The sequence below is a fragment of the Ammospiza caudacuta genome, chromosome 9 (genome assembly GCF_027887145.1).
Source record: "Ammospiza caudacuta isolate bAmmCau1 chromosome 9, bAmmCau1.pri, whole genome shotgun sequence".
Classification (NCBI taxonomy): Eukaryota; Metazoa; Chordata; class Aves; order Passeriformes; family Passerellidae; genus Ammospiza; species Ammospiza caudacuta.
This window is the reverse complement of record NC_080601.1, coordinates 6908223-7028904: the sequence shown is the minus strand read 5'-3', so window position 1 is coordinate 7028904 and position 120682 is coordinate 6908223. Positions and strand designations below refer to the sequence as shown.

General features: G+C 45.0%; 2 protein-coding genes across 2 annotated transcripts in view; one reads left to right on the top strand and one right to left on the bottom strand.

The window, feature by feature from the left end:
* Window positions 1-53383: 53383 nt before the first annotated feature.
* Window positions 53384-112058, bottom strand: RNLS (renalase, FAD dependent amine oxidase). The gene is made up of 7 exons (XM_058810809.1): window positions 111947-112058; window positions 111731-111827; window positions 110529-110671; window positions 109739-109897; window positions 61639-61812; window positions 56764-56939; window positions 53384-53575 (listed from the first exon to the last, which is right to left on the bottom strand). The coding sequence occupies exons 1-7, from the start codon at window positions 112056-112058 to the stop codon at window positions 53384-53386; spliced, it is 1053 nt and encodes a 350-aa protein (XP_058666792.1).
* Window positions 112059-120405: 8347 nt separating this feature from the next.
* LOC131561187 (lipase member K-like) overlaps window positions 120406-120682 on the top strand; it is a 7810-nt gene continuing 7533 nt past the window's right edge. The window contains exon 1 of the mRNA XM_058810385.1: window positions 120406-120510. Coding sequence (XP_058666368.1) covers window positions 120406-120510 — 105 coding nt within the window. The remainder of the gene's footprint in view (window positions 120511-120682) is intronic.

Sequence of the window (120682 nt, the reverse complement as noted above, 5' to 3'; positions counted from 1 at the left end):
TGGGGTCACGAGAAACAAAACAAACAAAAAAACAGCAAAAGGAAACACAGCAACAATGACTTAACCATACAAATGTGGAGGCTATCAACTAAAGTAAGAGCTTGAAACAAAATGGTTACAAAATTAGACAATGATTTATTGGGATTTTTTTCTGAATTGTAGTGGCTGCTCCATCTCCTGTGTAATCAAGGCCAGTGCTAAAAGTCAGATGCTCTTAGTGCAAAAACATCAGTCAACATCTTACATTTATATTAGTAGTTTTTCAATCATATTCCTGCTGTGAATACTTCATGTGCTGCCTTGCAAGCTTTATTTTTTTTTTTTCCCTCTCATGAATATAAAAAGATTTTGTAATGGTGCACAGGAAATGTCATTGGAGATTCTCCAGGTTAGTGTTTGTTTGGAAGATTTCTGATGCATTTATTCAATCAAACCTCTGTCAGCCGTTCCACCCCTTTGACCTTACACATTCTATTACAATGAGTTTTGCAGTTTTGCACACTTTTTTTTTTTTTTAAGAGAAAAAAAAAAGTCATTAACTGTTAGGGAATTTTACTTGAATACTCATTACCTGCAATGTTTAAAAAACGGACATTACACACCAGAGACAGGAAACCAGTGTTGCAGTAAATTCTCAACGCTGTAAATGAAGATTAAAAAGCAGAACTTGTCCCAAATACATTACTGTCAAAAACAACCCCTCTCAACCCACCCAACCTTGTTTTTCTAAGCCAAGTGGCAGTGTTGGATTATTTGTTCCTAGGGTAGGGCTCAAAGTTGGCTTCTGGTGGATGATTGGGTGGCTCAGGAGTCCAGCTGCTGGCACATCCAGATGGGAATGGGCCATGAACAGCTGACCCCAAATTGATGCTTTTTTTAGGGTGTACTACACACATTCCCTCGCTTAATTAACTTCTTGGTGCTGACATGGAAGTTCGTGAGCTGTGTTCTCAGCCAGAATTGTGAATGGGATCTGTCAGAGCCCTGCACAGCAGCATTAATGGTTGGAATTTGAACCACACAAGGCAGGGCTTCCACTAATTACAATTGGTAAACCAAGGTGTAAAGGGCTTTTAAAGAATTATTTTTTTTCTTACCTGGTTTCTGTTGGTCAATTCTGCTCCTCAGATTCACGATTCTAACTTGTAACAAAGCTGGTAATATGTTCTGACTTACAGGTTTAATTAGACTTTAATGGATCAAGGCTCAGTGCTCATTGTGACGAGCAGGAGGTGGTTTTCCCTTGGGAACAGGAATTTTAACTCTTACCCTTCCAATCGTGTTTTCACCCTGTCTGGTTTATAACAGTTGAAAGTTGTCTTGTGCTTAAATCAAGCCAAGTGCTCTGCTTGGGTAGAGTTGGGATCTTGGCAGTGCTGCGTGTCCCACTTTGGATAATCAGGATTGGATGGTGCAGCTCCAGTCGGTGACGCCGGATCGGGAATCAGGACGCAAGGATGGGCTTTTGCACTGTTCTTTTTCCTTTGGAATGTGAAGGTTGGAATGAGGGTTTTTGGTTTTGTTTTTTTTTTTTTTTTTAATTTTTTGTTAATGTTTCGACGTCTTTGAGAAGCCTTGCTTACATTTTATGGTGTAGTCATTGGAAATGGAAAAATGGCATTATATATATATATATTATATATATAAATATATATTATACATACTCTCCTATACTTTATTTCAGTTACCACCCCCATAGAAGTTGACAAGAATTGCTATGACTGAAAGGTTTTTGAGTCCTTACTAAAACTTTATTTATGACAGTATTCATAATTAGCTTGAGCTGCATTCTGTAGGTAATCTTTCCTTGAGTTTCCAGACTGTAGGCTTCAGCCTGTTGGGATGTGCAAGAGCTTACGTGTCTGAAACTACTTGAAGGCATCACTTTGGTAAGAGCTTAACTGTAAAGGCCCTGAAGCATCCCCTGGGCTTGGGCAGCCCCAGTGGAAATCTTTGCCACAGCTCCTCCAGGGCAGCTGTGCAAAATCAGCCTCCAGATTCCTCCCCGGGGCACACATTGTAAACTGAAGTGGAGTTTACATGCAGCATCGAAATTAACTTTTCAAATTCAAAACAAAACAAAAAAAACCACCTTGAAATAATCCAAAAAGAGGATGCTGGTGTGCAAGTTCCATGTTTAGTGCTAGCAAATGTGTGCAATATGTTAACGATGCCTGTGGTTGCCACGAAGTGCCTCGTTTACCTTCTCAATACTGTTGGAAAGTGTCGTGCATGCAGATGGATGGGGTGGGACTGTGCACTAAAAGGGGCTCCAACTGCAGCGTTCTGGCAGAGCTGCCTTTCTCTGCCACTTCAAATTTTCCAGTCTGTTTTCATATAGCATATATATATATAGATACTAAAAGAAAAAAAAATCAGTCTGTTAAGCAGCCTTACTCTGATTCAGCCTCTTCAAATACTATTGTGCTGTGCAACAGTGGCTCTGTGTGTAACTGAGAATACACAAAAACCAAGTATGACATGTACAGGATAATGCCTCATACAAATCAGATGTCCGTTTGTTATTGTGTTTAACAACCCTTTATCTCTTAGTGTTAAAACTCCACTTAAAACTGATTAAAGTCTCATTCTTGTCACTGTGTGGGTGTTTTATTGCAGTGCTCTGAGCTTGGCAAACAGCTGAGACGTTGTAAAGCTGTGGAATTTGGAGCTAGGGGTGCTCCTTGTGCAGGGATTGGAAGGAGCTGCAGCTCCAAAGGCTGCTGTGTTCCAGAGGTTTGACCAGGGCAGCAGTGGAACTCGAGATGTGTGCAGGGATCTCAAACCCTCACTGTGGTGTCCTGCTGAGGGGCAGGGGCACCTCCTGGGGCAGCAAACCACGCAGGCAGTGTGGTGGTGCCTGTCCCCCGTGCTTGAGAAGCTGCAGGAGAGGTGGACTAATGACAAGGAAAAGGGGAATGGATTCCCACTGCCAAAGGGATACTGGGAAGAAATCCTTCCCTGGCACAGGGTGTCCAGAGCAGCTGGATCCAGCAGGGATCCCTGGATCCCTGGCAGTGCCCAAGGCCAGGCTGGATTTTGGACCTTGGAGCAGCCTGGGACAGTGGAAGTGTCCCTGCCGTGGGACTGGATGAGCTTTGAGGTCCCCTCCCACCCAAACCATCCTGGGATTCTGTTTCATCTCCAAGAGAACTTAATTAAAAATTCACCTTGTAAATGAGGTAATGTTGCATCTGCTGCATAATGAGACCTGAGTAACACCTGAGAATTCTTTTCCTGAGGTAGCTTTACATTGACAAGGAGATGCATTTTCCTTATAGAATCAGGATTGTTGAGGCTGGAAAGGCCCTTTGAGATCATCAAGTCCACTCTCAGGACAGGTCAAGCAGGTGATTCTGGGGTTCTTCTGCTTGTTTGGCTGTTTCCAAGCCAGATTTTAAAGTGGCATTTCAATCCTAGGTGGAGTTCCCTGATCCCAGGGTTACCCTGGGCCTGCAGGAGCGTGAGAGGGATGGGGAGGTGACTTCAGTTGGCTCTTGTCACTCCTTCCTTCCCTCTGCTGCTAACACCAGCCCTGGCCCACATTTGGCTGAGAATCTCCAAAAATCTCCAGTTCTGGTGGGACAGGGGAGGTTTGGGGTCATTGTTGGCCAGGTGGGGCTGAGCCCACAGGTGAGGGTTTGCACCTCAGCACCTGATGCTGCCCAAGCTGTCAGTGCATGTTGACATTGACAACTGAGCTTGGTTTGCATCCAAAAAATGAAATTAGGGTGGGAAGATGCAGAGGAAGGGCAGGAAGCTCAAAGGAGAGTGGTCTGAACAGGGTTCAACATGATGAGGAGTTTCTGTAAATTCAGACATCTCTCTATGAAGGGATTCTGCTCAGGAGACAGAAGTGCTGTGGACAGAGGATTATATTTACTTGACTTTTACACTCTTGTCCCATTGACTGAAAGTCCCATGGCCCAGCCCCCATGAGCTAGATGTGATTTCTAAGCAAAAATGCTCATTTTTCCACTCTGGTGACCCTTGTGGTGACAGAGCTTCCCAGGGAGGTGCTGGGTGCCAGCCCAGAGGACAATCCCTGTGCTCCATCCCCGTCCTGTGCTTTCCATGCCCTCTGAGCCCCTGAGCTTTCCCAAGCCCATGGAGCAGCAGCTCAGCTCCTTCAGGTCCCTTTCCATGTGATTAATAATTAATTGTGTCTTCTTTTAAAGCTGCAGCAGAGCTATAAATTGCACTCTTTTAAGAAGGAAAGTCAATGTTAGGAGAATTTTGAAGTGTTTTTCCTGCAGCTGGATGGTTCTTCTTTGGCTTCTTGTCACCCTTATTCTTTGGTGTCTTCTCAAGCCTCATCTTTCCATATCTGCTAATTCTCTTTTTTAAAATTATTATTTTATTTTATTTTATTTTTGTTTTTCCTACACAGTGCTGTGCTAAGCAGATGAGAAAATCTCTTTATTTTGAACTGCTGGGCCCACTAAAATCAAAACCATCACTTGTTTCTTTGCCTTGTGCTCTCTGCTCTTTGTGACTTTTCCTAGTTGGGCTTTTTTATGGTATTTCATTTTTTTTTTTGCATTTTTCCATGTGTTTCTTCTCATTTCCCACCTATCTTCTGTACTTTCAAACTTCTCAGCCACTGCTCTGTGTTGCAATATAGGACAGGTATTTATTTTCTGCATGGGTTTTTTAGGGTTTTTTTATTTGTTTTGTTGTGGGTTTTTTTTTCCTTTTTGTCTACCAACATTTATTCTGAAGGCATGGCAAGGAGAAAAACTTTTAGGTTGCTTTTTTTTAAAGAAAACAAGAAAGAACTGCTCTGAGAAGCATCAGGGTTGTGCAGGTTCAGCAGATGTGTTTGCCTTGGTGAGCTCCTGGTGCTCTGCACAAACCTGGATGGGTTTATCTGCTCTAGTGGGAACAATGGGACTTGTGATGAGCAAAATGAATTTAAAAATTTGCTAATGAACTGCTGGGCTACACCTTCCAGCTGCAAATGTTGCTGTATGGGCTGTACTGGCTACAAAAATATTTTAAAAAGGGGTTTAGTGTGGTTTGTTTTTACTTTTTGAGGGCTCCTGTGCTTGGTAATTTACTTTGTCTCCCATGGCTAAGCCCTGATATAAATTCATGATTTTTCTTCATGATTTCCTGTTCAAGCTGATAAAAGTTGATATTTCAGAGGCTGAGCTTTGTGCTTTAAATTACCCTTTGTGTAATTCAGGCTGCTTCAGGCCCTGAATTTTTGGTGGTTTTTTGGCCTTTGACAGAGTAATTGTGGCATGAAGGTGATGTGGGCTCTGGGAGAGGCTGGGAAATGCCGGATGGAGGAATTCCAGCAGCCTGCACAGAGACATCAGGGCTGCCCCATGGCAGGCAGCAGGAAAAAAATGGGAAGGGTTCTGTCATGGAAATCTGGAATGGGCCTTTAAAAGGGAAATTAATGAGTCTGGAGGAGAAGGCAGCAAAGGCTTTAATGTAAAGCAGGGTTTGGTAATGGGAGAGTGAAACCTGGTGGGTGGAGGCATGGAACTTGTGAGGAAAGGGGTGATGGCACATGTTTATAGAGATTTGCTGGGCTCCTGCAGGGATGGGATGGCATGGAGCAGCTGATGAGGGGTGGCTGAGAGGCAGCTGGAGGGAGGGAGATGCCTTTGGGAGGTTGGCTTGGGGATCCTTTGCTTTTAAAAGTGTTGGAAACTATGGAAACAGGAGGGCTGACAGCTCCAGACTGGAGTTGGGACTGCAAGCAGCTCAGGAAAACGTTGGGATTTGCGTTGGAGGATGGGAAGGATCAGGCAGCAGTGAGAGGAGACTGATAACAACCACTCACACACAAAAAGGAATTCTGGATATTCCCATTCCCTCAACAGCAGCTCTTGGGAAGGATTTGGTTTTTCCCTGACATCTGAATGTGCAGAAAAGCAGCTGTGGCCATGGTTTCTGAGTGTCTGAAGGTTCAGGGGTTCTCAGGCCTCACTCACCCTTCAAACCAACCTGGGGAGGGCTTGGGGCTTCCTGGAGAAGCTGCAGCCCCTGGGAAAGGGAAGGGCTGGAAGCTCCACTGAGCTGAGGAGCCCAAAGCCGCAATAAAAAGCCAAATAGGAAGGTTGGAATGATTTTCACCCCAGCTAGCCCATCCTCTTGGCTTTTACTTTGTCTCTTTTGTGTCAATAGGAAAGAAAAGCTTTGCATGAGAGCTCTCAGCTCACATGTTTGTGCCTTGGAGCAGGAGAAGGGATGGCACCCAGTGTGTCTGTGTCCTTTTCTGGGGATGGGGCTGTGCTGCAGCACTCCAGGGAATGCTCTGCCTTCCCCTGAAGGTTGGGGCACAGAAAAAACTCTGCAAGGAGAATTTGCCACCTTCATATCTTTGTCAGATCCCCCTGACAGACTTCATTCCCTGAGAGTGAGATCTGGAGAGTTTATTGTAGAGGAGCATGAGCAGAGCTGCCAAACTCCGACATTCACACAGGACAAAGCTCTACCTGTGGGACAAAAGCTGAGCTCTGGCACAGCATCTCCTGGCCAGGATCTGGAGGTGGGAGTGTGAATGACCCCGAGCCAGCCCATTGTCCATGCTGTGTCCTTTGTGTCCCTGCTGAAGGTCCCAGCCTGTGATCAGGAGCTTGCTCAGCTTTGCAGAGGTTGCCTCCATCCATCATTCATTCATCCATCCATCCATCCATCCATCCATCCATCCATCCATCCATCCATCCCTCATCCATCCATCCATCCATCCATCCATCCATCCATCCATCCATCCATCATCCATCCATCCACCCATCATCCATCCATCCATCCATCCATCCATCCATCCATCCATCCATCATCCATCCATCCACCCATCATCCATCCATCCATCCATCCATCCATCCATCCGTCCGTCCGTCCGTCCGTCCGTCCGTCCAATCCTCTATGCTCTGTCCCTGCAGCTCTGGGTGGCTCTGGGGATTTCAGCTGGTCACAGTGACTTTGAGATGTCTTAGAAAGTCTCTTTTCCCAGCCTGGCTGTCAAAGAAGGAGTCAGAACTCTTCAGTTCTTGTTCTCAAGGTTGTTTATTGTTTCTTATCTATAAAATTCTTTCTCCTGGCCAGCTGAGGTCTGTTCAGCAGGACAGGCAGAGGCACACTGGTGTTATCTTTTTATACTAAAAACTACTTGTACATTATTTAGTTACTTTCCAATACTCCAATACCTATCATCCATGTTGGACAGTGAGCTTCAACCTTAAACCAATCCAACAGTGCCACCATCACCCAGAAGATGGAGGCCAGGAAGAAGAAGGAGAAGAAAGGCTGGGCATGCCCAGATCCCTCCATCTTGCCCCCTGAACCATTTGCCATTCTAAAAACCCCAAAAAATCTATTTTTCACCCCATGACAAACTAATAATTATTCTACTTGGACTTTTGTGGCTTGCAGATCCTCATATAAGGTTGGTAACTTTTTTCATGGGCCACAATCAGTCACAGGATGCAGCTCAGTGATGGAAGCAGTTGCACATCAGAGGGTTTGGTTGATGCCTTCTGCCTTCTCCAAGAGTCAAAGCAAGCTTGGCTGGACTGCAGGCAAGAGGAGAGGTGAGCAGTCTGGAGCAGGGGCTGTGAGGGAGGTAAAAGGAGCTGAATGTCCACATAGCAACATCTGAAGGGAAACTGAGAGGAATTGAATGGCCCAATGCTGAGTGCTTGCTTTGGGTGGTTGGTTTTGTGGTTTTATTTAGCTCAGTGTCTTGCTGTAAAGCCTTAAAGGGTAAAAGTGACAGTTTTGAATGTACAAGTGCGTAACTGCACAACTGTTTGGGGTTCTGGCTCACCAAAATGGGTGTCCTGCCCTGTGGCTGGGGGTGACTGCTCAGGGATGAGTAAGAGCAGGGGATGCACATCTGAGAGCAGCCCAGAACCAGCTGCTGGCCAGGGAACCAGAACCACCTCGTGAACCTGGGGTGGTTTTTGTGCTCAGCAACCTCCAACACATTCATCTGCAAGGCACTGCTCCCATTTTCCCTCAAACTGATGCAGAAACTCTGGGCATCCTCTTGGGACAAGGTGCTGAGGGAAGTGAGGGAACATCTCCTGAATTCTGTCACACACTCCCAGTCCTTGTGCTGCAAGAGGCAGTGGAAGGACAGCCCTTCATCATCATCATCATCATCATCATCATCATCATCATCATCATCATCATCATCATCATCATCATCATCATCATCCTCTTCTTCCTCCTCCTCCTCTTGGAGATCTCTGGCAAAGCCACCTCCAGGCTGAAGTCTCCAAGCCTGAATCCTTCAGACATCTCCAGGTTTCCTGCCATGGCAGAATCCCCCTTGCAGGAGCCAGGCCCCCTGGTCCCTGGCACAGCTGTGGCTGCTGCATCCCCAAGAGGTCACTCAGTTTGTCACCACGCTTGTGACACGAGTTTGGTGGTGACACAGACCAGGATGGCTCTCCCAGGGCTTTTGTCCCACGTGGCACAAACGCTGTGAGGAACCCCTGAGGGAGCTGGGGGTGCTCAGCCTGGAGAAAAGGAGACTCAGGGGTGCCCTCATCACTCTGTACAGGTCCTGAAAGGTGCCTGTGCTCAGGTGGGGTTGGGCTCTTTCTCTAGAACCAGAGGACACAGCCTTAAGCTGTGCCAAGGAAAATGTAGGTTGGATCATAGGAAGAAGTTTTTTACATAAAGAGTGACAAAGAACTGAAATGCCCTGCCCGGGGAGGTGGTGGAGTCACCATCCCTGGATGTGTTTAAAACCAGACTGGGTGTGGCACTGGGTGCCAGGGTTTAGTTGAGGTGTTGGGGCTGGGTTGGACTCGATGATCTTGGAGGTCTCTTCCAACCCGGTGATTCTGTGAATTCTGTGAATTCTGTGATTCTGATTATGGGATTCTGTGAATTTTGTGAATTCTGTTAATTTTGTGAATTCTGTGATTCTTTGATTCTGTGATTCTGTGAGTGCCCCTGCCCTCACTGCTGGAGCTCTTTCCCTCCCTGCCCTCTTTGTGTTGGATTTCAGATCACGAGATCAAAGTCAGCACTTTCTATCTCCAGCATCTCCAGCACGTGTTCCCTTTCTTTGAAGCCCATTAAGTGGTTTAATTGGGAGACAGGAGCTCTTGGTTGAGCATTTGGAATTAATGAGCTGCTTTATCCATGCTCATCCCTCACAGGGATTTTTTACCTCCCATGTCAGTCGCTCCTCACCTGTTTTCTCCCTCTTTGCTGCATTTGGGAGGTGACCAGGCTTCCATTCCTTTTGTGTGGCTGTGGCACCGTGCAGGTGGCTGGGGAAGGGTTAATCCCCCCTTCAGGGGTGTCCTGAACAGGGGTGATGTTTGTGCTCTGCTCCCAGCTGTCAGCTGTCACAGACATCTTCCATGAGAAATCCTTTCCTTAGGATTTTTCCTCGTGAGAAGCTGAGAAGCCTCAGGAACAAAATGTAAACATTGATTATCTGCTGCTGTGGAATGCAACGGGTGCATCTGGGATTGGTCTCATGTGGTTGTTTCTAATTAATGGCCAATCACAGTCAGCTGGCTTGGACTCTGTCCGAGACACAAGCTTTTGTTATCATTCTTTTTCTATTCTTAGCCAGCCTTCTGATGAAACCTTTTCTTCTATTCCTTTAGTATAGTTTTAATGTAATATATATCATAAAACAATAAATCAAGCCTTCTGAAACACAGAGTCAGATCCTCATCTCTTCCCCCATCCAAGAACCCCTGTGAACACCGTCACACTCGGCCAAGCCCCAGTGGGGATTTTCCTCTCTGTGTCCCCAGAGGAGCTCAGTGCTCTGGCAAGCAGGCTCTGCACAGCCTGGACACTTCGGTCTCACCGGGGCTGCAGCTTTTCTGTCTGTCTGTCCCAGCTGCTGCTGCCAGAAGCTGACTTTTATCTGATCTGTGGTCTTCCACCACGAGCTGATGTGGTCCCACTCTGATTTGTGCCTCGGCGCAGGTTGAGCTGTGGTCTCCCAGAGATGAAGTTTTCCTTCAGCCTTTGCAGCACAAAGAAATAAAAGCAGAGCCCCTCAGTGCCACCTGTGCTGCTCTCGCCCTGCTCACCTCCACATTTATCCCTCTGGGGCTGCAATCAGCTGCACCCCTGTGCTCTGACCTCTGCATCCTCAGCTTGAGCTCCAGAATCTTTTTAAAGGTTATTTTTCCTCCCTCTTTTCCCAAATATGCTGATATTGGAGCATTTCAGCCTGGAGGTGGCAAACACCTGGTTTCCATCAAAAGCCATGAAAGGCTTTGAGGTTGAATCCAGCAGCTGTGGGCATCAACCCTGTGCTGATCCACAGCAAATCCCAAATCCACAGGAAATGCCAGCAGCCTGGCTCTCTCCTCCATGGACATGCCTGTTGAGCACAGGGTTTGTCCTTCTTGATGTGGCAGCAAAGGCCCCAAAACGAAGCCACTTCCAATTCTTGCTGATCTCCCACCACAGGGTATTTATACTTCCCAAATTTTGGTGTCCTTCCCATCTTCCCCTTTGCTGTTTTTGATTGAGCTGGATTCCTGGTAGCACACCATCATTAATAATTTAATGAGTTAGACCCTAAAGAAGTGGCCTGAGCTGAATTTTTTTTCTCCTCTCCCTGTGACACGCTGTCAATGACCCCTCTGCTTGCACAGAAAATCCCTGTTCAAATGGATGTTTTCCCATGAGAAACTCTTGCCAAATCAGTGATTTTTTTTTTCCCCTCTCCATCAAAAGAAAAATAAATCCTGGTCTGGAAAGGTGGAAAGATTCCTCACCTGTTCTGCTCAACAGCAGTGAGTTCCAGGCTGTGCTGTAAGATCTGCCTACAAGTCTATTGAACAGAATAAGAGAATTTATTTTTTCTCCCCAGTAAATGGAGATATTTTCAGGAGGCATTTGGAGGCATTTCCTAGTCCACTTTTTATCCCAGATTCAGCTCAGATGAGGAGGGACCAGAGCGTGCAGAGCACTGCCTGCAGCCGAAGGGAGCTGATGCAGCAGGAGATTATTTGGGAATTAAATCCCCCAGAGTGGCCTGAGGGGACCTGGTGCTGCTGGAAACCACAGGGGTTTATCCAGGCACATCTGCCTGAGCCACTCTGAGCTCTCCTGGCCAGGTTTCCAAGGCTGCTCCTGCTCTGGGACGTGGCAATGCCCAAAGGTGGGAGTGGTGCCCAAAGGTGGGAGCTGTGCCCACACCTGGGTCACAGCTGGGATCCTTTCCCCCCTCCAGCTGCCAGGGGAGGATTTTGCTTTTCCAAAGGTGAGATATTTGTGCCGTGTGCTTGTGAGGCTCTGCCCAAGGTGTGCAAATCGTGCCCGAGGTTTTCCACGCTCCATTCAGTCTCCAGTTCTCCTGAGAACCCAACCTGCCTGCAGGGGTTTCAGAGTAGCTGGGGGTCAGTGAAATTTGGGATTTTCCCTTCCTCTCCCTCTCAGAAAAGAGCCCAAAGGATCCCCAAACACTGCAGATGTCCTTGAAAACAAAGCTCCCCGTTTGCCTTGATGCAACCCAAGCTCATGTTGCAAAACAAATTCAATTAAACTGAGAGCAGCTCCTAGTGAAATTCAAATTGGGTGATTTGTGACGGACTGGAACTGAGTATTTTCAGTTGTAAATTGGGTGATTTTTGATTGACTAGAACTGAGTATTTTCAGTTGGAAGGGACCTACCATGATCAAATTGAGTATTTGAAGTTCTCTAAAAAATTCCCTGAAAATTTTTTCCTCCAAAAAACCCCATTGAACACGGTTTCATAATTATATACAGTTTTATTCACTATTATATATAGAATCACTCTTATAGGTAACTTGTGTTGCATACAGCCAGGTGAGATACTGTATGAAATATTCTAACAGGAAATCAAAAATGCTGTTTTTTACCTTGGTAAAAATATCAGTGTTGCTGACTGTGCTTAGTGAAGGCTTGTGCTCTAAACAGCATCACATTCTAGCCGGGAGGCATTTTCTCTTTAAAATAAAAAATAAATAAACAAATTGAGAAGTCCCTGTGGAGAGCAGCCACCCTTTCTCATGGAAATCAGAAACAGGCTCCTCACTTCTGATTTCACCCCCAGAGTGGGAGGCAGAGGGATCCCAAACACTTTCCTGCTTCCCAGGGCACCAGAGCAGCTCTGGGATGTCACTGGTGTCTGTGAGACATCTCCTGACCAATGCTATTTGTCTGAATTCCCAGGAATGCTGCTGCTTGTTCTGCAGAGCGGAAAAATGTTCTATTTTTGGCCTTGACAACTTTTTTTTTTTTTTTAAATTCTGGGAATCAAATGATTCAAACAAAGCATGGCAAGGGTTTGTATAGGTCTGAGTGGTGTGGGATGGGGCAGAGCTTCAGGCAGGGACAGGAGGAATCCATTAGTGCTCTCCTCCCAGTTTAAGTGGATGGTGATGGAGATCCTGGCGTGTCAGAGCGAAGGCAGACGTGGATATGTGGGAAAATGTCTCTTGGAGCAGGAAAACAAAAAAAAGATCAAAACAAACGGGTAAACAAACACAGGAGCATATGTCTCAAGACTGGGGGAAGGAGGAAAAAAAAAGATTGGATTAAAATTCAGAGATTGAGGTCTGATGGGGGAGAAAAAATGAGATTGGATGAAAACTCAGCATCATTCCAGAGCTTGAGGTGGCCCTGGGTGAGCAAAGCACTGCCAGGAATTGTGGCTGCCCTGGATCCCTGGAGATGCCCAAGGCCAGGCTGGACAGGGATAGTGGAAGCTGCAGGGGTGGAATTTTGGGTCTTGAGGGTGCATGTCAGCCCACACCATCCTGGGATTCTGTGACTTTAATACGCCCAAAATTGCTTTAGGCTTTGCAGGTAGAACAGAGTTGGAATCCTGAGGTAACATTACTGGGAAGGACCAGCCTGGATTCCCCTTTAGGGAAGGATTTGGCTGATTTGGGGCTTTGCTGCTTCCCTCCCCTGTGGTGGGTGATGCCCTGTGTTACAGTGGTTTGTAGATGAACTTTTCCTGCCCACTTTTTAAACAAAACCAGCACCTGGAGAACATCGGGCGCGTTTGGCGTCGGTGGTGAATGAACCCCAAAAACCTCTCTCCTCCAGATCTGCCCCGTGCCAGCTCTGCTCTGGGAACCCTCAGGAACACTTTGAAGTGGGGCTGGAGCAGGAAGTTCACTGGAGCTGCTTTCATATGTCCCAGTGTGTTTGAACAGCTGCTCTGGAGGCAGCTCCAGCAGCAGGAGCGTGGTGGGGTTGGTGCTCCTCAAAGTCCTCAAAGTCCAGCCTGCCCCTGCTGGAATTCCTCTGTGTGTCCTGGCATGGCTGCTTTCCTTCTTTCCTGAGAGCTCAAACTCACTTTTGTGGGGATCTGGGAAAATGAAATGGCCAAACTTTACTGATTGTGGCTTGTAAAACTGGTAATAATAATAATAATATTTAAAAAAATAAGTCTCTTGGTGCTGGGGTGTTGCAGCCACAGTCTGAAATTTCCCCGTTTCCCACTTCTGTTTTCAGTTGTCTTTCTCCCAAGTCCTCCAGCAGGCTAACATTTTCCATGGCTTGTTCACATCTAAATGACTTCCCAGGGTATTTTAAAGTGAAGTCATTGCAGTGAAGAGGCTCAAGCTGTCTCTTTGTGGTGAGGAACCTCTGAAAAGCCCAAAAGCAGAGGTTTTGACCCATTGGTCCCCCCTCTTGGGGGAGAATCCTCAACTGAACTCTTGCTGTGGTGATTAATGCTTGATTGGCAATGTGCTGCTCTGTCATGGAAAATGAACAGCTCTTCCAAAGGTTTTCCTCACTGCAGCTGTAACCTTTATCCTCCTTTTGGTTGATCTTCATTTTGTGACTTGAGTTTTGTTATGTTTGTTAGGTTTTTGGGTTTTTTTTTTAAGCATAAAATGGTTTGGGTTTGAAGGAACCTTAAAGCTGATCCCATTCCACCCCTTGCCATGGGCAGGGACACCTTCCCCCATCCCAGATTGCTTCCCTCAGTCTCAGCCCACATTGGGTTTATCCTAAGCAAGGCCAAGTATGGATTTTAAAGGAAAAATGAAATTATTTTGGTGGCTGGAGAAAGCAAAACAAATCGAGCAAATTAAAACAAAGGCGTTTCCAGCTTCCCACCTCTTTTAGCTCAGTGGATTCTACCTAAAATTGGGGAATGCACATTTGGGGGTCACAGAGTGGGACCTAAAACTGGGGAATGAAATCTGATATATAATATAATATAATATAATATAATATAATATAATATAATATAATATAATATAATATATGATGTGATATAACATAACATAACATAACATAACATAACATAACATAACATAACATAACATAACATAACATTATAATCGGTGGGTCAGAAAGTAGGATCTAAAATTGGGGAATGCACATCTGTGGGTCACACATTGGAACCTGAAATTGGGGAATGCACATCTGTGGGTCACACAAGGAAAGCCATGACTTGCTCCACCATGGAAGAGTGGGAGATATCCGGGCTTTCCCATTGCTCCTTGCTCTTCCTCTCTGGGCTTTGTGGGAGCTTTTAGGAGAATGCCTGGCCCAGGCTGAGCTGTAAACACGGGGCAGGCCAGTGGAGGCCGTGGATTTTTGGGTCTGTGCTGGAGTTTTCCCAGTTAGCAGTGGCAGAGGCCCTGGGCTCACAGGGATCCACAGGACCAAGGTGTGTCCCCATCCCTGGGCAGCCTTGGAGTGTTTCTCCTGGAAATGCCTCCTGAGGTGGGGCTGGAGCACAAATCCCACCTCTGGAGCTTCTCTCTTTCCCTCTTGGATCCCTCCTGCAGGCACTGGAGCAGCATCTGCTCTGCCCATCAGTGCCTCTGCCCTGCTGGCCCCCAGCCCACGTGGATTAAGGACAATTTCCTTCCCCGAGCTGGAAGCGCAGCCTGGATGGGGCTGAGGAGCATGGAGGATGTGTGTGTGAATGCCAGCCCTGGCAGGAGCCCTTCTCCCTCTGAATTTGGGATCACCTTCTAGGACAATTTACTTAATGCCCCTGCACCCCCCAAATCCAGTTCTTTCCACACTTTCCTCCCATTTTGCTCCTGAAGTCATTCAGCAATGACTTAACTTGCCTGGAGCCACTTCAGTGAGGCACAAATCCCCCCTGGAAGAGGCAGGATCTCCTGTCTGGCTGCTATTCCTGCCCAGCTATTCCTGGAGCCACAAATCCTCACACCTCGTTTGTCACGGGCCGTGGCGCTGGTGTTAATTACTGTGGGGAAATTAAGGGATCCCCAGTAACCAAAGGCATGGTCAGGCAAGGGGTTTGGGGAGGAATGTGGAGTCTCTCTGTGCTGCCTCTTGGAGCAGATGCTTCTTTTGGGGGTGAAAATCAATGCTGCTCTTCCCAAGTGTCCCTGGAAGCTGCTGTGGATGCTCTGGATGGGCTCCAGCCAAGGCACTGCAGGGTGTGGGGGGGAAAAGGCAGGAAAATGAAACCCCTTGGAGCTGATCATCTCACAGAAGCCACCACTGCTGCTCCTGCAGCCTTCAAACTGCTCTTTGTTGCCATTAATTAGGAGCTCTCTTTGTTGTGCTATTTGTATTTTGCAGGAATCTTCACTGGAAAAGGAATGTCTGTCAGAATTTGTGAAACGTTTTTCTTCCTGGAAAGAGAAAGAATTTATTAAAGTCTAACTTGTTTTTTAAATAAACAATCTCTGGCACCTTCAAAAATATTTTTTCACCCAGTGCCACAGTACTGTGACCCCTTAAATCTCTAGGAAACCAGTTGTTTTCAGATGGTTCTTAAATTATCAGATGATTTTTAAATTATTGAGGAGTTTTGGCACATCCCCCATGAAGGGAGAGAACAAGAAGAATAATCTGGTGAATTGTCCAGTGCAGGAGAGGATGGGGCTCAGAATCAGAGAATAATTTAGGTCAGAAGAGCCTGCTGGGGGTCTCAAATCCAAATTTACCCAATGACATGCCAGCTGTGGGGCCTCATGGTGCCAGTGCTGCAAGGCTGTGCTGTGCTGTCCTGGGATTATTTGAATCAGGAGGAATGGTTTTCCTGGGATTATTGGGGTCAGGTGGGATGGTTTGCCTGGGATTGAGTCAGGTGGGATGGCTTTATTGGGATCAGGTGGAATGGTTTTCCTGGGATTATTGGGAACAGGAGGGATGGTTTTCCTGGGATTATTGGAGTCAGATGGGATGGCTTCCCTGGGATTACTGGGGTCAGGTGGGATGGCTTTGTTGGGATTATTTGGGTCAGGTGGGATGGTTTTCTTTGGGTCAGGGGGGATGGATTTCTTGGGATTATTGGGGTCAGAAGGGATGGCTTTCCTGGGATTATTGGGGTCAAGAGGGAGGGCTTTCTTTGTGTCGGGAGGGATGGTTTTCCTGGGATTATTTGGGTCAGGAGGGATGGCTTTCCTGGGATAATTTTGGGTCAGGAGGGATGGCTTTATTTGGATCAGATGGGATGGGTTTCCTGGGATTATTTGGATCAGGAGGGATGGTTTTCCTGGGATTATTGGGGTCAGGAGGCATGGTTTTCCTGGAATTATTGGGATCAGATGGGATGGCTTTCCTGGGATTATTGGGGTCAGGTGGGATGGCTTTCCAGTGGCATTATTGGGGTCAGGAGGGATGGTTTTCCTGGGATTATTGGGACCAGGATGGATGGTTTTCCTGGGATTATTTGGATCAGGAGGGATGGCTTTCCCCCTGCTGAATTCAAAGCCCTGCCTAGAAAGGCACTTGGCCTTCAGGATTCTGCTTCTTGCAAATAGAGTCTGTCACCAAACCACTGGAAATGTGGAGAAGGAAGGGAGAAAACCCTCTCCAATGCCTGCAGGTCAATGTCCTTCCAGGAAAATAAAAAAAGGGAATAATGGAATTTGGCTCAGGCTCGAGAACAAACACGAAACCTCCCCTAAATTGCCATCTGCAGGAGAGGGGCAGGGGAGGGCATGTTTACCATGGCAGGCTCCAGGGTGATGCAGGCTGTCAGCATTATAAAATATTCTTGGAATTGCTAACTGTTGTAGACAGTAATTCCACCTCGGGACGTCTCCCAGTGCAAATGAAACCCATTAAAGGAGGGCTCGGCACCAAGAGAGCCTGGGCACTGCTGCAGGAATTCGCTGCTCCTTGGGCCCAGCTCGTGGGGAAATGCTCAGGGAGGTTCCAGGGGAAGCTCCAAGGCCTGGGCAGCAAGGCTGGGCTGGAAGAAAAGCTGGGCTGGTGTGGAGGGGAACACAAGAGGGTTTGAGTTGCCTTCAGAGTGGAAATCACAGCCTGCAGGAGATGGAAATGGAAATAGGGAGTGCTGGATGGCAGTGGGGTCAGACATCAGGAGGGAGAAACTGCTTGGGGATATTGGGAATTAGGAATTGTTCCCTGCTGGGGCTGGGTGAGCCTGGGATCCAGGAGAGAGCCCAGAATGAGCAGAGGGATGGAGCAGCTCTGCTGGGAGGAAAGGCTGGCACAGCTGGGGGGGCTCACCTGGACAGGAGAAGCTCTGGGGTGACCAAACTGTGGCCTTGCAGGGCCTGGAGGAGCTACAGGAAAGATGGAGAGAGACTGGGGACAAGGGATGGAGAGCCAGGACACAGGGAATGGGTTCCCAGTGCCAGAGGGCAGGGCTGGATGGGATATTGGGAATTAGGAATTGTTCCCTGTGAGGGTGGGCAGGCCCTGGCACAGGGTGCCCAGAGCAGCTGTGGCTGCACCTGCATCCCTGGCAGTGCCCAAGGTTCTCGGGTTTCTGGGTTGGGATGAATTCTGGCGTATCAGAAAGTCTTTTTTTCTCAGCCCTGCGACCAAAGAAGAAGTTGAGATTCATCAGTTTTACTTTTTGTTTATTTTTTCTTATTTATTCCATTCTCTCTCTGACCTGCTGAGATCTGTCCAGCAGGTCAGGTTGTGGTACAGGCCATGCCTTTGGGGTGGTGTTAACTTTTTATACTACGAACTATGTGTACTTTATTTACAATAATTTTTCAATACCTATCACTTATGTTAGACAGTCTGTCTTTAAATCAATTAAAAAGTGTCACCATCCCAGTAGAAGATGGAGGACAAGAAGAAGGAGAAGGACAAGACACACCTAGAGTCCTCCATCTTGCCTCTTGGACTCCCATTCTAAAACCCCAAAACTCTACTTTTTCACCTTGAGACAAATTAACTATCATTCTACTCAAAATCTTGTGGCTCGTAAATCTTCACACAAAGTTAGTAATTTTGACTCTGAGCTTCTTGCCAGGATCTCAAATCACCCAGGGTGCCCAGAGGAATATCCTGGCTCCCACACAAGGCCAGGTTGGACTTTGGGGCTTGGAGCAGCCTGGGATGGTGGAAAGTGTCCCTGACATGGCAGGGGTGGCACTGGGTGGGCTTTAGGGTCCCTTCCAACCCAAACATTGTGGGATAAATTGATCAGGAAGATGTTGGAGGCCTTTGAAGTGAGAAAAGTCTCCTTTGGGAGGCTGTGGAGGAGCCTGTGGGCAAACACTGGAATGCCCTCCCATGTCACCACTGGAATGGAAACCAGCCCAAATAACACCTCTGGCTTTGGACAAGGAGATCCTGGCAGCTCTGAAGAAGGCTGAGGAGCTTTTGGAGAGGGATGGAGGGAGTATAAATATATAATATATAATATATAATATATAATATATAATATATAATATATAATATATAATATATAATATATAATATATATCATATATCATATATCATATATCATATATCATATATCATATATCATATATCATATATCATATGTAATATATATTATACAAAAATATAATATAATATAATATAATATAATATAATATAATATAATATAATATAATATATTTATATATAATTTATATATAAAACATATATTTATATACAAATATATCTATGATATGTATATATAAATATAAAAATTTTAATATATAATATATATTATCTATTTATATATAAATAGATAATATATATTTATATTATATATTTTTTATATAATCTAACCATCAGAATCCATCCACAAACTACTTCAAAAACAAAAAAATGTAACAAATCAAATTAAAGCAGACAACGAATCATGATTAAACAACTTATTTAAACAATAAAATTTCACACCTTAACTTAAAAAAAACTTCACAAAATAAATTTATATGCATTAATTATGATAATAATATTAATAATAATACCTTATAAACTTCACTATGCACAGCAAACAATAAACAAATCGATCAAAAATGGTTTTTTCACTCAAAAGAAAAAAAAATTGGGCAGGGAGGATCCCTTAATGCTGACCTGGCATCTCCAGCAGGTGAGTCCTGAGGGTGGAGATCCCCCTCTCCTGGAAACCCAGCCAAGGGACAAATCCCTCTTTTCCAGTCCCAGGTAATAACAAATCAAGTCAGCACTTCAATTTGTGGTTTATATCCCACAAAGAGGTTAAAATTCCTGCTTGAATCTGTCCTCCCTTTGTGAAATCAAACCCAGCTCATGGAGTGGCAGCGCACGACCTTGCTGAGCTGGGATTCCCCAGGAGCGCCCAAACCACTAATGATGGACGTGTGGTTGTTTTGGGATGGGGAGTTCCTGGGACTTGGTTTGTTTTCATTTTTCTTGAGTGGATTTGGCCATGGTGATAAGTTTTTTGCTGGATTTGATAACAGGGACCAAATTGAGGCACTCAGAGCTTCACTGTTGAACCAGCACACTGAAATATTTCCTCTCAGAGGGAATTTGGGGCAAAGTAAGGGTTTGCCTTTCCAACACAGTGGTGATAGGGGATGGAAAATCATGGAGAGCTACGGACACACAGAAAAATCACAAAATATTCAGGACATTTATAGTAAATCATAGGCTGGCAGCAGCAAAAATCTTTGCTAAAAATGTTTGCTAAAATCTAAAGGGGCTAAAATCTAAAATCGAAATCCCTCTGGCTTGGTTTTGGCACTGAGGGTTCAGACTGGACTTGCTCTCCAGGAAGCTTGCAAGTCTCAATTCCACTGAGATGCTCCCAACAGGAGTTTGTCTTTAGAGGGAAAGCTGACACCATTTCTTACAGACAGGCTGGGGTGATGTGCACCCAGGGAAAGGTGGCAAGGGCATGGGGCTCACATGGGAAATATTGACAGGAAAAAAAGGGATGGGGAGGTGGTGGGAGGAGGATGATGCTGGAAGGTATTTGGGATCCCAGGGGGGAATCACAGAGCCATGGAACCCCAGACTGGTTTAGACCTTAAAGAATATTCAAGGTCTAAATGGCAGGGATGCCATTAGACCTGGTCTAGGAGGTGGCATCCCTGGATGTTGTCCAGGGATGTCACCCCTAGGCCAGGTTGCTCAAATTATTCTCCCTGCTCATCATGGGGATCCACATCTGGATCCTGGGAACATTTTAGTGCCCCCAGTACCAGAGAGGCAAACTGGAGCCAGTCCAGTGTGGGGTCCTGTGGGAATGGGGAGGAAGGAGAGCAGCCCAGGGTTTTGTTTCAAGGGAAGAGTAAATGTTTGGGGGGTTAAATTTTCAGGTAACAGGTCACAAGGAAATCCTCCCTGCAACACCAATTTCTCCTCCACAGAATCCCAGGAACCTGTAAATGCCCTTTTCCCCCTTTGCCATGCCTGGCAGAGGTGCCTGCAAGGATTTGTGCACAGCTGTAGAGTGGAGATGCCTCGTGGGCTGGCTGCAAGCACGGGGCTTTGAATGACTGATTTTATTTAGAAAGTTTCAAATCCACTTACTTTCCAACTGTGCTGGTTGTGCTCATTTATTAACTTCCTTCTCTACCTCATTTACTGCCTGTCAGATGTTCACACCCAGGAAATGTGTGCTTGCATAACTGAAACTTTTGCAACCTCAAGGTTCAGCTTAAGCTTCTCGTTATAATTTTTTTTTTTCAAAAAAGGTGAGTTTTGCAGCCTCAGCCCTGTGTGCAAACCTGTAGTAAGTGTGCTGTTAGTTCCTAGGCTGAGTAAAACAGACCCAACAGGCTCTGAAAAACAGCAATGTGTGGCACAGGAACTTTCTGGTGGCTATTTCTTTTTTTTGGGGGGTGGGGAGGGAAATGCAAACAAAACTTTTTGATCAAAAATGTGAAGCAATGACAGGGTTTGTTTCTGATGCGGGTTTGTTTCTTGCACTCACTTGTTTCATTTGTCTAAACACCACGGGGAAGTACCTGTGGCAGGCAAGTGCTCCTTTCAGCATCATTTACTGAGAAAAAAACCCCAAAAACAAAACAAAAAAAATATTAGTTCAATGTTTTTCACAGTTCTCAGGGAATGACCTTGCCCATCATTCATGTGAGGGTTTGGAGGGTGCAAGTACAGGCTGTGCCTGGCATTCTGTGCAGTTTTGCCTGTGCAGACATCAGGATGTGGGGAGTTTCATCTCAGCAGGCTGAGACAAGCCTCCCTCATTGGGGATACCCTAATTGGGAGGCATTTTTTAACATGGGCCCTGCAGGGTTGGGGGGCTCCACTTCCACATCTTGGTGAGCACACAGGACAGACCTGGAGAGCTCTGTCCATGAAGGAAAGGTGGGCACAGAGCCCAGGTCATGCAGAGACCAAGGGGATCTTTGTGATCTTTGTCCCCTTTCTCTGCTTGGGTAGAGGAAAATGCCACAGCTGCTCTGATTCTGTGCCAGGAGCAGACTCTGATGGTGGGGAGGTTGCTCAAGCCCATCTTGGGGCTCCCAGGCTGAAATTTGCTGCTGCCTGGCCAGGTTGGATTAAGGAGCTGTAGGAAAATGTGTTGTAGGGGAAGGTGTTGTTTGCCTGTGGATTTAGGGAAAGAAGGCATGGCTGCTCTCCAGGCAGGATGAGCGTGCTGTGGGAGCTCCAGAGAGTCACCAGGGAGGACAACTTCAGCTCCAGGCGGAGCAAGGGGAAAATCTTCTAATGGAGACCTGGTGTTGCTTTGCCTTGGGCAGCACATGGAGAGAGAAAGAGGCTGTCACCAGCTGCTCCAAGGGTGACACTGTGGTCTTCTACTGATTCCTCCCTAACCCAGGGAGCAGAGCAGATGCTCCCCCATGGACCTAGCTCATTTTTGGGAAGGTTACAGTTCTTGCATGCCATAAGAGCAAAATTATTTCTAAATTAAACACGAGTTAGTCAGAGCACGCAATTCTTTCTTTTTGCTTGGTTGCAATCTCAAAAGAAGAGATGGCCACAAAGATACAGGGTAAGATTGTGATCTAGCAGGGTGTTGAAGGTGTGCACTGGTGAGAGAATTACATGGACTGCACTGCCTTCTGTGTTTAACAGTTGGACTAAATTTGCAGTAATTTATCACAGATGTGGAGCATGGGCAGGCCCTGGCACAGGGTGCCCAGAGCAGCTGTGGCTGCCCCTGCATCCCTGGCAGTGCCCAAGGCCAGGCTGGATGGGGCTTGGAGCAGCCTGGGACAGTGGAAGGTGTCCCTGCCATGGCAGGGGTGGCCCTGGATGAGTTCAAGTTCCCTCCCAACCCAAACCATCCTGGGATTTCCATGGTTCAGCACCAGTGCTTTGCTTGGAGAGCAGTGTGGGTGTTGCCTGCTCACGTCACACGCTGGAGAGCTCATCTGAAACCACAAACCAGAATTTGTGCCCTGGCCAGAAGAATGTGGAAACGAGAGCTCGTGAAACCTTTGCTGAGGTGCTCAGGGTGCAGCGCTGCGCGTGTGACGCACGATGGGCAAATGCCATGGCGAGAGAAAACCACAAAGGTGCAGGGCTGGGACCAGAAACACCACTGATAACCTGGGCTGGGTGCAAAGGAATTAATATTGGTACTAGTGATGTCTTGAGAAGGCTGCCCTAGAACAGAGGCCAGATAGAGTTAAATAATAAATTAGGAATTTATTAAAAGGATCTCTTCAATGGATCCACCTTGGGCAGCACAAGAGCCCAGCCAGGGCTGCACCCAAGGTGAGCCAAAATGGTCACAAAATGCACCCAAGATGAACTAAAATGGTCACAAAATGAACCCAAAATGAACCAAAATGGTCATAAAATGGAGGAGTGGTCATGAAATCTCCCACTTTAATAAGTTCTGCTCCATTTGCATTTTGGAGTTCATTGTCCAATTCCAGCTTTAGCCCATGCAGTCCCATCCTGCTTGTTTTTCTCTCTTCATCCTGCTGTTATTTGTGCTCTTGGGCCTGAGATTTGGATCCTTGGTCCCCAGCTAGAGCAGGAATTGTTTTGTCTCCCTGCTCTGTGCACAGAGCTCACCATCCCTTAGTGTGAAGCCCAGACCCACACACTAAAGCAACACAGAATTTGAGAAATATAAAAGCTAAACCTGAGGCATCAGCAAGTCAAGGAAAAGTGTCCTCCAAACCATCCAGGTGAGCAGGGACAAAACAATTCAGTGTAAGCAGTTTCCCAAGGAGAAGGTGCAGAGCCTGGTGGGATTGACAGCGCTCTGCAGATGACAGCAGAGCCTAAGGGATTGTGAAGTGGGGCCACAAGCTGGGAAGTGAAACTGGAAGTAGGATCGCCAGCCAAAAGGTTTTGGGAACTTTCCCTGTGGTGATCAGAGGCCTCACAATGTGAAAATCCTGCGAAGGGAAATGTCTCTACCACCGGGTCATTTCACCTTGCCAAGCCAAATAATTTAAATGCAACCACAGGCTTCAAGAGGGGGTATCTCAGTCTGGGAAGAAGAGAAGAGAACCCAGAGAGAAAATATCCCAGATCAGGTATTAAACTGAAGGTGGAAAATCTGGGTTCAGATCCAGGGGCTGAATAATAGGGGGAATTCAAGTGTCATCCCAGAAGGCTTCCAAGCATCAGGGTTGTTTCTATAGGCTTCTGTGAAAAGCTTCAGTTTTAATACACATAAATTTTTGGTGTAAAAAAAATCCTCCAAAATACCTGAAATCATAAACTTGTTAAGGAAAAGCATAGATTCTTTCTAGAAGGGAGGGACTTCTAGCTAGAATTCAGTGGGTTGTTTTGGTGTGAGAGTTTGTTAACCTGGGGCCGTTCTCAGTCCTCACAGGTCTCCTGGCCACTTGTTTTGTAGTTGGGTTGGTCTGCTGCCTTCTCTGGAGATTTGTGAACTGCTCTTATCCTCCTCAGGAGTGTTCCATAAATAACCTTTTTTGGTTCATGTTGTTGTGGTTGGGTTTTTTGGGGGTTTTTTGTTTGTTCATTTGTTTGGTTTGGTTTTATGGTGAGTAGAGAAAATGTCTGTTCTCTCCAGAGAAATCCCAACTCTGGCTGATGTTACCTTGCATTTCTCCCTTATTGAAGTTTCTCAAGCTCATTTTGTGGTCCTGTCAGGGCATCTGGGGGTTGGTAGAGCACACACATCCTCTGCTTCTGAGCTGAGCTAACATGGAACCATGGAATCCCAGGATGGTTTGGGCTGGAAAGGACCTTAAATCCCATCCAGTGCCACCCCTGCCATGGCCAGGGACATCTTCCACTGTCCCAGGCTGCTCCAAGCCCCAAAGTCCAGCCTGGCCTTGGGCACTGCCAGGGATGCAGGGGCAGCCACAGCTGCTCTGGGCACCCTGTGCCAGGGCCTGCCCACCCTGCCAGGGAACAATTCCTAATTCCCAATATCCCATCCATCCCTGCTGAAGCTGGAGGGATTGGAGCACATGTGTGATGAGGAGCAGCTGAGGGAGCTGGCAAGGGGCTGAGCCTGGAGCAAAGGAGGCTCAGGGGGCCCTTGTGGCTCTGCACAACTCCCTGCCAGGAGGGGACAGCCAGGGGGGGTCGGGCTGTGCTGCCAGGGAACAGGGACAGGACAAGGGGAAAGGGCCTCAGGCTGGGCCAGGGGAGGCTCAGCTGGGACAGCAGCAGCAATTTCTGCATGCAAAGGGTGCTCAGGCCTTGGCAGGGGCTGCCCAGGGAGCTTTGCAGTGCCCAGCCCTGCAGGTGTCCCAGGCAGGGCTGGAGGTGGCACTCAGTGCTCTGGGCTGGGCACAAGGTGGGCACTGGGCACAGCTGGGGCTCCAGGGGCTGGCAGGGATTTTCCAGCCTCAGTGGTTCTGTGATTTCTATTTATTTGGTACACTTGTTAATTTTTGCCTTCCCCCCTCCCTCCTTTTCCTTTTGCTGGTGGCACTTTGGGGCTGGTTCCTTTCTCAGAGCTCTCTGGGGTCCATGGCAGGAGGAGCAGCCTCTGCAGCAGCAGCTGCCAGGGCAGGGAGATGTCCCCAGCCCGGGGAACACGGTGTCCTCCCTGCAGCACAGAGCCTGCCCCTGCTGGAGCTCGCTTCAGATGTCTCCACGTGTGTAGGTGCCACCAGTGACTCACAGATGAGCACACAGCTGAAGGCTCCGTGCACGGGGTTGATCTGAGGTGAGGAGAGAGGGAGGAAGGAGAAATCTTGCATGACTCTCTCAGCTGGTTCTTCGAGGCTGCTGGGGAAGGCACTTGCCTGTGAAATTCTCTCTCTGGCAAAGCAGCTTTGCAGCAGATCATTCCCAGAGGTTCTTCAGTTCTCAGCAACCACAGACAGGACCCAGGGAATGGCTGGAGCTGTTCCAGGGGAGGTTTAGGGTGGAGATCAGGGAAAGGTTCTTCCCCCAGAGGGTGCTGGGCACTGCCCAGGCTTCCCAGGGAATGGGCACAGCCCCGAGGTTGCCAGAGCTCCAGGAGAGCTTGGACACTGCTCCCAGGGTGGGATTGTTGGGATCAGGAGTGTGATCAATGATCCCTATGAATCCCTTGCAGCTCAGGATAATCTCTAAAGCTGGGAAAGCCAAAATGACCGACACATCCAGCAAACAGAACCTTTCCTGATGTGTGTTTGATTTTATATTATTTAATGAGCCAAACTGCTGTTTGAACCACTCCAAAACAAGAATTAGGCCTGTGCATCCAGGCCATCTTGCAGAAACTTATTTATGTCTACGGGAGCTCTGTCTTCAAGCTTGTCCTACTGTCTCCTGCTCACATCTCTCTTGGAGGATCCAAAGGGTTTTGGAACAGGTGGATGTGGTTCCTGTGGTTTTTAGAATCAAAGAATCCCAGAATGGTTTGGGTTGGGAGGGCCCTCAAAGCCCATCCAGTGCCACCCCTGCCATGGCAGGGACACCTTCCACTGTCCCAGGCTGCTCCAGCCCCAAAGTCCAGCCTGGCCTTGGGCACTGCCAGGGATGCAGGGGCAGCCACAGCTGCTCTGGGCACCCTGTGCCAGGGCCTGCCCACCCTGCCAGGGAACAATTCCTAATTCCCAATATCCCATCCAGCCCTGCCCTCTGGCACTGGGAAGCCATTCCCTCTTGGCCTGGCACTCCATCCCTTCTGCAGAGTCTCTCTCCATGTTTTCTGTAGCTCATTCAGGCTCTGCAAGGCCACAATTTGGTCACTCCAAAGCTTCTCCTCTCCAGGCTGAACAATCCCAACTTTCTCAGCCTTTCCCTGAAAAATGTGATTGAATAAAACCACATAAAAGCTCAAGATTCCCCAGAGTCCTGTGGGATAATCTTAGAAAATTCTACCTGTTCTTGCAGCCCTGCATTTCCCAGGGTCTAAAATTCCCATTTTCCTGCAGTGGCCTGGATCTAACCTGGACACCAGCTCCCGCTTTGTCAGGCCAGGCTTTGGGGATGGTGTTGCAATGTCCTTTGGGCTGTGGGAGCAGAGAGCCCTGGAAATCTGCATGTTTGAGCAAGTCCAGTGCAGTTGCCTCTGCTGGAGCCTGACTTCCTTCCTTGGAGCAGGCCCGAGGTCTGTGGGCTCCAAGAAGGTGGCAAGTCACCAACTTGGCATCCATAGGGACGAGGAGGGTGCGGTCCTGCTCCCTTTGCACAAAAATATCAGGGACTGCAGAGAGGAGATGAAGGTGGAAGCAAAACCTGGTTTATTTTCTTTCCTCCCAAAGCCTGTTGGGTTTCTGGCTGCTGAGAACCATTCCATAAGTGCCAGCATACAGGGAAAATTTTGGGTTTCTGGTAAAGAGATGGGGTCTGAACCTGTGGTGTTGAGGGTGGGGAATTCCTCTTGTGACAAAACTTGTTGGCATTTTAACACCGGGAGCAGAGGGGAGAGAGGCTCGTTGTGGTGGTTGGCATTGATTTCTTGGTTGAAGGAGGTGTCTGTCTGTGGTCACCTCTGCCCATGAGGTCACAGGCCACAGAGCTGGCGTGAGATGGGTCCTCATCCCTGCCAGCCCCAGGGTGATGATCTCCAAGGACAAAATTCCTCCAGCATGGGCTGATCTTTGTTTTCCAGCTTCTTGGCACACTCAGAGCCATGTTTTTGAGCCATCCCCAGTGGCCACGTGGACCTTTCCTTCTGACAGCAAGAATGGAGACTGGTGCAACTCCTGGTTTTCTTAAAAGGAGCTTTAAAACAAACCATCAGGAGTGGCAGAACTTGTTGTAAAGCGGAGGCTCCATGTTCTACTCGTTACCGTGGCTCCAAACGTCAAAGCAGCGAGCACTTCCAGCATCATTGTCACAGTGCTCTTCCCTGGGAGGAGAAAATGCCCTGGCTCTGCTGGGAATGACAAACAATGCTGGCACAGGGAGAGGCAACAGGCCTGAAATCAAAATGCTTGTGTTTATAATAACTGCTTTTACAGTGGTCCCTGTAAGGCTCAGGGTCCTGTAGGGTGAGGGGCTGTTTGGGTCATTAAATAATATAAAATCAAACACACACCAGGAAGGGTTCTGTTTGCTGGATGTGTTGGTCATCTTGGCTTTCCCAGCTTTTAGAATCACAGAATAAAACAGGAATAGAACAGGGCATAATCCCAGTCCCCAAAGGGTTTGAGGGCTGTCAGGCTCCTGCACCAGCCAGACTGACACCACCACGCTTGGAGACCATGTCACAGACTGATTCTAATTGGGGAAAACAAAAAAGAAATTTATAGGCTTCTTTTTCAGCTGCAAATTAAATTTCTTCCGTCTTGTCAACGGCTTTTGGATGGCCGCTGCGGAAGGATCCTTCTGGTGAGACAAAAAGGCTGCAGAAATAATAGAAATGAGCGTCTGCAGCTGAAGAGCTTGACTGAGACTTGAAAAGTTTGCTTTGGGTGGGAGCCAGGTCCTGCTGAGGTCTGCAGGAGTTTTGCTCTTGGCCTCGGTGGGGCCGAGCTTTCACCCTCAGAGATCATGTCCTGAGGAAGAATTTAGTCTAAAATAATCCTCAAAACTTGTGTTGTTTGACTCCCATCCAGGGGTTTTTTTGGAGGCTGAGTGGCTTTGTGTTTCTGATTGACTCAGGTCACTCCCCTTGGCATCTCCCAAGGATGGGCTCTCAATAGAGAGCCAGGAGGCACAAGGGAGGGTCAGGCCTCAATCTGGGTTCCCAAACCAACAGATTCTTTAATTTATGGGGTGTAGGACTTGTTGAGTGTGCTGAAGCTGCACATCTTTGGAGGGAGAGAGCCACACCAAGGTGACAGCCAGGACCTGGTGGCACCATTGGGGATGGGGGATCCTTCCCTCCCCTCTGCTGATTTGCCGTCAAGCAGGCTTTGGAAAGAGGAAAGAGGGAAATGGTAAGAAGCAGTTGGATTCCTACTCTATGTGCCTGCTGTTCTTGATGATTTTCCCCTCCTTTTTTCAAGACATGGTGGCAGGAAAAGCAGCTTGTCCAATTCACAGCCCTGCTGGAGATGCAACCCTTTCCCCCAACCTGCTATAGTATCCCACTTAAATCATACATAATTATCAAGATTAAAGTTTTCCTCCTGAACTCGATTGATTCCACAGCAAACCCTCAGAAATTAATTTCTTTTTATTTTTTTTTAACTGAAAGAGGGTGTGAAATTATTTTAACAGATTCCTTTTGGAAAACCTTGAAAACTGTCTAATAAATAGATCTATAGTGTATAGGCTTTCTTTGGTTGCACTTGAAGTTGTCCAGTGTGAAGTGCATGACTTAGACTCAAAAAATAAATTAATCTGTGAATCACTGACTGCAATACAGGGACTATCAGCCACCAAAAGGCTCCTTGAAATCTCTGCTGAGCTGGCCTCTCTGAAAACCGTGGCCTTGCGTGGGGAAGAATAACAAGAATAAAAGGAAATCTGAGAATTATTTGTCTTGCGATTATTTTTAGAAAAAATAATTTCTCTTTTTTTGCTGGGAGAACTTTCATTTTTCCCTGCTCTCAAATAAAGCAGTGAGATGGTCCTGCTGTGCCTCAGGCTGTCCTCTTAAAATAAAGGAAGGGCTAAAAAGATGGACCATCTGGAAGCCTGTGCAGAAGGAGCGTGCCAGAGCAGGCTGACGTGCAAGAGCATCCTTTGGATGTATTTTTGAACACTGGTCAATCCACTGAGGGCTTTTTTTATAGTTGTTTTTTTTTTGTGATGAGTTGATGGCAACTTCTCAGAGGCTTTTGCTGCATGTTGCAGCGCTGGTGGTTATTCCATGAGAGGCTGAAAGGGAATTTTGGGATGCGTTGTTTCTCCCTGGAAGCAGCCTATGACTGGCACCAAAACCTCCCCCAGCTGAGTTTTGGGCTGAAATTCCAGCTGCGACTGGCTATTCCTCCAGGTCAGTGGTCTCCAAACTTCTTTTTATTATGCTCCTCTCTGTGCAAAAAACATTTTTAAGCATAGACCTCACTTGTGTGTGTGTTTATAAATTACATAATGTGCTACTGCCATCCAGGCATTTCCTCCTGCTGCACTTTGGATCATCTTGTGCATCCTACTTTGGAATCACTGCTTCAAGGGATGATGGCACAACCTTCACAATCTCCTCTTTACTGACACCTTCCTCCTCCTCCCATTTTGTTTTTTGTCTTGAGAGGCCTGGTTCCTGTGACTCCAAAGGGTGAAGTGGGAAGTTTTTCATTCTGCTGGACTTGCAGGACTGATGCATTAATCAGCAGGCTTTGCTTCATTTCTGCCCTCCAGAGATGGGCAGAAATTTGACCATATTCCTGGGAAAAGGGATGAATCTCTAGCACAGGCAGCACTCTTCTTCTTAGGTTGTGTTCTCAAGTCTCAGCCCTGGAGTTGATGCATCCCTAGGGAAACAAGGCAAATTTTAATATTTATTTTTTTAGGAAATGTTGGGGAAATCTGTTTTCTTATAATGCTGCTGGTTCTGGATTGATGGTTGACCTGGACAATCATAAAGCTCTTTTCCAACCTTAATGTTTCTATAATTTTTGGTGGAAATTTTCATGCCAAACTGAAATTTTGGTGGGAATTTTCATGCCCGACCAGCTCCACCTCCTCAAATACTCCCAGTGCTCCAAGCAGCCTCCACAAGGAGATGGTTCCTGCTCCTTTGGAGGGTGGTGGAGAGGGGCATTTGAAGGCTGGTGATTTTTTACAAGGACAAGTGATGGCACTTTCCCTCCTCTCATCGTGGCCCCTGTAGAAAGTGCTGAAAGACTAAAGGGCATCACAGTGTGGGGGCACTTGTGCTGTTTGTTTCTCCAGCCATATGTACAGCTCAGTCCTTTTTATAGTGCCACATATGGCACAACCAGAACTCAATTTTTCATCAGAATTGATCTGACCTGTATCATCCTGTTGGCTTTAGCAGAGCTAATTCCAACAGTCTGAGATTAGGACTGAAAATATGGCCCATTTAGTGGAGGTGCAGATTCTTTGCTTCTTTTTTCTGCCAAGGTCAGGATTAAATGTGTGAGATGGCATTTCTTGTTTGAACTCAGATGTTTATTAGCTCTTATCCATGTTACAGCCTCACAACCCTGAGTTCTACAGCGATTCACTCTAACAAACTAAAAATGGAGCTCCATCTCTCTCTCTAAAAGGCCTTTTAAGGATAAACTGTCCAATTAAGAAATGACACCTGAATTATTTTTACTTCTAACCCAATACCCAACCACCCATGGCCTGCAATGTGGACTTTTTATCCAATTACACAAAACCACCCAAACCCATGGAGAAGAAGGTGAAGAAGGAGGAGAAAGAAAAGAAGAAGAAGAAGAAGGACCAGCCTCTGCCTTAAAACCTCCATCTTGTTTATATATATTACTGCATTCTAAAACTTTAAACTACTAACTCTTCCACCATGTGATATCACACACTTCTATTCAAACTCCACACCCACAATCCCAGTTCTACCATTCCATTTTGGAAGCTTCTCCATGGCCTCAGGTCAATGCAGTGTTCTCTTGGGGGTCAGGGTTTGTCTAAAACCTTAAACTCTGAGTTTCCCACCATGTGATATTACACACTTCTATTCAAACTCCACACCCACAATCCCAGATCATGGCAAGAATTGAATTCTACCATTCATTCAGATAGAACTGAATTCTGTTATTCAGTTTTGGAAGCTTCTCCACAGCCTCAGGTCAAATGCAGCGTTCTCTTGGGGGTCAGAGCCTGTCAGCACAGAAAATCTGAAATCCTCAGCAGCCAGGGCTCCAAGAACTTTGCCCAGTTTGTGCTATTCACACATGGCACGTGGTGGAGGCTTGGATTGCTTTTGTCTTGCATGGGATGTGGTGCAGGGGGGCAGGTGGCTGCCTCTGCCCACAGCAGCCAGGAAAGCAGCTCTGCAATGCTGGGGCTGGTGGCTCTGGCTGTGTTTTATGGCAAACAGGAGGCTGAGGGTGCAGCAGTGGGATGCTGAAGGCTCCTGTGTCACACAGCAAACTGGGGCAACAGCCATGCCAAAATCACTGCAACCGGTGAGCTAAGCCTGCCCTTGTGCTCAGAGGGGGGAAAAAACCCTTTTGGTGGTCTCTAAATCTCCCCTCACTACGGCCAGAGCTTCTCCCTTCATCTTGGACTCTCAAAGGAAGAAACAGCTCTGATGGGCTGCTGACAATTTGAGAAGATTAGAAACTGTCCTACAAGATTAGGAAGCTGCAAAAAACGGGCTGTAGCTACTTTCTTTCCCAGTGTTCTCAGCTGCAGCTGAGAATCTAGACCAGACTTTATTTTTGGCAAGGGGGAAAAAATAAATCTCCTTTGATACTGTGCAAAAAAAAAAAAAAAAAAAAAAAAAAAAAAAAAAAAGAGGAGAAAAAAAAAGCAAGTAAATGTTAAGCCTTGTGCCTTGAGCAAGGATCTCTTCTGCTGTGCAGCAGCAGCATTTTTAGAGCTGAAATCCACTTGCTTTGATTGCTGATGGGAAAAAAAAAAAGACATAAAAGGGATTTATTGCAAAATAATGGATTTGATCCCTGGTAATCCTTTCTTTGGGATTAGACTTGGAATATTATTTTTGTGATCTCTGGAATTAGACTATGCTGGCGTAACAAACCAGAGCATGTGAGTTGCTCTGCAGGATGAGGGTGAGCTGTGAATAGAGAATTACTTGCACAGAACAAAGCAGATGATGAATTTACAGTTCTATTTTTGATTACTCAAGGCCTACAGGCAAGTCTAAAACCCAGCATAAAACCAGCCCCAACCCAAGGCAGAAAAGACCCAGACCTTCTCTTCTTTGCTTTAATTGTTGGTTAGAGCTCATTTTTTGAGGATTTTCCCATTCATTGGGATTTAGGAGCTTGTACCCACTCCTGTTGGTGTTGCTGTGGACATGAGATTAAAAATATCACTGGAAACCTCCTTGGTGCAGGTTCTAGTGCATGGCCACAGTGCTCTCCAGAGAAATTGGGCAAACTTGGCTTTCTCTGCCCAAAGGGTGAATCACAGGTAAAGTGCTGAGAAATCTCCCTGGGCATGTCGTTTATGGGGCTCTTAAAACAGAATAGGTGCAAAATGTGCTGTGATGCCTTGATGTGGAACTTTGAACTCCCAAATCTTTCAAAGGAAGCTGTTTCAAGGAATTTATCCCAGTTTTTCTGCCAAATTTCAGCTTTCTGCATTCAGGGGTAGCTTTTAAACTGGGGGGAAATTCTTAAGTGTTGGGGTTTGAAACAACTGATATTAAAAAAAAAAACACAACAAAACCACCAAAAAAAGCTGTGGTCAGAGAGGAAGCTGTGGAAAGGAGAAATATTCACTGCCTGCCCCATTCCTGGGTGTGCTGCTGGAATTGCAAAGGTCATTTTGTCTCTGAACTTTGCCCAGGCTCCCAACCTCACCCTCAGCTGTGATCCCAGGGTGGCACAAAGGCATGGCTGATAAAGGAAATGAGCTCTGGAGATCCCCTTGGCATCAGGGGCTGCTGCTGTGGTGCCCTGTGCCAGCTGCTTCTCCAGGGCCAGCTCCTCTTTTGGGAGCTGTGGAGAGCCCAGCACAAGTTATCAGCTTCCCCAGCACTGTGTTTCCTGGCAAAATGTCACCTCCTGGAAGTGCTGGGGGTGGGATCGCTGCGCTGGCTCTGTGCATTTGGGGAATTATTCATGGAGTGCTCGGATGGGGATCCCTCCCAAAAACCACTTCTGGGCAATGTGATCCCTTAGGAAGCAGTCAGTGATTACAACTCGTTTTCCAGAGGTAAAACAGTCTCCTGTTCCCTCTGGGGGATGAAAAATGTGCTAATCCTTTCCATTTTTGGCTCAGGGAGGGCGAGCTACCTTTCCCAGCGTTATGGATGAGGAGCTTGGAGCCCATCCTGCTTGGCTGAGGCTCAGGAGCTTTCCTGGAGCTCTCCGTGTCTGGAGGTGGTGCTGACAGCCCTGGGCACAGCCTGCAGCTGGCACCACTCCCCTGGATCTGGCTGTGCCACCTGGATTCCCCAGATCCAAGGGCTGGCAGCACAGCAGCTCCCCTTGGAATGCTCAGGGAAGGATGATTCAGGTGGGAATGGGATGGGGGGTGTGGTGGTGACTGTTTTGCCTGCTGGCACAGAGCTGGGGGCTTTGCTGGGGATGTTGCTGCTGACGGGGAGTGCCCAGCAGGACCCTCATCCTCACTACAAACCCTGGTGGTGATGCCTTTGGTTTTAACTTTTAAATTTTTATATTTAACTTCTATATTTTTCAGATTCTGTGCTGCTTTAGTGTGTGGGTCTGAGCTTCACATTAAGGGATGGATTTGTCTCTGTGAAGAGTAGGGAGACAAAACAATTCCTTCTCTAGCTGGGGACCAAGGATCCAAATTGTCATGGACGTATTTTATGAAAAATCCTTTTGCTAGGATTTCTTCTCCTGAGAAGCTGAGAAGCCTCAGAGGAAAAGAAAACAATAATTATCTGCTGCTGTGGAATGCAACAGATGCATCTGTGATTGGCCCATGTTGGTTGTTTCTAATTAATGGCAAATCACAGTCAGCTGGCTTGGACTCTCTGAGAGTCACGAGCTTCTGTTATCATTCCATTCTATTCCTTTCAAGCCTTCTGATGAAATCCTTTCTTCTATTCTTTTAGCATAGTTTTACTATGTAATTTTCTTTTAATATAATATATATAATAAAATAATAAATCATCCTTCTGAAACATGGAGTCAAGATTCTTGTCTCTTCCCTCATCCTGGGACCCCTGCAAACACCACCACACAAATCTCAGGCCCAAGAGCACAAACAACGTGGGCTGAAGAGAGAAAAACAAGCAGGATGGGACTGCATAACCTAAAGCTGGAATTGGACAATTAACTCCAAGATGCAAATGGAGCAGAACTGATCAAAGTGACAGACCCCGTGACCAGGTGTCCATTTTGTGCCCATTTTGGTTCACCTTGGGTGCAGCCCTGGCTGGGCTCTTGTGCTGCCCAAGGTGGATCCATGGAGGAGATCCTTTTAATAAATCCCTGCTTTATTCTTTAACTCTGTCCAACCTCAGTTCTAGGCCAGCCTTCCCAAGGCATCAGTGATGCTCCAGCTCTGCCTGTCCCCCTTCCTGTCTCTCACTCCTTCCTTCCCTTGCAGCCCCCTGCATGGAAAACCACAATTAAGGTGATATCAGCTCTAACTCAGCAAAGGATCTCAGCTCCAACCTTCATTTGCTTTCTAGATTTGGACTCCTTGATCCTAAATTCCCTGGCAGCAGAGTGGTGATGCTTGGGAATATTCTTGGAGGTGATGGCAGAGTAGCCTGCCTGCATCAGGGGTTTGTGCCAAGCCAAGTCACACCTGAAGGATCAGCAGCTCATGGTTTGGGCTGTCTGGAGTAGAGACCACACAACTATTTACAAGAATGTGTAGCAATAGGACAAGGGGGAGCAGCTTCACACTGAAAGAGGGGAGGTTTAGAGTTGAAATTAGAAAAATATCCTTCCCTGTGGGGGTGCTGAGGCCCTGGCACAGGGTGCCCAGAGAAGCTGTGGATGCCCCTGGATCCCTGGCAGTGCCCAAGGCCAGGCTGGACAGTTTATTGGAAAGGGTTCCTGTTCACAGCAGGGGTTTAGAATGAGATGATCTTTCACTGATCTTCTTTACTTTCAGGGAGGGGTGTGTGTTCGGGCTATTTGTGGGCACACCCTTGCAGAAAACCACCTGCCTCTTGTGCTCTGAGCTCTGAAAAATTTTTGAGAGCTGAAATCTAGAGAGATTTCTTTTTTTGAGAGCTGAAATCTAGAGAGATTTCTTTGGTTTCCAAAGAAACCTTCACCTCTGGCTTTTATTTCTACCTTCACTTGTTTGGCTCTCAGAGCTCCTCCCAACAGTGGCTTGAACCAAAACCACAGACTCCAGAAAAATCCTAGGAGAAATAGCACTTCAACATCACTATTAGATCTCTATTGTCTTCACTCTCTAAGTTCTCTTTCCCTTTCACTGGATCCAGGAGAAATAAAATGTTACAAGCAGTTGCTTTGTGTTCTTCCCATTCTTTTTTTCCCTTCCTCCCCTTCAGGGTGAGTCAGGGTGCTGAGGTTCTCAGAGAGGCTGGGAAGAGGAGAAGAGGAGAGTGCCTGATTTCCAGGGGCATACAGAGATGTGTGACAGATGCCAACATCTGGCCACAGCTACAACAAGCAAAAATTACAGGTGGTGTTTGTGGTTAGGAAGAATCTCCATTTATTGGCCATATGAGGCATTCATGGATCCTGTAAGAGAGAAAAAAGGCTCAGTTTTTGTTTTTGTTTTTTTGGTTTTTTTTATTAAAAGTGTTTGTTAGAAGAATAAACCCAGACCAACCCCCAGGGAAGGACACTTGTTTTCCAAAATCAGGCCCAGTTCCAGCTAGGGATGGAGATTTATGCCACAAACTGAGGTTGTCTTGATCCTGTGATCTGAGGGTTGCCAACCTTTGCCATCTCTCAAAATATCCATTAATTTCTTTTTTATAATATTTTATTTATCATTATATTTTTTATTTCATGATTTTTTAATTTAACGATATTTCATTTATTGTGGGTTTTTTTTATTTATCATTATATTTTATTTATCACACTGCTTATCTGGGTTGGTGAATTGTTGAGTATTATCCCATTATAAGTAAAGGTAGGTCTGGCTCCTACTCTGGAAACACCCAAAACAAATTGCTTTTAATTAAAAATGACCTGATAGAGAATGAGTGTAGACATTGTCCCACCTGTCCTCATCCTGTGAATGCCTCAGAGCACAGGATAAAGAGGATATAGGGGAGATAAAAAAATCCTGTCAGGAAGACTCCATGGCCATAAATCCATTGATTTAGAGTCAGAGTCCTCTTTAGCATCAGCTGAAGAAAACCCAGGTGAAGGAAACAGACTGCAGACCACCACGGCTGGTGGTCCAAGCTCTAAGCCCCATCTAGGAATTATAAAAAACCTCCCTTAGCTGATGGTGCCAGGCTGCAAAATGGTATCAGCTTCTGCAGGGGCAGAGGAACATCTGGGTGCAGATCTCCTCCAACCCCCCAGGCTCCTGGGCAAGCTGCTCCTGCCCTTGAGGGTGTGTTTCAATAACTGATACTGAAAACCCTCCATGACAAGGAGAAGCTGATGGGAAGCGTTTCTTCATTCTCACAAACCATCACCCCCCCCAAGATACATTTTATGAAGTGTGGGAACGCAAAAAGCTGAAGTTTAGTTTCCATTGCTCGTTGGTTGAGTTTTGCAGAGTCATTTTTCTCGCCTAAAAGTGGAGCAGTTCTCTGCTCAAAGCTGTGCTACAGACCTGATTCCTCTCTGTGGCCTGCTCACCTTGCAGGCAAGGGCAGAGCTTGCTGATCTAGCAAGCCCTGACTGCTGCCTTTCCCCACCCCATCACTTGAGAGGGTTTCTCAGACAAACCTGTGTCATGACCTTGATTTTATAATCATTCTCATGAGGGGGTTTTCACAGGGAGGAGGAGGAGGGGAGGTTCTGCTCCTCTCAGCCCCAACCACAGCCTGCAGAGCACCCAAGGCTGCTGAGGAACCCTCAGCTGGTGGAATGTCAGAATAATGGCACAATGGAAGTAAAATTACTGATTTCTGAGTGAGCCCTTTCCTTTGGAGTAACACTGCCCTGCCAGGGGAAACCTTGGGGTTAAAACAGGGGATGTTTCACAGGAGGGACCTGGAGCTGCTGCAGAGAGCCCAGGGCAGGCACCAGCATGGGCAGAGGGATGGAGCAGCTCTGCTGGGAGGAAAGGCTGGCACAGCTGGGGGTGCTCACCTGGACAGGAGAAGCTCTGGGGTGACCAAACTGTGGCCTGAAGGAGCTGCAAGAAGCATGGAGAGAGATCCTTTAGAAGTGATGGAGTGACAAGGGGGGATGGCTTCCCACTGCCAGAGGGCAGTTCTCTTCTGTTACCTGGGCAGTTTTCTTTATCTCTTCCACACCCAATCCCCTCCAGGAGATCTCTGCTGTTCATGGGCCATTAATTATTAGTTATCTTCTGTTCATAGGCCATTAATTATTAATTATCTCCTGTCCATGGCCAGTGAGTGTCCCTGCAGGGCTGATCCAATCCCACCATCCCATGGGGAGATGCTCCGCCCAGGGGAGGAGCCAAGCATTCCTACCTGGATCCAATCTGAGCTTTGGGACCCCACAGCAGCCTTTGCCCCCTGCATTCCCAGAGGAGCAGCTTTCTGCTGCCCTGCATGGCCAGAGGAGCCCAGGCCCATCTGCAGCAGCCCTGGAGCTGCAGAGGAAAACTCCCCCTTGTGCAGGATCCCTGCTGCAGCAGAGCCACAGCTGGCACTGCAGGAGGGCTGAGCCCCCATGGGATGGGGCTGGGACACCGCCCTGACACACAGGGGGCAGGGCATGCTCTGGCTCTGTTTATCTTTTTGTACTATTGCATCTGTATTTTAATTTTCCTAGTAAAGAACTGTTATTCCTATTTCCATATCTTGCATGGGAGCCCCTTAATTTCAAAATTATGATAATTGTGAGGGAGGGAGTTTACATTTTCCGTTTCAGGAGAGCCTCCTACCTTCCTTAGCAGACACCTGTCTTTCAAACCAAGACAGATGGTCTCTGGAAAGAACTAGTCCATTGCTCAGGACCATCCAAAAGAAGCCAAAATGCTGTGAGGAATCACCAGCAAAGGAAGGGAGAGCACCACGATGCTGCAGCACAAATCCACCACGCCCTGGGAGCAGTTTTAGTCTCCCCAGCTCAGAAGGGAGGAAACAGAGCTGGGAAAGCTTGGGGAAGGATGGAAGAACTGGAATGGCTTCTGTAGGAGGAGCTTTTTAAGCCAAGTTGCCTATGACTGTCCTGCTGTAAGAAATTGGAGTGTAGCAGGTGGCACCAACTTCAGCTGGAGACAGGCTCAGATTGGGCAGGAGAAGGGTGCTGCTCTCAGGACACACATTTCCCCGGCAGAGTCCCCTGGTTTTGGGGATGTGAGGAGTTTCTGTGAGTTTAAAAGGGTGATGAATGAGTTAATGAATGAGCAGAGTGCTGATGGCTTCCAAAATGACCCACTTCATAAAACCCCTGAGCAGCAAAAGAAGCCGCAAGAGTCTCCAGGTGAAATTTCCCTGTTTTCATGTTTCCCTTGTTCCTACACCTCTCCCCGGGTTTTTGGGCAGAGTTCAAGGCAGGGTATGGCCTCAGGGGATCTGCAACAATGCAGACATTGTCACGCTCTCCTGGCACAGGAAATCAAAGAGACCTTCCCTCTTGAGCACGGATGTGATGAGCAAGTGATTTCTGCTTTACATCCTCATTCAAGCTGAGCACCTGATGATGAAGCCCAGAGTTCAGAGACTGAGGGATGGAAAAACTCAACTCCCCCAAACCATTCTGTTTCAGGACACCTGTGCCACCAGGTTTCTGAGTAAAAGAACTACTCACAGGCTGCCTCAGGATCCAACCACGGAGCAATGTTGGCAGGATAAAAGCCAAGTAAACCAAAATGCTGAATAAGCAGAGAAACCTGTGCCACTTGCAACGTGTTCTCAGCTTCTTTTGCCAGCATAAGAGGGTCCTGGGCTTGTGGGTGATTCACTTTGTGTCACTTGGCTCCACCTCAGAGGTGAGGGTTTCAGAATTACTCACAGCCCCGTGCTAACGGAGCGGATCGGGTGATGCTGCTCAAGTTTTGCACCCTTTGAACCCAAAGAGGTTCTGAGCAGGTGACTTCAAAACGAGACCTCCACGTTCTTTTTTTTTTCCCCTCCCCCAGTTTGAGGCAGGTTTCATTCCAGTGAGTCCTTGTTTAGACTGGGTGGCTGGTATTGATTGAGCCTCAGCACAACAATCTCTGTTCTTCACTGGGAAGGGACAAGTGGGCTTCAATTATGGATGACAGAGCTCTTAACCATTACCCAGGCATCACAAATTCATTTCCAAAATCCTAGAGCCTGTCTTTTCTAATCCAACTCACACAAGGAAGGAAGGATTCTGCTTTGGTACAGACTGCTTGGAGGCCTGGGCATGATCTGGCAGAGATGGAACCAGCTGGAGTGCATCTAAAAAGTACAACCCTCTTTTGACTCCTGAGATTTTACCTCCCTTCCCTCAATTTCCTCCCCAAGGAAACTAGAATCTAACACACAGGAACAAAAGAGAAAAACCCCAAAGCCTTGCTTAAGCCATATATCCAAAACTCTTGTAAATGGAAAGTTTGGAAGCCAGAGAAAACCGTTTGTTGTGCCAGATAGGGCTATTTTCAAAGTCCCCAAGTGTATTCCTTTGCCCTTCTCTCATTAAAAAGCTACAATGGACCCTGCACAGATGTGTTTTTAAAGGTGTAAAGAGCTGCCCAAGTAGCTGGAGGGATCACAGATACTGTTGTGAGGACTGTGGTGCCTCAGCCTGGCTGGGATGCAGCTGTAGGGGAAAATACCCACCTTGATCAGAGTAGATGGACTTAGGAGGTGACTGCAATTGTGAATTCTCCCTCAGCTTGTGCTTTCTGCTGAGTGGAAGCTTGTTTTATTTTCCCCCACTTCTCAACTACATGGCCACCTTTGTTTCAGCCATGAAGCCTCCTTGGCCAAACAAATATTTTTATTAATACTCATCAGCAAAATTATAAACAGATACTGAGAACCACGGGCTCAGCTCTGATTGTTTGACCTTTAGTTTCTACTGACAACAGCAAAGTAAACAATTTCTGTGGGGACTCAATGCTGATTTCTGCCACAAATAAATTAGAAAATGAGATGAACATAGTGAACTTTAATTTATTAAACAGAGACATGAAGCCATTGAAACTGGGAGCTGTCCTGGAAGAATTGATACCTGTGGAGCAATGAGTGTCCCTGGCAAAATGCTGCTCTTTGCTCATCTGGCAGGTTGGATTAGGATGGATCTGCCCAGTGGTGTGGACTTGAGCTTAAGTGGACTTGAGAAGTGTCTGCCCTCCTGAGTAGTGCTCAGGGTGGGTTTTCAGAGCCAGCAGCTCCCTTGGGGAACGTGAATGGGCAGAGAAGTTCCTGCGCACAGTTCTGGTGTTCCAAGAAAAGGAGGATGTGAAACTGTGGGAGCAGGTCCAGAGAAGGCCATGGAGCTGCTGAGGGGGCTGGAGCACCTCCCCTGTGGAGCCAGGCTGGGAGAGCTGGGGCTGTGAGAAGGGTGTGTGGAGACCTCACAGCCCCTTCCAGGGCATGAAGGGACACAGGGAGGCTGGAGAAGGACTGGAGGGACAGGACACAGGGAATGGCTTCCCACCTCCAAAGGCAGGGTTAGATGGGATATTGGGAATTAGGAATTGTTCCCTAGCAGGGTGGGCAGACCCTGGCACAGGGTGCCCAGAGCAGCTGTGGCTGCCCCTGGATCCCTGGCAGTGCCCAAGGCCAGGCTGGATTTTGGGGCTTGGAGCAGCCTGGGACAGTGGAAGGTGTCCCTGACATGGCAGGGGGAGGAACTGGACGGTCTTTAAGTTCCCTTCCAACCTAAACCATTCTCTTCATCTGTACTTTTATGATCCAAGCAGAGCGTGGAAGTAAAACCCCAGATCCCACTGCTTTATCGCCAGATAGGAAAACGCTGAAACCTCAAACACAGACGAACCTGCAGAGAAAGTAAAAGGCAAAAAGCCCTGTTTTTAGCATAGCTCCTGCCCTCAGCAAAGAGCAGGAGGCAGGTGGAGTGCTGCTGAGGCTGTGTGGGGATGGCTGGCCCAGCAGGCAGCCCGGGCCTGCTGCAGTCACAGGGTTACAGCAGCCCCATGAGCCGTGCTGACCTTTTGGGAGCTCCCATCCCTCCCCCACAGCCTGGGACAGCTGTAAACATCCCCATCATAAAGACACAATTGTGAGATCCCATTTATTTGCCATTAGGAGCTGGCCTGGCACGGCCCTGGGTTGCCCGAGGGGCTGGGCAGGCCGGGCCTGTCCCTGCCCTCCTGCCATGGCCTGGGACCATGGCAGGCCACAAACGCCTCTGGGCTGTCCCTGAGCCCCTCCTGGCGCCAGCCTCGCTGGGACAGCTCCTGCCAGATGGAAACAACAGCCCAATTCCCTCCTGGCCTCTCACCAGCTCTTCCCATCCCTTCTGCTCCCCCGGGTGCAGGCGCTGAGGCTGGGGAGGAGGGCAGGAAGTTGCTGACGCGGGCAGTTGGATTTGGGTTTGAACACCATCCAGAAAGGAGCACCAAATATTAGTAAACAGATCAGGAAGCGTTTCCGTGTTGGGCAATAACTCTGCTTTTCCATGGCAGCCATCTTCTCCAGTGGTTTTTCCACCAGAGAAAAGGACCCCACTTGGTTGCTTTGCTCAAACATCAGCGGAGAGGATCGGGTGATGCTGCTCAAGTTTTGCACCCTTTGAGCCCAAAGAGGTTCTGAGCAGGTGACTTCAAAACAAGACCTCCACGCTCTTTTATTTTTTCCCCCCTCCCCCAGTTTGAGGCAGGTTTAATTCTAGTGAGTCCTTGTTTCAGACTGGGTGGCTGGGTTCACTGGGAAGGGACAAGTGGGCTTCAGTTATGGATGACATAGAACTCTTAACCATTACCCGGGCATCACAAATTCATTTCCAAAATTTCAGAGCCTGTTTTCTTTTCTCCTTGAGCCCCTTTAGGTCCTGCCCTTCAAAGCCAGGTCTCTGGGCAGGTGCTGCAGCAGAGGATTCTGATTTGGGCATGTGTTGTATTTGTGGAGTTCCCCACATGAGGAAGGAATGATGAATCTGACTCCATGTTCTCAGAAGGATAATTTATTATTTTATGATACTACATTATATTAAAGAAATCTATACTAAACGATACTAAAGAATACAGAAAGGATACTTACAGAAGGTTAAAAAGATAATAATGAAAACTTGTGACTCTTTCCAGAGTCTCAACAGTGCTTGGCCCCAACTGGCCAAAGAGTCAAAACAACTCGCACCAGAATCCAGTGACACAATCACCTGTGAGTAAACAATCTCCAAACACATTCCACATGTGAGCACAACATAGGAGAAGCAAATAAGATAAGAATTTGTTGTCCTTTTTCTCTGAGGCTTCTCAGCTTCCCAGGAGAAAAATCCTGGGCAAAAGTATTTTTCCAGAAAATGTGAATGCCACAGGCATGGGTCTGATTCTTGCAGAGCACAGGGTGCATGCTCCTGGACATCCCAGGGGATTACAGGATCCTGCAGCCATGTCCAGCATCTCCACTATGATCCAGGCTGAAAAGGAAAGGATCAGGATGCTTGGCCTATATTGCTTGGGAAAAGAAGATTATGAAGCAGTTTCCTGGCCGTGTGGTGAAGAGGGAATTACTGAGTTCCGTGGGCTCGTCGGGGCAGGGACAAAAGGCCTGTCAAGTCCTGCTGCTTCAAGCTGCAGTCAGTCCCATTAGGAAAAAGACACAGGAATGAATCAAGCACTGCATGAAATCCTGGTTTTACCCTTCCTCAGCATCCAGGGATGAACCCAAGCTGCTCCTCTTGGAACACGTGATGGAAATAAAACAGTCTCTGATTCAGGAGGACTGAACTGCCCCAAATCTGTGTTTCTGTGCTCTCCACCATGACCTCCACTCAACAAGTTCAAATTTAGGGGCTTGGATAAGAAACCTGTGGTCAAGGGCAGGTTTTGGAGAGAAGACCTCAATTTTGGGCACAGCACCTCCCACTGCTGGTGTAGAGGGATGCTGATGTGGGATGGAGGTGGCACCAGCATGAAGAAGAGGAGCTGAGAGGATAAGGGTAAAATCATTTCAAATGAGACAATCCTGACCCACAGCCATCAGCAACCCTAAAAGCTAAGGAGGAAGAAGCAACAGAATTTGTCTTTTTTCGTGTTGAACTCCATGAGATGGTGTGAGAAACCATCTGATCTAACACCTCGTGTGACCAAGGCACTGTGACTGCATGAATCATCCCACATAAACACCTGGTGATGCTAAAGGTGACACTGTGACACCCACAGCTTACCACTTGTTTTGCCACTGGTGGTTTTCACTGATACCATCAGTGCTGCCTGCAATAACTAACACATGGCATGTCCATTTGAGAACCAGGGTCTCCAGGGAGATGCCACCACATCCTTGTGCTCTCACCATTTCAGTCTCCTTCCTACACCTTTGTCCTGCTTTTTCTGGTTAACAAAGATAAGGGGCCTGTCTCACTCCAACCTCTGCCATGGACAGGGATACCTTCCACTATCCCAGGCTGCTCCAAGCCTTGGAAACTTCCAGAGATCCAGGGTGCCACAGCTTCTCTGGGCGCCCTGTGCCAGGGCCTGCCACCCTCACTGCCCATCCTGGGCATCCCTCAGCCCCAGCAGCAGGGAGAACAAAGGGAGCAGGAAAAGTGAGTCCTGCAGGACCAGCTTTGTTACAAAGTGAGGGAGCTGGCAAGGGGCTGAGCCTGGAGCAAAGGAGGCTCAGGGGGCCCTTGTGGCTCTGCACAACTCCCTGCCAGGAGGGGACAGCCAGGGGGGGTCGGGCTGTGCTGCCAGGGAACAGGGACAGGACAAGGGGAAAGGGCCTCAGGCTGGGCCAGGGGAGGCTCAGCTGGGACAGCAGCAGCAATTTCTGCATGCAAAAGGTGAATTAGTTCTTATCCATGTCACAGCCTCACAAACCCTGAGTTCTACAGCACTTCACTCTGACGAACTAAAAATGGAGCTCCATCTCTCTCTCCCCAAGCCCTTTTAAGGATAAACTTAGGAAATGACACCTGAATTATTTTTGCTTTTAACCCAATAACCAACCACCCATGGCCTGCAATGTGAACTTTTTTATCCAATTACACAAAACCACCCAAACCCATGGAGAAGAAGGTGAAAAAGAAGGCGAAGAAGAAGGCGAAGAAGAAGGATCAGCCTCTGCCCTGAAACCTCCATCTTGTTTATATATATTACTGTATTCTAAAACCTTAAACTCTAAGTTTCCCACCATGTGATATCACACACTTCTATTCAAACTCCACACCCACAATCCCAGTTCCATCATTCCATTTTGGAATTCAATTCCAGGCCTTGGCAGGGGCTGCCCAGGGAGCTTTGGAGTCCCCATCCCTGGAGGTGTCCAAGGAAGGGCTGGAGGTGTCCCAGGAAGAGCTGGAGGTGTCCAAGGAAGGGCTGGAGGTGGCTCTGGGCTGGAGATAAGGTGGGCATTGGGATTCCATGGGCAGTGAGGGCTTTTCCAAGCTCGGGGATTCTGGGGTTCTCTAAACACCACCCAAAAGCCCCTGGAGGGAATTGCTGGTTCAGCCTCCTTGCCCAGCTGGGAAGCTGATGCCAGGTTTAAGGAGTTTTTCTGGCTGTGGGCCGGAGCTCAGTCGTGTGCTCAGCTCCTGCAGGGCTCCTCTCCAGCTCTCCTCGCTCCGGGGAAAGCGCCGAACGTGCCGGGGCGTTCTAACGAGCTTTCCAAATGGTTCCTACCCCTCTGCTCCCAGGCCAGGCCTGCATGGAGCAAACAGAGCTGTGCCGAGGCGTGGATGGAGCTGGAATCCTTCCCCAGCCGTGGCCAAGTGGGAATAAGAGTTACTTCTTTATAGCAGATGTGTAGCTCAAAGTTCACCATAAGGGCACTCACATCGAGAGCACAGCGTGTATTGTTCTGCAAGAAGGCTCAGCTCAGCCCTTCAAAAGGCTCTGGAACAACTAATTTCATTATTCAAAGAATAAAGTGAGGCAGAGGGAGCCAAAATTAACCCTCTGGAAGCAGGAATTTCTTTAGCACCCTGTGCTTACAGATGCAGGCAGAAAATCTGCCTTACAGTGTCCCAGCTCTGTTTTTCTCACTAGTTTAGGAGTTGGATGTCTTATTCCTCTCAAAATGACTCCCTGGACCCAGGCCAGGCTGAGCACCCCCACATTAAGCCCTCTGTGTGTACACTGCAGCAGCAAATATGGTTCAGGATTTTCATCTCCATTTATGACCTCCAGGGAAAATCAGAAGCACATTTATTTTTTTTAAATTATCCATACAAAAATGGTCATTCTTTTACTGACCAAATTAAAAAATAATACTTGCAGACAAGAAGGAGAGAAGAAGACAAGTTCCACAAAAGGAAAATTCACCTATTTTTAGGCAGATTTGAGCAAAGAAAAATAGACTCCTTTAAATTATGTCTCCTCCTTGGCCAAGGATCGCTTGACCATGTGGCTGGGGCATGAACCGTTCCTGAAATTCTCCCTGCCTGACCAAATTCCTCTCTCTGGAGCTGAGCTGCTCGCTCAGCATCAATCCTACCTGTGAGTTAAGTTCTGAGGGAAAAGCCCAGGACACCTAAAGGAAATCCCCCCATAGCATGGGTGGATAAAGGCTCAGTCAAGGACCATGTGCAGATGGGTCCCTTTCATTTACTGCTCCACTTCCAGCACACGGAGCAGGGGTGGAATTGAGATGGGGCAGAAACCCCGGGCTTCTCCCCAACCCAGAGCTGCTCAAAAATCCTTTGGTGAGTCCCTTGGCAATGGCCAGGGACCGCCTGGGGCTGTGATGTGTAACAGGGATTATTTACACTTGCTCCCATCCTGCTGTGCCTGCAGCTTGCATTCCCAAGCTGGCCCCCAGGACTGCCTTTAAATCAAAGGAAAGTGGGATTTGCACTACCCAGGTGCGCTGAGGGAGGCAGCAAACCCCAAATGACCGGGATGAGGGGTGCTGATGATCTGATTTGGACCAGACTCGCTCCAGCTCTCCCTGGACAGAGCAACACCCGCGCACAGCCCGTGGCTATTGCAGCATCACATCTGGGAGCAGCTCGAGAACAAAAATCCCTTTGTCCCGGCGTGTTCCCGAGGCTCCATCCCTCCCATGCCGGGGAATGTGTGAATGCTTTGCTGCAAAAGGGAACTGGCTAAATTCGAGGTGCTGAGCCGGGATTTTCTGCTATGGAAAAGGTGGAGAAGTGTGGGGAATGGATTTATAGAAAATTTAAAAAACTTAACAGAAGGCTCATATGTCAACTTTGAGATAAGAAATGCTGGCTTAGAAATGTCATGGAATAGGATAGGTATTGTTAAGAGAGGAATAGTGCTAGAAATCCAGTTTTAAAAGGTAGTTTTCTAAATAAGACTAGATACTTTAGAGAAATAAAATTATGAAACATATTTTGTAAACTATTTACGAGGGGTAATTTTAGATTATTAGTTTTAAGGTATTTACAGCATAGTGCAGCTAAAGCTGATCGAGAGATAAGAAACACTTATAGTGTATTGTAAAAGATACAGAAACAGTTTCTGATTGTGATGGTGTGAACGATAACATCTGTATCATCTCACTCTTCTCATAGGACTAAAAATAGAATGAAAAGTTTAATAGAATAATAGAATAAATAATAAAAGAATAAGCTGCCCCATCTCTGGGTCAGAAAAGCACATAATCCGACAGCACAGGAGAGTGGCCCATCCCCTCCTCTCCCTCCAGCTCATCCCCTTTCCCTGCTCTCTGGCTCGGGAGCCAGCTGCCAGGACAGAGACTGACCTATATCCAGCTCTGACTGCCCACCACGTTTTATTTATTTATTTTTTTTTAAACCCATTTTCCCCCAGATCTGTTCTGAAAAAGCACGGTCAAACCCCTGCCCGTGGCGCTCGCATCCCCGCAGGGAGCCCTCGGCGCGCAGCCCGCGGCACGGGGGAGATGCGAGCGGCTGATAGCGCTGAGAAAGGAAGGATGTCGGGCCCGGCACAGGTGAGGGAGGAGGTGCCGCGGGGCTGGGCTGCAGCCCTGAGCACGGCAGATAATGTCACGCTGAGCTGCGGTTCACCGCAGCGGCCCCGTGACCGGCCCGGCGGTCGGGCGGCGGGGGAACAGCGGAACGGGCTCGTTTTCCCACAGCGCGGCTCGCACGGGGCTGGCTGAGAGCCCTCGGCACTGAAAACCCTTCCCCAGAGCTTCGGGGATGAGGGACAGACACACACACCCAGCTGGGTTTTTCCGTGGGATGAAAATTGGGAAAGGACAAGAAGCCTTTCCAAGCATCACCACAGCCTCCAAGATGACAGCAACCTGTCCTGCACCCCTTTACACGAAATTTCTCTACTGGGTTAAACACTGTCTCAACCATGCAAGTCCTCGGCACTGAAAACCCTACCCCAGGTGTTTGGGGATGAGGGACAGACACCCATCCATGGGGTGAAAACTGGGAAAGGATGAGAAGCCTTTCCAGGGGTCTCCAGGGGTTTTATCACCACAGCCTCCAAAATGACAGCAACCTGTCTTGCACATGAAATTTCTCCACTGGGGTTGAGCCAGTGCTCAACCCATGCAAGCCCTCAGCACTAAAAACCCTTCCCTAGATGTTCAGGGATGAGAGACAGCCACACACACCTGGTTGGGATGAAAATTGGGAATGGACAAGAAGCACGAGGTTTTCCAAGGGTCTCCAGGGGTTTCATCACCACAACCTCCAAGATGACAGCAACTTGCCCTGCACATGAAATTTCTTCACTGGGGTTGAGCCCTCATCATTAAAAACCTTTCCCCAAATGTTCAGGGATGAGGGACAGCCACAAACACCCAGGTGGGATGAAAATTGGTAAAGGACAAGAAGCACAAGGCTTTCCAAGGGTCTCCAGGGGTTTCATCACCACAACCCCCAAGAAGACAGCATCCTGTCCTGCACCCCGTTTACCCAACACAAAATTTCTCCTGAACACTGGTTCAACCCATGTGAGCCCCTGGCACTAAAAACCCTTCCCCAGATGTTCGGGGATGAGGGACAGCCACACACACCTGGCTGGGATGAAAATTGGGATGAAAACTGGGAAAGGACCAGAAGCCTTTCCAAGGGTCTCCAGGGGGTTCATCACCACAGCCTCCAAGATGACAGCATCCTGTCCTGCACCCCTTTACCCAACACAAAATTTCTCCACTGGGGTTGAGCCAGTGCTCAACCCATGCGAGCCCTCAGCACTAAAAACCCTTCCCCAGATGTTCAGGGGTGAGGGTGTGCCCTGGTTCAGGGAAAATGTTGGAGAGCATAAACAGAAGAAGACGATTGGAAATCAAAGCATCATATAGTCAACCTGAGACATTGTGACAGCTACACACACCCAGCTGGGTTTTTCCATGGGATGAAAACTGGGAAAGGACTAGGAGCCTTTCCAAGGGTCTCCAGGGGTTTCATCACCACAGCCTCCAAGATGACAGCAATTGTCCTGCATCCCTTTACCCAAAATGAAACTTCTCCACTGGGGTTGAGCCCTCAGCACTGAAAACCCTTCCCCAGATGTTCAAGGATGAGGGACAGCCATACTCACCTGGCTGGGTTTTTCTGTGGGATGAAAATTGGGAAAGGACAAGCTTTTCCAAGCATCACCACAGCCTCCAAGAAGACAGCAACCTGCCCTGCACCCCCTTTACCCAACATGAAATTTCTCCACCGGGGTTGAGACATTATGGGGATTTTTGAATGAGTTAGAGATGGGGCTTCTGAATTGGTTTTGATGATGTGGTTTACTTCTGTTACATAAATAGGAAGGGTGAGTTTGGCTCACATATTTATTGTATGGTTTAGAAGGTCATAAGACCCCTAGTTATAAGACTTCTTAAGGATTTATTGACTAATAAAACAAGGATATTTACATTTTTTACTTAATCTTTAAATATTTTGTCTTATGGACTCATGTTACAGTGTAAGCTTTCTTAGCCAATCATGTTAAGACACACAAACCTACAGTACTGCGTTCTAAACTTCTTGTTTACCTTTGTAACTACTTCTATTTTTATATCTTTAAGACTCTAAACTTTCTTCTTTTTAGTTAATGTGTCTCTGCTTTAAACTACAAATCCAAATTCTCCCTTCTAGCACCTAAGTTTGGAAGCCTTTTCTAAGGTCTCAGATAAAATCCTGTGTTTAATTCCAAGCTTGGCCTTACAAATTTCTGAGAGCTCCTTGCATTTTGGATTCCACAAGCCATAACTCTCCCCCTGTTTCAATTTATTTACCTCCAGGGGAGAAATTTTACTTGGAGCTTCTTGAAGATGAAGCCAGTCACTCTCCCTCCTCATCCTCCTCAGCAAAGGGGCTGCTCTGTGCCCATGGGGCTGATCCTGGAGGTGCCACCTGAGAGTGGGAATGAAGCACAAATCCCAAGGAGGATGATGCCAGGGAGGAGCTGCAGTGATCAGGGCACAGCAGCAGCAGAAGGCTCTGGGATTTCAGCTCTGCCTCACAAAGCGGCTTAGGGACAGCACAGCGGAGCCAGGGGATGGATTAGAGGCAAAACCGGCTCTGGCTCCGGGGAAATCTCTGCACGGGGGCTCAAGGTGCTCACAGAGTGCCATGGTCCTCCCCTGGGAGCAGCTGGGTCTGTCACAGCCTCCCTGTGCCCTGTCCCCATCCCTTGGAGCTGGTCACTCTGGCATTTGCAGCCCAGCACACGCTGCCCTGGCCCAGGCAGCCCCAGAGCCCTCAGTGCCACCTGGGGATGGTGACCCAGACACAGCCAGGGTGGCACACGGCCAGGTTCCTCTTCCTTGCACTGACCCAAGGAGGAAACTCCTCTGGCAGTGTCACACCCCACGCTGGTGGCACTGCAGCAGCAAACTCTGCTTTGAGTCTGGGGCTGCACCAGCACAAGGCTGCCCCTCCACCCAGAGGAAATGTGGTCACAGGGATGCTTTCAGCTGGGCAGCACCTCCCACCTGCAGCTGACTTTTAAAAATAATAAAAAAAAACAAACTCAACACAAAAACCCCCAAGTCTCCAAAACTAAATTAATCTCTTAAATTATTTTCATATGCTTGCACAAAACCACAGCCTGAGTCTCTGGAGACAGAAGAGACTTGTCTGGTTGATTTCCTGGGATTTTCCCTGCATGGATGTGAGTTTTGATGGCAGATCCATACATTGCAGCCCTGTTCCCATATTCCCTGATCCCAGAGTAAGAGCAGTGGCTGCACAGGGTGCCACAGGCCAGCCCTGCCATGGGATGTTCCCTGGTGGAAATTACCAGAGCTGGGAGCTGGAGGGCTTTGGGAACCCATGGCCCTGCCTTTCCTTGTGATGAGGAACACAAGAACATCGTGGTCTGGGAGCTGGGAGGCTCCAGCCCCACTTCAGGCAGTGCTCATGGCACAGATGAGAGCAGACACAGCCAAGCCCCTTGTCTGGGAACAAGCAGAGAGAGGCTGGAATGGATGGATCTGCCACTTTATCAAAAATCAGGAGAAATCCCAGGAAATCAACCAGACAAGTCTCTTCTGTTGCCACCCTTCTGGATACAGAGGGCTCTTTGAAACATCACCCTGTATGGGAATTCCACATCTCCCTGCTCCCAGCATTCACAGAATCACAGAATCACAGAATTTTCAAGACTGGAAGAGACCTATAAGATCATCTAGTCCAGCCAATGTTCTAACTGTTCAACTAGATCATGGCAGCAAGTGCCACATCCAGTCTTTTTTTAAATTCTTCAAGGGATGATGCCTCTACCACCTCACTGGGTAAATGATTCCAGTTTCTGACCACTCTTTCTGTGAAGTATTTTCTTCTTACTTCTAACTTACACCTAGCTTGACGCAACTTGAGACTGTGTCCTCTTGTTCTATCCGTTGTCGCCCGGAGAAAGAGGCCGACCCCCAGCTCACCACAGCCACCCTTCAGGAAGTTGTAGAGAGTGATGAGGTCACCCCTTAGTCTCCTTTTCTCCAGGCTGAACAACCCCAGCTCCCTCAGTTGCTCTTCATATGGCTTGTATTCCAAGCCCCTTATTAGTTTCGTTGCTCTCCTCTGGACACGCTCAAGTAACTCAACGTCCCTCCTAAAGTGAGGGGCCCAGAACTGGACGCAACACTCCAAGTGAGGCCTCACCAGTGCCGAGTACAGGGGGAGAATGACCTCTCTGTTCCTGCTGGCCATACCATTTCTGATACTGGCCAGGATGGCATTGGCCCTCCTGGCTACCTGGGCACACTGCTGGCTCATATTCAATCGACTGTCAACCAGCACCCCCAGGTCCCTTTCCACCTGGGCACTATCCAGCCACTCCATCCCCAGCTTGTATCGGTACAGGGGATTATTATGGCCGAAGTGCAATACTCGGCACTTGGACTTATTGAAGTTCATCCCGTTTGATTCTGTCCATATGTCCAGCCGTTCCAAGTCTCTCTGCAGAGCCCTACACCCCTCTAGTTGATCTACACTCATACCCAATTTGGTATCATCAGCGAAACTACTAATAAAAGACTCTAATCCCTCATCCATATCATCAATAAAAATATTGAACAAAACTGGTCCCAACACAGACCCCTGAGGGACACCACTGGTGACTGGTCGCCAGCTAGATGTGACACCATTCACCAGCACTCTTTGGGCCCGGCCATCCAGCCAGTTTTGAACCCAGCAAAGGGTATTCCTATCCAGACCACGGCCAGCTAGCTTGTGTAGGAGTATGCTATGGGAAACAGTGTCGAAGGCCTTTCTGAAATCCAGAAAAACAACATCTACAGCCTTCCCTGCATCCACTAGCCGGGTTACCTGATCATAAAAAGTGATCAGGTTAGTTAGACATGATCTACCCCTCCTATTCCTGCTGCCCAGAGGAACACATCCAACAACTCTTCCTCTCCACCTTAAAAAAAAAACAAACAAACAGGTAAAACCAAGCAGGTTTTACCTAAATCATCTTAACTGGAGGGATGCTGCAGAATTGGTAGCCTGGCATGATATTGTCAGGAAAATTTCTGCATGCAAAGGGTGCTCAGGCCTTGGCAGGGGCTGCCCAGGGAGCTTTGCAGTGCCCAGCCCTGCAGGTGTCCCAGGCAGGGCTGGAGGTGGCACTCAGTGCTCTGGGCTGGGCACAAGGTGGGCATCATGGGCTGGCAGGGATTTTTCCACCCCATTGATTCTGAGATATGAGGAAGGAGCAATTTGAGACTCACCAGGACTTGAAAAAGCTCCAAATTGAAAATCTCATGACTCAAAAACCATCTCTGAATCTGTGATTTGGGTACTTTGAGGCATCAGGGTGACCAAAGCTGAGAGACTGGTGAAAGGAAAAGTCAGAGACATCTGCACTGGTCTGTCACTGCTGCTGCTGATACAAAGCCCCTGAAAGAGCATCACAGCCCTTCAGAGAGCAACCATTGAGCCAAGCACGCCTCACATCCAGTTTTCTGCCTACTTTTAAAATTAACAAGTCTTAAATTCTTAGAGTCACTTAAAATACTCCACAAGAAATGGCCAAAGGCAGCAGTAAATCACAGTGGTCAGCTGGTGTGACACAGAACGTCAGATTTGGGTGAAATGAAGAGATAAAATAAGAAAAACAGAGGCTGAATTGTACTCCCCTAATGGTTTAAATCCTGTCTGCTGTATTTTGTTATTTTCAGTGCTGTGGTAGAGAGGTACTGGATTTGTGACATGTGACTGAAGAGGAAGAGCAAGTTAAAATGCAATTTAGAATAAATAAATTTTTTCTTGGTTAACTTCTGAGTAATTTCTGAGCCCATCCAGTGCCACCCCTGCCATGAGCAGGGACACCTTCCACTGTCCCAGGCTGCTCCAAGCCCCAGATTCCAGCCTGGCCTTGGACACTTCCAGGGATCCAGGGCCTGCCCACCCTGACCACCCTAATTCCCAATATCCCATTCAGCCCTGCCCTCTGAAGTAAGAAGGCATTCTCCTTGTCCTGTCACTAGAACAAGGAGAAAATAAGGAGTTTCCAGTGAATAAACTCTGCAGCTTCATGGATTTTTGTGCTGCTTCAAGTCAGGCTCCTCTCCTTGACATAATTTTCATGGGCTGTAAAAGTATCAGGAGACCTGGCAAGAGTGCTGGAGCTCTGTGCCTCTGCCTACAGCCAGGGAAAGTCTTATTTTAATCAAAGCAACCACTCTGAGCACAGATCCTGGAAAATTCAATTTAATTCCATCCCAATAATTATTCCAGGGCGCCGATACATTTTCCTTTATTTGTTTCTTGCAAGATGATGTTGATGTTAAACTCAAATTCAATCCATCACGGCAAAAATTCATAATTAATCTAGAGGAATTTTAGCAGCCTGAGTTTGAAATTGCTGTAAATAAGGCTTCACAGCCTCTGCAAGGCTCATGGCAGACTCTATGCAGCCATCAAAGTTGGAACGAGTGAATCCATCACCCCCACAGATCAGGAGAGGCTGAGTGTGAAGAATCATCTGTCCTGGACAATTGGGCACAGCTCTGGTGACCTGAGAATGACAAACATAAAGGGAGTGGGGAGAGAAGTGTTTCATTTACCTGAATTTCACACACACAGAAAGATCTGAGTTCCTGAGAAGCACATCACAGAACCACAGGATGGTTTGGGTTGGAAGGGACCTTAAAAATCATCTCTGCCATGGGCAGGGACCTTCCACTATCCCAGGGAGCTCCAAGCGCTGTCCAGCCTGGCCTCCCACTCCAAAAGATCCAAACATTAACCATCAAAGCACCACAGTAAAATATTTACTTCTGGGAGATGAATAATTAGAGTAAAACTTGATTGTGTGTGGAAATTTAGAAACTGTACAGTTTGTTGTGTTTTATTCTCAGTAGACATGACTTGTCTGAGATCTGAAAAGTTATGAGGGTGATCTCACATCAGCAAAGTGGGGCTTGCAAAATCCCAGACAGGTTCAACCTCCTGTCTCAGGATCACAGAACCCCAGGATCCCTGAGGCTGGAGAATCCTTGCCAGCCCCTGGAGTCCCAGCGGTGCCCAGTGCCCACCTTGTGCCCAGCCCAGAGCACTGAGTGCCACCTCCAGCCCTGCCTGGGACACCTGCAGGGCTGGGCACTGCAAAGCTCCCTGGGCAGCCCCTGCCAAGGCCTGAGCACCCTTTGCATGCAGAAATTCCTCCTGCTGTCCAACCTACTAAAAAGCATGATACTCTTACAAATTTCTTTTGATCATTCCATGGATTTCCACCCAGTAAGCCATTGCTGTGTCTCCTCATGGGACTGTCAGCTTCCAAGGAATTGTAACCCCTCACCCTTTATTCAGCTGAACAGAGGACTCTATCCAGGTATGGCAAATCCAGAGCTTCTCCCTCAGACCAGTTTTAAATCAGTACTTAATTTATTCCTGAATTTTTCTCACTGATCGAGCTGAGTACAGACAATGCAGAAAGACATGGCAGAAAAAGTCTTTTTTGAGTGTCCCCTCTCTCTTTGGCTAGCCAGTGTTTATTTGGTGCTGGCTGTGCCAAACAACTCCTACCCCTCCTGGTATTTGGTCAAAGATCTCGGAGGTGTTTTCCAGCCTCAGCAATTCCATATAAAGTGACTGTGCCAAAGGCACACGGTGGGTTGGGAAGCTGCTGGCTCTGAATGCTAATGGTGCCTTCCCCATAATTAGAGCAAAGGGGATCCAGAGCTGCAGCTGTGCTGCTAAGTAGTGTCAGTAGAATTTTGGAAGTCCTAATCCCTCATCTGCCATGGATAATTGTAATGTCTGCATTTTAATCCCAGGATTGTGTTTGGCCATGTGAAGGATGTTACAGCCGGATTTAATTAACGAGTAGGATAAATCCCACTAAAAGAGTCAGGGGAAACAGGCACCCATCTTATCAGTTCCCTTGGCCTCTGTGGCAACAGCTTATTATAATTGAAAGTAAAGAGAGCTTTAGGAGAAAGAGGGAGCTCTGCCCCAGATATTTCATTTAGGCAGTGATTATTTTATAGGGTGGCTTTAGAGATCTCTTTATCGAGATAACGGGTCTGACCTACACGGACTTATCTGCAACCTAAGACATATTGACATTCATCCACCAAATTACAGGCTGCTGATAATTCCTCTTGTGGCACCAGCAGCTGCTGGACTCAGAGCCCTGGCTGGCAGCAGGAATTGGATGGGGTTTGGGAGCCCTTTCCAGAGCTGGATATATTGTATTTGCAGGGACTACCCTGACAAAGGCAGGAATGATGCATTTGATTTTAGGGTTTTTAGAAGGTTAATTTATTACTTTATTATATTAAAGAATATTATATTAAAGATCATAAAATATATAAAAACTATATTATATTAAAGAATATGTAATTATATATATATTTACATATATATAATTTTATATTATATAATTATATATATTATATGTAAATATATTATATTAAAGAATATTATATAAACAATTATATATATTATAATTTCATAAATATAATTACATTGATATGATATGATATGATATGATATGATATTATATTATATTATATTATACGATCCTAAAGAATACAGAAAAAGGTATTTACTGAATGTTAAAAAGATAATAATGAAAACTTGGGACTCTTTTTAGAGTCCTGACACAGCTTGGCTGTAATTGGCTAATGAGTTAAAACAACTCACACCAGAATTTAATTAGGTAATTACTTTAGGGTAAACAATTTTTAAATACATTCTACACGAGCAAAGCACAGGAGAAGCAAATGAGATAAGAATTGTTTTCCTTTTCTTTGAGGCTTCTCAGCTTCCCAGGAGAAAAATCCTGGGCAAAGGAATTTTTTCAGAGAATGTGAGTGCCACATGGATCCAACTCTCCCCTGAACTGATAAAGAGGAACTTAGAGAACACACCACAACTTTTGTAGGTTTTATATAAGTATTAATACCAGTGCTGAGGTTGCTTTTGCAATCCACCAGTACTTTACTTGCAGAAAAATAAACTTTGTGCTAACCAGACCAGGTTCCCAAATTGGATGCAGATCAAGGGGTATGAGCAGACTCCACAACAGCCATCCACAGCAACTTCAAAAAAGGAAAAAAATTTAGGGGACTGCTTTAAAAGTAAATATTTTGCATCCACCTCCACGTTGAAATTCACCAATGTAAATTAACTTGAGAGGCTTTGGGTAAACATGGAGATACACTCCAGTACTTTAGGAAATCACCAACAATTTCCTTGGATTTTTAAAAGAAGACTGCAAAATATGCACATTTTGCTATTATTACCCTTAGGTAGGTTACTTTTAAATACATTTTGCAAAACATTCTGTTAAACTGAGCTGGGCCAAATCAAATAACAACAATTAGTTCGTCTGTACTTCTGCTTTTCTGTGGCAGGGTGGGAATTTTGCTAATAATACCACGTACTTTTGGATGCACAGAGATGTATTGAGTCATGATTTTTAAATACCAGCGAAAATCCCACCGAATTACGTGGGATTTACTTCCTTCCTGTACACTGCTCCTACCCCTGCTTACCAGGAGAGCTGCACAACTCACTGCTGAGCCAGGCCAAAGATGTTAAAAAATGGCTAAAAGTGACCTGGCTGTGCTGGCCAGCCCTGGACGCTGCTCATGGCTGCCTGGAGGAATTTGTTATGGATGCTGAGCAACCATCCCCTCTCCTCTTGCTCCCTGAGGATGGAAAACGCGGCCCCAGCAGGTCCTCCCAGCTGAGTACCTGGGAGTATCTCCATCTGTGGCACTTGATGCTGCTGGGTTTAGGCAGGGAGGGCACAACCCTCTGCAGGTGGCTGAGGATGATCTGCTGCACCTCGGCGGGGTCTGAGTCCAGGTGCTCGCTGCCAAAGGACACAGTGGTGTGCACCACCACCGAGGGCCCAATTTCAGCAGAGTCTGCAAGAAAGAAAGGAAGAGGAGAGGTGCTTTTGAAGCATTGATCTTTCACATCTGCCTTCCACACGTGCTGACAATTGTGCCTCTGGCCTGGGAGTCAGTAAGAGCAAAAATATCTGTGGTACCACTCTTTTCTTCCAGATGGGGAAAAAGCACATGGAATGAGAACACAAGTCAGGGAGGAGAATCTCTGCAACAGCCTGGCCTTGGATACTTCCAGGGATCCTGGGGCAGCCACAGCTTCTCTGGGCAATCTGTGCCAGGGCCTAACTGTAAAAAAATTGGCGGTTTTATCTCATCTAAATTGACCCTCCCTCAGTTTAAAACCATCAGCCTTTGTCCTATCAGAAAAATTTGTTCTCATCTATGAAATCATAGCTCAAGTGCTGACATTGATCCCAGCAGACTTGGAAAGGGCCAGGCTTTGTTCTCTGCAGCAGATGATTCCTGTCCCCTTGGCATGTTGGCTTGTCACCTTACAGACAGCCTAACAACCAGCAGCCAGAGAATTTGCCTAATTAGGGGATTTTTGGGTGCCCCAATGAGGAGGATGGAGCAGGACACGATGTGGGTTATGCTGCATTTCAGCTGAGCTGGTTGTTCAATCAAGTGATTCCCTCAAATCCCTCCTTGGGAAGCCTCTCCTGGTTAGACCTTTGTTTGGACTAGCACATTCTCAGAAGAAGATTTTATTTTCAGCAAACCAGTGTTTTCTGACCCAGGAATCCACAAAGAAAGAGGTGCTTGAACACTTGCTGATCATTCTGGCTGTTAGGCACCAAGCTTGATGAACTCCTTATCTCTGCCACTGAAGAAACCAGATCCTCAAGATCCCCTCTGAGAAGGTGACACATTCCAGCTTTCCAAAACGATTTGTTGGAGTGCCCAGGGTCATCCAAGGGTCACAACCTGGTCTCCAGCAGAAAACTGTCCATGGATGTGACAGGCACACATCTCCCACAGGAGTGTTCTCCTCATTTTAGGGGAACAGCATTGAGTATTTTTCTCACGTTCCCGCCCAAAACCTGGAGCCGTAACGGATCCCGATAAAAACCGCAGTGCTTTTGTTTCCTGACCCTCAGGGATTTCTAAGCTTCCTGGGGAGATGTGTTTTGCCATCTGAACCCCATTCTAGTCCAGGGTAGCAGGAGGGGAAGGGTTTTTCCACATCAAACAAACTCTGGAAGAAGGGAATGCTGCTGGGGCAGCATGGAGAGCGGCAGAGATGGACACCTCCAGACAGGCTGGAACTGCATCCCTGCTCCCTGGGAGGCTTTACACAGTGCCAAAAGAGAAGTCAATGTGCAGGCCTCATAAACCCTACCTAAAAGTTAAAAATGAGCAGTGATTAACTTTACTAACCTAGAAAGCAAGAGAGGGGGAGGGTCACTTTCACAATGCCACGCTGCTGTTTGGGAAGAGGGCCAGCAAGCTTCCCCATTATCCTCAGAAATTCCTGTGGTTCCTAAGGTCCTGTATTCTCCCTGGAATAAAATCTACTCCGTGAGAAGGCACATTTGGGAGGAGTCATGGAAAGAATGGCACTAACTTTTTCATATTCAGAAACTCAGCATTTCATTAGCCTTACCAACAGTTTCTGATTATTTTTCTAAAAGGCAGGCAGGGCTGGCAGAGGATTACAACACAACCGGCTGCATAACAAGGCAAGAACTTAAATAGTTCTTTAACTCCTTCATCTTCCTAAAAAATCTTATTTCAGGAAGGAAAGGAATCTCTATTTCAAAATTGAAGAGGATAGTCAGGAATTATACAATGCCAAAAAACCTGCAAGGCAGATCTTCCCTTTAAATTACATAACCCCACAATCCTGGAGCAAAAGAAAGGAACCACTTCCCCTTTGATGTGTCATCTATCTTTAGTCCTCCTGGAATGCAGAGAGATGCAAAGACTGCAGTATTCCAGAAATAATTGATGCTGGAGAATTCCCACTGTCCCCCCCGACCTGGTATAAATATGGATGGGGTGTTTGAGGCAGCCAATCCCACAAAGTGTTTAATATTCATGCACGCCACACGGGGAATTCAGCACACGCTTCTGGTGGGCTCTCCCTTACGTAACATCACCTCTGCAGGCAGGCATGGGATTCTGCCCACAGCAGCTGGGATCCTCAGCTGCTGGGAAAAGCCTTCCCTCCTGGAGGCTCATGGTTACACCAGGAATTGAGGCATCAGGGATAATTGCTTTATCAAACCCTGCGTGATGACAGCAACAAGGCCGGTTTGGGTTTCACTGGTGCAACGCCCACGAGTTGGATGTCTCTGCTTTACTGAGTCGAGGCAGGTACTGCCACATCTCACACAAGTGACAAGGACACTCTGGGCTTCCAACAGCCTTTGCTGCTGGCCTTTGAGGGCTGGACTAGCTGCTTTAGGGAGATGTTATATCAGTCCCTCAGCAGAAAGCTCAAGGGATCATAGAATCATAAAATGGACTGAGGATCATCCAGCTCCACACCTCCCGCAGGGAACAACTACCACCTAGTTATTTTCTCTGGATCTCTACTGTTCAAGGCTGTTTATTAAAAACCTACTATTTGAAGAGGCAGTGAGGGTGAGATAAGCCTCCATTTATTGTTGGATACATCAGGTGAAGAAACAACTGGAGAAAGTGATGGCTTTTAGGGAATGATGACTGCCCTGGAAGATCTCAGCTGCCTTACCCAGCAATTCTGCTTGCTCTGAACATTTACTTTTTGGTTGTCACCATCCTCTTCTTCAAATGAGTCCAAATAATCAAGGTTGAAGAATGAAAGAGTGGGAAGGTGATGAGTGGAGTGGAGTTAAAAGGGACAGAGAGGTGCTCCTGTGCCTCCCACTGAAATCTTCTGCAGGACACTTAAAAGCACAGGAAGAAAAATGCAGATGCAAAATACTTGCATATGTGCTAAAAGAAGCATAAAGGAACTTTTTATTCATGTGTTTTCATTGCAGGACTTCACATGTAAATAAATTTCACACTCAACCTCCCTTGCCTGTGCTGTCTAAAGCCTGTCTCCTAGGAAGAGACACACACACACACAATTTGTTCTTCTTGGAAAAATTTGCTCATATAAACAGAACTCTCCCACAATTCAAGGGAAATTTTCAGTGAGAAAGGTATGTGTCAACACTGATGTTCTGGTACTTTCTATGTATTTGTCAACAATATGCCCCAAATAATGTGCTTTGTTCTTGGTTCAATTGCATCTGGAGACAGCAAAGCTGTTTGATAATTCCATCACAGTTCCATATTTGCTGGTTTTGGTGCTGGGGCTTTGAGAGACCACATGTGCAGACAAGTGGGGAAAGTATGGGTGAATTCCTGCTTGACAATGGTAAGGATAATATCAGCAGGTCCTATTAACTATCAGGTATTTTTCATTGAACACAACAATGGAAACAGAATCTCAGATGCAAGAAAATCTCCAGCTGAACGCTGTCAGTAACAAGGAGACAATGCCAGAAGAAAAAAGATCACTCTCTATTATTTGGCTTTCCTTAGGCTCTTTTTTCACATATTCACCTAAGTCCCTGCTGGAGAAAGCACATCAGGGCGTCTGCATCTTTATTTTGGCCAGTCCAGCCATTCTTCTCTTTTGTCAGATCAACAGGCTAAATTCTTACGGTAAACAACAAATTTGTGCTTGCACAGAGGGAGGGAGAATCTCTCCTACAAGGAAAGGCTGAGTGAGCTGGGAGTGTTCTGCCTGGAGAAGGGAAAGCTCTGGAGAGATCTTAGAGCCTCTTCCAGGGCCTAAAGTGGCTCTGGGAGAGCTGGGGAGGGACTGGGGACAAGGGATGGAGGGACAGGACAAGCAGGAATGGGTTCCTAGTGCCAGAGGGCAGGGCTGGATGGGATATTGGGAATTAGGAATTGTTCCCTGGCAGGGTGGGCAGGCCCTGGCACACGGTGCCCAGAGCAGCTGTGGCTGCCCCTGGATCCCTGGCAGTGCCCAAGGCCAGGCTGGATGGTGGAAGTTGTCCCTGCCTATGGCAGGGGGTGGAACTTTGTGTCTTTAAGGTCCCTCACAAGCCAAACCATGCTGGATTCTGTTACTCTGATTGGTCTGCAAGTGTTTTTTCTTGAGCTATTCTATGCTACCCCACTCCTGGCAGGTGAAACACATTTAATAAATAAAACACACACTTCCCCAGCTGCCATCCTCCAGAAAGACAGGAGAAGGGTCTGTCTTGGGGGCATACTCTCCAAGCCCACAAAGCACGTGCAGCCATTTCAGGGGCTCTCCCTGGTCACAAAAGCAGCCTGGCCAACTCTGAACTGGGCTGAGCAGCTCCAATTACCCAAAGTCATTCTTGCTTCCAAGCCTTGAGGAGAGAGCAGGAGCTGGGTGACGGGAGACAAACGGGCGAGTGCACAGACCAGTGTTTAAACAAAGGAACCCCAGCTCTTTCCTGGAATAGCAACATTTTGATGTCTCCAATCCTCTGACACCGGTCTCATAAAGGCAGTAACATAAACCATGTGCTGGGGGCTGATTTTCTGAGGGCCAGCCCGCTCTCATTGTGTGCTTCATTACAGGCCAAAGGCGACATGAAACACCATCCGCCGCGGCCGGGAGTTGAACACTGGAGTTAAACACTGCCTCTGTTCAGAGCAGCAACACTCAATTAAACAGCATTTCTCATGCTCTGCACCCTCCATTGTGGCTGTGTTTAAGGGGAATAATGGGAGCACTGACCTATATTGCGCTTCTTGTTATCGATGGAGATGAAGCGCACACAGGGATTATCGGCGATGTAGCGAGCGGCCCAGGGGACACCAATCCCCGTGCCAGCCTCATAAAACAGTCCCAGGGCATAACGGGATGAGTAGCTCACAGATTCCAGTTGCTGCTTTTGACTTTCATTAATTACTGTGAAAAGAGAGGAAAAATTAAATAAATAAAAAAAGGGAAAAGGAAATCAGACAATCCCTCTCCGCTCAGAACATTAAATATGGGAATGCTGCGGTTAAGCTGATTATTCCTTCCTGAAAATGACCAGACTGCTAAAACTAAGAATTTAATATTAAGCCCAGTGCTTTGTAGTTTTTTTCTGGTTTGGGGGTTTTCCTGTTTTTTTGGTTTTTTTTTCTGGGACACCTCTTCATGAAGTTTTAATGGTGCATTATGTGGAGTGTGTCCCTCCCCCAGCTGCTGGGGGTTCATCACCCAGCTCTCCCTTCTAACTTGAAATTTTGATGATTTTGGTGACTTTTTGCTTCAAATCTTGTCTCAAAGGGTGAATAAACAGCAATAAAATGCTTGGGTTGCCTCAAGGACATCAAGTAAATGGTTCTATGGCTCGACAAGTACCAAAATGATTTCACATATCAACAAAATGAACTCAGAGCCTCTTGAACCTCTGGGGAGAAGAGCCCTGTGACTTCTGTGCTGCAATTCAAATGAATGAAGAAAACCACACTTCAGCCTGCAAAAGGTTTGTAGTGAAGTTCAGCTCCTTCAGCTGAAGGAATTTTAAAGCAGCTTGGAAAATTTCAGAGCAAGCATGAATCCTAATTCCTCCCTACAATTAACTCTTCTATCTTCTAATTACAGCAAGATCTGCTTTTTTGCTGCAATTTTGTAATCTTCATAAAAAGCTGCACAAAGTAGCATTAGCCCCACGGTGAGCATTCAAATACTATTTAATTTCATGCCACAGGGAAATCCACCAGCTTGGCTAATTGTGGAGTTCAGTCCCATGTCTCTCCTCCTGTGACTGGACGGATGTCCAAGGCTCCTGGAGCTGGAGCAGCACATGCAGAGACAACAGCTCAGCTGATGTTGCATGAAGAAAGGAACAGCTCACCCCACAATGGGGCAGGCTCACCAAACTCATGGCACAGGATTGTATCCTGCCAGCTCTCCCAGCTGAGGGGCTCCTGGTGGGCCTCCCCCACCAGCCTGATCTAATGCCCAGCACACCAGAGGATCACAAGTCAGATTCTGTCACAGGCATCTTTATGAAAAATCCTTTCCTTAGGATTTTTCCTCCTGAGAAGCTGTGAGGCCTCAGGAACAAAATGTAAACATTGATTATCTGCTGCTGTGGAATGCAACAGGTGCATCTGTGATTGGCCCATGTTGGTTGTTTCTAATTAATGGCCAATCACAGTCAGCTGGCTCAGACACAGAGCCCAAGCCACAACCCTTTGTTATCTTTCCTTCCTATTCTATTCTTAGCTAGCCTTCTGATGAAACCTTTTCTTCTATTCTTTTAGTATAGTTTTAATTAATATATATCATAAAATAATAAATCAGCCTTCTGAAACATGGAGTCAGATCCTCGTCTCTTCCCCAATCCAAGAGCCCCTGTGAACACCGTCACAAGATTCCACTTCAAATCCCACCAGAAACCCACCCTGAAATGTCCCCAAGGGGAAAAAAACCTGAAAAAACTTGGGGTGTTTTTTCACACATTTTCCCCATAAATTTGCTGGGGAACAGAGAAATTGAGAGAGCAGAAAGAAGCACTGACCAAGGCACAAAACCTGGGGAGAGGAAAGGAGGAGAAACAGGATCTGTAGGTGGTGGTGGAGGACGCAGGACTGGCTGAGCATGAAGGGCTTTGAAGAAGCTCCCTTTGCCTCTCCAGTTCTCCCTCTGAGAAGGAGCTGAGGGGTGCAGCTGCCTCTCACCCTGCACTCAGATCTTCCCAAGAAGGATTTACCCCAAGGTCACTCTGCTTTCTTCCTCCCCTGGGACCCACCCAGGGCTCCTGGGTGCCATGCCAAAGGCCCAGAGCAGCCTGGCACACCCATGGCACGGCTCTGGCTTCCATCCCAAATTTCTGTGCTGCTCAAAGGCTGACCCAGGCTCCTCAGGCCTGTCTCGCCTCCATCCTCTTCCACAGCTTCCCTGCAGCTCCTGCAGCCCTCAGGACAGGGGGATGGATTCACATTCATGGGGATGGATTTCTTGGCTTGGAGGGGAGGCAGGGATTAAGCAGGGCTGTGGGGCAGGAAAGGATGCCAGAAGGAGAGGATCTTGCCCATCCCTCCCTGCTGGAAGTGTTCCCTGGCCTAAATTCCTGAGCTTAATGTGGTGCCAGCACCCAGGAACATCCAGGGCTCTCCTCCAAGCAGCAGCAGAGATTTCCCTGGGGCTTGTCCCAGCTGAGCCAGGGCACAGAGCTGCTGCTGGACACATAAACCCAGCCCAGGGGACAGATCCCACACAGAACCCTTCCTCTGTCCCCTCTCAGGAAGGAGCTGGGCCCAGCTGGGCCCCCAAATGTCCATCACCACTTTCTTACAGCCACCACAAATAACCACACTGCATTGCACATCCTTGCTGTGCTCCAAAAGAATAGAAAAGTCCTATAAGCAAGCAAATGTGGCACTTGCTGCCATGATCTAGCTGAACAGTTAGAACATCGGCTGGACTAGATGATCTTATAGGTCTCTTCCAGTCTTGAAAATTCTGTGATTCTGTGATTCTGTGATTCTGTGAAATGTAAAGTAAAATCCCATCTAGAGCACCACACTTTGTCCAGGTTGCTCTGGCTACTCCTTTTCCCTTGGGGAAAGGAACATAAACAAGACCTCCTCCAAATTCCATGCAATGGAGCTGAGATTCTCTGCTCCTCAGGGTGGGAATCTGCTCCAGGTTTGTTACAGGGAACCCCTGAGCAGGTACAACCTTCACAACACTCAGTGCTGCCGGAGCTGGGGTGGCCAGCTGACTCTGCAGCACCTGGTTTGAGAGCCACCCTGTCCTTATGGAGCTGCCTTCAGGAGGTGTCAGAGGTCACCAGGATGTCTCTGGGGTTGAACAGCCCCACGTTGGGCACCAAAATATTGGAATTAAATCCCAATATTGCCGAATGGAACGTGCCTGGGCTCGTCTGACCCTTGCTGCTTGACCAAGGGTGGCAGCTGTGGTGGCTTCACCTCAGAGACACCTTTGGCTGGCTGGATGTGTGGTGTTTCACTCCAGAGACACCTTTGGCTGGCTGGATGCTGCAGCTGGGTGCTTGGGACAAGTCCAGGCAAGCAGGAGCTCAGGTTTACCTCTGGTGGAAAGGCTTTAGGGGATGGTGAAGGAAAAAGGAGTTGGGTTCTGCTGGAGGGTTTGGATCCAGAGCTTTATTGCTAGCACTCAGGCCTCAGAATGCAGCAACAGCTCCAACAGAACCAAGAACCGCGTGGTTGCAGGGTGTTTTAACCCCAGGGAGAGGGGGAGGGAAGGGGTAGGGATGCCACCAACCAGGTAAGGGGGGCGAAGTCTCAGGGAACAAATGACACCTGGATGGCCCAACGTCCCTCCAGGACTGAGAGGCATCTTTTGAACTTTGCTGATTACACAGCCCCTTTCTGGAATGCCAAGATTGAGGGACAGCACTCAGCAGGGGCAAGGGAGGGGATGGGAGAGGTTGTTGGCACACCTAGGGAAAGAACCAGGATAACTGAAACAGGAGATTACACCACACTGCAACAAGGATGGATGCTGGATAGCTGGATTGAGGATAAACTGAGATTTTTTCAGGTGTAAACAGGCCCCTGAAGGTGGTGCTTGGCCAGGGGATGATGGGGAAGTGCAGGATGGAAGGAGACCAGCCCAGCTGGGCAGGCCAGGACAGCAGAGAAGAGGGAAGGGAGGCAGCTCCAGAGCTGAGACCTCGCAGACCCAAGGGCTGTAACCAGCCAGGGCAGCTCATTCTCATGGCCAGGGAAGGAACAGCTTGGGGAAGAAGTGACTTTTCCAAGCCTTGGGGAGATGGATAACAGCCAGGCTGAGGACGGGCTGCAGTGCCCAGCACCTGCAGGTGTTTGGGGACAGTGACAGGCTGCTCACCTGGTGACATATGAACCCCAGAGGAGCTCACACAGGATCCTTGAGGCTGGAAAATCCCTGCCAGCCCATGGAGCCCATCCTGTGCCCAGTGCCCACCTTGTCCCCAGCCCAGAGCACTGAGTGCCACCTCCAGCCCTTCCTGGGACACCTGCAGGATGGGGACTCCAAAGCTCCTGCCAAGGTCTGAGCACCCTTTCTGTGAAAAAAGGCTCCTGCAGACCCAGCCCTGCCCTGTCCCAGGCTAAGCCAGAGCTGGGAGGGAACCTGCAGACTGGCAGCAGGAGGGCCCTGGAGCCCTGGCCAGGCTCAGGGCAGCTGTCCCAGGTCACTGGGGCCACATCAGGACATCCTTGGGCATGGGGATCCCCCAGCACCCCATCCCAGGGCTGCTCCCCTGGGGCTGCCTGGGGTTCTCTGTGCCCCAGCTGTGCCTCTGGTCTCTTTCTGACCACACCAAAAACCAGAACTGACTAAAACCCATCATCCCCAGCAGTCAGAGTTACACCCCAAAATTTGAAAGTTCATTAATTCAATTACTGACATGTGTTTGCCAACTAATTTCCTTCGCTACTGCTTAGGTTCTTAAAAAAAAGGTCTGTGGTTCACTGAGTTCTGAGCAGCTGTGCATTTACCAAATGGAGGAAGTTTTTATAGCTTGAGAAGACAGGCAAGAAAGTGACGTCAAATTTGAAATCCAGCAGCTACAAAAAAAGCTGAGCTATGTGCAAAAACAAAGCTAAGAGTTGTAGGATTGAGGTTTTTCCCCTGCTCCATCCATTATGCATTTCAGCAAGGCCAACAAGTTGATCTAAGGACATGGAGAGAACCTTCATTTTGAATTTCCATACTTTTATTGGTTCAAATGAAAACCAGACTGTTGTTTTAATGCTGGGTATGAAACCACAAAATAACTATTAACTTTTCCCCTTCCAACAAAAACGGTTACGATGATTTTAATAACATTTTGGAAATAAAAAACAACAAAACAACCCAAGCTTTCAGAACACAGTATTGCCCAGCATAGAGCCATAGTGATATTTTTAAAGCAATGCATGAAGACATGAAAATCTTGTATTTTCCACTGCAAGACTCAGCTCCAGCTGCACTGTGAGCCACTGAAGTGAGTGTCCTCTGGAGATTTCATCACATCAAAGCAAGGGCCATGTATACTTTATTTGCTGTTTCTGCAGACACTGACAGCAGAGTGGATTACTTATCTGTAACACTCAATAAATACAGCCAGGGCCTTTTATCTGCTGTTCCAGGGCTTTAATGTCACCTCGCTGCCTCGCTGGTGCTGTGGGAAGGAGAGGACACAGAGATGCCACCAGGGCCAAGGCTGGAGCTGGCAGGCTGGGAGCATGGCACCGTGCCATGCAGGAGGGAGCCCAGCCTCCCACACAGAGCCAGGGAGGCAAAAATAAACCCAGCTGTGCTAAAACAGCCTGGAACTGACTGGGCTCATCAAGGTTTCACCCTGGGCTCTTTGCTCTTTTCTGCCAGAAAGCGCAGGAGGAGGTTGCAACATCACGGAATCACAGACTGGTTTGTGTTGGAAGGGACCTTAAAAATCATCTCTGCCATGGCAGGGACACCTTCCACTATCCCAAGCTCCATCCAGCCTGGCCTTGGGCACTGCCAGGGATCCAGGGGCAGCCACAGCTGTGCCAGGGCCTGCCCACCCTGCTAGGAACAATTCCTAATTCCCAATATCCCATCCTTCCCTGCCCTCTGGCAGTGGGCAGACACCCTGCTCTGCAGAGAGGCACAGCTGCATCCCTCACCACCAGCTCCTGGCAATTCTCACAGAATCCAGCAAGGACTGGGCTCCCTGCTGCACCTTTGGGCAAGAACCACCAAGGCTCAGTGCAGGACTCAGGGGGCTGAAACCACGTCAGAACTGCAGGGAACACCAGATGCTGCCATGTGAGAGGTATTTAAAACACCACTTGTTTTGGAAAGTTTCACTATTGCTAATTCAGCACGGCTAAAAGCTTGTGGGGACCGTGTCCCCATGAAGTCACCCCATGACATCAGAGCTCAGCTGGCACGCCAGGAGCCAGCTCCTGCATGACCCCAAGGGTGTGTGGGCAAATTTGGGCAAAGAAACCAAGATCCTGCTTTAAAGGCTTCCAGGGATGAGAGGGAAAAGCCTCATTTTGTCTCACCAGCTGAGTGGCAGAGGGGATTTTGCATCCTGACAATCAGCAGCTCCAAAAAAGGGTGACAAACAGCCAGAACTATCTTCTGCTTTAGTGCACAGCAGCCACTGCCTAGAATGCTCAAAATCACTTATTAAGGTATTGCCAAGGTGACTAAATCTAGAGCTAATAGACATGACCAGCCACCAAAGCAGTAAGGATAAAAAAAACCCCTTTGGCAGTACTTGAAGGAATGAAAGTGCTGTAAAAACTGCAAAATATGAGGATGCTGGACTTTTTACTTCAGGAGAAGATGGCTCTTTTTCAACTTAACTTCTTTCACTTCTTAAAATTTCTTATTCTAATAATTCCATTTTGATGGGAATAGCATTAGGGCCTGGCTTGAACTTTGTGACTTTGTCACTGCCTAGCCACCCTGCAGCTTCCTCCACCTTCTTCATTTCTTCTCCCATTTTATTTCAGTGACCACCTGCCTCTCTCACAGCTATGCCCTCAACAACCCCACCACTGACCCTGTGCCCCAAGAGGTTTTGTGGCTTCCTTATCCTGCTTTGCTTAAGATTTTAGTTGCAGCAAATCCCCACACATCACCCAGACCCTGCTGGTGGCAGGGCATCTGTGAGTGCCCAGTGACCACCACCGCTCTGAAAGCTGAAAAGGAAACTGTGGTTAAACGGCTGCAAAGATATTTTCAGCTCAGGTATCAGGCTGAGATTCACCCAGCAGAATGGACAGCTCAGATGGTATCTGCAGGGACAGTTTAATGTCACAGCTCTGCTCAGGAGGTGACTTGGGCTGGCGCGTTATCACAGCATTCATGCACACACAAAGCCTGCTTGGATGGGCACCTCTCCTTGCCCAGCAGGGACCTCTCCTGCTGCTCTCCAGAGGCAGGAGCTGCTGCCCTGAGCTCTGCAGCTGTGTGGGGACAGAGGACAGGCCCTGCAGGCCAGGCCCTCAGCAGTGGCCATGCCACTGGCCCTGTGCCACCACCGCGCTGGCCGCAGCCCATTCCTGCTGCTGCTCTGCGTGGGAGGGAGCAGAGGTTATGAGAAAGGCTCCACTTCTAATCCAGCTTCCTTATCAAACAGCTCAGAAGTTTGTTGGGTTGTTTTTTTTTTATTTTTAAAAAGGCAGTGTAACAGTTAAAGCCGGCCATGGCTATGTCTGCACTGAAATGGTCACTAAATGCAGTTATTGCTGTGATATTCTTCCCACTGCTGGAATAATCCTGCTCACCTCTGTGCGTGTGTGTGCAACAAAAAGGATTAATTACTAAATAATTACTTCAAATCACAGCAGCCCTGGCTCACTTGGCACAAAGCTTTGTTATCTCAAGTCTGTGGCACATGAAGGAAAGGCACATTTAGAAATATAGATGATGTAAAGGAAGAGATGCTGGGGGAGAAAAAGGCAGCACAACTGAGTTTTTTTTATGAAGTTCTTATTTTGAGAACTAAGCTTGGGTAACTGTCCATCAGCTGCTCTGGATGAGATGATTAGGAATTCACAGAATCACAGGAGAGGTGGGGCTGAAGGGACCTCTGGAGATGATCCAGTGCAGACAGGGTCACCTGGAGCAGGTGACACAGCAGCACCTCCAGGTGAGACTGGGATGAATCCAGAGAGGGAGACCCCACACCTTCCCTGGGCAGCTCTTCCACCCTCATGGAAAAAAGTTCTGCCTCCTGTTGAGGTGGAACTCCCTCTGTTTATGGCCATTGTTCCTTGTCCTCAGCATCTCACTCGGTATTAAACTAAAACCTTGCATTTTCACAAGAAACATTTCCATTCATCTTCTGCTCAACCACACGAGTTCAAGTTCTGAACCACCAGAGAAATGGAACTGCTCCTTTCCTAGAACAGGGGGCAAAGCTGGCACAGGGGCTGCGAGCCACCCACTCCTGTCTCCTGGAGGATGGGAAAAAAAAAATAAAAAAGAAAAAAGGAGGGATGAGGAAGTAGGGGAGAAACTCAGTGGCATCTTCGCCAAACACTTCAATGCTCAACTCATACTTAAAAAAACATAACAACAAAACAGCTCCGATCTCCAAAGCAATCATATTTTTGTTACTTTTAATAGACAATTCAATTTTTAAATCTGGCAAAGCAATAATATTTTTTGTTGCTTTTAACAGACAATTCAATTTTCAAATTTGGCAAACCACTATCCCTCATCCCCAATTCCATATTTTTACCCTGCATTACACACAGCTCCACACTGCTCTCTCCACCCAGCATGCTCACTCTCAGGTGGGTTTAATGCACATGCTGACATCACATTCACATTTCCTTGTGTGTGTATTCATGAAAAAAATAACTTTTCAGCCTGGTTATTGGGAGGGCTGAGCTGTGAGGGCAGAGGCTGAATCTCAACCCAAAATCTGGTCGTGCAATGCCCACACACCACAGCATGGAAATGCAGCTCCCTGTGGGTTATTGCAGCCATGGTTTTGATCCAAAATTAATGACAAGTTGAAAATGTGAACCTCTGCTAAGCTTCCACCCTGGGAAGAACAGGATGTGACATTTATAAGCAAGCAGAACTAAAGGAGAAGACAATAACTGAGTGTTTCTCACCACCCAAACCCTTCCTGTGGTTACAGCACAACCTGCCTGGGGAAAGGAAGCCAGTCCTGTCATGGTTCTAAATGCCCACATTTCAGAAATTTCTTCCAGTTTGGTTTGGCTGTGCAGCCTCCAGTACAGAGTAACTCCTTCCAGCAAGGAATTAAGAACCCCAGAATTTTCCAGGAGATTTTGGGCATGCCTGGAAATTAGATTCACTCAGAAAGAACCCTGAGAAATTAGTCAATAAAGCTCAAATAAAAAATAAAGGCTCAAATAAAAAATAAAATGCATGTGTACACTCCAGTTCCTGCTTTGTAAGCATTCAGAGGGAGATGCTGATGATACACATGGCAGATTAGCAGGACTGCAAATCTATTTCCATACAAAACCACATTTTTAGTGTGTTATTCTCACAGAGCCCACTAATTCCTGTAGCTGGATGTTGACAGAAACCAAAGACATCTTAAGAAAATCTGATTTATTCAGGGATCTCTACATAGATGTAAGACCTTACCTTCGAGGTAAGAGACTTGGAAAAGCCTGGCTATAAAAAATAAAGCTCATTGTCACATTTCCCCCGGATTAATCTGCAAATTAATTTGCAGAAGTTACTCTGTAACTTGATGTAGGAAGGAAGCTCCTCTAAGTCCTCTGTAATGACAGGGCACAGCAGGAAGATGAAACTGGATTAATTTGCAAATTAAGCTTCCTTCCTACATCAAGTTCCAAAGTACTCCACGCAGTTCTGGTACTCTCTGGTGCCAAAACGTAAAAGCTCATTACTTACATAATCACCATCATAAAACATTTAGCAAATAACTTCTTCACCTACTGTACACACAGCATTGAGCTGAATAATAAAGCCAGGAGGATTTATTTTCTTTAAATATTCCACCAGTTGCTGAAATAGCATTAAAAGCTTTTCAAGGCAACCAAGCAAGAGGTTGGATTATTGCTCCGCGCTGTGACTCAGGCAGAAGAAACACATCAATAAATTGAATTAGATCTGCCTGATGTTTGTGGTTTCTGTAGGGCTGGGACACAGCAACTGGGATTCTCCCACAAGGTCCCAGGGAAGGCAGACTCCTGGAAACCCTTCCCTGTTTCCCCTGGAACACCTTCCCCCGTAAAGCAATACCAGGCAGTGCAGTGCAGCTCCACAATATCAGACTCCAAAGCTATTTCCATTTAAATAAGAACTGGAGGAAAATGCTTTCAGGCATTAATTATTGAGGAAGGATTCAGCTGGCCTCTGGAAATTTCCACTTAAGAGGAGATATTAACATATTTTCTTCACTTTTTAAAGTGCATCTGGTTCCTTACCAGGAGGATGCACAAGGAAGGAGTACAGGGTAGAGCTGTGCACATAAAAAGTCAAAGAAATTGCATTTAACTTTGAAAAGAACCCCCTTGGGGTGACTTGTAGGGGATTTTCCCCCCCATTCAGGCCAGACTAGTAACTTTCAGTACTACCTCTAGTTGGACCTCTGCTTTTGGAAAGGCAGAGCTGGAGAGGAAGGCACAGCCAAGAAGGGTTTTGCTGCCATCCCCTCCTCCCTGGCTGTCCAGCTGTGCTTCCCATGAGGATTTTACTGCTAAGGAAAGGCTGTGTTAAATACTGAAGGGTCTGTCTGCTGCCTCACTTAGTTAAGAAAAATGCTTGCTGGGGAGCTGAATGACCTTGCACATCTGTAGGGAATTTCTGGATGTCTGTCCTACTGCTCATTCTCAGCATTAAGCTTTGTTTTCTCAATTCATCATAAACAGCCTCCCCTTTTTTGATATTATTAATGACTGTGAGCTTCTATCTGTCACACAATTTAGCTGAAATGCTTCCAGGCTGCTTCTCCTCCTTCCAGGGGTTTGGCCTGGAGTTGTCTCTGTATTTTACCATCCTCAGATGGGTCCTCTACCAGCTCTGCTCATTTCCATCCCCTCCTGAGCAGAACCTCAGTGATGCTGATGGGGATTTTGCAATACCTTGAAGTACTGGGGCAAATCTTAGACCATCCTCTTCCTGTTCGGAATCCTATTGTTTATATATTTTTATATTTTTATATATTTTATACATAAAAATAAATAAAAATATTTGTAAATATATTTATATATGTAAATATATAAATATTATTTATTCCTATATTTATTTATTCCCCAGATCCTCCCTTTTGATCAGGCTTAGACAAAAAATTAACAAATTAAGAGTAAGACAAGTCTTGAATGGTTTTTTTTGTTGTTGTTTTGTAAGCATTGTATTTTACCATCTGTATTTTACAGATTCTCTAAAATACAGATGTCTCTGTATTTTACCATCCTCAGATGGGTCCTCTACCAGCTCTGCTCATTTCCATCCCCTCCTGAGCAGAACCTCAGTGATGCTGATGGGGATTTTGCAATACCTTGAAGTACTGGGGCAAATCTTAGACCATCCTCTTCCTGTTCAGATTCCTATTATTTATATATTAATATATTAATATATTAATTTATTAATTTATTTCTATATAAATATAAAATAATATTTATTTATATAAATATATAAACAAATATATAAATATTATGTATTATATATAAAATATTTATATGTGTATTATATATTTATATTATATATAAATAAATATATAAATATTATTTATTCCTATGTTTATATATGCCCCAGATCCTCCCTTTGGAACTAGTTTAGACAAAAAATTAACAAATTAGGAGTAGGACAAGTCTTGAATGCTTTTTTGGTTACTTAACAGTAAGACATTTATGGTCTCTTCAGATAGATGCATCAAAAAGGTGTTTGATGGTTTATAATGTTCTGTGCTTGAATTAAAACCTGATTAGTAAATTTGCAATACCTTGAAGTAAGTTGGACACCTCACTTCTCCAAGAGATGCAAGCCATGATGGTACAAAAAAACCCAGAATTTAGTATGGATTTCTTTCATTAAATCTGCAAAGAATGATCCCCTTTATGGAGGTGATTCCTGACAGGAAATACCTTATCAGCTGTCCAATCTATCCTGCTTCCACCACAGGAAACCACAGAGCAGTATGAAAGCAAAGAAAGGGGAAAAAAATGCTGCACAAAACAAATCCCAAAGAGAAAAGGGGTTTGAAAAGGGGTTTCTTAGTGTGAAAGGCTGGGAGAGCTGGGATTGTTCAGCTGGAGAGGAGAAGCTTTGGGGTGACCAAATTGTGACCTTCCAGTGCTTGGAGGAGCCAACAAAAAAGGAGGAGACTCATTACAAGCGCCTGGACAAGGGGGAATGGCTTCAAACTGGAATAAAGCAGGGCTGGATGGGATATTGGGAATTAGGAATTGTTCCCTGGCAGGGTGGGCAGGCCCTGGCACAGCTGTGGCTGCCCCTGGATCCCTGGCAGTGCCCAAGGCCAGGCTGGAGCAGCCTGGGACAGTGCGAGGTGTCCCTGCCATGGCAGGGGTGGCACTGGGTGGGCTTTGAGGTCCTTTCCAACCCATGATTCTATTCCTGAAGCCCCCAGGAGGGCAGAGCTGCAGCAAGAATATTTTTCCCCATCTGATGAAGTTCTGTGCCCTCTCTTGGATGGGTGAGCTGAAACCTCACTAAATACCAAATCCCACTGCTCATTCATTCCACCTGCTGTGGAATGTGTCTAAGACAAAAGGATCAGGATGACAAAGTCACCAGTGAGAAAGGGGGAAAGGCACTGACACAGGGACATGCCAGTGGTGCTAGAAAATTCATGACAAATCACACACAAATATTTGCAATATAAAAAAAAAACAAACCCTAAATTATATTTGGAGGAAGTCTGTGATTTTCTACTGTTGGGAGAAATCTCATCACGACCTGAAACACTGAATCCATTTAAATGTAATTTAAACTCCCAATGTGGCTTTCAAGCTTCCAGAGGCATACAAATGATGTCAGAGGGTAAATTCTCATCCTGCTAAGACAGAGCCAAGAGAACTCAGTCTGGTTGGTCAACACCTGTAAGACAAGCAGGAGGGAGGGGCAGCAAGTTTAAAGGGAAGAAAAAGGGGGAAAAGGCAGAGAGGTGACACAAGGCAAAGACACTCATTTCCCTCCTCATCACCAGAGAAAACAAAGATTTGCTTCATACAATCCACCACAACTCTGTCTGTGCAAACACAGGGCTCCACTACCTGGCACTAGCAGCTTTTTGTGATTATCTTTCTATATATTTATATATCTATATAAAAATCATATAGATATATATTTATATTTATATTTATATTTATATTTATATTTATATTTATATTTATATTTATATTTATATTTATATTTATATTTATATTTATAATATATACAAACACAGAACATTTATATATTATATACACAAATTAAAAATTATTTTTATATATATATATATATATACACAGAACTCCACTGCCTGGCACTAGAAGCTTTTTGTGATTATATTTATATATTTTATATTAATATATATTTATATATAATATATATAAAAACAGAACATTTATACACATAAATAAACACATTTTATATATATATATATATACAAACACAGAACTCCACTACCTGGCACTAGAAGCTTTTTGTGATTGTCGTTATATATAATCATACATATATATGATTATATATAAAGATTTATATATAATCACATATATTTTTTAAAATAAAAATATATAATATATACATCTATATATTTATATATAGTATATATACAAACACAGAACATTTATATATTATATATATAAATAAATATATATTTTAATATATTATATATATATATATACACATACAAACTCAGAACTCCACCACCTGGCACTAGAAGCTTTTTGTGATTGTCGTTATATATAGTCATACATATATATGATTATATATAAAGATTTATATATAATCACATATATAAATATATTATAATATATAATCTCATATATATATTATAATATATAATCACATATCTATATATAAATACATATATATCTATATAGATATATCTATATCTATCTATCTATCTATCTATCTATCTATCATCTTTATATATAATCATATCCAAAAGTTCCCTGTCCCATCCTTTACTTCACCCTAAACACTTTATTTTTGTGCCTTTCTGCCTTACCAGTATTTCAGGGAGTTAAGGGGAAGGAAATAAAGCCATAAAGTGTATTCTTCCAAGAGGAAAATACAACTTTACTGAAGAGAAAAGTTGTTACAAAACCTAGTAGCTAATGAGAAAGTTTATTTTTAGGAGGTTTCTGCACTGTAATAATTAGTCCAGGAGAATCTGGGACACACAATTTCAGGGATCCTCATCCTGAGACAAAGCTACATAACACTGGAGCATCTCAGGGCTGGGGATCTTTATAATCACCTCAGAAACATCTACAGATCCAAATTCGGATGGAATTTAAAGTCTAACATTCATAACATTGTGTACAGGATGATAATAATAATAAAAAAAAATCAAATCCATTTACTTTCATCTGAGAATTATCTCAGCAGTCTTACGAAGCAAATCCTCTTGCTGGGGAAGAAGAAGGTTTTGGACAATGGAAAATGCCAGCCTGGACAGACATTTCCTGCAGGAAGAAATTCTCACCCATCAGATCTTTCACCCTTTACATGACTCTCATCTCCTCTAAGAATGGCCCTGACAAACCTTTCCTTTTTTGAACCCACACCAAGTTCTGCTGGGTTTCATAGGAGCTACCAGAACTGTGAAAAACACAATAAACCTCCTCAGAGAAATCAAGAGACAGAAATCAGGGGTATAAAATGCCACTTGGGATCACACACGCCACACTGACACAGAGCACACATGAAATTTGGGGCTTTTGTTTTATTCTGGGTGGTTTTTAATCAAATAAGTTGTGGCCAGATTTCTTTCTAGGTTTTATTTTGCTGCTCTTTCTTTGCCTTTTTGGTTTTTTTTTTTTTTGTTCCCTGCAGCTGAATTAGTTCTAGACTTTCTGAGCCCTTCCTGCCAGAAGTTCTAATAAAGCAAAGACTGAAAAGCTGAAACAAACAGTTTTATCCTTCTGCTATTTTTAGAAGCCCATTTGAATTCTTATGTGCATATTTCAGTAACTAAAAGGGCAAGGGAGAGGGGAAAAACATAATTTCTGCTGTTTTCCAGCAGCAGAAGAATCTAAAGTGGATACAAAGTGAGAGAAAAGGGAAAAAACTGGGACTGGATAAAGGAGCAGGGAAAGAAGCAAAAGGGCAGATGAGAAAACCAAGGCAGTTTGTGCAGAGGAAAAATAACATTAAATGCAAGGCAACAGGACAGGAGGAAAAGACAACAGAAAACTGAGTAGGGGCAACAGATTTTCAAATAAAAAAAGTTCAAGGAAAATAAGGAAAAGTGTCAAACTTTTAGGGAACAGTTTTCAAAAAGCAAGTGAAAGATGAATCAAGGGAAACCCAACTAAAGGAGGAAAACACAGAACTGAGGTTTCCAGAGAGAGGCAGCCCAGAAGGAAGGCTCACATAATAACTGGGATTAACAGGCACTTCTGCCAGATGTTCTGTGTCCCTGAACTCAGCAGGAACAATGGGATGGCTCCCCTTACTGAACTGGCAAGGAGTTTTATTTTGGGTTACACACTTCAAGAATTCCAGTTGCCTTGGCCGGTGCAGAATGCCTGAAAGTCTCTTTAAAGATTTCCACTGCCACTGCTGAAAAGAAGCATCCAGAGAGATGCTGCTCTCCTCCCAGATATGCTCTGTGGGTTTTATTTACTCTTCTGAACAGCAGAACCGTAACACATCTCTCCATCAAAAGCAGAATAGCTGAAAGTCCCTATAATAACCTAAAAAGTTGCTGTATTCTGTAACTGAATGCTCAGCCCCAAGCAAGCTCAGAGCTCATTCCACCTTTTCAGAAAAGGCTGAGACAACACACAATCCAACCTGGAAAATTATTCAGGCCCACCAGGAGCTCAGAGATGCTAAAATACACTAAAAACACAATAAATGCAGAAATTTTCAAGGCCAGCTTGAACAGAGCAACCAGCTCTTGTGGAAAGTGTCCCTGCCCCATGGTAGGGGGATGATTTTTAAGGTCCCTTCCAACCCAACCATCCTGTGATTCTCTGATCCTGTGAAATGGGTGAGGAGCTGCCAGTGGGTATTTTTAGTGGGCTCCTGCAGAGATGGGTAAGAAATTTTAAAAATGCACAAACAATTAAGTAAATGTCAATGGGAAGTTGCTAATGGCACAAAGTGGGCAGCCCTGCAGGATCTGTACCTTCCATGCAGGAAGCTGGAGTAGCAAAAGAAGCTGGAGCTTAAATTTCATCCTGAAATGACAAATTCTGACCTTAAAAAGGAGCTGGAGGAAAAAAAGTTGTCTGGGAGATGGGATAATTAAGGAGGCTCAGCACTTCTCTGGACAGAGAATTCCCACCTCTAAGAGGATCAGAAAAACACTTCAAGAGGCAACAACTGGAAAGGAAAGTTTTCAGAAACAGGTGGTTCACTACCAGGTGTTCCATCTTTGAGGGTTTCTGCAAACCCTGAATGTGATTTATTGTCATCTGAGAGACCAGGCTCCACTCAGAATGGGAAGGGAGGGATGGCCTGTGGAGGGCAGGGAAAAGACACTGACTGAACAATCTTCCAAACTTTAAACCATCTGTGAGACCTGTGCAAAGTCTCTCCTGCCATCTCAGCAGCCCAGAGAGAGCTGGGAAAGGACTTTTCCTATGGGAATGGAGTGACAGGACAAGGGGGAATGGCCTCAAGTGAAGAAGGGAAGGTTGAAAGTAGATATTAGGTTTAGATTAGATATCAAGAAGTAGTTCTTTACCCTGCAGGCTTGGGGGGAGCACCATCTCTCCTTCCCCAGCCTGGATGGGAGCCAAGACCCAAACAGAACATCCCCAGCCTAAGGTAGCCCAGGGACTCCCTCAGCCCTGTCAGCAATTCTGATCCTTCCTGCAGCACAGCAGGAAACACAGAGATCCATCCCTGATGTATATATACAATATATAATGATGTATTTATATGATATATATAATATAATACAGAGACATCACAGCCTTGATGGGTTGGCCAGGGGCTGAGCCAGGCACAGAGAGCTTCAGGCAGGACAGACAGGGCAGGAGGCACTGGGAGCACTGGGAGCACTGGGAGCACTGGGAGAACTGGGAAAATTGGGAGCATTGGGAGCATTGGGAGCACTGGGAACACTGGGAGCATTGGGAGCACTGGGAACACGGGGAGCACTGGGAGCACTGGGAGCATTCAGAGCACTGGGAGCACTGGGAGCACTGGGAGCACTGGGAGCACTAAGGGCACTGGGAGCACTGGGAGCGCTGGGAGCACTGGGAGCACTGGGAGCATTGGGAGCACTGGGAGCACTGGGAGCATTGGAAGCACTGGGAGCACTGGGAGCACTGAGGGCACTGGGAACATTGGGAGCACTGGGAGCACTGGGAGCACTGGGAGCATTCAGAGCACTGGGAACACTGGGGGAACTGGGAGCACTGGGAGCATTGGGAGCACTGGGAGCATTCAGAGCATTGGGAGCACTGGGAGCACTGGGAGCACTGGGAGGATTGGGAGCACTGGGAGCATTGGGAGCACTGGGAGCACTGGGAGCACTGGGAACACTGGGAGCACTGGGAACACTGGGAGCATTCAGAGCACTGGGAGCATTCAGAGCACTGGGAGCACTGGGAGCACTGGGAGTACTGGGAGCACTGGGAGCACTGGAAGCATTGGGAGCACTGGGAGCACTGGAAGCACTGGGAGCACTGAGGGCACTGTGAGCACTGGGAGCACTGGGAGCACTGAGGGCACTGGGAGCACTGGGAGCATTCAGAGCATTGGGAGCACTGGGAGCACTGACCATCTTTCCCTTCTGACTTTTTCATTCCCCTCAACTCCTCTCACTAGCACAGAAAATACAATATTTAATTTCCCAGACATGGTCAAAGCAGCTCAGTGTTTAAGGTGGCTCTTTAACTCTGGATTAAAGAAACCCCAACAAAAATCAAACCAAAACCAAATCCCCCAGATGCTGCAGAATAAAACTGATACCACTGTAACCACATGAAAAATACTATCATGATAGCTGTAAAAACAGCATTTCCAGTTTTGAATAGTTGCATGATACAATCAAAGCTCTCTGATAAAAACTGCCAAAAATAAAAAAAAAAAACAACTCTTGAAGCCCCAGTCTCAATAACTAGTATTGAAAACTGCTTATTTTTGACAAATCCCTTCATTCTGTGGAACTCAGGATTGTCACAAAGGCCACAGAAACCCATTAAGTGAGTGGTCCAGGCTTCCAGGGTATTAGGTCTCTTCCTTGGATCAAGTTGTATATGCCTAAATATAATCCAGAATAAGCAGCTAAATGTTATCACATTCATGGTAAGTAACAGCAGAGCTTTTCAACTTAAATAGCCAACCCCAAAAGAGGAAACTTCTTCTGGAGGAATGAAAACACCAGGAAAACCTTGTTGTGTCTCAAAGCACAGGTTCTGGTCCTACAGAAATCTCTGAAGAGATTCAGAAGGGAAAATGAATTACAGCTCAGTCCTTTCTGCAGGACACTGAAGGGATTTTCTCACCTGATTGACCAGAAAAAAAACCAGATCAACCAAAAAACCCACATAACACAACAAAGAAATCCTGTCCAGTTATCTGGAAACAAATTCTTTCCAAAAACCATGTCCTGCTCTGCTCTGTTAGCTCATCCATAATGCACTTCCCTCATTAAAAGATGTTATTCTGACTCTGGCCTTTGGCTGAAAACAGAGCACAGCACGACAAGTGCATCCTAAACATGTGGAGAAGTTGCAGTTTTGCTTGGCATTAACACACTGTCCCTTCCTACACTTGTGGTGATTTACAGGAAGGTTCTGACCAGGCAGGAATTCAAAAAGCCCCAGCCCTAAGTGAGGCTTTTTACTTTTCATCACACACACACACACACACACACACACACACACAATCAGATACATCAGTATTCAAATTACAGAATGACCATCATGGATATTTCATGGTTAAAAATACCCCAAGCAATGCAGTCAACACCAGCCACTCCAATTGTTTACAGGACTGCAAACTCTTATTTTTATAAATAAAGATTTCATCTATATGATCAAAGAAAGATTTCTTTGCAGCTACACTATTAAAAAAAAAAAAATAGCTTTTCAAGTTCAGAAAACACTTAAAGAATGAAGCTTCCCTAGTCCAAGTCCCAGCCTGCAGCAGATTTTACAGTTGAGTAATAAACCCTTTTAAAACATGGTTTATTATGGAAATACTGTCAGAGCCCTAATGAAAGCAGGCGCCACAACAGCAGAGCTGCCTCTGCAACAAATGGGCTCTGCAGAGAACACCAGGCAGCCCCTGCCCTGCCCATGGGGGGCTTCCCTGCCATCCCACCCTTCCCTTTCCCTGGGATGGGATCCCTGGAACTGCAGCTCCAAGGTGCACACACCTTCTGCCATGCCACGGAATCACTGCAAAGTTAAAGAGGGATTTTAAACCAGACTTTAGGGTCTGAGGTTTAACTCAGATTTGGCTCAAAGAGATTGTGAAGAATTAAGATCCCGTCTCAGCAATATGTCATGATTTTCACTGAAATATCCTGGACTCACTAAAGGCAGTTTTGCCCACAGCTTCAGAGCCCAAGTTTTACTCAAAGTAAAGCAGAGAATCACCTGCTCACCAGGAAAAAAAATATTTTAAAAAAAGGGGAAAAAATGATGACAAGAATTTGGTATATGCTGGCAAAATGGATCAAGACTGAGAGTTTGATAAATGTAAAAAACACCTCAGCACCCCAGAAATTCAGAATCTGTGTAAAACACACTGAGGGCACCTATCCCAAGCAGGAATGTTCCCAGAGCCTCCCCTCCTTCTGCAGCCTTCCCTCCAGTTTTGACCATACCTTCAGAGCCCAAGTTTTACCCAAAGGAAATCAGAGAATCACCTGCTCATCAGGAAAAAAAAAATTAAAAAAACGGGAAAAAATGATGGATTATGACAAGAATTTGTTATATGCTGGCAAAATGGAGCAAGATAGAGAGTTTGATAAATGTAAAAAGCACCTCAGCACCCCAGAAATTCAAAATCTGGGTGTAAAACACACTGAGGGCACCTACTCCAAGCAGGAATGTTCCCAGAGCCTCCCCTCCTTCTGCAGCCTTCCCTCCAGTTTTGCCCACAGCTTGAGATTCCAAGTTTTACTCAAAGTAAATCAGAGAATCACCTGCTCATCAGGAAAAAAATATTTAAAAAAAAGGGGAAAAAATGATGACAAGAATTTGGTATATGCTGGCAAAATGGATCAAGACTGAGAGTTTGATAAATGTAAAAAACACCTCAGCACCCCAGAAATTCAGAATCTGTGTAAAACACACTGAGGGCACCTATCCCAAGCAGGAATGTTCCCAGAGCCTCCCCTCCTTCTGCAGCCTTCCCTCCAGTTTTGATCATACCTTCAGAGCCCAAGTTTTACCCAAAGTAAATCAGAGAATCACCTGCTCATCAGGGAAAAAAAAAATTTTAAAAAGGGGAAAAAATGATGGATTATGACAAGAATTTGTTATATGCTGGCAAAATGGAGCAAGATAGAGAGTTTGATAAATGTAAAAAGCACCTCAGCACCCCAGAAATTCAAAATCTGGGTGTAAAACACACTGAGGGCACCTATTCCAAGCAGGAATATTCCCAGAGCCTCCCCTCCTTCTGCAGCCTTCCCTCCAGTTTTGCCCACAGCTTGAGATTACAAGTTTTACCAAAAGTAAATCAGAGAATCACCTGCTCATCAGGAAAAAAATATTTTAAAAAAGGGGAAAAACGACGCTTTATGACAAGAATTTGATATATGCTGGCAAAATGGATCAAGATTGAGAGAGTCTGGTAAATGTAAAAAGCACCTCAGCACCCTTCTATCAGAGAAATTCAGAATCTGTGTGTAAAACACACCGAGCACTGGGATATAAATATAAATATATATTTATTGACACTGAGGGCACCTATCCCAAGCAGGAATGTTCCCAGAGCACAGAGCCTCCCCTCCCTGGGTCTAGGTTTAATCCCACAGTTCCTTACCCCGAGGCAAGCAGGATTTTTTCTTTCCCACTCAGTTCTGTTCATTGCAGAAGAACTTGCCTGTCCCTGGGGAAACTGTGGGAAGATCCTGCAGGGCCAGCCAGGGATCCTGGCCACATCCTCAGTGTCACTGAGTTTGCCTCCTGATTGCTCCATGTCCTTCAGCTCCTCTCACCAGCACAGAAAATATTCCATTTTTAATATTTTTAATTTAAAAAAAAAAAATTTAATTTTACATATATGGCCAAAGCAGCTCAGAATTTAAGGTGATTCTTTAACTCTGGATTTAAAAACAAAACAAAACAAATAAAACAAAACAAAGTGCAGGGGAGGAGGGAGGAAAGGGGGTTTCTGCCTCCAGGTTTAAGGAATGCTGGCTGTGCCACGAGCCTGCTGGGAGGAAGAGGATGAGGATGAAAATTCTTCAAAGAGAGTGTGTTTTCTTTGTGTTTTTATTTCCAGGGTACATAATAGGCACAGCCTCCTCTTAATTTCCTCAAATGGCCACATTACCAATTTCTTTTTGTAAGAATAAGACCAACTTCTTGGTTTCCCCCCAAAAAACCATCAGGACAGCGGGGATAATACCAGAGGAAAAGCAGACATAGAAATACACCATGTATGATTTAAATCCGGGTTTTTCCAGTAAATGAATCTTTAAATCCAGGGAGAGGGAGGCAGAGCAAGGAGCCCTGGTGGGGACACAGGAGGAAGCAGTGCTGCAGATGAAAAGCTCATGGGCTGAGCTCTGTCCAGCCCACGCAGAGGAGGCCAAGGAACAGCTCAGTCCCACAGGGATTGCAGAAATCTGGGAAGCAAACACTCACCAGAGCACTTTCCACTTGCAAGCCCAGCAAGGCCTGCTAAACCCAGGCCTCTCTCAAGGCAGGATTTAAAGGGGGAGATAAATTTATCAAAGGCAAGGAATGGAAGAGACCCCTTGCCCTTCCCAAAAAGCTGAAAAATCACAAACCAGAGCGATCCCCACTCGAATGTACCAAGCATCCTCTGGCTCATCCATCACTGGAAGTGTTCGTGCCAAGACTGGATGTTCCTTTCTAGATTGGCCCCAATTAAAACAGTCCTGTGGCCTCCAGGGCACTGTTTTATCTGGTCAGAGTGGTCCCTCTGGGCTTTCTAATCTGTAATCTGATTTCCATTCATGGAACAGCACTGCAGTGTGCTCTCCTTGGTTCCATCCTTGGAAGTGTCATGCGGTGCAGGATGTGGTAAATAAAAGCACATAGCTCTTATTTTTAAAGCTGGCTGGGCTGAGATAGGGAGGAAGGACTATTTGTGGGTGGTTTAAATGAATGTACTATATTTAATTCATGGCATTCATCAGATGACACAGCAAGAGGCACAGAACAAGGATCAAACAATTAAGATTTACTGAGAAAATGCAGTAATTCCACTGCTTTGGAATGGCTAAGGAGGGCCAGCTCTTCAGCCAGCCACGAGATTTTCCTTTTCCATTTATCAGTCTCCCCCCAAAGCCTGGCAGTGAAATACATATTTATTCCCATTAGGTTTGGTGACATCATATATTTAAGAACATACCAAATCTCCCCGTCCCACTGATGAATTCTGGTGTGTAAAATGGGAACAGAACTGAAAAATAACCTTGTCTGAGCATGAGCTCTCAGCACTGCACTGGTCCCAGCTTGCTTCCCATCACTTTGAATTTTTGTGGATTTGCTAGAGTGGAGGCGGCCAAGTGGCTCTTCTTATATATATATATATATATATACACATATATAAAATATTCTTTATATATATATAAAATAAATTATATATAATATTATTTTATATATATAAATAATATATAATATAATATAATATAATATAATATAATATAATATAATATAATATAATATATATTATATACAGTATATATAACATATATAACATATATTTTTTATATTATATATATAATTATATTATGTATATATATGTGTATATATACATATAAATATATATATATAATATATGTAATATATATAATATATATAAATATCAGGCCACTCAAAAAGCTTGGTTAGATTTTTATGATACATACAATTAATAAACCTACCTGGCCCAAGAATGTCTTTTTTTTTTCCCTGAGTGCCCTATTCTCTCTCCAATTTTCCACACAACCAACAGACAAAAGAAGGTCTCGTGTGTTTCCTTGAGAGGAATTCTGTAATTAGAAAGAAATTTGACTGATACAAAGTTAGCTCAGGGGAAAACTGCAGGAATTGTGAAATGATCAAAGTCACTTGTAAAAACAGACAGAACCAAACATTTGCTCATGTTTATCCAATGGGGCTCCAGAAAAGAAACATTAATGAACATTTTAATGGGACATTTCACAGCCTAGATAAAAGCTGTATTAAAAAAATAGTAATTCCAAATCTGAGGCAACTTAGGAGTATAAATGAAAACAATGAGCACTCTCCTACTTTTTATATGATAAGCAAATCCCTGTTTATTAAATATCAAGAGCCCAATTTCCATTCCACAGGAGCTGCATGTCTAATTCCTCCCAGCTTTTCTGGAAGACAGCACTGCAGGGACAGACAGCCATTCTCTAAAGCCCTGATGTCTGTGCCTCTGAGTGGGACCTCCTCAAAAAGGGGACATGAAAGAACTAAACACGCACAAAGGGCAAAATGCACAGCCAGACAAACAATAAATAGCACAAAAGAATAAATAGCACAGAAGAATAAATAGCACAACCAGGCTGTGATAGCACAGCAAAGCCTTGCCTGGCGTGTGTGTGCCTGTTCCTTCAAAGTTCACAAAGTCACATCCATCTTTGATAAAGCAAAACCACACACGATGGGTTCATTGCTGCTGAGCCCTCAGAGCTTGGTGCACTGGAATAACAACCCCAAGCTGGAGTTTGGGAGGCTCCAGGTCGTTTTCTGCACGGCAGATCCCAGCCTCACGCAGTAACCAAACCATTCCCGGCCTCTGCTCGCTCAGCCCGGCATTCCCAGGGATGCAAACTTCCCCCAACACAACCAACAGAAAATAAAACACCACAAATTTATGCAAATCTCCCCCCAAACACAAAGGGTTTTTAAATTTGGGGTTGTCCAGTGAGAGAAGGCAGTGCAAGGAGCACCTCAGAAAGAGAAAATGAAAATAAAAGCCATACTGCCGCTCAAATTCTGCATATTTATTCTTTCTCATTTCAGCCAGAAAAACAGAATTTTTTTTTGCTTTGCACAGATTGCTCCGTGGAGAAGTTGTGATTTAAAAAACTTGCATTAAAGTTAAATAAAAAACTTGCATTAAAAAGTTGCATTTAAAAAACTTCCATGGTCCCTGCAGCGGATTTAAGGCTGTGAGCTGTGTTCATGTTGAATAAGAAATTACAGAGTTTTCAAAAAAAACTCCTGAAAACAGAGCCAGGGTGGAGGTGGCCAAGTGGTTGTTGTGCCTGCCCCACACTGCCAGGCCAGTCCAAAAGTTTGGTTGTAGTATTAGTATTACTGTTGTTATTATTATTGTTGTTGCTATTGTTATTATTATTATTACTACTATTATTACCATCATTATAATTATTATCATTATTGTTGCTATATTTATTTTTAAATTTAATTTTTATTTATTTAATTTTAAAGTTTTAAATATCAATTAATTAATAATTAATATATAATAGTAATAATTGTAATAATAATAATTTGATTGTATTATTATTATTTTAAGGATAAATACTAATGTATTACCCTTATAAATACCTATAATCAATTATTATAAATTATAATCTAAAACCGTGATAATCATCAATTATACTATTAATTAATAATATTAATATTATCAATAACTACTAATTATAATTATTTTTACAAATATTCATCATTCATATATATATTATTATATATTCAGTATATAATGTATTATATTTTCAACCTATAATTATATACTATATATTATTATACATAATAATAATATAATATATATTATTATATATAATAACAATATAATATATATTATTATTATATTATGTATATTATATATCACTATATATTCAATATTCGTATATATTTTTATAGGATTTATTATTTGATTTTTATATTTATTTTTGTTTATATATTTAATATATTTAATAATAATAATAATAATAATAATAATAATAATAATAATAATAATAATAATAATAATAATAATAATAATTTTTAAATTATAAATAGAGATCCAACTGAAAATGAAGTTTAAGTCCTGCCCTCCCAGATAACATTGCTGCTACTTCCAAGCTAATATCAAGTTGTGCACACCTGATGGAGGGAACAGTGAGGCAGCTCAAAGTTCTCATTCTTTTCCCCAACAAGCTTTTATTTAAAAGCTGCATGAATAAATCTGATAGTGATCCTTCTGTATCACTTTTTTTGGGTTTTTTTTCAAACAAAAAAGTAATATTAGTTCCAAATCAAAACACAGAGTTTTAAAAAATACAATTTCTATCATGCTCCATATATTGGGATTGGCAGAATAAAATTTAGCAAAGAGCAGACAGGATTTGCCCTTTTTATTCATCCCAGATTATGAAAAATAACACAATGCTGATTAAAATCTGAGGAAATTTTGCAGAATATGTTTTGGGGTTCTTGGGCAGCGGGAGTCTTGAATAAACTGGGATGAATAAAACCCCCAAAAAAACAAAACAAAACAAAAAGAAAAAAGAGAAAACAAAACAAAAAAAAAAAGTCAAAAAAACCCCAAAACAAAACAAAAAAAATTTAAAACCACACACACAAAAAAAAAAAAAAAAAAAAGCCCACCAAAAGCAAGAAAAACCCCAGAAAATAGGTTTTGCAGAGCTCCCAGAATGCTGGTTGTGCACAGGGACACAGAAGATTCTCCCCATCCTCCTAAAACCACTTTGAGGAAGTCACAGATGCCAGGGAGAGCCTCTCCAAACCCCGTATAAGATTTCTAATCCTAAAACCATCGGTGACTCAGAGCTGCAGCCGAGTGAGTGAAAGTGCCGACACCAACCCCAGTGCCAGGGGTGAGCTGGCATGACAATGACAATTCTGCACACTCACTTTCAGCCAGCCAAAATGCCTCCCAAAAATAGCACCAGAGATATGAGCCCTCATTGGAAGTGTCTGAATTACCAGCATTCCTAATTTGAAAAAAAAAAAAAAAGAACTTTATTGATGACAACTCAGCAGGTTTCCATTCCACTGTAATTAATCTAATGAAATATTCAGAGTATTTAAAGGGAAATTAAGGATTGCCTCCACAAAAAGAAAATTCCTACCTGGCAGCTTTGTTTTTTGTTCATCATACAGATTTACAACCCATTAATTAGCTTTTGGGAGATGTTTTAGGTGCCCTGCAATGAATGCACATCTCACACTGTAAACTGCACTGGGATGTTTTGGAGCACAAAACCCAGAGTGGTAATGAACAATTAATTTGTAAAGGGATGCTAAAATTTAGGGCTGGCTATTTGACACATAAAACATATGACACTACACCTGTGCAGCACTGATTTTTACTTTACTCTGCTCTTTGCTAAATTTTATTCTGCCAATCCCAATATATGGAGCACGCTAAAAATGATATTTTTTAAAAACTTTGCATTTTAATTTGGGAACTAATATTACATTTTTGTTTGAACAGCACTTTACTTCCTAAACTGCTGGAAAACAACAGAGAAAATGCAGAATTGTGGGGGAAATCTGGAAGGTCAACACACATCCAAATTAACTCCTCCAGCAAGAACCTCATCCTGTCTCTGTGCTTTGCAGCCCTCTGCATTAAAAACACTGAATTTACACAAAGCTGAATTTATTCTCCCTAATTTTCTTCTATTCCCATAGCTCCTCTTTGCAGAGGTCCACATCTCCTCTTCTATTACCTAAATAAAAGGAATTAAATGCTTCCTTAGACATACCTGCTCTCCACTACCATATTTGAAAAAAATCCTCACAAAGTGCTGAAATTCAGTCAAAGCACAGCATTTACACTGCCCTGAAATGAACATTTTTACACAGTAAAATGAAGCATTTTTGGTACCAACTGTTCCCACAGAAAGGGAACACTCAATCCAGTTTCCCCAAACGGGAAAAAAAAAAATAAAATAAAAAGGCAAGGAAAGCCATTTTTAGCCTGTACAAAAATACAAAGAACTGATATAACCCACAAGGAAGTGTGGCTTGTGTGCACCACTATTAATCTATCTTGACTGAACAATATATATATATTTTATTTTTTTTTAATTTCACTCTTCCGCCTCCACTTTTTGTTTGCTGTTGAGGACAGATAAGTGCTCCTGGCAGTATCACTGAACAGGAGCTATTGTAAAAGCAAAGAAAAAAATAAATAAATAAAAATAAATCTCAGTCCCTCAGGTTCTGAGAATTTCACTTGGGGCTGAAAGGTCTCCAACTCCAGGTTCATGCTGGAAAAACAAGAAATCTTTCCTCTGTAGAGGGTGCTAACCCAGTCAATGAGGGGGTTTAAAATTCTGATTAAATCCTGAAAGGTTCTGCCACTGCTGGGCAGACAAACATCACCAAGACAAAGAATCCCACTCCTGGATGGTCTTTAAGATCCTTCCCACCCCAAACCAGCTCGTGGTTCTGTGATTTTGCCAAAATCAAAATAACCCTGGGGAGGAGGGTGCTGGAACACCCAGGGATGGAGAGCTGCCTGCACTGGGAACCTTGCAGTGATCAAGGCTGATTAAGAAATGCATGGGGAGTTCTTGCCTTACCAATGTGGAAAACAAAAAAAAAAATTTAAAAAAAAATCTGACACATTAGGAGTTTTCACACAGAAGGGACTGGCTCATCCTAGTAAATATTCCGAATTACTCTGTGCACATTTTGTTTTTAAAGGGATTTTTTAAATCAGTTCACAGCTGTGTCATCTTTTGTACCAGCTTTGTCAGGCCTACTAAATCAGCTTTTTTTTTTTTTTTTAATTTATTTACTCTGAAGTGTCTTTTTAGGGAAGGTTTAGAACTGTGCCAAGAAATAAAAGTGCTAAATCTTCTCAGACATGAAGGTATCTTAAATAACTGTGTGGCTGTGCCTTTGATCATTTCAGGGTATAAGCTTGGCAATGCCGCTGAGAGGAGTTATCCCCTCTGTTAGTTCAGCAGGTCCTGCACTGAGAAAACAGAAACACTTTGAGGATCACCAACATTTATCAGGAATGAAGCAGAAGATGTAACTGGCAAACCAAGGATTAATTGAGAGCAATTGCTCTCTCTGTAACTTGATTATATTAATCAAGTAACAGTTAGGGGGGGAAATAAAAGGGAAAAAGAGATTGTTAACAGTAATTATCCCTCTCTTCTGCAAAGCTGATACATGCATCATCTTCCTCTTTGCTAAAACTTTGTGCTACACAGGCATCCACCACTTTTTCTTTCTTCTTTTTCTTTCCAGCTAGCTAAAATCCTGTCTGTGGAGGCAGAGCTGTGACACAGGTGGCATTCAGGTTTTGGAGGCCACATTTTCTAGACTTTAATTTAGCTACTTGTTTTCCTAGGGGGGGAAAAAAAAATCAACACTTTTTTGGGATCATCCCCTCTGTTAGTTCAGCAGATCCTGCACTGAGAAAACAGAAACACTTTGAGGATCACCAACATTTATCAGGAATGAAGCAGAAGATGTAACTGGCAAACCAAGGATTAATTGAGAGCAATTGCTCTCTCTGTAACTTGATTATATTAATCAAGTAACAGTTAGGGGGGGAAATAAAAGGGAAAAAGAGATTGTTAACAGTAATTATCCCTCTCTTCTGCAAAGCTGATACATGCATCATCTTCCCCTTTGCTAAAACCTTTTTTCTACACAGGCATCCATCACTTTATTTTTCTTTCCAACTGGCTGAAATCCTGTCTGTGGAAGCAGAGCTGTGACACAGGTGGCATTCAGGTTTTGGAGGCCACAGCCTCTGGACTTTAATTTAGCTACTTGTTTTCCTAAGGGGAAAAACAAATCAACACTTTTTTGGGATCATCCCCTCTGTTAGTTCAGCAGGTCCTGCACTGAGAAAACAGAAACACTTCAAGGCTCACCAACCTTTATCAGGAATGAAGCAGAAGATGGAATTGGCAAACTAAGGATTAATTGAGAGCAATTGCTCTCTCTGTAACTTGATTATGTTAATCAAGTAACAGTTAGGGGGGGAAATAAAAGGGAAAAAGAGATGGTTAACAGTAATTATCCCTCTCTTCTGCAAAGCTGATACATGCATCATCTTCCCCTTTGCTAAAACTTTGTGCTACACAGGCATCCACCACTTTTTCTTTCTTTTTCTTTCCATCTGGCTGAAATCCTACAGAGCTGTGGCACAGGTGACAATTCAGGTTTTGGAGTCCACAGCCTCTGGACTTTAATTTAGCTACTTGGGGAAAGAAAAAAAAAATCAACATTTTTTTCTTGTCCCCACCTTCAGCTGGATTTTTTTATCCCCTTACTATTCCCAGCAGCTCTGCAGAACTCATTTCCCTCATTCTTTTGGCTTTCTAGGATAAAGAGGCAATTGCACCCTTCAAACCTCATTATGGGGGAAGAAACAACTGAAGCAAAATCTACTTATGATAAAAGGGTCAGTGGAAATTTGGCAATTAACTGTGAGCAGGATGAGCTGCACAAACTGCCAGATCCAGGGTTCCCTCTCTTTGCGGCACAGTTTTAAAAGTAAATTTAATTAATTTTTTTAATACACTTTTCCAGGATTCTTTTACCCCCACTTCATCAGGGTTCTGAGAAGGCATTGCTGCATATTCATGAAAATATCCAGCACACACTGGCAAATCCTTCTGGGTTTTTTTCAGCTGCTCAAATTTTCCATCAATTTTAATACCCAGCCTTTTTTTTTTCTGCTGACTGCTTCTCACTTCTTCCTTCTATTCCTGAATTCAGGGATTCAGGGATTCCATATTTTATTTCCTCTTCTTCTTTATGTGGAGACATTTAAAATTTTTTTAATTTGCAGGATAGTTCCTGAATTTTATTGGAGGGCTTTTATTTTCATTTACCACATTTCTCACAAGATAAATAAAGGAATTCATAGTTGTCTCCTACCAATTTAATCTCAGACAATTGAAGGCACTCAATTTAAAAATTAATTTTTGAGTCAAACAAACACCCAAATTGCAGCTAAACCTCGCAGTGCTCTCTTCTGGTGGAGGATGTGCTCTAAGTGACAGAGAGATAAAAGAGAGGCTCAAAATACCTTCCTACAGGAACAAAACTTTGCTTTTTTATTGCTGTCCAACCTAACCCTTGTCTTTTGATTCAGGGAGCTTCAATCAGCTTACTTCATCAGTATTTTGAGCAATAATTCTAATTAAACCCCACTAATAATGTTGATGGGGAAAAAGCTTCTCCAAGTATAGATTTTCCTAGAGCTAAACCCATAAGATTATAAAGCTGCAAGCAGCCACTGTGACAAAAGAAGGTGAGGTGCCAGAAGTTCCAAACAGAAATTGATAAATCCTTCTCAAGATCCCATTAAAATCTCCTCTGGGAACAATCTGCAATCTGCAAATCACACTCATTTCTTTAGTCATTCTGCAAAACCATGATCACAAATCATCAAGCAATCACCCACCAAATTTTATATTCTTGTAGCTTTTTATAAGCTAATACAATCAAATAATTATTATTACTATTGTTAATAGTATTATTAATAATACTAATTAATATTATTAGTAGTATTATTAATAATACCATTACTATTATTGTTTATTATTATCTATAGTATATATTTATTATTATATAATAATATAATAAATATATAAATAATATAAATACATTAAAATTATAAAGAATAATTTTATTATATTATATGACATTATATTACATATATTATATATATTATATATATTATATATTTTATATTATATTATATTATATTATATTATATTATATTATATTATATTATATTATATTATAGTATATTATAGTATATTATAGTATATTATAGTATATTATAGTATATTATAGTATAGTATATTATTTATACTATATTATTTATACTATATTATTTATACTATATTATATTATTTATAGTATATCTAATAATCATCATTATCATTATTGTTATTATTATATTTATATTTTATTTATTTATTTAATTTTAAACATCAATCAATAACGAATAGTATTATTAATAATAGTAATAACATTATTATAATATTTTAATGGTATTATTAATAGTAATAATAGTGTGTCCCCATGTCAGCTGCATTTCAGGGCAACCAAACAAGGGCAGGAGGCACCTCAAAAAGAACAATTTGGTTTTACTCATCCCCTTGGGAGATGCTGGGAAAGCTGAGCCTTGTCTCCCACTTCCCTCTTCCCCAAGGGGAAGGAGCAGAACCTGGGACAGCAAACGTGACCCCTGCAACCACAGAGCCACAAGAGCCCAGCTCAGAAAAGACCTGCCTGCTGCACCACAGCCCAAAAAACCCAGAACAAACCAAAAAAAAAAAAAAAACCCAGGGCAGCACCAAAAAAAGGCAGAAGCGGGCAGAGGGGAGAAGTACGGAGTGAAAAGTGGAAGTAGAAAGAGAGCGTGACAGCTCTGGTGTAGCTGTCTGTCCTTCTGGAGTGTGACTCAGCAGAACAAAGGGTTTTGTCCTCATGCAGAAACAAGAGTCCATTCTGCACAGGAAGAGGCAAAAATTCACTGTCTGGAATGTGACTGCAGCTCCAGTGGCTTCCCTGGGGAACGCCCTCAGCTGCAGACCAGCACCCTGCTCCACATCAGCTGTGCAGACTCTGCTTTCCCTGCACTCAGTGGAAATAAAACAGAAATTTGCAGAAAAACTAGATGAGTGTGAGACTGTCACAGCTGAGAAAATTCACTTTTGCGTGGAATAAATCTGGAAATAGATTTATTCTGTTTATAAATGGATTTATGAACTGGAATACTATGGAAGGACACAGGTACAGGACAAACCCTGTGCCTCCACCACCCTGACCCAACACTGAAATTGTCACCATACAGAAGTCACCAGGTTTAAGACCAACATCCATATTTGAAATACTTGTACTTCCCTTTTTGCACCAGTTCTGTCACATGCATGCATGTTAAAGGAGGCTGAAAGGGGAACATGAACAAACAGCTTTTAAACCATCAATTTTAAAAAAAGATGTTTTTAGCAGTACCGAGAGATGCAGCACTTGGTGATCAGACCCAGCTTATCAGCACTTGGAGTTGAACACCACGTGGCAGAAAAAACAAGACACCTATAACTTTATCCAAGGACAGATTTTTCTGCAATATCTGTGTTTGGAATAATTTCTGTCACTCTTCCTCTCCAAGCATTCCCATGCCATCACCAGTGGATTTTCTGATGAAAACACAGCACATTATTCTACACCCAGAAATCACCTGCTACCATGCAAAGCAGCATGCTCTGCGGGTGTCAAAACATCAAAGTTAATATAAATTAAAATTAAAAATAAAAAATAAAATTTAAAAAAGTTAAATAAAAAGAAAACAAAAGTTAATTTTCTTGGTTGAGTGAAGCCATGCTTAGCCTCACTTTGATGGAATAAATCTCCACCTCCATCCATGCACTCTTCCTGTTTTTATTAAAAATCCTGAGTGCAGTTTTCCTTGCAGAGTGGGTGAGTGGGAGTGTGGAGCACAAGTAAACCCTGTCTCTGCACGTCACAGTTGTGAAACACATTCTAAATAAAACCATATGCTCCCAGAAGGAAAATTTCATCTCTCTCCCCTTTTGCTGCCTGCTCAGGTCGGCCCCAGTGCAGGGCTGAAGGACTGCAAACGCATTTATAGAAAGGTTTGATGAGAAACTGATAAAATTCATTTCTTTTTTTCATTCATTTCTTTATTCATTCTGCAGGGTGAGTGCACAAGAGACTTAATTTTAAGAAGAATTCTGTGATTTGGCTTCTCCTCTTGAAAGAGTTGGGAATTGGTGCCAACTGGTACCTGTGATGTTTTAGAGTCTGAAACTTCAGTGATTTCCAGATCATCTCATGATGATGGGGAGGAAACAAACAAACAAAAAATCACAAATCCACTGTTCTAGCAAAAAAACCCTCTTAATAACAGATTTATTCTACAGCTGGTTAGAAAATTCTGTAGTTTGTCCTCACATTTAACACTTCAGTGATGCCCTGTGTGGCTCTCAGCTATGAAATTTAACAAGCCATTCTGTCAATTCTTTGTAACATTTTACAAAATGTGCCTGTCATGCCACAGAAATAACTGACCCCATGTTCTTCTCTTCCATTCCTTATTTTCTGTCCAAGCACCTGCCTTGGAGACACAGGGAGGTTGATCCAGGAACGTGGGGAGCAAAGATAAACCACTTAATTTCTCCCTCCTATCTTCTTTTGCTGATCAAAAACACAGCAAAGGGGAAGTGCCAGAACTTTTTCATTTCTCTGTATAATATTTAATTTCCCATTCTGGGTTATGCCATGAGCAGCTTTCCTCCCTGGGTCTGCACTAGGTATTTTGGACACATATAAAGTGTGTTACCTTTTTTCCTCCCATCCTTTGGCATCTCAGCTGTTGCTCAGGTTGCTCTGAAGGAAAAGGGCAAACCCAAAAGCAACACCTTCCAATGCTGCAGTTGTGGAATGATGGGGAAAAAAGGAATATTGGGAAAACAAGCCAGAAAGTGTAAATAGCCAGGGTATTCAGGAGTGCTCATCAAACCCTCATCTGTGTGATCAGCACTGAACCCCAGGCTCACTGATAAAAGGGAAGATAAACTTCCCCCCCAAGCTGAGGCTGCTCTGTTGTGCAAACCACAGCCCCACTCCACAGCTCTGACAGATAAAAGTTGTTTAATGACTAAATTTCCATTAGTAATAGGGATTTTTGCTTGTTTTCCAAGCACCTTCCTCGCCTGGTTTTCAGATCTATCTAAGGCATAATCACTACCAGAGATGGCTAAAATAATAAAAACTAAATTAAATTAAATCTGTGTACATTTGTAATGCTTCACCCACAATCGGTTTCATGTGGCTTGGAGTGGATCACATGTTCTGGGTGTCTTGTCTGGTTTATTTCTTTTGTTTTATCACACATTCTTTCATTCTGAGTCCTGTCTCTGCTGTCAGGACTCTCCAAAGGGTTTAGACACGCAGCCAAGCATGCAGAGCACGTGTTCTGGAGCACAGATAAATTAAACAAGCTGTACCTGATTGCAACTGGGCCCTCCTCTGCCAGCATTTTGCCAACTTTCATAAATCAGACACGCAATCAAGTGCACAACTTAAAAAACCTGGATCTCCACTCTCCTTTTTTTTTTAGCCTGTGAGAAGGGGAGCCACAGCTAACAAATCCTAATGCTCAAAATGTGACACACAGTGGAGAGGGGGGGAAATAAAAATATGATTCCTTGAAAGTTATTGACAGATCAGCTACAACCTACCAGAGGCTGAAAAAAGATACCAGATGGAATTAAAAAATCCTTGCTATTAGTGCATCAAACCAAACGCTGTATTCTAAAGCCAAACTCTGCCCTCCTCCTGCTGCAAGGAGCTGCTTCTTGGAAAATTGCTTATGCCTTTATTGGAGGTGACTATTGACTCTAATAGATAAATGGGACAAAGAAAAAAAAATAAAACAAAGCAGAAATACTGTCATAAAACACTGTCCAGACTTATCTGCCTTGCAAATCCCATTAAGATAAAAAATGATACTAAACCTCACTTAAAATTGAAGCTTAAACCTCCACAAATTGTTATTAATACTGAGTACCTTGATGTTTGACTTTACAATAAAATATAAGAGATAACACACATACAAGAAAAAAAAAAAAAACAACAAAAAAAAGGGATATAGGATTTATGGCTGAAGGAAACATGACAGAAAAGAAACAGAAAAGAACAAATTCTAATTTAAAGTACACCAAGTAAGAATGTCTTTCATTGCCTGTAAACACATAATATAATATGATATGACAGATATGATATGATATGATATATGATATGATATGATATGATATGATATATGATATGATATGATATGATATGATGATAATATGATATAAGCAGCACAGCTCCTCTGGCAGAAGATTGATGCAAGCTTAAAAAACACAAACCCAAACCCCTTAAAATCAGCATTGATGTAAACCCCAGTTCAGGCCAGCAAACCACCTGGAAATCCCACATAGGATCCAAAACTCTGACAATTTTTTGAGCACTTCCAAGACATGAAAGCCAAACTTTTTCCCAAACAAGCCTCAAACTGCTCCCAAGGAACTGTCAGACCCCTTCCCTGTGGGATTACTGAGGCATTCTACCTCCTCCTGAGGGTTTAAAAAATGAAGAACTGATGTGTTACATTTATTTTCCAAACACCTGCTGGTGTTTCAGGGCCTGAAGCAGCAAAGGCATCGTGACTGTCACCAACAGGCAGGACAGAGCTGGGAAAATCACATGGAATTCTGAACCAAGGGGCAAAAACTTGGAGAAGTGAAGCTTTAAAAGCCTGGCATAACCATGGGCACTACCAGGATTTTAAGCAGAATACAAATTGAGACTGGGATGCCTTATTGGAATAATTCTGATAGCGCCACAGATATGTCATTTATTGGTTATATATGTTATATATAAATAAATAATTATATTATATAAATATATATTAACATATTAACTATATAAAATAAAATTAAAATAATATATAATAGATACATCCTAGATAATATATTACATAATTATATAATAATATTACTAAATAATATATTATTATATGTATATTACATAACTATAATTATGAAATAATTATATATTGCATAAATTTATATATTTTTATTCATATTATCATATAAGTTTTAAAAGCCTGCCATAACTATGGCCTATTATATATAAATATATATCATAATATAATAATTATATTAAAACAATAATAAATTCTATAGATAATAGATACACCATAGGTAATATATTATACAGTATATAAAAATATCAATTATATATTACATAATATATAATTATGTAATAATTATATATTACATAAATTTATATATATTTTATTTATATTATTATATGAGCTTAAAAAGCCTGACATAACCATGGGCACTCCCAGGATTTTAAGCAGAATATAAATTGAGACTGGGATGCCTTCCTGGAAGAACTCTGATAGCACCACAGACGGGTCATTTATTGGTTATATATACTATATAAAATATATATTCCTATATTAATTATATTAAAAATAATGAAATAATATACATAGTAGATATATCCTATACATTATATAATATACAATTATATAATAATAATATTGTGTAATATATTATATGTGTATTATATAATATATAATTATGTAATAATTATATATTACATAAATTTATATATTTTTATTTATATTATTATATAAGTTTAGAAAGTCTGCCATAACCATGGCCTCTCCCAGGATTTTAGGCAGAATACAAATTGAGACTGAGATGCCTTCCGGGAAGATTCTGACAGCAGCACAGATATGTCATTTATTAGTTATAAACATTATATACAAATATATATTAATACATTAAATGCATTAAAATATAATATTAAAATAATAATAATAATAAAATTATATATATAATAGACACATCCTATATAACACATGATATAATATATAATTATATAATAATATCATATGTATACTATATAATGATATTATATAAATTTAGATATTTCTATTTATTTCTATTTATATTATTATATAAGTTTAGAAAGCCTGCCATAACAATGGCCTCTCCCAGGATTTTAAGCAGAATAAAAATTGAGACTGGGATGCCTTCCTGGAGAAATCCTGATAGCATCACAGATATGTAATTTATTAGCTATATATATATATATATATATATATATATATATATATATAATATAAAAATATATTTATATATCAATTATATAAATAAAATAATATATATTACATACATCATATATAATATATTGCAATAGATTTATAATTATATATTATATATAATATAATAATTATATATAGTTTATATATTATATTATGTAATTGTGTAATAATTATATCTATTATATATTTATATACATTTATATTCATTTACATGTTTCTATTTATTTATATTTTTATTTATATTATTATATTTATTATATTGATATATTATATAAAATATAAAATATATTTTATAATATATTATCTAAATTATATATGAAACAATTGTATAATACAAGATATAATTAATAATTTTATATAATTAATAAGTATAAGAAAAATATATATTATATTATATTGTATTATATTGTATTATATTGTATTATATTGTATTATATTATATTATATTATATTATATTATATTATATCTTATTATATCTTATTATATCTTATTATATATCATATTATATTTCACCTGTTTCCAAGTGTGCAGATGCTGACATGGCCAGGATCCTGCAGCACTAGCCCGAGGCAAACAGACTTACACTGACATCTAAAGGTGTCATTTACTATCTGATGCCTCATAAAATGTCTGAAAAGGGCCAGCATCTTGTAAAAAGGTAACAAGACAGAAAAATATCAGTATTTCATTCTTACAATGAGGGTCCCAGTATTTAATTCTCACAATGCGTGTCCAAGGCCAGGCTGGATGGGGCTTGGAGAAACCTGGATAGAGGAAGGAGTCCCTGCCCATGGGATGAGATGAACTTTAAGATTCCTCTCAAACCTACGTTCATCTGCACATAAAACCCAATTTTGAGGCAAATTTCCTTGTTTCAGTAAGAATTATGTGGTGTTTTCTTCCATCTAGAAAACTCAGTTTTTGCTAAATTCTGTCTTAGGGAAAAGGATGCATCTTTTCCTTGGACTTGGGCACAAATCCTAGCTGTGATTCAGCGACTTGAAAGCAGGTGGTTGTTTCAGAGTTAATATTTTTCCCTGCTTTTAAGTTGGTTTTGAGCATAATTCCCATTAGAAAATGTGAATGCTGGTTTTGCAAGCAGCATGGCTTAAATCAGAATATATGACAAGGTCTCTCATCAGTGATCCTAAACACACCTCCTACTGTGCCAGAGAGAAATGGACAGGGAAACAGACAGCAAATCTATTTCTTTTGTGCTTTTCAAACCTTGTTGTTCTGCAGTCACTCCAGAGCCTGTGAGACACTTAAACCTGCACACAGTTCACAGAATAAAATTTATTTTCCTGAATTTCCATAGGCATCCAGCCTGTTCTCCCTAAAGTACAAATGCACTGGGAAGGGAGCAGTAAATCCTTCTTCAAGCAGAGGTGCACACCCATCGTCTGTGCCTGTGCAGAGCCTCACATCCTGGCAGAGCTCTGCTTCTGAAGGATTAATTTGGGAATAGAACTGGAGGCTCCTGGTGCTGACTCTGGGAAGCCTGATCTGCATGTCCCTTGTTCTGTGGAATAAATCAAGTGAAGAGATAGCTTTAATCCGTTTTAGCAAGGTTCTTTAAACTTGAAATAATTTGTGGCAGCAGAGTCGCCTGCTGCAACAGGAGGTGCTTCATCAGCTGAGTCAATAAAGGTGGCCAATCACACCATTTCCTAAATTACACCAGCCCTTCAACAGAGTTTGTTTTTAAATAATTTTTTTAATAGTTACAGTGCTTTGAGCATCCCAGGCAAGGTGGGGAGAGGAGGGAATTAAAACCCTAAGGAGCAGCAAGGCCACCAGTAGTGAACTCAGGCTTTCAAGGCAGCACAGGTAAACCCAAAACCATCTGTAACATCTCACCTGATGGCTCAGGAAATCATTTCTGATTTCTACAAAAGGTGTCTGAGTTATTCCTAAGGCTTCTTTAATCCAAGAGCACACCAACATTCCTGGAAATTACAAAGCTGAGTGGGGAAAGCTGACAGCAGGCTCCACAAAGAATTCAGGTTTGACTCAATGCAGCCAAAACCTCATTAGGTTTAAAATTAGTATTTTTCCTCTGCTTTAATCCAGATGTGGACTGCAAAAATAACTGAAAAGGTCACAGACATGTCCGTGGGAGGTAAAGATAATCTTTGTAAAGAATGGTCTCAATTACAGTGATGGGAGTGGCCAGCAACCATTAAAAAATCCTCTAGAAATCCACAAAACCCCATCCAGTCCAGAGGCACTGCCTAAACTATGAGAATGCATTTAAAAAAACATTGTCCAGTGAAGGCTTTTGTCTGCCTACTTGATTGCAGCACTAAAAAATAAATAAATCCCAAAGCAAGCAATTAAATGTAAGGACTGCTTGCAAACCTGCACCAGACTTTTCAAGGGTTCGCAGCTCTATAAAAGCCACAGTTTGAGTGGCAGATTTCACATCAAAAAGAAGGCTGTAAAGTCCAAATCAGCCTGTGGTCACCTTTGCACATTTCTGTCTCTCAAGTGTGCCCAGAAGGTTTGGTAACAGGAAAGCAGAGAGAGCTTTCCCAAATATATTTTTCAAAAGAAAAATAAATAAACCCAAGTGAAAAACTTCAAACAAAAAAAGAGAAATATTTTACTGAAAGGTGACACATAACATTATCATATATCCCAAAACCAACCATCAAAACCATTTTAGATTCAGGATCTGAAAATTCAAGGCTGGTAAAATTGCCCTAACTGGACTTCCTGAGGAATGAGATCTTACAGCACATCCCAGCCTCCTACAGGACAGAAACCAGCAGCTCATTAGACACACGTCCCACAAGACACAAATAGAGAAGTTTCAGAATTGCTCAGTTTGGTCTCATTTTTTGGCAAGGAACTTTTTTTTCCCCCAGCCCCCTTCCTTTTAGGCTCATGGCAGAAAAAGCAGCTTTGGAAAGATTTCTCCATCTGAGCCTAACCCCTGGAGAGAACCAAAGACTGGGAAAAAACTGAGAGGTATCTGTGTTTATTGTTGGGATAAACAAACTTCAGAGCATTTATTTGTTCTGTTCCAAGTATGTCCTGTGCTCAAATACCATCACCTTTATTATCCAGAAAATAAAAACCCCACTTTGTGCACAAGGCTGATCCTTCTGCACGTTCAGCTGATCCCATGTGTCTGTGGTCCCGTTCTCTATTTTGGGTATTGGAATGACACAAAAGAGCTAAAAAAGCATCAGATAAATCTGTGACCAAGAGCCCTGGTGCTGCTGGACCCTGCCAAGCCAGCCCAGGCTGCAGTGGCAGGAGAAGCACATCCAGGTTTAAGGAATTACAAACAGCCACATCAGGCAGACTTGAAAGTGTCAGCACACAAAAAAAAAACCTTTTTTTCCCCAAACCAGCCCAGCTAAATCAGCACAATCTGCTGCCAGTTTAAGGTGCAGGTGCTCTGAAATCCCTCCTGGGACTGCACAGGAAAGCTGAGCTCAGGACCCAAACCACAGAATCACCAGCACTCGCTGAGAGGGCTCAGCCACTCTCCAGCCCCTGAGCTGCTCCCTGCCCTTGCTGGAGGAGCAGGATGTGCCAGCAAGTCTGTGGGCCACATGGTGAGCTGAGGATCACACCACTGAGGCTGCTAAAAATAACTCCCCCACCCTTTTTTGGGGGGAGAAAGGGTGGGGGGAGCGTGTCTGAGGTGCCACAGCCAGCTGTGCTGCTGCAGCTGGGGCAGGGACTGCTGGAGAAAATGCTTCTGCCACGTCCCCAGGCACTGCAAGGTGATGCTGTGACAGAACAGGACTCACTTTCTCTGCAAGGTGACTTTTTGAAGTGCTGGTACCCATGTCTGGTCAAAGGATGGGCAGCCATGGAGGGGGAACCAAGCTTGGAGAGAAGAAGCTGCATATTTTCCTCTTCCAGCACATTGCATCTGGTTTTCCTTCTGTTTTACCCTGACATCTGTCAAATAAAGACTTTCAGCTCTCCACCCAAGACAGGCAGCCTCAGCTGACAACACCAAAATGCAGAGCAGCCCTTTATCTAACACAGATTGGATTTCACTCTCCTTTCCAGGCCTCCTCTCTGCTCACACACGTGGGGTTTCTTCCCCACACTCCCCACATGGAGAGGGCCACTGGCATCAGTGTGTTTGACAGGTTTCCAATGTGCTCCATAACTGCAGAATAAACCATTACAAGCACTGTAGATATTTTAAAAAACACCTAAAAGAAGACCAGGTTTTCAATGTGCCAAATAAGCGCAGGATAAGATCATTATAATCACTGTAAATATTTCAAAAAACACCTAAAAGAAGACTAGGTTTCCAATGTGCTCAATACCTGCAGAATAAACCCATTATAATCAATGTAGATATTTTAAAAAACACCTAAAAGCAGACCAGGTTTCCAATGTGCCCCATAACTGCAGGATAAGCCCATTATAATCACTGTAAATATTTTACAAAACACCTAAAAGAAGACCAGGTTTCCAATGTGCTCAATAACTGCAGGACAAGCCCATTATAATCACTGTCGATATTAAAAAAAACCCAAAAAACTAAAAGAAGACCAGGTTTCCAATGTGCTCAATAACTGCAGGACAAGCCCATTATAATCACTGTAGATATTAAAAAAAAAAACCAAAAAACTAAAAGAAGACCAAGTTTCCAATGTGCTCCATAACTGCAGAATAAGCCCATTATAATCCCTGTAGATATTTTAAAAAACACCTAAAAGAAGACCAGGTTTCCAATGTGCTCAATACCTGCAGGATAACCCATTATAACCACTGTAGATATTTTTAAAAAAAACTAAAAGCAGATCAGGTTTCCAATGTGCTCCATAACTGCAGAATAAACCCATTACAATCACTGTAAATATTAAAAAAAACACCTAAAGGACGACCAGGTTTCCCATGTGCTCAACAACTGCAAATATGCTCATTATAATCACTGTAAATATTTTTAAAAACACCTGAAACAAGACCAGGTTTCCAATGTACTCAATAACTGCAGGATAAGCCCATTATAACATTATAATCACTGTAGATATTCAAAAAAAACACCTAAAAATACACACTGAAGAACACACACGGCCTACTTTGATATTTTTTTTTCCTTCTCCTGATGTGCAATTCCAGCTCTGGCAGCCTTTATTTTTAGCAGTACTCCCTCAGAGAGGCTCTACCCGAGCTGCAGTGAGCCCAGAGGAGCTGTGCCCTGCTTTGAGGGCTGGCACAGAGCTTCTGGTGGCACCTGCTCCTCCTCAGACACTCCCCACGTGTGCAGTGCCACCTTCTCCTTCCTGCCTCCCTCACGCCTGCCACACCATCCCAAGGGCAAAACCCTTGACAAAATCCCAAATCCTCGACATGGAATGGACAAAAACAACAAAAACGACCTCCCAAAACCACAGCAAAACAACCCCCCAAGAGGAGGGCCATGGAATGGACAATAACAACAAAAAAGACCTCCCAAAACCAAAACAAAACAACCTCCCAAAAGGAGGGCCATGGAGATGGTCTGAGGGATGAAGCAGCTCTGCTGGGAGAGCTGGGATTGTTCAGCCTGGAGAGGAGAAACCTTGGGGTGACCAAATTGAGGCCTTGCAGGGCCTGAAGGAGCCAACAAAAAAGATGGAGACATTACACGGGCCTGGACAAGGGGGAATGGCTTCAAACTGGAAGAAAGCAGGGTTAGATGGGATATTGGGAATTAGGAATTGTTCCCTGGCAGGGTGGGCAGGCCCTGGCACAGGGTGCCCAGAGCAGCTGTGGCTGCCCCTGCATCCCTGGCAGTGCCCAAGGCCAGGCTGGACTTTGGGGCTTGGAGCAGCCTGGGACAGTGGAAGGTGTCCCTGCCCATGGCACAATGGTTTTTAAGGTCCTCCCAACCCAAACCATTCAGGAATTTCATGCCAGAAATCTCCATCTCCCTGCTGGAATGGTGGGATCTCCTCTCAGGAGGGTCTAAAACGCTGCTGGGCAAGGTTTGGGGCAGAGCTGGCAGCAGCAGAGGGACACAGGGATGGGCAGCCTGGCACTGCACTCACCCTGAGTGCCCAGGGGTGAATCCTGCCCCAAATCCCAGCAGGACAGGAGCGTTTCCTGCTCAGGGATGGATACTCCACATCCTGCTGCAGCCCCAATATTGTCTTTGACACCCCCATGCCAGGGATCCCCCAAATTCACCACTGACCCTTCCCCTGCACAGCCTCAGGCAGCACTGGGGGCTCTCCAGGTTTTAAAAGGAGCCCAACCAAGAACTCCAAATATGTTTCCAAAAAAGCCCAAATATTTCCACATTGAGGCCTCAGCTGCCTGATAAGCAACTAACAAATCAGTGTACATGTTTACAGTGGACATTTCAGATCTGTTAGGTAATGAGAGCTCCAAGCTGGATAAGCCCTGCTCGGATTGCTTGGAACTGGAACCACAGAATTCCGAATTTATCGTGGTGCTATCCAAAAATAAACACATTCACTCAGCAAGGACTTGTGACTCGTGAAAAATTATCAGGGTTTTGTGCTTTCCTAACTCACATTATAAAGCCTTCCCACGCAAATGCAGCCCTGTTTCACTTGTATCTTCTCATCAGCTTGTATTATTTAAAACATGTGGGACATTCACACAGATGGAAAAGGGAAAAAAAAAATAGGTCAGGCTGGAAACAAAAGCCAAGCCATCCTGTTTTATTAGCAGCTTAAACATGCAGAACTGTAATTTGAAATTCCAAGGAAAGCAACATAATGAAAACATTCTGAACACACAAATAAAAAAATAAAACCTACTGCAAATCGCTGCTACGCTAAATTGCCATGTTGCCAAATGCCTTAAACCAAAAAACAGAACTGATAAGAAGGCTTCTCCGGCTGATATGAAAATGCACAGAAATAACTACACTGCTCAGTGATCATATGGAATCTGGGCTATAAATCCAGGATTTTTCTAACATCAGCAGCCTGTGTAACAGCCCAGCACCTTTGAAATACTGTTGGACAATGAACAATTTGCAAAATCTTGTCCTTTCATTTGCCAAGATCCTACTTTTAAGTAAATTTATTCCTTTCCATGAACTGACATCACAAACCTCAGAAACATTTATTCATTTCCCTTTTATCTGCTGCACAACCCCAGTATTTACTACCAGAACACGTAAAGCCCAAATCAGTGCAGTGAATTTAATTTAGTTCTTCAAGCTGAATGTCCCAAACATCATTTGATTGCTGCCACCTATTGTTGTTCCAAACATGTTGCAAGGAGTTAACCCTTTATCCAGCAGCTACTGGAAGTCATGCTGGAAATATTTCTGCCTCTGCTGCTGCTAAATATGCAAATAATTATGCAAATAAATATGCAACTGTATAATTAGCATCTATTTGGGTGTGATAATTGTAGAAAGAATGAATAAAGGTTGAAAATTAAGGTGAATTATATATATATTTATATATATATATATATATACATATGTAAAACCACACACTGTTTATTACATTATTTATTTTATATCTATTTTAAAATATATTAATATATATTTATATTATATTATATTATATTATATTATATTATATTATATTATATTATATATTATGTTATGTTATATTATATTATATTATATTATATTATACTATATTATATTATATTCACACACCATTTATTGCATTATTTATTTTATATCTATTTTTTTTTAATTACACACTACCTTCTCCATTAATCTAAGACTTGGCTTTTCCCTCACAAGAGAAGTAAATCTGGAGCATTCATTTCTCACACAGCCCATACAAAATGGTAATTTTAGGTTGCCAAAGGCCACTTAATTCTGTCTCCTCCTAAACACACACAGCTTCACAAGGACATCATGTTCAGGCTCATCTAAGAGGTTAAAGGACACAAAAAATATCCAGTCTAGTTTAGTCTGCTGAGTTTAAGTATTTAAACAGCAATGTGAAATTTGAGGGGTTGTTTCAAAATATTAATTTTCCAAATATGGTGTGAATAACTGAAAATTGTTAAAAAAATAAAAAAAAAAAAACACATTGGGGGGCAAAATACCTCCTCCCTCAAACAGGAAAATGGTGAATTCCAGAGTGGTAAATTATTTAGCTCCAGAATCCCTCTTCTATAAAATAAGGGCCTTCCAGAGCAGCAGGGAATAAGGGAATATTCCCAAATCCTGTCCCTTTTCCTTTGAGAGGAATGAGGGATTTGTCATTACAAACAAGCTGTGGGTCTGCTGGTAGGTAAAACCAGCATTGGGAGATAAAAGAAACAATGGGAAGGATCCCACTGATTGATGAATGGAAAAAGAGATTTGCTTTTACAAATAAACATTAGGTGGGCTGATAAATGAAATTAGGTATGAAAGATGAAAGAAACAATGGGGAAGAAAAACCCCTAAATTCTATAAGAATTAAAAGTTAAAGGGGAGGGTTATATATTAGAGGGAAATATTTGGTATCAGGCATATCAGGGAGTCTGAACCTCTCAAGTACCTCAGAAATGGGCCAAAAACCCCTAAATTCCATAAGAATTAAACATTAAAAGGGAGGGTTATACATTAGAGGGAAATCTTTGGGATCAGGAATTCTGGGAAGTCTGTACCTCTCAAATACCTCAGGTAATGGGGTTCTGAGTTTTAGGGATTGTTGGTATTGGGTTTGTAACCTTTGTTATTTTTGGTTTTTATAAGTAATACTGATAAATAATGATTGTTGTTAATGTTATATGAATACTTTGAAAAGCTCGTCTTAATCCCTTCAAACACTTCCTGTTGATAAGTTGATTATATAATGTGAGTTCTCGGATTTTTATGGTAAGAATTATTATTAAGGTATTGTTGTAGTATTTACAGCCAGCTTTCATGTGTTTTACTGTTTCTTTATATGATCATTTACAAGACACGTGTCTCTTCACGATCCTGTATTTTTGTTTCTTAAGTACTCATATGTTTGGTTTGTTTTTTTTTTAAATCCAGATTGCCAGTTTGGTGGTTTTCTTCAGTTATTATTACAGACATACTCCAGCAGAGAGTTCAGCTGTAACATTAACTTCTTGGTTTTTTGAGTTTCAATTTTGTACTAGGTAATCAATCTTTCATTCAGCTGCATTTCCTCCACCTTTACACTCTCAGTATCCAGATCCGGGCTCACAACCCTGACTGTGACCACTTTCAGAGGAAAATGTGGCTGGGAAATTGGGATAAATGTGGGAATCCACAAAATCAGAGGGTTTTGGGAAAGCTGCAAGAGGCAGGCCCCAGAGACAGCAGAACTGTGATTAGAGATAAGCAGCAGCCATGAGATTGGTCAGCAGAAAAATTATTTAGATTGTAGAAAAGTAAGGACAAATAGGATAATGGTCTCTGTGTTAACACTTGTCTAGAATAACTCCCTAAGCTGCAGAAAAGTTTATCTAGTGAGACATTAGGAAGGTTAAAGCTTAATAATGGAGCTCTGTGCGTTGTGTTTTAAGGCTTACAAGCAGGTATTGTATTTGAAATAAGCAAGCATTGTGTTAACCAAAGGTGCCTGTGCTTATAGTGGTTGGATGGAACTATTGTCAATGTGCTTTTGCTTTGTGTGATTGGTCAAGAAGCTTATAAAGTGAGTTGTAACATTAAGTTCTTGGTCTGCTGCCTGGGATGTGAGCTGCTGGCATCTTCCCATTGTCATAACCAAGTAATGAGAGTGATGCTGGAAAACAAAACAGCTCAAGGCACGTTCCTCAGCAGCCCTGTCCCCTGCGTGGTCTGTAAATAACCCCCCTGTCAGCAATAATGAAAAGGAAGCTGTGTCCTCCAGAAATCTGAGAGATCCCAGGGGAATGCTCCATGGTCTCTCCCTTTATTGGAATAAAGTAAAAGCACTCCTCTGTCTCCTTTTTGGACATAAACCTCTGGTGTTTGTGGATTAATTTTCCTGACACCTTTAAGCCATGAGTGGCCACACGTGACCCTTGGCTGGCCACACAGGGGGAAGCCCTCCCCTTCCTCCAGCTCTGCACATCTCCTGCTCCATCCCAGGGCAGCAAGAGAGCCCTGTCACCCGCAGTGACAGCCACAGGGAAGTTCCAACAGGCAGCAGGGACCTCCCCTTCCAGGAGCAGCTGGAATCGCTACCGGGAGGGAGCGCACAAACATGGCTCCTGCAAGAATCCGATTTCTGCCCCTGGATTTGGGAAAGCAGAGCATAAAAATGACTAAAAAGTGTCAGCGTGGAAGGGAGAGAACACCTATTCCTTCCAGCAGCTGACAGGAAATTGCACCTTAAATGCCAGGCGAGGTGAATCCATGGAAAGCTCCCTCCTCTGCCAGCAAAACTCGGCTCTCTGACAAACAACCAAAACATCCCTGAGATTTACACACAGAGATGCACCCGAGCCTCTGCAAGCCAAAACAGAGCTGAAAGTGCACCCTGCTCAGGCTCTGGAACACCCTCCTCATCTGCTCTTACCCTGACTCAGCTCTTAGCATAAAGAACCAGGGGTAAAGATGCCCGTGGCTCCAATGCCAAGGAGCTCTGGGGCAGGGGGAGTCAGAGATGTCCATCAGTCCTGCAGCCTGAGATGCAGAATTAACAGCTGGATGGACATCTGGAAGCTGGGCTCACCCAGGGAACAGGCAGACAGGGGAAGAGAAACAGGAAGAAGGGGAGGAGAAGACAAAACTTGCTGGATTCCCTCAGAGAGAAGTCAATCCTGCACTTACAGAGATTATGAAGAGAGGATGTTGTGGGAAGCACCTGGCAGCTCCAGCTCTCCCAAGAGCAAGTGAAATGAGCTGTTCACCTTAATTACACCTTCTGAAGGGGAGCTGCCTGCTTTCTGGACAAGAAACTATTTAATTACCGCAAGAAAAACTATTTGCAAAGACATCAGTGCCAGCTCAGCAAGGCCTTGAGGTGCAGACAGCAGAACCTTGGGAAGGCTCTGAAAAAAAACCACTCCCTCTACTCCTCTTCTATTTTTATTTCTAATTTTCTATGCTATTTCTTATTTTATTTAAATTTCTTTCACTATTAACCAGACCACCTCACCTGGGCCAAACTCACCATTATTTTCCAGGGTAAATGGGAGGCCTCATAAAACAGCAACCAGCAGAGAAATCCTGTTCTTACAGAATATTTACCCATTTAGGCACAAAGCTTAAAATCAGAGGCTGCAACGAAGACACTTCTCTTTTTAGAAATGCCCAAGAAAACCTGTGCAATTCAGTAACTATTTGCAAGCTGCACAAAGACAAGTCCTGTTTTAGAAGTCAGCAAAAAAAAAATCAAAGATCAGATTCAAAACTGACTCATCCATTTAGATATTTTATGCTGTCAAAGTGCCTCGAAGTTACCCACCTCTTATCATTCTCCAGCCTGTCCTGACGGAATAGTTAAGCAGCTCAGACTGCTGAGTGTTATTTTTTTGCTTCACAAGATGCTCAGATGCTATTTTAAATTTGACACCTACCATGCTGAGGGCTGAACTTACTGTTGACAATGTCACCCTGCAGCTGGAGAATCTGTGGGACAGGCATGGTGAGAATTACCACATCAAACTGCTCCGGGGGCCCAGCTTTCCTGGAGACTTCCCACCTGCCATCCCGCAGGGAAATGTGAGTTACGTGCTGCTCATAGGACACGTCTGCACCTGGATGGGGGAAAAAGCAGCAGATAAATACCTCAGAGCAGGGAATTCCACAGGGAAAATGCCCACAGAGAGAGTTATTGCAAGGGGGACAAGGGGGAATGGCTTCCCACTGCGATTATAGCTAATTATTTACAAGATCAGGGTTTTAAAACAATCAGCTGATTAAAAATAAAAATTAAAACAATTGCATAAAGGGATCACAGTTTGACTGCTCTCATAGCTCAAACTTTGCTAAACAGGGTTAAATTAGTCATTGTGGTTGTGGCACATGACATCTAAAGTTAGAAAGTTTTAACTTATTTTCCATCCAAGGTAGTAGTTAGAAAGTTTAAACTCATTTTCCTGCTCCACCCAGCAGGCTCACATCCTTCCCCCAAAACACAGGGTGTTGCTCACCCTTTTGCCCCCAGTTACACATCCGATATTCTATTTGCATAAAGACTTTTATACCTGCAGGACATAGAAATTCACCGAGCTCACAGACACGTTCATCCACCCGAGCGACTTCCAGACACACATAAACCAACCAGGAACACAAACATCCTCATCAGGGATGTAAATTCCAAAGGCACCGCCAAAAACACGGCCATTAAAACCTTTCCCTTCACACGAAGGCACCCAAAGGCATTACCTGACTGCTCCAAGTAGTACTTGACAACCGAGGAGATGCCCTGGGGTGCCACGAAATTGCGGGAGCCTTCTCTCTCCACCAGTCCCTCCACGGGAGCCGTCAGTGGCTTCAGGATGCCGTGGGTGACAAGCTCCTCGTAGAAGCTAGAAAGGGACAAATCCACAAGGAAATGGATTGAGAAATCCACGAGGAAATGGGTTGAGACACCCACGGATGAATGCACGGAAATACACATGAAAACTGGCTCCGTTTCTCACAATCGAAGTTAAGACCAGCCTGAATTTTAACAGGCTGCGTTTCAAGGCAGGTTATGCATAAAAGCAGCAATAAAAAAAACAAATTACCTTGCTAATTGCATTGGGCCTGGCCTTTTACCTGACAGCAAAGCTATCTGTGATGGAATTGTCAGCAGCTAGACCCGGAGGCAGAGGAATACACAGCGGTTCCCTAAATCTCTTAACATCACCACGAACTCCAAAGCCACTGAGGAGCGCAGGAGTATTCCAGGTGCCTGAAACGCTGCTTTCCTGCCTTTTCGCTGCTTTCCAGGCAAAATTCTGCATTTTCAGAGCGCTGCAACACCTCCGTCCCCTTCCCCACGGTACCCCTACACCTTTCATCCCAACCCACGCGAAGTTTCCCGGTTTTCACCCCTGCATTCCTGCCCTAAATCCCGCAGGGAGGGCAGAGAGTGAGCGGCTGCGGGGGTCTGGGTATGATGGGGGTTAAAGCAGCTGTGCACCAGCAGCGGGGTCCCTAAGTGTCCCCACGGGCCACCAACCCCGGCGACACCTCGGGACGGGCGGGATGGAGGCGGAACGAAGCGCTGGGGGCGGGATGAGGCGGGATAGGGGCGGGATGGAGGCGGGATAGGGCGGGATGGATGGGGCGAGATGGGGCGGGATGAGGATGGGATGGGGCGGGATGGAGGAGGGATGGGGGCGGGATGGATGGGGCGGGATGAGGATGGGATGGATGGAGTGGGATGGATGGAGTGGGATGGAGCGAGATGGGGGCGGGATAGATGGGGCGGAATGGGGGCGTGATGGAGCGGGATAGGGAGGAATGGATGGGGCGGGATGGATGGGGCGGGATGAAGCAGGATAGGGCAGGATGGATGGGGCGGGGTGGCGATGGGAGGGGGACGGAATGGAGCGGGATGAGGGCGAGATGGAGGAGGGATGGGATGGGGCGGGTCTCACCTGAGCCGCGGCCCCGCCAGCTCCGGCTCGCAGGTGACGAACTGCGCGCCCAGGTCGGCGCTGCCGTGATCGGAGCGGGTGGTGCTCATGCGGCCCCCTGCGCGACAGCGGGTCACAGACCGCCGCGACACACACGACACACACCACACCGCACATGACACCACACCAGACACGCCAGGCCCGGTTTCCCTCCCAACCCCGGCCCGCCGGACCCACCTGCGCCCCGCGCCTTGTCCCACACGGCCAGCTGTCCCCGCGGGGCCCCGCGCAGCAGCGCCGCGCCCGCCGCGCCCGTCAGCCCCGCGCCCACCACCAGCACCCGCGCCATGGCCGCCGCACCGGCACCGGACACCGACAGCGACAGCGGCACCGGCACGCCCCGGACACGGACAGTGACACGGGCACGCCCCGGGACACGCCCCGGACACGGACAGTGACACGGGCACGCCCCGGACACGGACAGTGACACGGGCACGCCCCGGGACACGCCCCGGACACGGACAAGGACACGCCCCGTGGTGGGCGGGGCCTCTGCGCCGCTGCGCGTCCCCGGTGCGAGCCACGCCCATGGGCGGAGCGGGGAAAGGCCACGCCCACAGGCGGCACGGGTGCGCGCGGGAAACCGCCGAGACATGGACCGGGCGCGCACCTCTGTACAGACACATCTGTGCTGGGCGCACATCTGGACTGACACCTCTGTATGGACACACCTGCGCTGGGTGTACACACCTGGGCACACATCTGGACTGACACTTCTGTATGGGCACAGCTGGGCTGGGCACACACCTGTATGTGCACACCTGTACACACGCACACACACCTGTACACACACACCAGACCCGTACGCGGGAGCCTGCCTGGTGCACACACCTATACACACGCAGACACCCCTGTGTCACACACCCCTGTGTCACACACACCTGTGTTACACACACACCCGTGTCACACACACACCTGTGTCACACACCCCTATGTCACACACACCCGTGTCACACACACACCTGTGTCACACACACACCTGTGTCACACACACCCCCTGTGTCACACACACCTGTGTCACACACCCCTGTGTTACACACACACCCCTGTGTCACACACACCCCTGTGTCACACACCCCTGTGTCACACACACCTGTGTCACACACAACCCCTGTGTCACACACACCCCTGTGTCACACACCCCTGTGTCACACACCCATGTGTCACACACACCCCTGTGTCACACACCCCTGTGTCACACACACCTGTGTTACACACACACCCGTGTCACACACACCCCCGTGTCACACACACCTGTGTCACACACACCCCTGTGTCACACAGACCCCTGTGTCACACACACCTGTGTCACACACACCTGTGTCACACACAACCCCTGTGTCACACACACCCCTGTGTCACACACCCCTGTGTCACACACCCATGTGTCACACACACCCCCGTGTCACACACCCCTGTGTCACACACACCTGTGTCACACACACCCCCGTGTCACACAACCCTGTGTCACACACACCCCTGTGTCACACACCCATGTGTCACACACACCCCTGTGTCACACACCCCTGTGTCACACACACCTGTGTTACACACACACCCGTGTCACACACACCCCCGTGTCACACACACCTGTGTCACACACACCCCTGTGTCACACACACCCCTGTGTCACACACACCTGTGTTACACACACACCCGTGTCACACACACCCCTGTGTCACACACACCCGTGTCACACATACACCCGTGTCACACACACACCTGTGTCACACACACACCCGTGTCACACACCCCTGTGTCACACACACCCCTGTGTCACACACACCCGTGTCACACACACACCCGTGTCACACACACACCTGTGTCACACACTCCTGTGTCACACACACACCTGTGTCACACACCCCTGTGTTACACACCCCTGTGTTACACACACACCCGTGTCACACACACCCCTGTGTCACACACACACCCGTGTCACACACACACCCGTGTCACACACACCCGCGTCACACACACCTATACACACACAGGCGCCCCTGTGTCACACACACCAGTGTCACAGTGCCCTGTGTCACACACACACCTATGTCACACACCCCTGTGTGTGACAAATCTGCCCACCTGGAGGTGCCACCCAGCAGGAGCCGGGGCGGTGTGACACTGTGACACCTTCCAGAAGGTGCAGCTGGATCGCCCCCAACACCTGGCTGTGAGGAAAGCGGGGTGCTGTGCCCGGAGCGAACAGGGCTGGCGGGTGGTGACACTACGTGGTGACACCGCGTGGTGACACCGTGTGGTGACACTGCCCCAGGAAAACATCCTCCCGTCCCCAGAGCCCCGAGAGTGGGCAGCTCCGGGGAGGATCCGGGTTGCTCCCCTTGCCCAGCTGCGGGGCTGGGAGGAGATGCTCCAGAAACCGTGTGACAGGATCGCTGTGGTATGGGGGACACCAGGAGGCGACACTTTTGGCACAGGTGTTATCAGCGGAGAGCTGTGAGGCGCTGCAGGGCTGGGGATGCTCCTCTCCAGAGGGAGCTCCGAGCTGACCTCAGGGCAGGCGCTGTGACACGAAGCAACGCGACACAGCGCACACGCTGCTCTTCTCAAGGTGTGAAAAATCACTTCTTTTTAAAATTTAAAAAAATTTAATAGCAATAAAAGAGTTATGAAAATTGTAATACAATTAGAGTAATAATAATTTGCATAATTTGAATTAGGACGATATGAGACAATAGAAACAAAGAGTTACGGACATCCGGGTACCTTTTTCTGGGCAAAATAAGCCTGTAAAAGGACCCACGTTAACAGAGGATTAATCCTTAAAAGCAACAGCCTGTTGCATATTCATACACCTCATCCATGATGCATAAATTCCATTCAAACACAAGATTCTGTCTGGGCAGTGTCAGCTTCTTCCTCTCAATCCTGACAGCTCCTTCGAAGCGGGAAGAAGTTCATCTCTCCTGATAATGGAGCAAAAAATTATTTTTCTCTGAAAGATTCAGGTGTCCTGTAGCTGCTATCTTGCTGCCAGTCCTTTCTTTAAAAAAGTATCCTACACAGCATAATTTCTATTTTAACATTTTGTTACAACCTAAAACTATATTTACCACACTACTTAAGAGAATTAATACAGCATTGCTTTCTAACACAACACATATAATATTCATTTTAATATTTGCAAAAAGCCAATCATAAAATACACATTTTTCACAAAGGTAAAAGAGACTTTTTAATTTCTGACTCTAACATTTATAGATTTCTAAAAGTGACAGTGGATTGGAGGGTGAAAGTGTCACCTCTCCAATGACACTGGACGAACTGACAGTTTATTAAATTTTTCTCTTCCATAAAATGATGCAAAATAATAAGTTATTTACATGAAGTGTGTCAGAAAGTTTGTTACAAAGGCTTAGAAAATCTTAAAAAATCAGGGTGACAGTGTTGTTTAATAGGCTTTTCCTGGAGAGAGGTGGGAGCCCCTGTCTCCCCTCCCCATGTGTTATGGGGCCTTCATGGAGGAGATGTGCTCAGTTTGGCACTTCTTTAAAGAAAAATAAATAAAATATTGTATAACTGAGCATCCAACCTGTGAGAGTTTACAGATGTGGGTTCCCATTTGTAGGAGGTTTTCTCTTCTCCACACTGTTACCTCCCAAAAAGAAGCCTCAGGATTTGTGTCCCCTCCTCAGCACCTCCTGCAGGGTTGGCACCTTGTCCTGTTCCCTCCCTCCAGATTCTCAGTTTAGTTTCCATTTCTTCTCTACTAAATGTGAGACATTTATGTGTCACATGTCACTTCAATATAAGAACTTGTTTACTAACGCTTCCTTTACTAAATGGTCTACAACATCTCTGCTTGCAGGCCCAGGAAGGGCTGTTTTATTGGTTGAAATTTGGTTATGTCTTTCATCGTTATGGATTGTTTTCTTTAAAGAGGTTCTCTCACTGAAATACACTTTATAACTGAAGCCTGACTTTTTGATGTGGAAGCTATAAAGGTGAAAGGAGGAGCAGATTTAGTAATTTAAAGATATTTTTAATTATACTTTTTTTTTGTTTGCTAATTCTACATGTTAATTAAATGTACATATCATTCAGAATGCTGTTTCTCCTCAGAGGACCCGTGGGGTTGCACTTCTGCCTGGCTGGGCAGGGGATTGCCACCACCATTTGTCACCACAGAGATTTCTCAAACCTCATAAATACCTGGCCCACTGGCCACGGGATGGTTCTGTGTGGGAGATGTGCTTGGGAATGGTTGGTGGCTCTGAGGGGTCACCTGGATTGTCCCTGCCAGCTCAGCAGAGTCTCTCAGACGTGGAAGCAGGCAGGAAAGCAGTCACAGAGTCACAGAACCATGGAATATCCCGAGCTGGAAGGGACCCACAGGGCTCAGCGGTCCAGCTCCTGGTCACCCCAACAATCCCACCCTCCTGGAGCTCTGGCAGCCTCAGGGCTGTGCCCATTCCCTGGGGAGCCTGGGCAGTGCCCAGCATCTCTAGGGGAAGAACCTTGCCCTGAAATCCAACCTAAACATCCCCTGGCCCAGCTCCAGCCTTTCCCTGGTCCTGTCCCTGTCCCAGAGAGAAGAAGCTGCAGCCCTCGGTGAGGCCTGATCTCAGCGTGTTCTGCTTCAGCTGAACAAACCAAATTACCTCAGCCAGCCCCTGTGTGACCCTCCAAACCCTTCCCCATCATCTCCTTTAAATCCTAACACCTGTTAGACTCAGAACAGTATTAAGACATTATTACACTAAAAAGAGGAACACCAAGAATTCAGACAGAATCCCTGGCAGTAATTTTGTAGAAAACTCCATGATTTAAACTTGAGCATGATGGGTAGTGCTGAAGTTTCCACTGCAATGGAAAAAGCTCCGTGCTCACCTGATGATCAGGTGGGGACTGGCAGCAAGGAAAGCAGGGGTGGTGCAAGAGAGGGCTGCAGGAGCTGGGTGAGAACCCCTGGATGTGTGACACGTTCCTGCTCTCGGGCCAAACACCCACCTCAAGTATGTGCTGGTGGCAGGTGGCCCTGGATGAGGACACAGATTAGGAGCTGTGGCACAACAGCCTTACTGGAAAGGAGCTGGGCAGGGTGGCAGGCACCACCCTGGGCACGAGCCAGCAGTGTGCTCTCCCTGCAAGGATGGAGAACCCCAGCCTGGGCCACAGGAGAGGGCAAGGGGCACCAGGCTGGTGTCAGCCCTGCCAGGGGAGGTGACATCTGGATGCTGTGTCCGGTGTGGAATGCCTGGTGAGAGGGATGTGAGGATGGTGAGCTCCACAGAGGCTGAGGAGCTGTCGGTGACCTGCAGCAGGAGGTGGATGGAGCTGAGTTTGCTGGGTCTGGCCATGCAGGGAAGTTTGAGGGGCTCTCCTTGATCCTTATATCTTGTGAAGGCTGAGCTAGAACAGAGGCCAGACAGTTAAAGAATAAAGTAGGGATTTATTAAAAGGATCTCCTCCATGGATCCACCTTGGGCAGCACAAGAGCCCAGCCAGGGCTGCACCCAAGGTGAACCAAAATGGGCACAAAATGGACACCTGGTCACGGGGTCTGTCACTTTGATCAGTTCTGGTCCATTTGCATATTGGAGTTAATTGTCCCAGTCCCATCCTTGTTTTTCTCTCTTCATTCCACTGTTGTTTGTGCTCTTGGGCCTGAGATTTGGATCATTTGTCCTTGGTTCCCAGCTAGAGAAGGAATTGTTTTTTCTCCCTGCTCTGTGCACAGAGCTCACCATCCCTCAATGTGAAGCCTGGACTTACTCTCTAAAGCAGCACAGAATTTAAAAACTATACAAGCTAAACCTGAGGCATCAATCCCATCCAGTCTCTGCAGTGGTGGTGCTTCAGCAGGAGCTGCACATGACTCTCAAGAGGCTGGAACATATAAGAGCTGTGGCAATGTCCTGCTCTCCAAGTGCTGCAGGACTGTTTTGGGTACAGCCTTCATCTTGCCCCTTCCAGTGCCTCCAGATGAGTGTGGCCAGAGCTGCTCTGCCCTTTCCCTGTAGTGCAGATTTCCAAGTTCTGTTTTCTCAGGAGGTGGAAGCCAGAGATGTCTTACTCAGCTTCAGTACCCCAAAACCAAAGTCACCCTTTGTGACGGTGTTCACAGGAGTCTTAGGATGTGGGAAGAGATGAGGATCTGACTCCATGTTTCAGAAGGCTTGATTTATTATTTTATGATATATATTACATTAACTATTCTAAAAGAATAGAAGAAAGGATTTCATCAGAAGGCTAGCTAAGAATAGAATAGGAAGGAATGAAAGCAAAGGCTTGTGGCTCAGAATCTCTGTCTGAGCCAGCTTGGCTGTGATTGGTCATTAATTAGAAATAACCAACATGGGCCAATCACAGATGCACCTGTTGCATTCCACAGCAGCAGATAATCAATGTTTACATTTTGTTCCTGAGGCCTCACAGCTTCTCAGGAGGAAAAATCCTAAGGAAAGGATTTTTCATAAAAGATGTCTGCGACAACCCTTCACCTCCAAACCTCTAAATGACAAACCCCTGCTCTAGTGTGTGTTTATAGAAGTGGGACAAACTGACAGACCTAGTTGGACACCTCTCAGGCCCGTTCCAGGCTGACAGACAGGAGACACCTTCCCCTACTGACCTTTCACCGCGATTCCCACAGCAAAACAATCTAGGAAAGAAGGGCAGGAGGCAGCCCCAGCCCTGGGAGAACTCTCCCTGTTGGCAGGACCGGGCACTCAGGTGCTCCTCATACCTTCCTGCAAGGGTGTGAGGAGCAGGGATGTTGTGGTGGGCTGGCACAGCTCCATCCCCAGCCCAAAGTGGGGCAGGTGGAGGGAACTGGGAGAGCAGAAGTGGAAAACTGGGTCGGGATAGACAAGGTATGGAGTGTTGCTATGGCAGCTGGGCAGGGGCCCATCCCTGAGCAAAGGGAGCTCCATCCCAGCCCGACCCAGAACAGATGTTTTCAGTCTGTTGCCTGGGATTTAATCTCCATCTCACATGTGGCACCTTTGTATAACAAGAAGCATCATCATTTCATTTCTACACCACAGCCACAGGAAATCAATAACCTAATTATGTCTCTTGTAACAAATAAATAAAACCACCATTGAAATGGGGTGCTGGAAACTTTCTTCAGCAACACCAATTAAGCCACTCAATGGAAATCACCTCCAAACTCTGCCTAAACAATATTTAACTGGCCTCCACAAACAAATTCTGGGAAATTGCACTTTCTAAACTGTGCTGTTACCTAATGATGAATATGCCCTGCATCCCAGGGTGTTTACACTTGCCACCCCACCCTGCAGCCAGTTCAAATAGGGCTGTCTCTATGCCCCAGCCAGGGGACAGAACCCATCCTGTGGCACTGCCACATCTCCATCTCCTCCAGGCTGGGCATCTCTCCCTGCACTGCCCATCCTCTCCAGGGGCTGACACATCCCTGTCACCTCCTGCAGGAGCTGTGCCACCTCTCAGCTGGGCTGGCTGCCTTCACTTCTGGACAGGTGAGTGTGGGGAAAGCATGGCTAGAGCCTGGACAGGGGAAAGGACAGTGGACAGGTCCCCTGGACAGGGAAAAGCATTCTAAACTTGCCTGTGAACAGCACTTACCACTCATGGCACTTCCAGCCCTCAGGACAGGGCACCTAAATCTCATTTGCTGGCTCAGTTCTAGAGGCTGCTCCAGCCCAATTTTTCTTGTGGTGTCCAGTGTTGTGGTTGTTGGAGGGAGCAATGCTGGCCAGAGCTTTCAGTGCCTGTCTGTGATGCCTCCTGCCCATAACTGCGTGCAAAGCCTGCTCCTGTGGCAGCTGCACTCTCCAGCACATTGGATGAGGGGTTTTTTAAGCTGTGTTAAATCCAGTATCACTAAGGGATGTCTAGATCTGCTGGAAGATGCAACTCTCCCCATTTTGCATACAGATTTGCACTTCAAAATGTCCTTCTCTGAATTAGATGTAATCCATTCTTGTATCACTAAGGGAATGTCTAGATCTGCTGGAAGATACAACTCTCCCCATGTTGCATATAGATTTGCACTCCAAAATGTCCTTCTCTGAACGAAATGTAACCAATTCTTGTCTTTTACACCGTGCTCAAGGAGAAGGGCAAGCAGTTAGAGATTTTCTTCTCATTATTTTATTTCTTTTTAAGGAGGGAAGGAAGTGCTGAAATTTATTCATCCTCTCTGTCCCTCCTGGGGTTTGGAGTGTTAACAGGTGATGCAGACAGCAGGGTGATGGGACAGAGCTGTCCCTTTTCTGGAAGGGAGACTGGAGCAGTGGCACTGCATGGTCACTGACAGGACATACAACACCCGACATCCTCTGTGTATTGGAATGGCTCAATTTTATTGAGGTTTGAGCATCTTCAGGGGGCTGGAATGAGCCCAAACCATTCTGTGATTCTGTGATTTTAACCCTTTGCAGTTCCCAGTGGTGCATACAGCACCACAAGGTTTGCTGCCTCACCTCTTACAGGAATTCCTGAAAGTCTGTCCCACCTCCCTGGAATTATCCCTGCTGAGATGTGCTCCCTGAGCCACCCCATGTTCATTAATGCTTTTGATGGTCACCCAGGGCACCAGGCTGAGGCTGGGTCCCACCTGGGGTGTTTCCCTGCCCTGCTCCCCCTGGCACTGAGTGTGTGGCTGTGTTGTTCCAGGCACAGCGAGGATGTGGCTGGCTCTGGCTCTGCTCTCCGTGCTCCATGGGATGGCAGCCGGGGAATGCTTGTTGAATTCCCCATATCCCAAGAATCCAGAGGCAAGGATGAACATTGTGAGTATGATGGCGTTGGAGAGGAGGTGGGAAGCGTCCAGGAAACAGCCACCATTTAAAAAATTACAGTGAAATATCACATTCAGGGATTTCCTCGCAGGAGCCTTGAAAACATTATTACTTATAGGAATAAATCATATATGACTCCATTTTCCTCATGGTGGGAAAAAGG

Excerpts from the sequence above, each read along its gene's own strand:
- RNLS (XM_058810809.1), bottom strand. The coding sequence starts at position 112,058 with ATGGCGCGGGTGCTGGTGGTGGGCGCGGGGCTGACGGGCGCGGCGGGC. Across the intron at positions 61,813-109,738 it reads GCAGGGTGACATTGTCAACA|TAATTAATGAAAGTCAAAAG; the intron begins GTAAGTTCAGCC and ends CTCTTTTCACAG. Across the intron at positions 53,576-56,763 it reads ACAGATGGAGATACTCCCAG|GTCACCAGAGCTGTGCCCAA; the intron begins GTACTCAGCTGG and ends TGTCATTCTCAG.